Raw genomic sequence first — 103,181 nt, forward strand, 5'->3', positions numbered from 1 at the left:
GATGCCTTTGTCCCCTTCAGTCACCATGGCTCAGTCACCCGGCTTCTCTTCATTCCCCAGGTCTCTACTTGCTCATGACTTCCCCTGAGAGATCTTCCCTGACCGCACAATACAAAATACTCCCCTCCATGTGTCCCCTAGCACGGGCCTGGGCACAGAGGAGGTCCTGAGGGAAATTTGAATGAATGAGCATGTCAGAGAGATCGAATCCAGAAAGATGAGGAGTGTCCACAGAGAAAGGGACAGAGAGTCAAGGAGAGAAAGGGAAGTGGGGTCAGGCAAAGAGGGAGAGAGAGAGCGGAACGTGTGAAGAGAGATGTGGGGGGGAGAATATTCAGGTCATCCAACACTATGTAACAAGCGATCCCAAAACTTGCTGGTGTAAATCAACATCAATCATTTCCTTTGCTTATGGATCAGCACTCTGGGCAGGGCTTGGCAAGAGTGGCTCATCTCTGCTCCGTCTGGGGTGGCCTGACGGTCGGCCAGAGGATCCCCTTCCAAGATGGCTCACTCACGTGGCCAGCAAGTCGGTGCTGGCTGTCGGCTGCAGCTGTTGACCTGGCTGAGGGTCAGGAGCTTTGGTTTCTCTCCAGGTGGACCTCTCCCTGGGCTGTTTAGGCTTCTGCTAGCGTGGAGGCTGGGGTCAAGAGCAAGTGTCCCAAGAGATAGAAAGTGGAAGCTGCCCATTTCCTTATTTATTTATTTTTTTTGGTGAGGAAGATTGGCCTTGAGCTAACATCTGTCACCAATCTTCCTCTTTTTGCTTGAGGAAGATTGTCACTGATGTAACATCTATGCCAATCTTCCTCTATTTTATATGTGAGATGCCTCCATAGCATGGCTTGATGAGCAGTGTGTATGTCTGCGCCTGGGATCCAAACCTGTGAACCCTGGGCTGCTGAAGCAGAGTGTGTGAACTGAACTGCTATGCCACCAGGCCGGCCTCTCGTTTTCTTTTTTTAACTGCTTTACTGTGCTATTCACATACTATGCACTTCACCCATTTAGACTGTACAATCCAGTGGGTTTTGGTATATTACATTATTAATTTTTTAAAATTTCAGTAAAAAATGTATAAGAAAATCCACCATTTTAGCCATTTGTAAATGTACAGTCCAGTGGCATTAAGAACATTCACAAGAGGCCAGCCCGAGGCACAGCAGTTAAGTGTGCACATTCTGCTTCGGTGGCCCAGGGTTTGCTGGTTCAAATTCTGGGTGTAGACATGGCACTGATTGGTGCCATGCTGTGGCAGGCATCCCACGTATAAAGTAGAGGCAGATGGGCACGGATGTTAGCTCAGGGGCAGTCTTCCTCAGCAAAAAGAGGAGGATTGGCAGCAGATGCTAGCTGAGGGCTAATCTTCGTCAAAAAAAAAAGAAAAAAAAAGAACATTCACAATGTGATGCAGCCATCACCACTACTTATTTCTCTTTTCATCACCTTTTGTGTCTGGGTTCTTTCACTTAGCATAAAATTTTCAGGGTTCATTCATGTAGTGTGTATCAGCATTTCATTCTTTTTCATGGCTGAATAATATTCCACTGAATGGATATGCCACATTTTGTTTATCCATTCATCAGTTGATGGACACTTGGATCGTTCCACCTTTGGCAATTGTGAATAGTGCTACAATGAAGACTGGCATACAGCTATCTGTTTGAGTTCCTGCTTTCAAATCCTCTGGGTATACGCCTAAGAGTGGAATTGCTGGGGGGCTGGCCTGGTGGTGCAGTGGTTAAGTGCACATGTTCTGCTTCTCGGTGGCCTGGGGTTTGCTGTTTTGGATCCCGGGTGTGGACATGGCACCACTTGTCAAGCCATGCTGTGGCAGGCGTCCCACATATAAAGTAGAGGAAGATGGGCATGGATGTTAGCTCAGGGCCAGTCTTCCTCAGCAAAAAGAGGAGAATTGGCAGTAGTTAGCTCAGAGCTAATCTTCCTCAAAAAAAAAAAAAAAAGAGTGGAATTGCTGGCTGATATGGTATTTCTGTGTTTAGCTTTTTTGAAGGGAGGCTCCCCATTTATCAAGGGTTGGACCTGGAAATTGGCTCAGCACTCACTTCTATCGTATTTGATTGATCGAGCAGCCACAGAGCACAGATTCAAGATCAGGGGACAGAAATCCCCTCCCCCCAAATCAGTGAAGAATATCAAAGGATTTATGGACCTATTTTAAACCTCCCACAGAGTGCCTGGGGTGAGGGGAGGGCGGGCCAAGGAGAGACCCTCCGGGAGGCAGAATCAGACAGAGAGAACGAGCTTCAACTCTGGGTCTTGGCAGGGGCAGCCATCCTCTCTGCCGGGGGGTTCTTCCCCTGCTTGTTAGTTTTAACCTCTATTTTCTCTGCGAAGCCGAACATTTACATTCTCGGAATATCCTTTCCTGACTCAGACGCTGTCTTAGCTCTCTCTTCTTTTCCTTCACAGCACTTCCCAAAGTTCCTATCTATTTGTATTTATGCCGCTATTTTCTCTCTCCCAGTGGACTGTAACTGCGTCTAAAGCAGGAGCTTGTCCATTTTCATCACTATTGTATTCCCAGGGCCTGGCACAAAGCCAGACACCTAGTAGGGATGTGGTAGGGATCTGCCGAGTAGTTGAACTTGTGAATAATTCTTTGACTGATGAAGTACTGTCTGTCTCCCCTACTAGACTGTCAGCCCCACGCAGGGCAGGCCCATGTTTCTTTTTCTTTTTTTTTGAGAAGATTAGCCCTGAGCTAGCTGCTGCCAATCCTCCTCTTTTTGCTGAGGAAGACTGGCCCTGAGCTAACATCCGTGCCCATCTTCCTCTACTTTATACGTGGGACGCCTGCCACAGCATGGCGTGCCAGGCGGTGGCATGTCCGCACCCGGGATCCGAACCGGTGAAGCTCGGGCTGCCAAAGCAGAACGTGTGCACTTAACTGCTGCGTCACCAGGCTGGCCCCTCCATCTTTCTTTATTCACCTTATTTTCACAGGGCATAGTGCTTAGTGGATGTGGTAACCAGCCTCTAAGATGGTCCCCAAGTTATCCTCGGCCCCTAGGACTCACGCCCTTGCATCGTCCCTCCCACAATGAATAGAGCTGACCAGTGGTGACCCATGGGATACTGCAGACGTGACAGTGAGTGACTTCCCAGGCTGAGTCCTAAAAGGCATTGCTGCTTTCAACTTGCTCTTGTGGACCACTCCGTCTGGAGGATGCCAGTTGCGGGGTCATGAGGGCACTCCAGCAGCCAGGTGGATAGGCCCATGTGGAGAGAAACTGAGGGCCTCAGCCATCAGCCAATCAGCCTGCCAGCCATGTAGATGAGCCACCTTGCCACACAATCTTCCACCCCAGGCCTCTGATGACTGCAGCCCCAGCTGACATCTGACTGCCCCCTCCTGAGAAACCATGAGCCAGAACTGCCCAGCCAAACTGCTCCTGAATTCCTGACCCACAGAACCTATAAGACATAAAAAATGTTTATTGTCATTTTAAGTCCCTAATTTTTTTTTCCTGAGGAATATTTGCCCTGAACTAACATCCACTGCCCCTCTTCCTCTATTTTGTATGTGGGTCACCACCACAACATGGCCACTGACAAGTGGTGTAGGTCTGTGCCCGGCAACCAAACCCAGGTCGCTGAAGCAGAGTGTGCCAAACTTAACCACTAGGCCACAGGGCCAGCCCCTTAAGTCCCTACGTTTTTACATAATTTATTGCATATCAATAAGCAACAGAGTAGGCATTGGCCAATTTTTTTGAATGACATTGTGATCTTGGATGAATTGCTGCTCCTTTCTGAGTCCCAGAGTTGTAATCTGTAAAAGGGGATGAAATATCCACCACTGAGGTTCACAGAGTGTGTACCTCATGCAGCAAGATCAGAGCACATAGTAGGAGCTTCATATGTCACCAGCAGTATAACCTCAGAGGAAGCAGGTGGCCACACAGCCTGGGTTTGAATCCTAACTTCACTATTTCTAAGATAGAAGACTTTGTTCAGGCTACTAATATTTAACTTTGCTGGACCTCAGATTCCTTGGCTGTGAAATGGGAATATTAAAGAATTTATCTGATCTTATAAGGATTAGAGAAATAATCCATGTAGGGGCCGGCCCCAGGTCCAAGTGGCTAAGTTCGCGCTCCGCTTCAGCAGCCCAGGGTTTTGCTGGTTTGATCCGGGGCATGGACATGGTGCCACTCATCAGGCCATGCTGAGGCGGCGTCCCACATAGCGCAACCAGAGGTACTCACGACTAGAATCTACAACTATGTACTGGGGGGATTTGGGGAGAAGAACAACAACAAAAAAAGGAAGAATCCATGTAAAGCCCATTTAAACTCCACGAGAGGGCAGCTATTTTCTTTCTTTTTCACTGCTCTATTCCTAGCACAGATGTCAATGGTTGATGCATAGCAAGTGTCAATAAGTATGTTGAATGAATAATAAAAAGGCACCTTGCCTAAAGAACATACATATTAGCTACCACGAGGCCCTACATGATCCCCCACCTGTTTCATTTATTTTATTTTATTTTATTTTTAAGAATTTTTAAAAAATTTTTCCTCCCAAAGCCCCCCCCCGGGTACATAATTGTGTATTTTTAGTTGCAGGTCCTTCTAGTTGTGGCATGTGGGACGCCACCTCAGCATGGCTTGTTGAGCAGTGCCATGTCGGTGCCCAGGATTCGAACTGGCAAAACCCTGGGCTGCCGAAGCAGAGCGTGCGAACTTAACCACTCGGCCATGGGGCCAGCCCCACCTGCTTCCTTTATGATTTAATCTCTTACCACTTGCCCCCCTCTCACTTTGCTCCAGAAACCATGCCCTCTCCACAGTTCCTTACCAGTGCCAGCACACTCCAGCTTCAGGGCCTTTGCACCTGCTGTTCCCCCCTACCCAGTGTGGAAACTAATAAAAGAAACCCTAACTAAATTGGAGTCAGGAAGGTCTGTAGGGGGAGCTCTCACGCCCTATCACACATGGTCAGTTACACCAAACAGGAAGACACAGGCTCGCATCTTGAAGAGGAACTAAAACTACTTTACTACTGAAGGAAGATTTCTCTCCTGACCTTGGCAACAGCCCAGCCAATGTGTAATGCCACAGCTCAGCCAATGAGAAATGCCTCAGCTCAGCCAATGAGAAATGCCGCAGCTCAGCCAATGAGAAATGCCACAGTCCAGCCAATGAGAAATGCCACAGCTCAGCCAATAAGAATCAGTTGCCCCCCCAACTGTTACTTTCCCCCAATGGACTTTCCTTTAGAACAGCCCTGCCCCCTCCCTACTCCCTCTTTTCTCTATAAAAGCAGCTCTCCTTCTTTGTTGGATTTGCCTATGGTTTGCCATAGGATGCACTCTAGAATTGTGATTCTTTTGGCTATTCCTAAATAAACTCCTTTGGAGGCTTTTCAAGTTAACACCAGAAATGCCCCATCTCCCGGTTATCCACGTAGCCTGTTTCCTCAGTGTCTTCAGATCTCTGAGGTGCACAATGTCACCTTCTCTGAGAGATGTTCCCTGGCCACTTTTGTCACCCTGTAGTCGCATATCCTGCTTTGTTTTTCTCCAAAGCATTTATCATGGCCTGATTTAATATTGTCCTCTTTTTTCTTTTTTTTGGTGAGGAAGATTGGCCCTGAGCTAACGTCTGTGCCAATCTTCCCCAGCACGGCCTGATGAGCTGTGTGTAGCTCTGCGCCTGGGATCCGCGCCTGTGGGCCTGGGGAGCCCAGGCCGCTGAAGCAGAGCAGCTCAAACTTAAGCACTATGCCACCAGGTCACCCCTATATTTACTTTTCTTTGGCCCTCTTCAACAGAAATGTAAACTCCATGAGGGCAGGACTTTGTCTACTTCATGCGCCACCCTATTTTACACCACCCCGAATGCCAGGATTTCAGCAGGCGCTCTATAAATATTTGCTAAATTAATAGCTTCATAAATAACCACCTGGGGATCCTTGTCGAGCCACAGACCAGCCGTTTCTTAGCCAGGATTGGCTGGAGCCTCCGTCACGTGACTGGCAGGCCCGGGCCCGCCTTTGAGGCCGAGGAGGCCCACGTGGTCGCAGACTCCGGGGGCGGGGCCGGGCGGCGGCGGCCGTACTGCGCAGGCGCGGCCCCGGGCGCAGGCGCAGACGCAGCGCGGGCGCGCGGCCGGCGGCGGTTGGCGGCGCGTGGGGCCGGCGGGCGGTTGCTGTGAGGAGGACTCCGGGGCGGGCGGCGAGCGCCGGCGCCATGGTGGAGAAGGAGGAGGCCGGCGGCGGCATCAGCGAGGAGGAGGCGGCGCAGTATGACCGGCAGATCCGACTGTGGGGGTTGGAGGCCCAGAAACGGTCAGGGCCGGGCCGGCTGGTGGGGCGGAGGGGCTGCAGGGGGCGTCCGGCCTGAGGCGTTCGCGGCCCTCCGGGCGCGGGAGGGTCGGATGGGAAGAGGGGAGGCGGGGGTGTGTCCCCGGGGATGCTGGCCCGCCTGCGAGGGCCGGAGGGCTTGATTTGGGATGCTGTGGACGGTGTGGGAAGCGGGGGCGTCCCGGGGTGGGGAGGGGGCCGCTCCGCGTGATTGGGGGTCTCCGGAAGGGGCGTGGGGGAGTCCTGAGGGATCAGGAGGATGCAGACTCCGGGACTCGGACCCCCGAAGGGGCGGATGACGGGCTTTGGGTCGGGGATGGGGCCTTAGAGAATGGGAGGGGCCGGGGATGCAGGGAAAGGATGAAGGCGGGGGGCGTAGTTCATTCATTGGTAGATCGTGGGCTCCCGTGCCCTGCTGGGCGCTGGGCAGCCCGGCGGACCGGACAGACGCGAGGTCCCCTTCTTCTGGCTCCCGAGGGCTGGGTCGATCTGGAGGAAGGAGGGTTTCGGAGGAGTTTTGGAGGAAGTTCTTTCAAGTGGGAGTCTGGAGGTACCTGAAGAGGTTGCGTGTGTCTGGATTCGGGGGCGCGTCCCGGGGCACTAAGGTTGGGCATTGCCTCGGGCATTGAGGAGTAGTTATCGGAGGGGACGTCTTTGAAAGAGGTGATGGTTTCGATCAGATGTTTATGGAGCAGCTGCCGCGAGCACTGTTCTAGGCACGGAGCTTGTGTCAGTGAGCTATGCAGACTGCTTACCCACATGGAGCTTACATTCTGGTGTTGGAGACAAACGGAAATCATGTCATATTAGGTAACGCGAGTGCTAGGGAGAAAAATAAAGCAGGGTCAGAGGACCAATGAAGGATGGCGAAGTAGGAGCGCAGTTTTGACAGGGTGGCCTTTCAGAGCGGTGACGTGGAGCCTCAGACCTGGGTGAGAGAGAGAGCCAGGTGCCGCCTGGAAGAACCTTCCTAGCATAGAGAACGGCCAGTGTGACATCCTGGAGGCCAGCGCACGCGCGGCAAGTTAGAGAAACAGGGTGGCAGAGCCGGGGAGTGCTTTGCTTTTCTGAGTGTGCTGGGAAACCCGTGGGAGAGTTTTGGGCGGAGAAGTAACATGATCTGATTTGTGTTGTAAGAGGCTCACTGTTTGGAGAATGGATTGAAGTAGGCAGAGTGGAAGTGAGGATTTACCATTCCGGAGACTGCTGCAGGAATCCACTTGAGGCCTAAAGAGGGGGCCTTGGAAATCTGGAGAAGCGGTCAGATCTGTATTCTGGATGTTATTTTGAAGGCGGAGGGGCAGGATTTGCTGAGGGATTCGGGGTGTGGTGTAGGAGAGGCAGGACTCAAGGATGACTCCAAGGGTTTTGGCCTGAGCGACTTGGAAGGATGGAGTTGCCATTTACCGAGCTGGGAAAAGCTGTAGGGAAGAAGCAGGAGTTCTCTTGGACTTTTGTTTCAGATGTTTATTATACGTCTAAGTAGAAACAGGTGAGTGAGGTCAGCGCTGAAATCTGGGTGATGGGGAGGGTGTTTGATGGGAAGGAGGACAGAGTATAGAATTAATAGGTCTAAGGGTTGGGGAGGCAGGCAGGTTACGAGAATTTAGTTTGAGGGGTGGAAGCTTCTAAAATCTTTTGGTGAGAGAGAGAGAGTGTGGGTGTGGTGAGGTGGGGGTTACTACAGACTCATTTCAGATGTGTGGGGGCTTCTGTGATGGAGGGGGTGTTGTCATGAGGCATTAGCAAGCGTTCATCCGAGGGCAGCACCTGAAATAGAAGGTGAGGAATTAGGGCCGGCACGGTGGCACAGCGGTTAAGTGCACACGTTTCACTTCGGTGGCCCAGGGTTCACAGGTTCAGATCCTGGGTGCGGACGTGGCACCGCTTGGCAAGCCATGCTGTGATAGGCGTCCCACATAGAAAGTAGAGGAAGATGGGCACGGATGTTAGCTCAGGGCCAGTCTTCCTCAGCAAAAAGAGGAGGATTGGCGGCAGATGTTAGCTCAGGGCTAATCTTCCAAAAAGAAAAAAAAAGAAGAAGAAGGTGAAGAATTAAATGATAAGAATAGCCCTGAAGCCTGAAGACATAGGTGGGGTTGATTGATTTCAGGGACTGCTGTTTGAAGGGCTGGAGTGTGAGGAGGCCCTAAAGGATGGCGGAGGGGACCCTAAGTATACTAGAAGGGTTCATCCTGGGGGTGGGGCAGCAGGCAGTTTGGTTTGAAGCGGGGTAAAGATGGTGAGGGTTAAACTGGCATGCAGTGAGGGAGGATTGATTTCTCTCAGGAGCACTGAGTAATGCATGAGGGCTCCTGAGGAGGGCAGGACCTCAGGGGCAGATCCAAGTCAGGATGTGGGATTCTTGGGAGGTGGGAGTTATTCTGAGGGAGCGGAGAACCTGAAGCTGATTGGCTGAGGGTCCTGGGCGGGAAGGAAGGGGTTATCTATAATTTGGGGTCTCTGTTTGTAGACAGTCTTAGAGTTCATTAAAGTGCTGTCTTGTCCATTTTTCAACTGAGTCTCGCAGCGGCTCTGTGGAGTCAGAAGGGCAGTGATTCCCTTCCCTGGACAGACAGGAAGGAGCTCTCCAAAGCAAATTCACTTGCCTTTAGGAAGCTCCAGGTGGGACAGGAGAGCTCCGGGGCCTGGGCTTCCTTGGTGGAATGGAAGGCGGCCCGGGAGTCGGCAGACTGCGTCCCGGCTGCAGTTCCGCCTCTGACTGTGTGATGTTGGGCCAAGGTTGTCAGAGAACTGGAAGGGAGGGTAACACTAATGAAAGGGGCCTTCCCGGGGACTCGTACAGTGGAGTGGTTAACAGTGGGGTCTCTTTCTCACACAGTGGTTGAGAGTTTTTGAAATTAGTTGCCAGCATTAAAAATCTAGAGAATTGGGTAAATTTGGGAGAATTCGAGCATCAGAAAGAATAAAATTGAGTTCATTTAAGAATATTTAATAACTTAAAATCCATTAAGGCCAAGATAATATTAAACATGAGAGAAATTAAAAACTCCTTTGTCTAGGTTGGAGGTGATTATTAATAACGTGCCTTCCGATGGGGTGAAGTAAACCTCAGTGTGTTATTATTGAAGTTTTCCTGCCAGATATGTTTGGCCCTAATCATGCTTTTAGAGAACAGAGGAACGAATTGAAGGACACCATTGAGGTAACGGTAAGATTCCAGAAAGTGAGGTATTTTACCAGACAACTGCCCTGCTTCTATTCCAGATGTCACTGTCATGGAAACAACAAGTGAAGGCACTGTTGTAGATTAGAAGAGAGTAAAGAGGCGGAGCTAGGTGCAAGGTGTGAACCTTGACTGGATCCTGGTTCAAAAAGAAAACTTCTACTAAAAAATCTTTTAGAGGGGCCGGCCCCGTGGCCGAGTGGTTAAGTTTGTGCTCTCTGCTGCGGCAGCCCAGGGTTTTGTGGGTTCGGATCCTGGGCGCGGACGTGGCACCGCTCATCATGCTGAGGCGGCGTCCCACATGCCGCAACTAGAAAGACCCTCAACTACAATATACAGCTATGTACCGGGGAGCCTTGGGGACAAAAAGGAAAAAATATAAAATCTTAAAAAAAAAAATCTTTTAGACAGTGGGGGAAATTTGAATATTCAGCCTGTTAGATGATATTTGGGGATTATTTTCTAGATAGGATAATATTGTGGTTATAAAGGAGAGTGTGGTACTTTTGGAAATGCATGCTGAGGTGTGTAATGCCGTGATGTAGGTATATGGGTAAAGCCAATAGGGCAAGATGTGAACTATTCTTTCTACTTTTCTGTATGTTTGAAATTTTTTATAATGAGAAGTTGGGGGGGGGGGATGTGTTGTTCCACTCCTAATCTGGAGATTTCCCATAGAATTTCTGGTTTTTGTCTTTTGAAAAGTGGGAAAGTGAGACATGTCCACACTGATTGGAGCTAAGTGGAGGCTGCCTTTTCCTTTTGCGTCTTCCTTTGCCGCGTCTCCGTCGGTTCAGCTTCACTCTTGGACGTGATTGCCTGGTCCCGCAAGCGTGTGCGTTTGCATCTCTTGCTCTGGTGCACAGCCCGTGTTATGGATGAGGTTCGGGGAGGGGCGCCGACTCCCAAGGCCCCACACCAAGTAGATAGACGGAGGACTTGACTCTGAGTGAGCGACTGCAGGGGCGCTGCTGTTCGCGTGACGGCCCGTCTCCCTCACTAGGGGCTCGTTCTCTCAGATCCACAGAGAGGCGAGTGCTGGAGCCGGCAGCTTGCGTGTCCTCAGAATGTGTGCTTCGGTGGCTTCTGCGCTGCCCCTCACAGCAAAGGCGTGTGGAGTTTTGCCTCTTGCACGCCACAGTAGCTTGTCCCGGATCTAGGAGTGAGGAAGGCAGGGTGACTGGAAAGAGGAAGTAGGTTATAAGCTCTGTGAGGGCAAGCACTTTATGACTGCTCCCTGATTAAGACAAGGGTTTGACTGGCCTCTTACATTTCCAGTGCTTGCGGGTTGGTAGACTTTAGATATTTGTTGAGCGAATGAAACGATTGTACGTTGCCAAGACCTAGAAAGTCGGGACACCTGGGGTTAGTTCCCAGCTCTGCTAGCACGCCGTCTGACCTTGGAGGAGAGAGTTTCTTGGCCTTAGGTTCCCCGTCTGCAAAAAGGAGGGCTGGGTGTGACTAAATCTCGCAGGACTCTTTCAACTCGGAAATTCTGACTTTGCAAAGAAAGGATGACAAAAACTGCCCTGTTTTCAAACACGTTACCCAACACTGCTGCTGTTCAAAGGGACTTCTGGAGGCGCACGTGAGCCGTAGGAGTGACTGAGCACGTCCTGTGTGCTGGAGGCCCGTCCCAGTTGTTTCATGGAAGGACCAGCGTATGGCACTGGTTGATAGTGGTTAACGGTTGAGTTTGGATCTCCACTCCGGAACTTCTTGGTTCTGTTCTCCTGGATGCACAGCCTGTCTCGGTGCTTCAGTTTCTCATTCATCAAGTGGAGGGAATAGAGTCTTGCTTTGTAAGCTTGCTGAGAACTGAATGAGATAGTGCGTGAACAGTGTCTACACGCAGAAAGCACTCAGTGAGTTATAGCTGCAATTATTTGACAAGTATGAATCACCAGCAACAAAAGAGGGGGAACTACATAGGAAATAGGGTGAGATAATAAGGCACGTGTAAGACGCGAGGCGGTGGGGTGAGTGGAGACTCCAGAAGGACCAGGAAGGCTGTGGCAGGAGCAGGTTTGCCTCGGCATGTCCCAGTGGGGAGCAGTCTGCAGTTCGGTTTTGGATTTTGACGAGACTCTTAAGTGAATGTAATGAATGGGTAGTCCCAGGGAGCAGGATTATAGATTTAAGTGAAAAGTAGTCTACTGTTAAGTGAAGAAGAGTATTTCTGGAAGGAGAAGATGGTCAAATCTGTCAAATGCTGATGGCCCCGCCATTTGTCTGGTTGTGCAGACCGGAAACCCAGGGGTCCTTTATTCATCCCTGTTCCTTCTGCTCACGTCCAGTCTGTTGGGGAGCCCTGCGGGCTCTGCTTCAAACTGTGTCTGTTCATCTTCATTTCTTAGTCCCAGCCACACCCCTCATCTCTTCACCTCAGCAATTTCCTCGCTGCTCTCCCCTGTTCCACTCTTGACTCTATAATCCATCCTCCACATAGCAGCCAAACGGATTTAAATTAAAAAATCAGATCACAAAAGCCCTGCTTCCAGTGGTTTGCTGTTATACTCAGAATAAAATCCAAGGCTTTTCAGATCCATTGCCTTTCACGCCCTGCCTTGTCTGATCTTGCCTCCCTCTCCCTGGCTCCTCCCTTCAAGCCACTTGAATCCTTGTGTTCTTCGAATGTGCTCAAGCTCTCTCTGGCCTCGGGACTTTGTGCTCACCCTACTTGAAATAGTCTCATGCTGGATTTTTGCATGACTCACTCTCACACATTAGACTCTAAATACATGTGATTTGAATATGAATTTGGGAGTCTTAAGAATTCTTAACTGGGAGTGGAATTCATTGGCTTGACCTCACTTGCAGTGTGTACTGTGAATTCAAAGATTGTGGTGTAATGGCTCTGGTTCCTTCCTCCTCAGAAATTTAGAAGGTATTCCTGTGGCAGCAGAAGTCAAAAGAGAGGAGAGTAAATCAGCAAATATTTACTTAGGGCCTACTGTATACAAGGCAGTGTGGGGGAGATGTTAAGAGAGGAAAAAGCAGAGATCATGGTCAGAACTCAATTTGGATCCCAGCTCTGGGCACCCATTAGCCGGGAGAGTTTGCACACGTTTTCTGAGTCCTGGTTTTTTCCTTTCTCAAAGCAGACGTGGATCCTTTCCTCTGGAAATGTGATGGTCTGCCTTGGGGTCTGGAGCCCCCTGGACTTCTAGGGGAGTTTTTTTTTTTTGGGGGGGGTGAGGAAGATTGGCCCCGAACAAACATCTGTGCCAGTCTTACTATGTATTATATGTGAGTTGCTGCCACAGCATGACTGACGAGTGGTGTGGGTCTGCACTCGGGATCCAAACCTGCGAACCGGGCCACCAAAGCAGAGCACAGTGAGCTTTACTACTACGCCATGGGGCTGGCCCCTGGGGAGAGAAAATTTATGCGACGTTGAGGGCGCGTATGATTTTTTTCTGAGAGAGAAAAAGTGGTGAGGAGCCATGATGAAGGTTTCAGTGCAGGACTGTGTAATGTACCTGGCTCAGTGCCTGGTGCTTAGTGCGCCCTCTGTGGAGGGTAATGACCAGCATCGTTGTTGCCGGTGGGCTGTGGGCACGGTGTGTCACAGTGTCAGTTTGCATTTATTTGTGGTTTTGAGAGGCAGTGTGACTTGAAGAGCCCAGGCTCTGGAGCAGTATTGCCTGAGTTGATACTGTTTGGCTGTTTGGTAGCTGTGTGATCTGCGGCAAGTTTCTTAACGACTCTGTGCCTCCCTGTATGAGTTTCCTGTTGCTGCTGTAACAATTACCACAGTTTCAGTGACTTGAAACAACACGCCGTTCTTCTCTTACAATTCTGGAGATGAGAAGCCTGCCGTCAGTCTCACTGGGCTGAAATCAAGCTGTTGCCAGGGCCCTGCTCCCTGTGGAGGCTCTGGGGGAGAATGTGCTGACTTCTCCAGCATCTAGAAGCCACCTGCATTTCTTGTCTCGTGACCCCTTCCTTGCTCTCCAAAGCCAGCAGTGGAGCATCTTCAAATCTCTCTCTGACCATGGACCCTGCTTTTGTCATTCATCTCCTCTGAGCTGACCCTTTTGCCTGCGCTTTTAAGGACCCTTGTGATTTCCTGGACCCACCCAGATAGTCTGGGATTATCTCCCCATCTCAAAACCCTTAATTTAATCACATCCACAACATTCCTTTCATGATGTAGAAGTCCTGTAAAGTAGTTTATTGCAGGTCCCAGGGACTAGGGTGTGGACCTTGTGGGAGGGGGCAGTATCTGTCTACCCACTCAGCTTTCTTATCTGTAAGCTGCGAATAATGATGGTGACTACCTTGCAGGTATAGGATAAATTGCTTAGAACAGTGCTTGGCATACAGGAACTCTTACTAAGTGTTACCTTTGCTTTTGTCTTTTTAGTGGCTGCCTACCCAGGGCAGGGTGGGCCTCAGAGTCCACCATAAATCGCTCTACCTTATTGTCACCCTTATCTATTAGCTGATTATAGTAGCCATTTTCTAGCCCTGTAACTTTGGTTAAGCTAGTTAACCTCTTTGTGCCTGTTTCCTCACTTGCAAAATAGGGGTAACAAGGTACCAGCTTATAAGGTGGTCATGAGGTTTAAATGACATAATACATGTAAAGACTTTGGAACAGTGCTTGATACATAATTAGTGTTCAATACATCATGTTAGCTATTATTATTTTATTAATTTATTTTTTTGAGGAAGATTAGCCCTGAGCTAACATCTGCTGCCAATCCTCCCCTTGGTGACTGGCCCTGAGCTAACATCCGTGCCCATCTTCCTCCACTTTATATGTGGGACGCCTGCCACAGCATGGCGTGCCAAGGAGTGTGTAGGTCCACACCCGGCATCCAAACCGGCGAACCCCAGGCCACCGAAGTGGAACCAGTGAAGTTAACCACTGTGCCACCGGGCCGGCACCAGCTATTATTGTTTTATCACGTGCCAGACTTATGTCATTCTGCTGATGGACACTTGGGTTTCTCTTGGTGTGCCTATCAATTCAACAGCTGTGTGAGGAGCAGTGTCATAGGTGCCAAGCACAGTCAGATGCTAGGGATACAATGGTTTCTGGAACGTACATTCTAGGAGGAGCGGACAGTGAGTGTATGAACAAGTAGCCTAATGCCAGATAGAAGAGGGTGTGGACTCATTTTGGAGTAAGGTGGCCAGTGTGGATTTCTCTAAGGAGGTGGCACTTGAGCTGAGACCTAAAGATGGGTCATGTGAAAAGTTGGGGGAAGAAGCAGAAAGAACAACTCATGCCGAAGTGTTATGGCGGGAGCAAATGTGTTTTCTAGGATCCAGGAAGGCCTGCGTGGCTGCTGGCAGGTTACCAAGGGAGGGAGCAGGGTGAGTCGAGCGGCGCGCAGGCTTGTGCTCAGGAGGCTGCACAGGGAACCTGTGACAGATTGGAGCAGGAGAGCGGCATAATCTGGTTTCAAATGTCTCTGCCTGAGGTAGGGCCAGTGGATTGGGGGGCAAGAGCGGAAGCGGGGAGGCCGGCTGGAAGGCTGCTGCAGTATTGTAGGTGGGAAGCGATGGAGCCCAGAGCAGGGGTGGCCGTGCAGGTGGCGGGAAGTGGATGGACGCTGCCACTGTGAATGTATTCGCATGTGGTTTTGTGCCAGCTTGAATACTTCTGTGGGGTTGGTTCCTAGGAGGGGGATTGCTGCGTTGGAGAATGAGTGATACCAGCCGACATTCTCCAAGTGCTGACCGTGTGCTGGGGCCTATTTTAAGTGCTTTTCCTGTAATGGAGCCATGAATGAGCAGTAGTCTCGGGGCCCCCAGCCTGGTTGAGGGTTGAACACACGTAAGCACACTCAGTGTTGATGGCAGATCCGTGAGAAGCTCCCGGGCAGTCAGCGTGCAGAGCTCTGTGGGGTGCGGGGTCGTGGAGAGGCCACGCGGCTGCCTGTGACTTATGTCAGAGGCCTGGAGATGCCGCGCTGCTCTGCGAGTTCTGAGGACGGAGTGCTCGCCTGAGTCTGCCGCCATAGGGTGGGACTTTCTGAGGCCCTGGACTTTGAGTTGGGGTGTGAAGTCTGGGGAAAGGCTTGACCAGACACGGAGAGGAAGGGAGCGCGTTTCAGGTGAGCGGGCTGCTGTGCTGGAAAGTCCGCGGGTGGGAAGCTGGAAGTGTGTTGGCGAGCGAGTAGTCCGCTTGTAGTAGGAGATGAGGCTGGGAGGGCGAGAGGGAGCCAATCCTGAGTGGCTTTAGATGCCAGCTTTAGATTTTTTTTCCTCTGTCAGATTTTTTAAAAATCAGAATTAAGCCCATCCCTGAGCCCTTTTATGATTAAGGCAGTGGGGATTGAGAAATTCAGTAAGTTCAAGTAACATGTATCGGGCATCTGTTATATGCCAGGGATTATGCTGGGTGTCTTTACACACACATTTTGTCAGCTTGTTGAGGGGATTAAATGATAGGAAGTCAGAATTGGTATCCCCATTTTACAGACAAACCAGCGGCAGTTCAGAGAGACTGTGCAGCCTGTCCAGGTCACCCAGTTAGGAAGCGGCAGAGCCTGAATTCAAACCGAGTTTTCAGACCTGGAGGGCATTAGTGGTGGGCAGTGCCCATTGCTGGAGAACATAAAGGAGAGCAGAGCCTGCGAAGAAGTTAGTGGGTTTGGAGATTTGAGGAGGCCATTGGTAATGTTTGAAGATCCAGATTCCTGAAGGAGAGCCAGGCTGTTCTAGTTGGATCCTCGAGGTCCTGGAGCAGCCGCGCAAGGAAGTCCCCAGTCCCTCAGACTGAGAGGGAACTTAGATGCTGGCGTTCCAGCTGCGGCAGGGTCAGGGCCAGGGGAAGGGAGGACTCGTAGACTAACGGTGCCCGCAGAGACCCGGAACGCACAGCAACATGCACGGTGCTCAGCCTTCCCGATGTCACAGGTTTGCTATGTGCACCGTATTCTCTTTGGAAACATTGCTTATCCTTCCACCCCCTGGTGGTAAATCTGTGCTGAGACCTGCTCAGCACTAGCACCTCTGTTCTTCACCTTGCTCGTGCATTCTCTGCTCTCTTCCCGATTGCTTCCAATTCTAGTGAAGTGGAATTGTCGCTTGAAAGGCTAGTGTCTGCTAGCCTGTGGTTGGCAGTGCAAGGTCCCCACAGGAAAAAGGCAGTCATGGAGAAGCTGAGACCCAGACCTGTCTTCGAGGGAAATATTGTCAGTATTCTCCCCTCCCTCCATTTTGCCCCGTGGTCACATCAGCGAAGGAAATCCAGAGTCTGCTGACATCAAGGGCCAGTGCAGGACCCTATCTCATCAGCACCGTTCTCGTTAAAGACTTCTAGTCTCATGCCTGCAAGTGTCCACGATTATGAGGACCGTTTTTGGAAGAGAGTGTCGGCAGTTCTCCCTCACACTGGTACTTGTTGAGAATCAACTGACTTTGTAAGTTAAGAGCAAACTCCCTGGCCGGCAGCGGAACTTGCATTTATGTGAGACTGTTGGTAGTTCTTACTAGTCCTTGTCAGTATGAATAAGTGTACATTTGCTGCAGAATTATTAATGAGTTTAATCACAGGGTGCTCCCAAAGATACTCATGGGGTTGTTTCAGAATATATGATGAAACTCTTTATTTCCTTTTTCAAATCTGAAAAATTCTGATTCTGAAACACTTCCGGTTCAGGGGATTTCAAATAAGATGATATGGGCGTCTGCTGCCTCCCACTGACCTCAGAGTTAAATCTGGACTTCCTGGGATAGCCCAGGAGCAGCTTTTTTTAGCCTCGTCTTCTGTCACTTTAGAATTAGAATGGTCCAGGGGCTGGCCCCGTGGCCGAGTGGTTAAGTTCGCGCGCTCCACTGCAGGCGGTCCAGTGTTTCGTTAGTTCGAATCCTGGGCGCGGACATGGCACTGCTCATCAGACCACGCTGAGGCAGCGTCCCACATGCCACAATTAGAAGAACCCACAACGAAGAATACACAACTATGTACCGGGGGGCTTTGGGGAGAAAAAGGAAAAAATAAAAAATCTTTAAAAAAAAAAAAAAAAAAAGAAGAATGGTCCAAACACTTCCCAGATACACTGTCTTTGGTGGGGCCACGTTTTAGCTTCTGTATCACAGCCTACAGAGTGCCCCTTCTCACCACCTCTCCTGCTGTCCTGCTGGTCCAAGCCGCCATCCTCTCACCTTAACGGCGACAGTCTTCCCCCTGATGGCTTGCCATCAGGCTTGGCTTAAATGCAGAGTCCTTCCAGTGCCTGGAGGAGCCTTCGTGATGTGGCCCTGGTCTGTCTGCAGCCCCTGTCACACCGCTCTCCCCTGCGCTCACTGCTCTGCAGCCGCTCTGTCCTTCCTGCCCCGGGACCCGCAGGCGCTCCTGCAGCTTCTGCGCTTGATGCTTTCTCCCCCTGGTGTGCTCTTCTCCAGATATCTGTATGTCTGTCCTGCGTTCCATTTTGATTTTTGCTCGGCTCCTCCTCAGAAAGGCCTTCATGCTCAGCCTGTCTAAGATGGTACCCTCTATCATTCTTGATCCATATCAGGTTGGATTTTTCTTCACTTTTTGACGTTTTACATGCTCTCATTTGCCTCCTTCACGAAGTGTAAGCTCCAGGAGGGCAGGGATTATGTCTGCCTTATTCACTGCTGGATTTCCACCCCTTAGAGAGGTGCCTGGCGTCGGAGGGGCTCCGTAAATACTTGTGGAATGAATTCTCTGCAGGATGGAGTGGAGCCTGTCTCTTTCCTAGGTTTGAGGCCATGATGCTTCAGTGCATTTAGTAAAAAACCAGAATTATTTCCCTGTTACTTTGTCTTTTGTCTTCGGTGATTCGTCGAGCGTCTTCTGTTCTCTGTTACCCGGTTAACAATGTCTCCCTTCTAGGCTGCGGGCCTCCCGGGTGCTTCTTGTCGGCATGAAGGGACTCGGGGCTGAAATTGCCAAGAACCTCATCCTGGCAGGAGTGAAGGGACTGACCATGCTGGACCACGAACAGGTGAGATGTGCAGCCCCTCCTCGCTCTCCTTGCTGACCGCCCCTCTTCAGTGTCACGCTACGACGTTTGGTGAGTTCCTCCTTGCCCTTCAGGGCTGGGAGGGGAGGGCTGGCGCGGATGGAACCGCAGCCACAGCCGTTGGACACTGACGGCGCTGGCACCAGCTTGGAATTCAGCCCCACCACATCGAGCTGGGTGACCAGCGGGGCTCTCCGTCTCCTCGTTGAGCTCGCTTGTCTGGAAAATGGAGTTAACAAACATCCCACTGAGAGGGTGACCGTGGGAAGTAGAGGAGTGGCTTCCCCGCTCTGCCTGTAAGTCACTTGAATAAGTCAAAAAGCAAAATTGCCGAGGGGCTGTGTTAGGGTGTGGCCTTCACCCCCACCCCCACCGATGCTGCTTTAGAAGTTCTAAGATGAGGCTCAGGAATACATGCATTTAAAAGACAAATTTAATTAAAAAAAAAAAGACACCCCAGGAGATCTTGATGTCGATGGCTGACAGACATTACTTTGGAAAACTGGATCAGAGAGAATGTGTGTGGACCTCATTGGCTTAGTGTAATAAGCATCCAGTAATTAGTAAGTTATATGATATAATGTTTCATTGGTAATATAATAATAGTGCTCGACTCATGTAGCTTTCTCTGACCTCTTTTCTCCACGGTGAAAATAACTGCCTTTTTCACTACATTCTCATGCCTCAATGACATTTTGCTCTTTTTTAATAGAAAAATGCAAATATATAGAAAAATGGAGAGAACAGTATTTGATTCCCCATCTTCCTGGCTTCTACAGATACCTATATTTTGTCGATCTTTTTTTTTTTTTTAATTTATCTTCTCCTCTATTTTTTTTAACAGTATTTTAAAGCAAATTCCAGAAATTGTGTCTTTTTAGGTAAAATGCTTCAAAGGTGGTGTCGTCATGTGATGTTGTTTGTCTTTCTTTCCTGTGAGGCAGTGAACAGGGGTCCTGTCTCATGCTAAGTGACTAGCACACTGTGTGGTATAGGCTTTGTGGGCAAAAGTAAATGTTTATGAAATTTTTAAAAGCTCACCTGTTTGGGGTTTCAGAAGAAAAGAAACAGCTGGAATTATTTTTTGGAAATTCTGCAACATGAAGAGAAAGGTGGTTTGGCTCACTTAATATCACAGTCACAAATTGATTTTTGACTTGAATTCAAAACCTCCTAAGGAAAGAAAATTCCTGTAGGCCCGCTGCCAGGCTGTTGAGGTCAGAGAGCTGGCTGCTTTGACGTCGCAGTGGCCACAGTGCCCCTAGAGGCAGGAGTGCCCCTTCTGGAGGAAGGCTGTGTTTGCAGGGAGAGGGTAAGAGCGGAGACCCGCGCATGGATGGTTCCTCAGCTTGCAGACCCCTGGCGTGGAAAAATGAAGCCACACGGGATGGTGGCTTCCTCACGTGGTTGGGGGAATTGAGAATGGGGAATGGTCATATGGCACCGAGGAGTGTGTGCTACGCTTCTGTGACCGTCCCAGTGCGGGGATGAAGGCCACCCGGTGTTGGAGTGAATGGGCTCATGGGCATTCCTTGTTCCTCACCTTGAGGACTGACGGGGCCTTCCACCCGCCTGCCACTGCAAGGCCCATCTCCTTGGACTGGTTTTCAAGGCTTAGCGTGGTGGTTCTTGGTCTCGACTGCACTGGAGAATGCTTGGGGAGTTACTTAACAATGATAGTTCCTCAGGGAGGCTAGCAGTCAGGGAGGGTTGAAAACCACTGACTTCACATAACCAGGTCCCAGCCCCCTTCCGGCCTGACTCCCACCTCATACATTTACTAGTTCGTGAACACTAGGGTGGTTCTCCCTTGCCGTGGGCTCGTGCTTTTTCCCTGACTGGGAACATCCCGGGGAGACAGTGCTGTATGGTGCACAGGCTTTGGAATCCTGCACCTTGGGCTCAGTCCCATCTGCTCAGTCTGGGCAGGGCCCCTAACCTCTCCTGTATCTCTAAAATGCTTATCTATAAATGAAGGTGTTCCTGCCTCCCCCTTAGAGGTTTTCACATAGTTTACGTCAACAGGCATCTGAGAGCACCTTCTCCACCCTGAAGTCTGCAGGGTAGTGGGGATGCACAGAATTTGGTTCCCATTCTCAAGTCTTTCTCAAACCAGAGCAGGCTACCTGACTCAGGTTCTGATAGGGGACACGAAAGGTTTTCTGGAATTCTGATCTGAGCCGAGTCTTAAAGAATCAGTAGACATTTGTCAAGTTGAGGGGCTGTGTTTTAGGCAGGGGACATTAGCAGTGGCGCAGAACAGTGTGGTAGCAATAGAATATAACAGGCAATTTCGTGTTTTTAGAGTATAAAGCAAAAGTGGTGGAGGGCGGGGCCAGGTTGCAGGTAAGGTCCCAGTCATGAAGAACCTGCTAGTAAGCCCTGCTGTCAGCTTTTACTTAGTGTTAGGTGGTGAGGATTCGTGGAAGAGTTTCAAATGGGGGAGGGGTGACCTGGTCGGCTCTGGGCTTTCTGTAGCTCACTAACTGCTGTGTAAAGTGGTGGCACAAGATACAGGGTAGAAGGCCCCTCAGAAGACTGCTCTAGTCGGTTCCGTGAGGTGAAGAGGGCCTGGGTGATGGCACTGGTGATAAAGAGGGCAAGAAGCACGCCGGGGAGAACTGAGGGCGTAGAAGTGACAGGGCTGTATGTGGGCGTGGAATTTGCAGCTGATGCTTCTGAAGGGGCTGGACACTGTTCGAAGAGCGGTAGTCGTGTTCTCTCATCTGGTCCTCACAGCGACGTTGAGAGGTAGGGATTATCATCCCTATTTTACAGATAAGAAAACTGAGGAAAAAGAAGTGAAGTACAGGTCCACCCAAGATCCCAGCAGTTAGTGGTACAACCAGGACTCAGGCCGGCTGGCTCCTGGCAGAGCCCTTGTGCTTAACCACTCACCAGGTGGCTGCCGTCAAGGAAATAGCCAGAATGTGAAGACCAGATTGCTGGTTCGGGTGACCGCATGGGTGGTTGGTGGACTCATCATCAGAGAGGTCAAATATGAAAGGCCTATGGGATATCTAGGAGGAAATGTTGGGTGGGCAGTTAGTTTAATATAAGACTCAGATCAGTGGGGGCCGGCCCCGTGGCTGAGTTAAGTTCACGCACTCCACTTCAGTGGCCCAGGGTTTCGCTGGTTCGAATCCTGGGCGCAGACATGGCACTGCTCATCAGACTGCGCTGGGGCAGCATCCCGTGTGCCACAACTGGAAGGACCCACAACTAAAAAAATACACAACTATGTCCCCGGGGGATTTGGGGAGAAAAAGGAAAAATAAAATCTTTGAAAAAAAAAAAAGATCAGGAAGAGCAATTTGAGAAATATCAGTAGATTTTGGTAGAAACTAAAAGAGGCATTGAGTTGGTTTATGGAGCCAGAGTGAAAAGATGAGTGATTCTAGAATGGAATCTTGGGGACAGACACACCTAAGAGAGCCCATAAAGAGACTGGAATGTCTAGCAAGCGAGGAAAAGAGCTAGGATCTGAGAGGCCAAGGGAGCAGAGAACAGATAATAACCAATATTGACAGAGGGATTAGTAAGTGCATTGTTTGTATTAACATCCTCAGTTTTCACGTGATTCCCTCGTACTCAAGGTCCCTCAGTGAGTGGTTGAGCCAGGATTTGAATCCTGCCTCAGTTATCCCAGAGCCTTGCTCTTCCCCACTCTGGTGTACAGCATCTCGGTGTGTACCGGACTCCCTGAAGAAGCAGGACAGGATGCCTCAAGGATACCCTGAGAGCATTGGCCTTGGGTGGGAGGAGGACCGGCTCAGTTTCCGGGGGGAAAGACAGTGAGGGAGAGTGTGTGCTGGAGAGTTGGCGGGAGGAGAGGAGGGGCGAGGACTTCTCTTGCTCCCAGTCTTGGTGCAAGTGGCGAGGTCTTTCGTAGAGGTTAACAGTGGAGTTAGATGTTTGGTTGTGAAGAAATGCTTTGAGAACCTTATGGAATCTGTAATCCTACTGGGGGCTGTCGAGTGGTTATATTATCAGTCTTTGAGGCTCTCCTCTGCTGACATCCAGCCTTACCGGTGACATCATCTCTGTGCCAGCCCCCACTCATCTCTCCTCCTTTCTGAGTTTTAATTAAATTTAAGAATTCATTTCAAGCATTCTTAATTATGTCTGACTTTTAACCACTTGGAGGCGGGGACTTCATCCTTTAAGCTACTATGTTTCTCTCTGAATGCTTGGAGTCGGACGCATGGTAGGTGTTTGGAAAATTCTCACCTCTGGTAATTAGGTCGTTTTGTTAGCAGTTACAAATTGAAGTGCTGTAGAAGAAGAGAGCTTGGACTTTTCTGGTCAGAGTGAATTTCCTCTATCAACACAAGGGGGTGCTCTTTACCCATCAATGCCCAGTAAAAAAAAAAGTTAATTTCTCTATTTGAAAGCCTCAGGGGAATGTAGGGAGTCTGCATTAGTCAGATACGTGCAAGCACAGTAATACAATTAGATGGTAGGTATTTTAATTATCCTTTAAATTGAAAGATGCATTGCCTTTGAGATTTGTTTTCTCCCCAAATTCAAGTATTAAAAACAAAACATTATTCCCAGGTTTCTCCAGAAGACCCCGGAGCGCAGTTCCTGATCCGTACTGGGTCTGTGGGCCGAAACAGGGCCGAAGCCTCTTTGGAGCGAGCCCAGAATCTCAACCCCATGGTGGATGTGAAGGTGGACACTGAGAATATAGAAAACAAACCCGAGGCGTTTTTCACTCAATTTGATGCTGTAAGTTTCATAGAGCGTGTAAAAATCTGCCGTGGGAATTAAGCAAATTAAAACACTGGCTGTATATGAGGTACACTGGAGCGTTAGAATCTCAAATTCTGAGCTTTTTCCCAGTCTGTTTAGACGCCGTTGTGTTCCTTAGGTTTAGTGTGTAGCCTCGCAGGCTGAAGCCTTCCGTAGCCGTGGCGTCCGTGCCGTGTGCGCACGCTGCCGTGCTGGGGGAGAGAGAGTGGTGGTGGGTAGAAGACGTCGTTGGATCGGCTGTGGCCGTCTGGGAGTTGTGTCTGTTGGTTTCTTCTTTGCGCATATGTTTCCTTAGACCAGGTTTCATCATTGATGTTTTGTCTTCCTTCCAGAATCTTTGCACATAGGGTGATACATTTTATTGCAAAAGTTTTCTCCTGAAAACTTAACAAGTTGCTGATTAATTTCTGTAGCAGAATCATTTTTCTGTTAGAAATAGCAAACTACAGCTTGTGTTTTGTCTTAAAAAAAGAGCACACCTGATCTTGGTCTGTCTGTGTCTGTCTCTTTCACACAGCCACTTTGACCGTGTTGCCATGGATAACGAGACAAAATCACTATAGTCATAAGCCAAATGAGGCAGAGCCAGCCTCATTTGGTTTCACTGCCACATCTATGCAAAGGTGAAAGGATAAGTTAAATTCTGTTTCGGTGTCTGTGACCTTTCAGACACGGTTCCCTGTACCCTGGAGAAGCTTGCCAAATGTTGGATAACCATGAAATAGTCACACATGATCTGCTTGTTTTTTAAAGGAGAGGCCCATTCCGTGAGAGGTTAGAATTTGGGGCGGGTAGTTTGTTTTTGACACTGTTACGTTTCACATGTGCATCTGTTCAGATATGGACTTGGGATGATGGCTCATCTGTGCATTTCGTCTCTTTTTTGAAAAGAACTCATTCTATTTTGTAACTCCAGGTATTAGAATATTTTCTGTTTGGACGTAAGTCTTCACTTCATTTCTTTATCCATAGTACCCACGTTTGGTTTATTTTAGGTGTCTCTTGAACTTGTAGCAATTAGAGGCTTTGTTAGAACTGGAGCGTGGGGCCAGTTGCTTACACGACGCTGGTGCACAGGGCAAGCATAACTGCCTTGTGGGCTGTGCTGGCCTGGTCCGCGCAGGTTTTACTGTCACTTTTGACCCCACAGGGATCTGTTAGGTCAGTTGATTGCATGTTCTGCTGTGGTGGCTGTCCTACCTTTGAGATTTGATTTTTCCTAGGTGACTGCATCCTTTGAATGACCCCAGAGACGCACATTCCTCTGAGTGTTATTTCAGTATTCTGGCTGCCAGACAACAGTAGAGAGATTCTATCAAATGAAAACATCCTTTAATATCTTCTCCAACTTTCTATGTCCAGAAGAAAATGCGTGCAATTTAGAATTTGTCTCCTTGGCCCTGATCACAAAGCCTCTCCCAAAAAGATGGTGTCTTATGCAGTAAAACAGCCATTTCCAATACCTCAGCTTATTGGAACACGACCCAGAGGCCTGGGAGCAGCGTTGATAGTTCCCCGGCGTGCATCACTGGGGCATTGTCTGGGTCTGAATGGAAGGTCACTGGTCCGTAACCTTGTCTTTTGTCCTTAAATTCAGATAAAGTTTCACATCGAAAACTGTGGAAAAATAATCTCGACAGGACTTGTTTATCTTCTTTATCTTTACATATCAGTCAAAAGAAGGGGGAAAAATGCCCTCGTATTTAAACGTGACCTTTGGGTCAATTTAAAAAACTGGTTTTGCTTTTTGCTGTAGCTTATTCAGATTGTAATAGATTTAATAATTTAGAAATAACGCTAAGTTATTATTGTGTTTTCCTTTTCATGAAAACTGTGAAATGTGGTTTATATATGTTTATGGATCAGGGGAAACAAATTCCCCTAATTTGAATGGCTTTTACTTTCTAACTAAATACGTTTCTTTTTGGTTGCAGAAAGTGACAGTGTCATAATTTACGTTTTCTACACACTGAAACCTGCAACTTTTCTTCTGTCTTCTAACCAGAGATCCAAAGAACCCGTTGTGCCGGTTTGAAAGCGGCTTTAGGCAGGCCCAGGGAGACTGTCCGTTAAGACTTACTGACACAGCAGGGCCACGAGTCACAGTTCACAGAACTCACACCCAGCCGACTTCTTTCTTTCTGCAGGTGTGTCTGACTTGCTGCTCCAGGGATGTCATAGTGAAAGTTGACCAGATCTGTCACAAAAATAGCATCAAGTTCTTTACAGGAGATGTTTTCGGCTACCACGGATACACGTTTGCCAATCTCGGAGAGCATGAATTCGTAGAGTGAGTTGGGGAGAGAAGGGGAGAGCATGACATTTACAAAATGTAGGCATGGGCACTGGGAGGAAGTGAAGCACTTACGGAAAGTGTTTATTGTAATGCTTGGAACGCTTGGAAACCAATTCCTTAACAGCTTACTGAGTATGGAGTGTGTTTAGAATTGCAGGAGATGTGGCCCTGGCCTTCCAAAGTGATAGTCTAGTCAAAAGCATAAAGAAAGCAGAGTTCTCATATGAAGAATCAACAAACACACACATGGATGAGGAGAACAGATCATTGGTTACCAGAGGGGAAGCGGGTCTGGGGTGCAAGACGGGTAAAGGGGCATCTGTGTGTGGTGACGGGTGAAACTGGACTGCTGGTGGTGAGCACAATGCAGTCTACACAGCAACTGCAATATACGAAGCTACATCTGAAATGTACACAATAATATAAGCCAATATGACCCCGATAAAATAATATTTAAAAAAAGAAAGCAGAGTTCTTAAGGCCATCGAAGTCCAGCACGTGGGTATCTGATCAGGGGCGAAGCCACACTCTCGAGTTAGGGAGGGCTTGGTTGGACTGTGAACTTGCTCCTGAGCTTGGGCTTGCGTGTCTCTAGGCTGAGAGAGAGTAAAATGAGTACAAGTCGTTAGCCGGGCAACTCCGGAGGCACGCTCAGCCCAGGTCTACCTCGGAGAAGCTCCAAGGTCCAGAGACCGCTCTGCTAGAACAGACAGACCTTACCCTCGCCTCTTGAACGCTGAGGTTGCAGACCGTGGCAGTTCTCACACGATGGGACCTGCGGTGTTTTAAACTGAGAGCTTCTAGATGAGAGATGGCAGATGATACCAATATTGTAAATTATCTGAGTTGGCGTTTGGCTGTGATTTCTGAACACCCCCGTTGTTAATGAGAGGTAGAGACCCTGTGTAGTAGGGCAAGCTTCCTACCAAGAGACAAGAACTGCTTTCTTCTCTTCAGCTTCTCAGGCAAGTCACTGAAATTTCTCCAGTCTGCAAGTTTCTTGACTGTAAAATCAAGATGGGGGAAGGACAAACATGGTTAAGATCGCTCATAATTTCAGTGCTTTCTGGCTTTAAGAGAATCTAGTTCTTTGGGCACATTAGAAATGGATAAAGAAGTCATGGTAGAGAAAAGCAGGCCGGGTTGTTGCACGGTGAGCTCTCTGTGGCAGGGGGAGGAAGTAAGTTGGCTCTGTTTCGTGGTTCGAGTGAAATGTACGGGGTTTGGTGAGAGCTCCCTGTGTTCTGGGCAGTGTGCTCAGCAATTTGTTCCTTCTCTCCTTATGAAAATCCCGTCAGAGACTCTTACTCCCGCACAGTGGATAGCTGATTTACCAGATAGTCCATGGCCGAGCTGGGATTTCAACCCAGATCACTCTGACTCCAAAGCTTTTGCTCGTAACCACCATCCTATTCTGTGGCTGGGGATGCACTTTTTGTTCTAATGGCCTGATTCAGAGGGTAGAACTCGATTCCATCCCCTTGTCACCCTCTAGGGAGAAAACGAAGGTTGCCAAGGTTAGCCAAGGAGTAGAAGATGGACCTGATACCAAGAGAGCAAAACTGGACTCGTCGGAGACAACTATGGTCAAAAAGGTATGTGTCCTGTGTGTGGGGGCATCGAGCGTCAGGAACCCCGGGACCTTGTAGGGGACAGGCAGTTACGGGTGCAAGCAAGGGAAGCAAGCATGTAGTCTTAAAGGGAGGGCTCTGGACAGACGGGGCCAGTGCTTGTCCCATTTAAAGGGGGGCGGCTGCTGCTTAGTGCCAGCCAGCTGTTGTCACAAGGGAGTGTGGACCCAGTGATGCCAGATGTGTCAAGAGAGTCAGAAATGTAGATATTTTTAACATGCTGTATCCCAAACTTTTTCTTTCTTACCCCTTTTTTTTTTTTTTGAGGAAGATTAGCCCTGAGCTAACATTTGCTGCCAATCCTCCTCTTTTTTGTTGAGGAAGACTGGCCCTGAGCTAACATCCGTGCCCATCTTCCTCTACTTTCTACATGGGACACCTGCCACAGCATGGCTTGACAAGTGCTGTGTAGGTCTGCACCCAGGATCCGAACTGGCAAACCCCGGGCTGCCGAAGCAGAATGTGCGAACTTAACTGCTGCGCCATTGGGCAGGCCCCTTATTTTTTTTTAATTCATTTGTTTTAAGTGAGGAAGACGTCCATGTCCAGGATCTGAACCCGCAAACCCCAGGCCACTGAAGCGAAGTGTGTGAACTTTACCACTATGCCACCGGGCTGGGTCCCCCAAACTTTTTCATTTTGGCAACCTACTCAGCTTGCTCTGAGCGCTTGTTCCCGTCAGCCCTCTGGAGGCTGAAGAGGACGTGCCTGCAGGGCTTCTTGGCTCTGCGGGCCTCTGATGTGGACCTCCGGTGGGAGACGGCTTTTGGGCCAAGGCCTTGACTCTGTACAAAACAACTCTTTTTCAGATTGATAGACAGTTTAATTGAGTACGGTCCTAAGTGGGACGAGAGACAGTTTAAACTTGACTTGCTTTTGTTTTGCTCCTTTAAAGTAAAGTTTTTGGGGTTCTTTTTCCACCAAATAACCTTTTAAGAAAGAAAGGCCTCAGTGTTGACGAGTGTTACCAGGTGTATATATATATATATATTTTTTTTTCACCATAGTTTATGTTAGGGGCTTAGACTCTCCTGGACTCGGTGCAGTCATTTCAGTTCATTTTGTAGGAAGAGGAGTGGGGTGGGAATGAGCAACCGTGCTTCCGTGGCTGGTTGGAATCTGAGAAGGGAATCAGGCGATGGCGAAAACAAGATGAAGTGGCCAGAGTTGGTTTTGTTGAACTGAGAGGAAAGACATGACCAAGCCCGTATTTACTCTTCGCTTTGTAGATTTAAATGTCGAGAAAGAAAAACAGCTGGTCAGAGCGCCGAGTTAGATTGCTCTGAGGGGGGATTCTGAGAGTGCAGAAACCACAAAAGAGGCTGCAGAAAACCGCCGAAGTGGAACTCTCCCAGTTTCCAGCGAGGCTGCCTTGGGGATTTTCTTTTTCTTGCTCTTTATGTTTGTATTGGAATAGTTTGATGCTGTGAGTGTGATACAGAGGAATTATTAAGCCCTAATTTTAGTGTCTATTCACAGGACTATAATTATCCAGAGTGAGCATTGGTGTTTTGGCCAAAACTTGGGCCCTTTCTTTCTTTCTTCAGTTCTTTCTTTCTTTCTGAGGCCCAGTCAGGCTTTATCTGAATAGTCCCATGAGTTTGGAGGGGGAGATAAATTGTTAACTAACGGAGGAGTACAAAAGCAGCTTTGTGGGTGCTGTCAATTTATAAATCACACCCTCTTACAAGTGTGACACTTGGCCTTGGTGTGAAGGGTTTATGGCTTAAGGGCTTCTGGATGGAGGCGGGTCTTTCACATTCAAATGGGGAGAGCCCTAGCTTTGTGGGCCCTTCCCAGCTGGAAGGCCCCCGGGAGTCAATTCCGTGGTACCCGCTGGGGCGGATCTGGAAGCCTCTTCGGGAGCCACTTTAGCTAGCTATGAGGAGAATGTGGGCAGCCCGGGCAGGCTCTCGGCGGCCTCGCGTACCATTCCTGGGGCTCTGCACTCACAGAGCGCGCTGTGCGGCCTCTTCCTACGTGGGGCCCAGTTCGAAGGTATCAAAATATTCCCCAGCTGACGTTGTTAGTCAGCTGTTTCGCTGGGACAATTCAGGCTCGGATTCCAACCCCGAGCCCTTGAGGTTGCGAGGCATTTAGTGCATTCCTGATGACAGTCCCTGGGATTCCAAACCTTGTCTTTGTGTGGCCTCGCCAAGAGCGCTGGGCAAGGGCTGGGCTGACCTGGGATCGGGCCATGGCTTTGCCACCTTGCAGTAGCAGGTGGCCTCCATTTTGGCAGACTCCTCCCTGATTGCGGGGTTTTCTTCCAGCTCAGTTTCTTGGTTCAGATTCTGCCCTTTCGCCTAAATTGTCCAGAATAACTGGTTGGGTTATGCTCAGAGCGCAGGATGGGGGTGGGGAAGCAGCCACTTCCTGTTTCCTGTGAAAGGTTTCTGGTCAGGGTTCCCTTCCCCTCCCCCCTTTCCTTAGGTTCAACCAAATGTTGTAAAGCCGCTTTTGCTTCAAGGTACACATTGTGCTCCTAAATTAGAAACTTTACAAACAAAGAGGAAAACAGAGCTTGTGGTTTTCACACCGTCTAGGAAGACGCTGAGCCTTTCTAGCACGTGTGCGGTAAATAAGGCAGTGGGAAAATGCCTAGGCCACGGATAGTGCTCACTCGTTTGTTTGCTTCATTTGGCGTCCAGTAGAAGTCATGAGACATTTGATCGGATCGGGTCTTGGGCACAAACTGAATGCCCAGTAGATAAAGGAGAGAGCTATGGTTTTGTGATGGGGCAGTGTCCAGAAGGTTCATAGTAGAAGGGTTAGAGTTGGCATGTGAAGAACAGTTTGCCAAGCCCCGCAGCCTGGACCAGCGCTCAGTCACGGGGAGTAGGACCCACCGACAGCATGATGTGGGACAGAGGGACTCTGGCATCCCTCACTCCAAAACAGCCACCTATTTCTGTAGGAATTTAAAGTGCCTACTGTGTGCAAGGCACTGTATTGGGTGCAGGGAAGCACACCCAGTCCTGTCGTCTCCGTTTGCACCTGACGCCGCAGCTAAGAGAAGTTAAATGACCTGCCCGACATCCCACGGCTATGTGAGCAGGAATGGATGGGGGAGCACAGAGAGGGGCTAAGGGCGCGGGCTCGCCCTGGACTTACCAGCTGAATCCCCTTGAAGTTTCTAGGCTAGTTTGAAGTTTTATGAGGATGGCAGGATAAAATATGTGAAAATTGGGATCATTCCAGAAAAACTTTTAGGATAAAAGGCCACTGTCACACTCCCATGTTGCCGCTCACATTTCTTTATTGTTAGGGGCTGCCAGACATGATGCCTGATGGTGGTTACTCTCTGGAATAGGTCTTAAAAATTAAACATCAAGTAGGATTTGTTCATGGCATGCGGAGAAATACAGGCTTAATTTTACCTCCGCTTCTGAAATAGTAGGTGACTAATTCGGGCACTCTTAATACGCTTTTCATGAATTAGTTGTGAAATTCCACAGTTGAGTAGTGATTCATTGTTTTGATTCCCCCTTTCTGAGCAGTTTGTTGACAACTGTCTCATCCTCCTCTCACACCATCCTTAATGAGACATTCCTGATGACTGCCGGCGCAGTCCCCCCCTCGTGTGTGGGTCGGCCTGGCTTGTAGTGCTCAGTGCACTTCAGACTGCTTGTCGAGCCTCTCCTGTGGGAGTTCAGTTCCCTAAGGGCAGGTCGCTTTTGTTCCCAGTCCCATCAGGAAACATCCGGGCAGTGTAGTTGTGGCTGTGCCTGCACCATAGTGTGACAACTCTGGAGGAGATTACTGTCGGTTTAAGAAAGAATTCTCAAGTTAACTTCCTTTGTGACCAACTAAACGGATTAACCTTGTAGTACATTAGTTCTCATAGTTTAGGTTATTTAGGCTGAGCTGAGAGAACAGAATTCCAAAGAGGACAAGGACTTGGCCTGGAATATTTAGAAGTCAGTCGTTGGCTTGCCTAGACCACGACTTTCAAGCCAGAGAGGTTCAAAACCCTGCTGGGGGGCTGGCCTGGTGGCGCAGTGGTTAAGTGTGCATGTTCCGCTTCTCGGCAGCCTAGGGTTCACCGGTTCGGATCCCGGGTGGGGACATGGCATCGCTTGGCACGCCATGCTGTGGTAGGCATCCCACATATAAAGTAGAGGAAGATGGGCACGGATGTTAGCTCAGGGCCAGTCTTCCTCAGCAAAAAGAGGAGGATTGGGAGCAGATGTTAGCTCAGGGCTAATCTTCCTCAAAAAAAAAAAACCAAAAAACCCTTCTGGTTGTCAGACTCCCTTGGTAAGGGGAGAGAGGGGGAGATGCAGGGTGCAGATTGTGGAGTTTGGGGGCCTGCTGGCAGCAGGTTTTCCAGGCAGACAGTTGTGGAGTGTGGGGTGGGTACCGGTGGTGCCTTGTCCCACAGGGGAAATGTTTCTAGGCTCTAGGGATGAGGGAACAGGGTCCCTCCCAGCATCGCAGCACAATCCACTCTGTTTCTTTCTATTGTGATATTTGATAGACAAAAATGGTGTGACATCAATGCAAGTTACAGAACATAACCGTAAAGCAAACACTATCCAACTTAAAACCCACCATTTCTAGTACTGTTGTACCGATCTGTGTGTTCCTTCTCTGTCTTCTCTCCAGGGCTGCTGGTACGTTTGTGTGGATTTAGTAAGGTACCCTGGGAGGGACGGGTAAAGCCCTGCTGGGCGTGGTGTCTTATCACTTGTTTGTAAATCTCAACAGTGGAATAAAACTTACTGTGTGATGTTACAGGTATCCATGAAGAAAATTACAGCTGCGGGGCTGGTCCCGTGGCAAGTGGTTGGGTTTGTGCCCTCTGCTTCGGCGGCCCAGGCTTTTGCTGGTTCAGATCCTGGGGGTGGACATGACACCATTCATCAAGCCGTGCTGAGGTGGTGTCCTACATAGCACAACCAGAAGGACCCACAACGAGAATATACAACTGTGTACTTGGGGGAACTTTGGGGAGGAGAAAGAAAAAGATTGGCAACAGAGGTTAGCTTAGGTGCTGATCTTCAAAAAAGGAAGAAAAAGAAAAATATAGCTAGCCACCATGTGCCCACCAACCAGTTTGGAGCATAAAACATGATGCCCGGTGTGGTCGAGGCCCCCTGGCTGTCCCTCCCCAGCTTCAGTAACCACACCCTCAGTGGTGGTTCTCGTTCCTGTCCATTTCTTCTTACTATGCGTGTGTGTATTTCCGAGCATTATAGAGCTGTTTGGTGTGCTTTTGCACTTCTTAAACATGGGTTTCATGTTGTGTGTGTGCGGCCGCGGCTGTCTAAGAGCAGCCTTGTGTTCATATCTGGTTCTAGGGCTTCGCTGTCCGTTATGGTCGCCACTAGCCACGTGTGGCTATTTAAAGTAAGATTAATTAAAACGAAATAAAACAGAAAATTCAGTTCTTCAGTCTCGTGACGTTTCAGATGTTACTAACCACATGTGGCTCTTGGCACTCGTGTTGCAGAGCATAGATGGAGAACGTTTCCATCCTCACAGCAGCTTCTCTTGGACAGCACTGCTGGGCAGTCTTTTTTTTTGGCTGTAGAATATTTGTCTGTTGCTCTGTTGATGGGCGTTTAGGTCTGTAAGTCTCTGCTGTTAGAGACTGTGCTGCAGGCGGTGGGGTGTGTGTGGATGGCCTCCTTGGGTACAGTGTGACCTCCCCAGGGTGTGTACTTAGGAGGAACACTGGGCTGTGAGCATCTGTCGACAACCTGACCGGGCCCTGCTAAAATCTCTCAAGTAGTTATATCAATTTGCATTCCCAAACCAGCGGTGTGTACTGGTGACATTTGGTGCCTTCAGGCTCTTGCCCCAGTGCTGGGTGTGAAAACTGTCCCGGGCTGTGGCTGTCATTTGTTAGAGTGCTTTGAAAACGCGAGCCTCCCCGAGTATGTGTGGAAGGTGGACTCAGGAATCAGTGGTTCTGGGGGTGGCTTCACTTGTGATGTGGGTGCCGCTTTACGCCCAGAGCTGTGTCACTCGTTAGAGGTGTTGAGCCTGGTTTGAAGAGTAAGATAGGTCCACGGTCCCAGCTCTGGAAAATACAGAACCAGCTGAGAAAACGTGAACCCTGCTAGGCAGGAATGACTCTAATGCTGCTGTCGGTATCTTTTCTAGGCACACACGTGATAAAATTGGAGTACTAATTAGTATACTTGAAAGCATGGAAGACATATATGGTGACCAGACGTATGTGATGTGTTTGTGTATTGTCTTTGGCTTTTTTTGCTCCGTGTGCTTCATAAGCACGGCCCAGATCTTGTGTCGACCTTGAGGGGCGTGACTGAGTGGCTCTCTAGGGCTCCCTCGTTTTGCCCTGCTGTCGTCCGTTGAACCAGGCCCCTGCTGGACTGACGGGATTGCAGTTTCCCACTATTTTAAAGGGCTCGGCATGGCCCTGTAATTCGGTGGCTGCTAGACTGTGCAGAGTTCATCTTTTATATTTATTGTTGGGCATTTTGGCAAATGAAAATCAGGTTGGATCCTGTCAGCTCGTGGGTATTATTTGTTGAAAATCTGGTCTTTTCAGCGCTGTGCCTTTCGCTGTAGTCCCTGCCACAGGAAGCTGATGCCCGTTTGAGGAGGCGGTCCACTGACAGTGTCAGGGGGCTTGTTAGTCGTCTTGACTAGCCTATCAGAGTGTGATTCTTCAGGCCCAGAATGGGCAGGGAAGGAAATGGCCAGTGGAGGGGAGTGGTTGGGCCTTCTAGGCGGAGGGGTCTGTGAGCCGAGGGCGTGGAGAAGTGGGAGGGTGCACGGGCCGTGAGAGCGCCCGGTTCTAGTGGGTCCGCTCAGTGCATGGTGGACGCCGCTCCTGGCAGGCCCTGCTGGCTGACCGACCCTTCATTCCCTGAGAGCACTGTCGGGTGTGCTTTCTCTTCGTCAGTCCAATGCCAGTGAGGTGGGTAGGGCAGGTCCACCTTCTGCATGTGTCCTACTACAGCTGAGCGACTCGGTGAAGTCTTATCTGTGGTGGTGATGAGCCACGATAGTAGACTTTGGGTGGTTTGAACAAAAAAGGGGCATTAATTGGAGGCAGGCTGGAGTGGCACAGGAAGCATTGTGTAACTGCTGCCATCTGAGGAGGATAAAGACCAGGGCAGCAGGAATTTGGCCTTTCTCTTTAGAGCCCTGCCATCAGTGTCTCTGTGTCCAAACTTTTAAAGCCTCAATTCCCAGGGGAAAGGGTCTGACTGGTCTGGCTTGGGCTGCCTGCCCACCTCTGGTTCTGTCCTCTGTGGCTGCAGGGCTAGTACATATGACAGACAAGGCCACTAGGGGCCTCCTCCCCAGACACCAGGAAACATCCCTAAAAGTTGTTTGCCCCAGACAGGCCCGAGAGAGGCAGATTCATTACCGAAAGTCACAAGTGGGAGAAGTGGGCATAGTTCTGCCCGTAGACTGGGGAGGAGAAGGGGCCTCTGTCCTTGGCCCCAGTGCTGCAGAAGCTCCCACCGCGGCCGCCTTCCAGCTGTTTCCCTCAGGGTGAGGATTCTGTGGGATCAAGATGTGTCCACCTGGAGTCTGTGGTTCCCGCTGTTCTAGACCATGTTCTGGATACTGGGGACCCTCAGAATCTCCTGCCCGGACCACCCTGGGCTTCCTTCCCAGGCGTTTGCGGGCTGCTTCCCTAATCTGCCTGCAGAGTACAGACCTCACCACCATGTCTGCGTGCCTAGGCCTGAGGGGCAGGTGGCCACCCTCCAGTGCAAAGCCCCCGGCATTGTGGCCCAGATCCGGAGGGGGAAGAGATGGGGGAAAGGCTGGGGGCAGCCTTCCCAGTGCAGCTCGTTCAGGCACAGAACTCCCAAGGAGGGTGAGAATCCCAGGTTTGAATCTGGTCTTCTAGCTGATTATGATAAGGTGTATTTCTCCAGGCAGAAGAATACAGTACATTTTATTTAATAGCTTGTTAGTGGGATTTATAACTAAGTATGTAGACATGCAGTATGGGTTTTCATTTGTACTCTCGCCCCAGGCCCTGAAAGTGTTAGAGGTGGGCCTGCCTGCAACTGAGACTCTAAAACACAACTTTTTTTTTCCTCATTTGCCGTATAGTGGCCTAACAAATCAGTAGATTCTTGGCGCTGCTCCTAGCCAGGCAAACTACAGAAGTTCTCAATTAGGATCTGGGTAGTTTTTGAAACCTGATGAGACTTTGTTTCCTCATTCTAGTGGCATTCTCAGACCATGGTGTAGATGGTTTGATCTGTGTTGTAAGACTTGTTCAGAAGAGTTTGGCAGTCTGTACCAGGCACTAAATGTCACCAGGCTGACTATGTGACTTAGCTTTTGAGGTCAAACAAACCCCTTGACCAAAAGATTTGAGGGCAGTATCAACATCTTGTATACTAGCTTTTACAAATGGCTGCAAACCTCAAAGGAGTGATTATGGGGAGGCAGAACGCTACCTTAAAAACCATGAGTGTTTTATCTTCACTAGCAATTGGAACTTTGACCTGTCAAACCATTGTGGTCCTTAGCAAGCTGTGTAAAGTGCCTGGGAGCTGGTAGGTCTTGGCTCACCTAGCCTCCTCCATTATACCATTGTTGTCTTCTTTCTCTTTTCTTCTTTAAGTATCCGGGGGGCGGGGGGGGGTGTCTGTGTGTGTGTATTTGGAGAGAAGAAAGGAAGAGAGACACACCTTTATAAGTTTGAAATCACTGATACACTCACACGCACCATCTTAAACTTAGTCAAAGTAGCTAGAACTGAGAAGCATTTGAGAATAAGGTGCCAACATGAAGCCCCATCCATCACTCCCAAATATGTCAGGCTGCATTTTCTCCAACAAGACATTCTCTCTAATCACAAACCAACTGTCAGTCAGGAAATTCACATGGATGCATCACTGCCGTCAAAGCCTCAGACCCCATTCAGGTTTGACCACTTGTTCCAGTCATGTCTGTAAATGGCAAAAGGATCCGGTTCAGCATCATGCCTGCGTCTAGATTTTCGCGACACTTTTGAAGATAACAAAGCAACTATTTTGTAAAACATCCCTTAATTTGGGTCCGTCTGATGTTCCCTTGTGATTAGATTCCAGCTACACATCTTCGGCAAAAATATTATGGCATGGGTGCTTCTCATCTCATCCTGTGATCTGATACATGGTTTCCATCTGCCCCTTTACTGGTAATGTTGACTTTGATCGTTTGGGTAAGATTATGTCTGCTAGACTTCGCCTTTAAGAGCAATTCCTCTTTTCCCTCTGTGACTAATATGTATTTTGTGGAGAGGTACTTTGAAAATATGTAAACATCCCATTCCTCATCAAATCTTATTAATTAGTTAATTTTAGGTCTATGGACTAATGGATTCTGGTTTATTTAAAGTACTGTAATCGATGATTATTTATTTTTACCCTTAAATTGTTCCAGATTTGACCAGGGGGAGGTCCTTTAAGTTGACTCCTGTGTCCTCGTGACGAGTCCCCATCATTCTTTGAGTACTTCCTTGTTTCAGGCACAGTAAGATGTTCCAGGCTGCTCGTGTACTCTCCCTGCCCCAGCTTTGAAATCAGTCATTTCTCCAAGGAGAAATGTTTCTCTGCGTAGGGAATGGTTATTAGAAACCGTGATCTGGATGTTTGGTGTGCTTGTGCCTTTTAAAATATTTTAGACCCTGTCAGTGGACATAGCTAGTTAATATTTTTGTGTGTACAAACACACACTTGATCTACGTTTCTTTCTTTGTCTGTATATATTGAAAATGAGTTCACACCAGTAACTCGCCACAGGTTTCATTCTAGTTTTCTCTCTTTCCATATTTCTTTTTTTTTCTTTATTGTGGTAACATTGGCTTATAACATAGACTTCATCGTGTTTACCACCCAGAGGCTCGTTACCATGCATCACTGTACAGATGTGCCCTGTCACCCCTTTCGCCCTCCTCCTCCCTACTTCCCCCTGGTAACCACCGGTCTAGTCTCCATATGTGTGTATTTGTTGTTGTTTTTATCTTCCACAGATAAGTGAAGTCATATGGTATTTGGCTATTTGGCTTTCTTCTTTCTCTGCCTTATTTCACTCAGCATAATCCCCTCAAGGTCCATCCATGTCGTCGCAAATTGCAAGGTTTCATCTTTTTTTATGGTTTAGTAGTATTCCATTGCGTGCGCGTGCACGTGTATGTGTACCACGTTTTTTTTACCCACTCATCCATTGGTTGGTCCCTTTCCGTATTTCTGATTCTCTTCTTCTCTGACAGTGAGAAACCTCACCACCCAGATTCTCAGTATATTTACTTGTTGCATCAAGCCCTTGGATGTAATCAGTCCCCACTTGCTGCCCCTTGGGGATGCCCTCCTTACCCCACTCTGCTCTGCCCCCTCCAGCCTGGCCACCCAGCACTCCACGCACACACACTTTTCCAAGTCCCAACAAATGCCTTTTTTTTTTTTTTTTTAAAGATTTTATTATTTCCTTTTTCTCCCCAAAGCCCCCCGGTACATAGTTGTATATTCTTCATTGTGGGTCCTTCTAGTTGTGGCATGTGGGACGCTGCCTCAGCGTGGTTTGATGAGCAGTGCCATGTCCGCACCCAGGATTCGAACCAAGGAAACACTGGGCCGCCTGCAGCGGAGTGCGCGAACTTAACCACTCAGCCACGGGGCCAGCCCCCCAACAAATGGCTTTTAGACTGAATTGTTCAGGAAAGGGAAAGGAGAACCATTTTCTCATTCATATTTAATTGTTTATGTTTCGTATATGAATGTGTCATGCATTTCTCAAGATAATTTGATTTAGCTTAGCAGGTTCCGGCTCTTCTTCCTCCTGCCGCAGGGCTTTTGCACGCGCCTTCTCCATTTCCACAGCCTGGAGCCTGCGGCCCATCCTGCTGCTTGTTTGTCGTGCTGTTGTTTATTAGTATTGTCATCCCGTGTCATCGTCAAACCGTTCCTCCACTGAGAAACATTTGATTTTTGTTTGTTTTTGGTCACTATCACAAAGAATGTTTTATTGACTGTCCTTAGACACACGTTCTTGCTCACTCGTGCTGGCGTTTCTGCACTGTGGACACAGCCGAGGTGAAAGAGAGCACCAGATGGAACTCGGTCAATAGGGGCTCTGCTCCTCTCCCTTCACTGCAGGGGGCGCCTGTCGTTCGTCATTGTGTCCCCAGTGCCCAGGGAGCCCACAGTGAGTGCTCAGGAAAGGTTGTTGGATTCGAGGGCCTCAGCTTCTTGCGCTGACCGGTAACCCTGAAATAATGGCACTTGTAGGTGGTGAGGAGCTGCTGCCTTGTGATTTGCAGCCAAGTTCTTTACGCTAAGCCGTCTTGCCTTTCCCCACAGAAGGCGGCCTTCTGCTCCGTTAAAGAAGCCCTGGAAGTGGACTGGAGCAGCGACAAGGCGAAGGCGGCTCTGAAGCGCACTGCCTCCGACTACTTCCTCCTCCAAGGTGAGGGCTGCGGCGGCCTCCCACGTGTCTGCAGGCCCGGGCGCCTTCCTCCCTCACTGGCTCTGGAGGCCGCTTGAGGCCCGCCAGCAAGCTCTGACATCTCGGGGGGTTTGCTTGTTTCATCATCTGTTGACGTGAACCGCCCCCTCAAGTTGAGCCTGAGACAACGGGGTCATCGATGAAGCAACTGCTCGCCACCGCTTCCCCTCCGCAGAGCTCTTCCCTGGCCTCCCAGCCGGCCTGGCTCTCCTGAGGCTCTGTCCCTCACCAGCCCTTCGCGTGCTCGGGGGGCTGTTGCGAAGTATTGGTTGGCTTCTCAGTGTTCCTCTGCCTGGCGCTTTTTAAATGTGTAGAATATTTAAAAAATAATAATGATGAACATTGAGTGCTTGGCAAGAGCCATTGGGGATAGATACTATTCCTGTTTTACAAACAAGGAAACTGAGGCACAGAGAGATTAAGGTTACTCGGTTCCCAAAGTTACACAGGAAGGAAGTGTGTAAATAATATCGGTTTGTGGATTAGTGTAAAAATAACCGTGTTTATTGTAGACAATAGCAAAAAAGCACCAAGAAAAAAAATCACCGTGACATTTTTGTGCTTTAGGGGACGTGCTTCCCAACTCTGTTTTACATGTCATAGTTTATGTAGCACAAGCTTTGCACAGGATACTGGAGTCCCTTAGCCACTGGTCCCATGAGCCACATGTCCGTTCCAAGGCCAGAGAGAGTCAGTGTGTGCACAGCCAAGACCCATTCTCAGGGAGATGGAGGTAGAGACGGAGTTCTTCTGTACACCGTCGGCAAAGCAGTGTTAGGTTGCGTTTGCACAGGCTTCAGCCTTTCTTTCCTCAGGGCTGCGTGGAGAGCTGCCTCCCCACCGCTCCTTCCCTTTGTCTGTGCAGACCCCAGGAGCACCCCCACCCCAAGTCAGGACAGGCGGTGGCTGTGTACCATAGTCAGACAGGTGCCTCCCTGCTCAAGCACTATGTGTACTCATTCAAAGGGAAACACGTAAAATCATATAAAACTTCCTCAGTCAACTAGTAAGATGATCAGACGAGGCTAACGTTTATCTTTACATTATGAATGAAGCTTTTCCCATACTAATTAATGGTGTTGACCAGATGGGAATGTGGGAGAGGTGGGGGATGAACTATTTTTTTTTTATTTATTTTTATTATTTTTTTTAATTGAGTTATTGATAGGTTACAATCTTGTGAAATTTCAATTGTACATTAATGTTTGTCAGTCATGTTGTAGGTGCACCACTTCACCCTTTGTGCCCACCCCCCACCCCACCTTTCCCCTGGTATCCACTAAACTGTTCTTGGTCCATAGTTTTAAATTCCTCATATGAGTGGAGTCATACACAGATTATCCTTCTCTCGCTGGCTTATTTCACTTAACATAATTCTCTCAAGGTCCGGGATGAACTATTTTAAAGCACTTTATAGCCATTTGTGGGGCCAGCCTGGTGGCACAGTGGTTAAGTTCGCACATTCCGCTTCTTGCTGGTTTGGATCCCGGGTGTGGACATGGCACCACTTGGCAAGCCATGCTGTGGTAGGCGTCCCACATATAAAGTAGAGGAAGATGGGCACGGATGTTAGCTCAGGGCCAGGCTTCCTCAGCAAAAAGAGGAGGATTGGCGGCAGATGTTAGCTCAGGGCTAATCTTCCTCAAAAAAAAAAAAAAAAAAGCCATTTGTATAGAAATAATTGAATGGGTTTGGTAGGAATGAGTCTTGTGCATGTGAGTGTGGTAGGACTCAGAAATTACCTGCTTTTAAGGACTGGGATGGTGTGGCTAGAGAGTGCCAGCTGGAGTCAGATCAGTGCCCTCCCCAGTCTGGATTCAGAGTGAGCATGGAAGCCTGGTCCTTTGGGAGAAGCTAATGGCTCAGTGCCCCGCACATAGCCCTCAGGATGCAGTAGCCATGCATTTGCAGAGGTTGGGGGTATAGCAGGAGCATTTCTAACTGCTGCTTGTAAAAGGAGTCGACTGGTGTTTGTTTACTGTAATCTGATAATTCTCAACCAAGGCTGACTTTGCCCATCAGGGGCCAATGGCAGTGTCTGGAGACACTTTGGGTTGTTACAACTGATGGTGGGATGGGGAGAGGAGTTAACTGGCGTCTAGTGGGGAGAGGGCAAGCTGTTGCTAAACCCCATGACACGTGGCACAGCACAGCTCCCACGACAAGGAGTTCCACAGCCTCTAGTGTCAACAGTGCCAAGGCTGGGAGACCCTGATCTCACCCTTCACAGTGTCTGCAGGGTTTCCTCCTCTAGCTCGTCGTCACAGCACCCTTATGAGGTAGACAGAGTAAGAATTGTTCCCGGTTTGGTTTCTTGAGATGAGGAGACAGACCCAGAGAGGCTCACTGTTCTGCCCAGGAGGACACAGATTGTAGATGGCAGAGGAGGTGGGATCTGAACAGCCCAGGTCTTTGAAGTCTGTTTGGTTAATACTGTGTAAGACACCAGGTAACGATAGCACGTCGGCCCTGTTCTCAGCGCCCATCGGATCCTCGTGACGTTCATATGCGGTAGCTGCTGTACCCCCATTTATAGGTTTTCTTTTGTTGTTTTTTTTTACAGATTGGCACCTGGGCTAACAACTGTTGCCAATCTTTTTTTTTTTTTTTTCCTGCTTTATCTCCCCAAACCCCCCGTGTACACAGTTGTATATCTTAGTTCCAGGTCCTTCTAGCTGTGGGATGTGGGATGTGGGATGCTGCCTCAACGTGGCCTGACGAGCGGTGCCATGCCCCCCCCCAGGATCCGAACCCTGGGCCGCCGCAGCGGAGCACCCAAACTTAACCACTCGGCCACGGAGCGGGCCCCTATAGGTGTTTTAAAAGGCCCAGACTGCTGACGGCCCAGGCCATGGCCATCCCTGCTCTCAGAGCCCATTGCTGAGATGGGGAGGTATAGCCAATACCTTGGAAACAGTGTGGGGACAGTGTATTTAATCCAGATGCTGCTGGCCGTCAGTGTCAGAAGTACCAGGGGCCGGGGGAGTAGGCAGGTCGTGAGGAAGGGGCAGTAGCCTTCATGTTATGACCCATAGGCTGGCAGCGGGGCCCGGTTCAGAACGAGCTTTGGGATCAGAGCAAACTTGGCTTTCAGTCCTGGCTCTCCCATTTTTTTAGGTGACTGATGTTGAGCCCCGGACTTCCCCGGGGCTCACTCAGATTCCCTCTGACCCTGGGGGCATCCTGATCGCTTGCCTCAGAGGGCATTTGCGGGGCTAGGTGATAGCCATGCATAAGGCTTAGCACAGAGCAAGACCTGGAGACCTGTGCTATTCGTGGAGTTCCGTGCGCTTGTGTTGGCATGGGGTTTTGCAGCTGTGTGGTAGAAGTTTTGGAACTGACTCAGTTTACCCTTAATTCCATACTTGAGTAGGTATTATCATAGCAGGAATTGTGTTGGGTTTTAAATTTTCTGCCTGTGACACTTGTTGGATAATACATCCCACATGTTTACTTCTTTCTTCTAAATTGTACTAGTTATCTTTTCAGTTTCAAGTTCAATTTTACCATCTTAGCCGTTTTCGCATGTAGAGTTCTATAATAGTCATAGAATTTTGAAAGCACGCGACCCCACATATCATCCAGGCCAAGGATGGCAGATACATGCTTCCTCCTCTTCCCTCAGCCCTCACCTGTGGCAAACGTGGCTGCTGGGGCCCTTGTCCTGTAGCCTCGGCATCCTTTCGGCAGCGCTGCCTGCGGTCACTCGTAGAGTACCTGGTGGAGAAACTGGCTTTGTTTTGTCATTGCCTGCTGGAGTACATAGTAGGTACTTGAGGAATATTTTTTGTGTGAGAGATTGGTTATTGCTTGTCTGGTCATCTGCTCCACTCTAGAGGGAGAGCGGCCTGCTCACTGGGGTCCCCACAGGGCCCTCTTGCCCGCCTGCTCCCCCGGGCACCCCTCGGGCTTTTGATTCCACCGTTGTGCCGGCCGGCCCCTCACACATAGACGGTTCTCACTGCATCATTCACAGTTCAGCCTCAGGACGCAGCTGCCTCGCCGGCCAGGTGTGTGTGTTTGCCTGGTTTGGGTGTTGAGTGTTTTTCCAGTTTACTTACTGAGATAGTGGCCAGACTAAAGGCTTCCTGCTGCATTTTTCCACTATCTTGAGAGTTGGCCACACCGTCTCTGAGCAGCAGGTCTCATCTTTTTATTATTCTCCCATGGCATGTTAGAAAACATTAAGCGTGAGCTGATTTCCTGTGACAAAAAGTTGACTTTGATTTGTTCTTTTTGAGGTTACCGTGAGTTTATCATAACAGGACTGCTAAAAATACCACGTCTCATATGGAAACAGCATTCACTTCGCATAAGAACAATAATACGCAGGTTTAGCCCAGGGCAGGAAGGAGTGGACTTCATCACAAGATGCGAGTTACTTAGCAGAGAGTGCTGGGCAATCTAACTTGTCTCAGTCCCTGTTCTGATGAGTCGTGGAAAAGTACAGAGGCCCTCCTTGGGCCGCAGAGTGAGAGCTGAAGCGAGTCTTCGAGCACCTGCTGCGTGCCGGGTCCCGGGCCTGGATGGTCATCGGGAGGCAGTCTCCCTGCCCGGCGCGAAGGTGGCACAAATCCTCCTCCTCCCCTGCAGGAGGGCTGCAGCCAGGGGCCACTGGGGAGGCCGGCATGCCGAGCTGGTCTGTGTGCTAATGTGTGTGAATTATTCCGTAGTAATCAAAACCAGACTGTCCAGGAACTCAGGGAACGGACGGGCTGGCCATCCTTGGGGAGTTGGGAAATCTTCACAGAGGAGAAGACGCCTGAGCTGGATTTTAGCGAACAGGTGTTTGCTCAGTGGTGAAGAGAGGTGAGGAGGCTGCAGGCAGAGAAGCAGGACCTGCAGGCGCCGGCAGCGCAGAGGCCAGGTCCCAGCGAGCCTGGAGCCCAGAGGCGAGAGCATCAGGGCTTCTGTGCAGGCCCCACCTGATAGGATGTTAGTGTCATGCAGGGCACATTTGAGAAATACAGATTCCCTGGGTCCAGCTCAGAGTTTTGAATCAAAATACCCAGGGGTGGCTGGCGTCTCTCCAGTTTTTAAAGCTCCCAGGTGTCTGAAGGATCAGGCAGTTAGAGGGAAACCACTGCCGGAGGAGAAGGGCACTCATGTCTTGCATCAAAGCCCTGATTCGCTCATTCGTGTTTGTATTTTAAAATGTATTGAATTCTGTATTTCAAATTGAGGACGTGACTTCACCGAGGCAGGGAAATAAAGGAACTAAGCTGTGTAGCTCTTCAGTACAGTATTTTGACTATATGCCCTGAGACGAAAGAAAAAAGAACTATAAACAAATATTGAACTCCAGTTAGTAGGTTTGTTTTTTACAGTAGTATGGGTTAGCAATTCTGAAACTACTTACTGTTTATTCTAGGATTGAGCAAATAGGTAAATATATTGTAGATAATGAGAATCAGTTGTTTTCTTTAATTACCACAAAAGGCAGTTGCCTGTAACTATGGAAGGTGGGAAAGGAGCCCTATGTGATTGGCTTGGAATTGGAGTCATCTGGATGAACTCATGGTTTTTTGTGTGTGGGTACAGAAATAGACGTGTGTGTGTGTGTCTTCACGTTTATACATCTGTATTTCCTAGTTCTGTTTGCTGAGAGGGCTTAGAATCAGAGGCACCCTGGTAGCGGTGCACATACCTCCTGCCCAGATCATGATTGTTAATGTCCAAGGAACCAGACCTCCCTGGAGAAGTGGTTGATTCCAAGGCTGGGGCAGGAAAATTACCGGAGAGCTTGAACTATCCTGCTAGGCCGGAAAGTAAGGAAGTGCTCAAAGAATGATGGGTCATGTCAAAAGGACACAGGAGCCAACTCGAAGGGGCTCCTACTGGTCAAATCTGGGACAATCTGAGGATCAAAATAAATAATAATTGTAATAGATTATAGCCTGTAGAATAAAATAAGAACCCATGAGTCTATACCGATAAGTAAATAAGTAAATAAATGGAAGAGGGGACAAGTTCTTTTTTACAGTAGAATAACAATCAATAAATAAAGCAGGAATGATGAAGATAGAAATTCTGTTTTGGTCATTATCATAGTAATCAAAATTGTTTCAGTCAGGAATCATTGATGGATGTTAAAACTAATGGGAAAGTTTGCTGTCCAACAGGATAGGTGTCTCCTCCCGAGATCCTTTTTAATTCATTACGAAGAAGGACCTTAGAGAACCCTGGCGGACTGTACTCAGGCAAGAGATCACAGTTGGCATTCCAGGAGTGGGACAAGTAGGTCTCGTGCCCCCTGGGAAAGGCACCGAGGACATAGCATCACTCTGGACTTGCTGTCCACAGTGGGTGATCTGAGTGGTTATGAGGAAACATTAGACTAACTTCACTTGAAGAGTGTTCCATCAAATAAACGGCCTGTGGCCTTGCGAAGAGTCAGGAAGGGCTGAGGGACCGCATTCCAGATTAAAGGGGAGTAAAGAGACGAGGCGACCAAAGGAGGGCAGAGCCCCAGAGAAGGCGAGGAGCTTTTTTCCTTTGACTCTCAAGGACATGGGTGGGACAGTTGATAAAGTTTGGAAAAGGTCTGTAGATAAGATAATACTCTTATCAATGTTATTTTCACAGTTTCGATAATTGTTTTGTGGTTATGTAAGAGAATGTGCTTGTTTTTAGGAAATACACCCTGATGTTTCTAGAGGCAGATTTCAAATCATCCAGAAAAGATTGTGTGTGTATAGATATGAATATAAAGAAATAATGACAAATGTGATAAAGTGTTAACATTTGGGGAGTCTAGGTGAATTATGCAGGAATTCTGTGTTTCTGTAAGTCTAAAATGATCTCAAAAAAAAAATTAAAATAATGAAAACTAAAACCAAAACAAACCTCCAAAGGACCCAGTCCTCAGCACCTTTAAAAATCCTGCTGTTTGAAGGCTGGGTGAGTGGTACCTGCAGAGGGATTTGTGGTCTTTGCTGGGTCCGTAGGAAGGGCCCATTTGACAGGGCGTGCCCAGCCCCTCGCACGTCGGGGGAGGTCTTCATCTGTTACTCTGTGTGCACGCCCTTTGGGAAGGAGTCATTTAGCTCCCCGGGATTTTCAGGAGCCCCTGGAGACCTCTGCTGTGGGAGAAGTAGCACATCTCCTGAGCGAGGCGGCAGAGCCTGGCTGAGTCAGGCAGGAGATGTAAGTGCCGCGCTGCTGCCGAGCGAGGCTGGGCCAACCCCGCTCTGGGCCCTGCTTTGCGCGAAGGCTTTCTTCCGGCCAGCAGCAGCGTCAGGCAGACTGGGGGTGCATTTGCATATAAGCAGTTAACTGACTGCAGACAGCCTTCAGCCTTGTCTGGAGCTGGGCAGGATGCTATGAGGAGTACGCAGGGTGGCTTGGAGGCAGGTACTTGAGGGGCAAAGGGCATGTTTGATGGCCTCTGGCGTGTCACTTGCCCCTGCCGAGCTTCACTGTTGCTGTGTGGCGGATTGAGGATGAGCTGTGAGGCGTCCTAACTAGCTGCCAGTATACACCCGGAGCCTGAAAGAGTCTACTGGAAACCAAGGCTCCAAGCGGAGCTGTTCGTTTCGTTCCACCCTATTGCCTTTTCTCTTCCACAGAGCCTTACAGTTCAAGAACTTGCTGGCAGCGCCTCTCCCCTACAGCCCCAGACAGGCCTCTGCGTGGGGCTCTGTGGGAGTGGAGCTCAGCCTAGACACCTCCTGTTCGCCTGCCTCCCTCCTGCTCATGACTGCCAGGTCTCCCACGGGAGTGCCTCCCACCGGCAGCCGTCATCTGTGGCTCAGGCCCTTTACCAGACTCCCAGCTGGTCTCTGCCTTCTAGGCCCTTTTCAGTCACCCGACGGGTCTATCTGAAAACTAAAGTCCTCCCATGATTCTCTTTTGCCTTCAGGATACAGTTTAGACTTCCTGGGTTGGCATCTCAGACCTGCGGCCTGCTGACCTCTTTTCTCCTTTCCACTCCCTTCTGCCCTTCTTGAAACCTACACTTGTATGAACTACTTGCTCTCCCCTACACTTCTGTCATCCCCTCGTTTCTATACGTGTTTCTATCTCTTCTGCCTGGAATATCCTGCTTCGGCCCTTCCCACTTATCCTCACTGCTCACCTCCGGCGTTACCTCCGGGAACCTAACGTTCCTTATCTGAGTTGGGTTTCCTTCCTCTGTGATCCCGGACTGGGCTCTGGACCACAGAGCTGACTGGAGGCCAGGGGCCACAGCTCCCTCATCCCCCGACTGTCCGGCACGGGCCTGCCGCAGAGCAGGGGCTTGGTACCAAGTTTGGAGAATCTTGTCATTTCTTAACCTGTGGCTTCGTTAAATTTATTTTAGGCCCGTGTACACCCATCTAGATGGTTCTTTTTTATTTTTTTATAAATTTCTTTTCTTTCTTTCTTTCTTTTTTTGAGAAAGATTATCCCTGAGCTAACATCTGCTGCCAATCCTCATCTTTTTGCTGAGAAAGACTGGCCCTGAGCTAACATCCATGCCCATCTTCCTCTACTTTATACGTGGGACGCCTGCCACAGCATGGCTTGCCAAGTGGTGCCATGTCCACACCCGGGATCCAGACCGGCGAACCCCGAGCTGCCCAAGTGGAACATGCACACTTAACCGCTGCGCCACCAGGCCAGCCCCGACATGCTTCTAATTTGCATAGGTGGCCTTTGGCCTTTCCCCGCTGTGCCACAAGAGGAGAAGTACCTCTAAGCCCCCGACTTGTCTGTAGGACTGTGCCTAAACCCATCAAATAGGGAACTTCCATTGTCCTTTAGCTCCGCACGGCCAGGAACCAAGGGCTCGTTAATAACCAACAGTTCACATCTCTGCTAAGAGCTGGCAAGGACAGACCTCGGGTCTTCCATGTCTTTTCTAAGGTGGCTGATCATTCCTGGGTCATAAATCTAGCCAAACAAGTTTGGAATTCCTATCTACTTTCTCCTGCCACTAAAACCTTCTGAGTCACCTAAGCCCTTGAGGTTTCCGATCTGGATTTGGAAGAAAGAAGTTTAGGTCCCAGCGCTGCCATGTGCTTCCTGGCCTTGAGCACGCCCTTCACTTAGTGGCCTCTGTTTTCACATATAGAAAAGGAGGAGATGTTGATAATCTTCACCTCCCAGTGATCATGTATAAGAGAGCCTTAGAAGTAGTTTTATTTTCTCCTTTTTTTAATTGTAAAAATAAGACATTTCTTAGTAAGTAAAATCCTCAGAAACCTCAGAGGAAACTGCTATTTCCTGTGTATTCTTCCAGAACTTTCTAGTATTTTATACTTCATTCTTCCTCATCACTGCATGGATTCTTTTGCAAAGTTTCTTAATGATGGACACTTGGTAATTTTTTTTTTACTGTTAGAGAAAGACTTTAAAAAACTTTCTTTGATTCCTCCCTCCTCAATTCTTCCTGCCCCCACCACGCTCCCAACCTCCCTGTTTTTATGATTTTTAATTGATTTTGCCTCTCAACCTCAGCTTGGTTTGGGGATCCGTTCTCTTCAGAAGGAACTTCTCAGTTTAGAACTTGTAGCCTTTGCAAACCAGGTGAGAGCAGCCATCGCTATTTGGGCCTGGGTTCCCAATGGGTGTTCTGGTGTCCAGCAATGACAAGAATTAGTGAGGAGGAGACAGCCACAAGGAAATGGGTTCCGATAATGGGGCCGCAGCTGAGTACTTGTTGATTTGCTGCTGTCATGACCACAAATGTTTAAAAATAATTTGTAGGGAGGGAGAAAGAAAAACATGGGGGTTTTGTTTTTTTTATTTGGGTTTTTTTGGTGTCACTGCCGTATCAGTGGTGGAGAATGCAGGCCACAGTCATTCAGAAAGGAAGGAGGCACTGCCATGCAGAGAGCAGAGAGGTGAGGGGAAGGGCAGAGGTGACCCATGCGTGCAGTTCAGGCTTTACAGCTGTCAGCAGATGGAGTCTCTGGTTAGGGACCTGCTCCCCTCCATTATAAAGAGTCTTCCTCATAGGGTCACAAGAATTCAATGAAGGCCCAGCCCACGTTGTGCATCAGTAATTTTTTTTTTAATTTCTTCAGCTACCCCCAAAGCCCCAGTACACAGTTGTATATCCTAGTTGTAAGTCCTTCTAATTCTTCTACGTGGGGTGCTGCCACAGCATGCCTCGAGGAGCGGTGCATAGGATCCAGACTGGCGAAGCCTGGGCCCCCGGAGCAGAGTGCAGGAGCTTAACCGCTACGCCACCAGGCTGGCCCCAGCACTTGGTGATTAAACACTTCACAGGCATTGCGATCACCTTAACTCTTCACCACACCCTCCTGAGGGCAGGTTTTACTGTGACCCTCCCGTCTTCATGTGAGGAAATCGAGTCTTGGAGAGGCTAGGTCATTTGTCTGGGTCGCCAAACCTAGGCAGTGTTTGAGCATCGCCCAGCACTGCGTCTGCTTGAAGTGCTCAGCCAGACTTCACTTATTAGTGTTACTACCACTAGCATTGTGTCCATTTTTAAAATCTGAACTTCACAAGAGCCCTGTGGCATTTTCTTATTTCGCTTCTGCAGATGGGAAGTCGGCCCACCGAGACCAGACTGCAACAGTGGACAACATTGTCAGCAACCTGCCTTGTCTTTTCTCTGCAGACCCACATCTCCCCACCCCCGGCGTTAGGCAGTGTTTGCAGGCTCTCGGGCCCGGGCCCAGGCCCAGCTGCAGTACTTGTTTAAAGCCTCACATCTTTCCTCCGCCTGGCAGACAGCAGTCACGGGGATGTCCTGTGCCGTCTTCCCTCGGTAGGAGCGCTTGGAGAGAGCAGCAGATGCCCAGAGTCAAGGTCATGTGCCACTCAAGTGCTGGCCGGGAGAAAAGACCCTCTCTCCCTGCCGCGTGTGACCAGGCAGGGCGGTGTGAGTGGAGAGGCTCTGGCAGAGCCGCCCTGTCGGTGGCGGGTGCGGGGGCAGAGCTGGATCCCAGGGGCCGTGTGTGGGCGTCCGGGGGTCTCCATCCGCCACCTCCACAGATTACCTCTGCATTCCAGAGCTTGCTTTGTCCCTTGCTTTTTGTAAATTTCAGTCTTTTAATGCTAGTCAGAATGTTCCACTTAAAAGGTGAGAGTCAAGCTCAGGAATCACTTGACATTTTTTAGAGGAGAAATGGAATATTTGGCCTGTCTAGAGTCTGAATGGGTGGTTTGCTTCATTCACGCTCCTGGGCTCCGGGGTGGGGAGCCAAATCCATTTTAAGTGATTTTTTTTTTCAAATGAGCATGTCGTCGTCTTATCTCTGCTCCTAGGAAGACAGTATAACAGAGAGGCTACGAGTGTGGTGAGTTTTGAGTCCATTGGGACCCTGAGCCTCTCTCTCCTCAGCCTCAGTTTCCCCCCTACAATGGGGATGATAACAAGTGTACCTACCTCACTTTGTTCTATTTTCCCGTAGTAGAGCTCATTCTGAATATAGGATATTGTATGCCTTTTTTTAACCTAAATCTTGAAAAAAAGTGACTAAAAACTGCTTAAATATAATTTTAATAGCTGAATAATGCTGCATTCTCTCAATACATATACCTTATGTAGCCATCCTATTACTGGATGTGAGATTATTTCCAGATTTTCTGTGGTATAAATAACACGGCAATGACTGTTTATACATAATTCAATCAGAGGTCAAGGAGGGTTGCCCTTTTGTAAAGATCCTCGATGCCACATCTTCACATGGCCCATCGAGCGTTTGCACTCCCACCAGCTCTGGATGACAGTGCCAGTCCCTCTGCCTTCTTGCTTAGGTTGAGTAATCTTGGTCTTTAATTTGGTAGGCAAAAAATGGCATCTCGTTTTCAGGTCATTTCTGAGAAACAGTACTGTCCTTTCCCCCTCAACTTTCATTTGCTTGCCACAGATTCTTTTCAGAAGAGAGTGAGATGTAAATAACAAGAGACAGCTTGGTTTCCCTGTTTTGAGCTGACATGTGATGAGGTCATAGACTAAGGTTTCATTGGAGAGGCGAAAGAGTGGCCAGGCCTCGGAGCTCAGAAGGGGCATTTCAGAGTGAGTCTTCAGGGGAGGCTGCTCTGGAGGCGAGGTCCTCTGGGGAAAGATCAAAGCACTGAGTGGCCGTGGGCCGTTGAGTGCCCTCTGTGGATTGTAAGCTCTGCGTTCGATGGCAGGGCCTGGGGCTGCCTGAGTCACTTCTGGGTCCCCAGCACAGCTCAGCACAGGGTCGGGGTGGAGAGCAGGTGGTCAGGAAGTGTTTGTGGATGAAAAAATGAATGGATGAATACATGCTCACACTTGCTTGTAAGTTTCTGGGTTAAAGAGACAAACCAAGAGTGAGGTAAATGAGGAGGGGAGTAACGTGGAGCTAAGCTGACAGATGAGCACATGCCACGAAAGGTAAGAGGCTGCAGGAGCCGGAATCGTGGCAGCTTCCCTGAAATGTCTCCCTTCCTCAGTCCAGCTCTGTCCCTCCTTTGAGCTTCACACCCGTGGGCGGTCGTTCTGCACCGCTAGCCCACAGATAGGGCCTTGAAAGCCAGACTTCTACCTTGTTTCCCTCTTGAGGGCACACGCGGGGCACTGGGTATCTTTTCTTGTTTCTTGCTGGACATTCCATGTCTAGCATATTGTAAATACTTGATAAGAAACACATCCATCCTAGGTATCTTGAAAACTATATTTAATTTGATTAGCGCAAGAGAAAGTCTGGTTAGGATCTGTGAGGACCTCGTCACTTTGTTGTGAGCCCTCTCCTCTCACAGGTGACTGTTGTCCTTCCTTCCCCAAACCCTGAGGCTTCCTGTGGAACAGATATTTTCTCAGTGCCTGCTATGGGGCAAGCCCTGTGCTAGGCATTAAGTAGACAGTAGTGACCAAGACAGATAGGCTGTCTGCTCCACGGAGCACAAAAATCTAGCCGAGTAGACAAGCCAGCCCTTGAACAAGTGAATTTTCACAGATGAGTGTAAAATCATACACTGAGCTCTCGAGCCCCGGAGGGGACAAGCAGCGTGCAGAGCGTCTCGGGGACCCGCCTCGGCGGAGGCCCCAGAGCTCACAGCCGATCCCCTGCTGGTAGTTACATGCAGGCTTTCAGCTTGAGCAGCTGTGGGACACGGAGCGAGTCTGTCGCCTTCTCTAGGGGCGAGTGAGCTGCGTTTCTGGGGATTGTGGAAGAGTAGCAGCAGTTCTGGAATACTCCTATTCCTGTCATTTACCAAGTTCTGACGCTGTTCCTGGCACTGTCTTGGGTGCTTTACATGTATGAGTCGTTTCAGTCCTGAAACCCTGGACGGTACGTGCTCTGAGGATTCCCATTGTACAGGGGAGGCTCAGGGATGTGGTCACTTGCCCAAGGTCACAGTAAGTGGGAAAAAGGGCTCCGCACTGCTGCACTCTGCTGCCTGCCGGTGCCAGAGCTCCCGGGCCTAGAGGGGCTTTGCACAGGGAGGACGCCACAGGCCCTGAAGAGCAGCCTGGCCACCGGGCGAGGGTGAGAGGGCAGCGAGGGTCAGAGGTCAGGCGTTCAGGGCTGGAGCCTGGTGAAGAGGCCGTGGCTCATCTGCTGGGGAGGAGCCTGGCTGCGTGAGGGGACCCCATTCCGCCCCCGTAGTGCTGTCTCGAGTGCCTTCTCTACTGCCCACCTTTTGTTCTCGTGTCATTTTTGTCTGTCGCCCTCACTGAACGCTCTCAGAGGGCAGAGCGTCCATGTGTCCCTTTTGCTCTCCCCTGCCTGGCTCAGGGCCTGGCACGTTTGTTGAATGAACACTTGACTGAACGGCACACCTAGCGATGGCCTGAGGAGATGGGCTCTGGGCTCAGAGGATCACTGTGCTTTTCGTCTGAGGTGTATGTGCCCCAGGATCGGAGCCGATTCCAGGCCAGTCCCGGAGATGAGGAGTCTTCGCTGAGTGGGCAGGCTGGGGAGACTGGGGGGCAGGGGTGTCTGGCACAGAAAAGTTGGAGGCGCCAGTCAGGCAGAAGAGGTTTTTATATACGTTTGGCTTTTTTCCTCCCTCAATTGAGCTATTTTTAGAGACTGCAATTGAGTCGGGGCTAATTTGCAACATCGACTTTATTATTTTTCTATAAAAATATCGGGTTTTTTTCAGTGGCCTTAGTGATTATGCCAAATAAAATCACACAATTTAAATGCAATAAGAAGTTTGTAGAAAGAAATACAGTGATTAATAATATTCCTTTCCAAATTACTGTTATAATGCTAATCGAATGTTCTGATTCAGATTACGCTTGAATTTGAATTTTTTTTTTTTTTTTTTTTTTTTTTTGCAAAGGTAGTAGTATATTCACATGTACACAGTTTTTCCTCTAATCCATGGAAAGGTGCTTGGTTTCTCCTTTTCGAAGTTTGCCTTTTCCATTAGATGGGCAGGTCCTGAACTTAAGCAGAGGTACTAGCCTGCCATCTCTAGCGATGAATGTCAGCCCCCTGGACTCAGCAACCTGAGTTAATTAAAAGGTTCAGTTGAAGTTAATCCGGTTTGGAACTCTAATTTCGTGCAGTGTGTGGCCGCGATTCGGTGAGTCATCTTTTGGCAGAGCAGCTCTCCGTCCCTGACAGTACTTGATCCTGACGGAGCAGTTTATAATCTGGAAGCTGGCGGGGAGGTGCTCCTCAGAAATGCAGAGTCAACAATGATGTGTGTGTGTGTCTGGCTATTTGGGAGGAGCAGAAGGCAGAACAAAGAGGGGAATTTAATAAGCAAGAGCTCGTCAGGGGCTGGGGTCAGTTCTGAGGCTGCTGCCTGTCTAGAACACGGGCTTCTTCCCGCCCCCTCCACCCCTGCTAACTGGAGTGCTGACATTAGAAGAAGAGTGAAAAATACCGCTTCTGTTTGCTTTGCTGCAAATAAGTGGCCGAACTGACTGGCCCCCTTCCCAGAGGCCCCGAGAGGACTTCAGATGTGGTCAGCGAGGTATCTGGACGGTGCCAGCCTGCCGGCCCTTGTCCAGGCGGGCTGCCCCAGGAGCAGGCAAGGGGCCCAGAGACACCGCGGGCCAGCTGCTGGCGGCTTCGCTCCTCCTCTTAGTGCCGTCCTCTCTTTCCGAGACAAAACTGGTCTTCCTCTCAAGATTGATGGACAAGGTTTCATATGGCCTCCGCCAACACTTCTCACCCACTGGACTAGTGACTTAAGATCAACAGACCACTTGGGAGGGCAGGGCCCATCTGGCAATGCGTCTCACAAAAATCTGGTCCAATGCGAGTCCCCCGAGGCACGGGGCCGAGAGCCAGACCACTGGGAGCCCTTGGGGCTGCATTCCTCGTGGTCCTGCCTTCCTCACGGTCCTGCCTTCTCCTGGGTTGAATAGGCTTAAGGAGCACAGACTCTGAGTGCGAGAGCTGGCATTTCTGCTCCACTGCTTTTTGGCAGTTAGATCAAATGAGCCACTTAATCTCTCTGGCTTCAGTTTCCTCACCCCTGAAGTGGGAAGACTAGTGGGACCCACCTCCCTCCCCTCACCAGGTGACTGTGGGTGGGTGTCAGTGCACATCAAATGTTTAGTCCCCGGCAAAAGGACGAGCGTTGGCGGCGGACGTTAGCTCAGGGCTAATCTTCCTCAAAAAACAACGAGTTTAGAATATAGGCTGGGCATGTAGGAGGCCCTGTTTGCTTTGCAATTATCATAAGGGTCTGAGCTTTGCTTCTAGAGCTATATTTTCTAACCAAAAGATGAAAAGCTTTGTGGTGAGGGCTGAAAAAAGTATCCTCTCTTCTCTGTCCCTGTGACAGTCAGAGCTTCTTTCCCAGTGACACAGAAATGAGAAGATCACAAAGGAGGCCGCCAGCGTGCGGCTCCTGCTGCTGTCCAGTGTGGCGGGAAACCAGGTGGCCTCGGCATCCACGTGGTTGCCACGGCCGCTCGGATTGTGCAGCGTGAACGGCCTGTGCTTGGCGTGGCCTCCGTCTGCTCAGGCAACACTGCTACTCGTTCTGGTCTCTCCTTGTGTCCTGTCAGGGGTGATTGGCAGGAATAGCGCTGGCATTCGATACAGTCTGCTTGGAGTAGCCGCTGTCTTGGCTGGACTAGCAGGTTCCAGATTCCTTTGTCTTCCCAGGACATTGTTGAGGAAGGCGTGGGCTAAACAGGGATTAACTGCCACTTCCGCAGGCTTTTCTCCACCCTGCCCCGGTTGCCTACTGGATTGCATTCATTTACTCCACACTGTGATTGCAGCACCGTGTCTCCGAAGTTGGAGGGTAAGCTTAGGTGATGGCAGATCAGTGCCAGGCAGCATCCGGATTGTCATCAGCTTTGAGTTGGCTGCCAGGTGGTCAGGTAGAATTGAGGGTTCCAGGAGCTGTGTTCTTGAAAAAGCGAGGAGAATAACGTTCCCAGACAGCAAACAGTATTCAGAACAGGTGTTCTGGAGTCTTTTAAATCTCTGATGTGCAGAGCCCTATACTGGGCGTGTGAATGTTGCCAGAGAAATACAGACCAGGGGCCCTTCTCTGACACTGGCGCTGAGAAAAGCATAGCCCAGAGCAGCTTCTGTCATCTTTTACTTGGGCCTCCGCAGTTTGGGATCTTCTTGAGATGCTTTATAAGCCGTTTATGAACTTCTCTCGGCCTTCAGTGGGACCATCTGTTGTGGCTCCTAAATTCTTCTCCTCCCTCTGTCACCTTCCTATGTGCAGAGACCAGGACCCACTCGCTCACCATTGCACCTTTAGCACCTAGGTCTGCTGGGCACACAGGAAGTGCTCAGGCATGCTGGCGAACGAATGAATTCGTGCTACTTCTTGGAGAGTGGGTCTCAGCCCGGGCTACTCGTCACCAAAACTGTGAGTCTTAAGAAGGCAAGAGGGGCTGGCCCTGTGGCCGAGTGGTTAAGTCCGCACGCTCTGCTTCGGCGGCCCAGGGTTTCGCCAGTTCGGATCCTGGGCGGGGACATGGCACCGCTCATCAGGCCACGCTGAGGCACCGTCCCACAGAGCACAACCAGAGGGGCCCAGAACTAGAACATACTGCTGTGTACTGGGGGGCTTTGGGGAGAAGAAGAAGGAAAAAAAGAAGACTGGCAACACATGTTAGCTCAGGGCCAGCCTAAAAAAAAGCAGAATTGTCTGGGGAAAAAAGGCAGCAAGAGCATCACACTGACTCCTTAGTCGAGGTGGGTTCCAAAGACTCGGGGGTGTGAGGAGCCTCACGGCAGTTGCCTGAGTTTCAGTCCACCTTAACTTTTGCAGAGAGCCACGTGTACTGATAGAGGGTATAATTTGCTGACCGAGTTCCCTTTCTCAGCCAGCAGATACTGAGGACACTTAAACGGAAGCACTCTGTAAAGTGTAAAGCACCCTCCGGGTGTGAGGCGCCAGCTACCCCCGAGTGCCCGGGGGTCCGTGTGTCTCTGCTTCTGCTCTGGGACAGCTTGTGTGATGTGGGGGGGCAGAGTCCTGCCCACAGACTAGGCCCGAAGCTGGCTGTGCGCTCGGCTGCCTCGGGGAGCAGGTGGGGCACAAGAATGCCACCCACCCAGTTCACAGTGAACGTTGTGGACAGGGTGTAGTGGCGGTAGAAGGTGCTGGTATTTTGGCTGATCTTATCCTGCTCCTGCCTGTGTCTTTTGTTTGGACTGAAAATTGAAGCCTCGTTAGGATCTCGTGACACAGCAGCTCTGATTCGCTGGCGTCATCGGAACCTTTCCTCTGGTCCACGACCAAAATTCAACGTCCGTTTCTGGAGGTTGACATAATTGCTGTAGTAAGGGCGGTTTTGTTTGTAATGACCTGCCTGTCTGATGAGTCTGGGCATTTGGCTGGCCTTTCTGGCTGGAGCGGCCCTTTGAACTGATGCCTAGAATGCGTGCTTCCCACTCCTGACCTCTCCGCTGGGTCACCATACGGCCTTTTCCCTCTGCTGGAAGCTGCTCCCCTGCGTGCCCCGCAAACTCGCACACACCGCGCTCAGCTGTTGCTTCCTCAGGGAAGCCTTACCTGCCACCAGCCTACTGCTGACGTCAGAGCCTCTGTTGTACTCTCGTGCCACTCATCCCAGTAGTTTTAGTCATTTTTGTAATTACTGCCTTTCTGACTGTATTTGTTGAATAGATGAAAAGTGTATTACCTTTCACTTGGCCCACGTTTTAATTAAGGTGCTACTTTCTATAGAATGGAAAACACTTGAATTATCCACAGCTGGAAGCATTTATTGTGGAAAGACCTGCTTTTTAACCTGCCTCCTCCTTCCTTTCCCAGTGCTCCTGAAGTTCCGCACAGATAAGGGCAGAGATCCTAGTTCTGACACCTTTGGGGAAGATTCTGAGCTGTTGCTGCAGATCCGAAACGATGTGCTCGACTCCCTGGGCGTCAACCCTGACCTGCTTCCTGAAGACTTTGTCAGGTTGGTCTCGGTTTTTGTCGCGCTTTAGCCTGGATGGATCCACGTCTGCTTCCAGTGTTTGCCTTAATTTGGGGAGATGCTGTGCTCAGCCCAGGAGCCCTGAGAGCCCGCCGCCCGCATCCTGCCGCTCCGCAGCCGCTGCCTGTCCGCCGGTGTGGCCGCCGTCTGAGCGGACCGGGCGCTGCAGGCCCCGTTCTTCATCACAGCGTTTGACATTCGCACCGTGGGCAGTTCCAGGCACTGTAAAATCGAAATACCTTTTGTACCTTTCTTTTTCACTTTACTTAACGTTGTTTTGGGGGATGTTTCCAGATCGGTACGTAGTAGTGTCCTCCCTCGTTTCTGCAGCTCTCTAGTGCTCCAGCACAGAAGCAGTGTAGGTTATTATTTTTTATTTTTTTATTTTTTAAAGATTGGCACCTGAGCTAACATCTGTTGCCAATCTTGCTTTTTTCTTCTTCTCCCAAAGCCCCCAGTGCATAGTTGTGTATTCTAGTTGTAGGCCCTCTGCTTGTGCCACGTGGGATGCCGCCTCAGCGTGGCCTGATGAGCGGTGCTAGGTCTGTGTCCAGGACCCGAACTGGCCAAGCTGGGCCACTGAGGCAGAGCGCACGGACTAACCACTAGGCCACGGGGCCGGCCCCTAGCGTAGTTTATTGAAGTGGTCCCCTGCTGCCTCGAGTTGTGGCCCAGCTTTTATGATCTCATCATGCTGTAGTGTGTGACCTTGTGTGTGTCACTTCATATGTGTAGAGATTATAACGGCAGGATAAATTCTGGAAAGGGAGAGGCTGGGTCAGAAGACTGGTTTCCCGTTCCTAGTTAGTGCCCCATGCCCCTCCGTTGATGGCTTATCACTCTGTCCCGTCGGCAGCAAAGGCATCCATGTTGCAGCGTCCTCGCCCTTGGGCACTGGATGCTTTCGCCTTAGCCCGCCAGGCTTCTGCTCTTTTCCGCAGTCAGGTATAGGGTTTGATTGGCGAGTCCAAATGCTCAGGAGGTCAGGAACCCCTTGCCAGCAGTTCTGGGATCCCTGCTCACGCTCGTTCTCTCAGTGTCTTCGGGGGACGCCCTGGCCTGCTGCTGCACCGCCAGCATGTGGCAGTACTAACGACAGCTGTGATTTATGGAGCAGCTATTAGTACCGGGCGCTGTGGCGGCTGCTTTATGTACACGGTCCTATAAAACCCATTTGATAGGTGAGTAGGAGTTAAGTTGGAGCGCAGAGAAGTTAAGTGCCTAGTCCAAGGTTACGTAGCTAATAACAGTAGCATGGTGTGTTAGAGAATTTCTCTGCTTTACCTACACAGCCCCATTTAATTGTCACAGTTCTCCTTGACGTGTGTGTGGTTGTTTTCCCATCAGTGAAATGAAGAAGCAGGCCCCGAAGGATACAGGCCCTTGTGTGAGGTTTTAGCAGGTAGCCACCCAGGGTCTCCCCCAGGTCTCGCCCCAGTGCCAGTCTCCGGGCGCAGCACACGGCCCTGGCTGCTTTTCAGCAGTAAAGTGGATCAGACTCTCTTCTCCAGTGCCATCTTTCTTCACTTGTGGCTGGGAAGCTCGTTCAGCTACTGGCAACCACCCACCCCCTGATTTAGGAGCAGCAGTGCGCTTTGAATCACCTGCTGAGCCCTCGGTCAAAACGAGGCAGCTGGCACCATGGGTCAGGACCTCATGACGCTGCAGGCTGGGATAGGGTCCCTGTCCCGGGCTAACAGCCAGGCACACGTCTCTCGGTAGAGGAAGGACAGCGTGCGAGAAGCCAGTGGTGCCTGATCTGTGCTTCACGGCAGGAGGGGCCCGGCTCACGCGGGGCTCCAGTTTCAGCAGACCCGGCCAGGCGGGCCGGGCCGCCAAGCGTAGCCAGTGCCGGACCGTGGCTATGCAGCCAAGTGACTAATTTGGGCATTTAGAGTGATGAACGGCCTGCCTCTGCGTCGCCAGCCGGTGGCGGAGGCCCCACTTCCCAGGAGGAGAAAGCCGCAGCCTGACTGCTAACAGCCTGACTCGTTGCCGCCCGGTTTCTCTGCGCAAAGCGCTCTCCCGTGCCGAGGGCCTCAGGGGCTCAGCTGCTCCCACGCTATCGCCTTTTAAGTGAGAGGGGTTTGGGGCCTCTTGAAGCCTGTCTGTGGATAGTGGAGATGAGGCCTGAGATGGGACGGGGCCGCCAGCAAGGAAATGAGCCGCCGCCTGGCAGCTGAGCTGCCCTCCCAAATTGCCCACCGCCAGCCCGGCGCAGGGTGTGCTCACTTGAGTGGGGACAGCTGTGCACAAGTCTCCCTTTCCCTCATCTGTCTGGGCTCTGCTCGCGCCCTCCTGTTCGCTATGTTCCTTCCTCTCTTTGCGGAGAGCGCTACTGCTGTTCTGGTGATGGAAGTAACCTGCCTGTCGCCACGGAGCATGGAGGCAGAAGACCGTCCGCACAGTCCCTCACTGAGAGGCGGTGCTGCTGGCCTTTCGGGTGCAGCCTCTCGGGCTTCTCTGTGTATCTACTCACTTCTCCTCTTTCCTCTTTTTAAATATCAAAATGAGATCATACTGCCCACGAGAACCTTCTTTTTTCTGCATATCATGGGCCTGTTTGTGTCAAAAATACAGATCCATATTCTCACGTGTACTTTGTAATGTTTCACTGTCTGATATATGGTTACTTAATTAACCATTTCCTTATCGGTGGGTATTTAAGTTGTTTATGGTTTTTCATTATTATAAACATGTATGGTGAACATTCATAATTTGTATATGTAATATAACTTTTACTGTTAAATTTTTTTATGGTAAAATATACACAACATAAAATATACTATTTTAACCATTCTTGGGGGGGGCTGTTTTGGGGTGTTTTTTTTTTAAAGATTTTATTCTTCCTTTTTCTCCCCAAAGCCCCCTAGTACATAGTTGTGTATTTTTAGTTGTGGGTCCTTCTAGTTGTGCTTTGTAGGACACCGCCTCAGCGTGGCTTGATGAGCGGTGCCATGTCTGCGCCCAGGATCCGAACCGGCGAAACCCTGGGCCGCCAAAGCGGAGCAGTGAACTTAACCACTTGGCCACAGCGTTGGCCCCTATTTTGACGATTCTTAAACATACAGTTCAGTGGCACTAAGTACCTTCACGTTGTTGTGCAGCCCTCACTACTCTGCATCTTCGTCTAAACTCAGAATCTGTACCCATTAGACACTGGCTTCCGTGCTGCCTTTCCCCAGCCCCTGGTGAGTTCCATTCTACTTTCTTTCTCTGAATTTGATTATTCTAGGTATCGCACATAAGTGGAATCATGCAGTATTTGTCCTTTTGTGAACTTAGCTGGCTTTTAAATTACAGAAAGGTACGTATGTTGTGGAAAAATCAGATAATGCAGAATAAATTCAAAGATGAAAATGAAAACCACTCATAAATCCATTACCCAGAGAAAACCACTGACCATTTGGTATTATATCTTCTTACACATTTTCTACAATAGCATATGTAAAATCTGCAAAATCCTTTGTAGGTTTTTAAAAAATACTCATAATATTCATTGCTAGCAAGGGTGATGGAAAAAGATGCAACCTTTATAAGAAAGACAAGTTGGAAAGGCATTAAAGAGTTAATCACATAGGACAGTGCAGTGTTATGCACAGATTACAAATGATGTTTATTATGAAAAATGTCAAACGTATAGAAAAATGGAAAGCGTAATAGAGTAGTGAACACCTGAATACTACTCAGCTAGGTGCAATTGTAAATCTTTTGCCTTTTGTCTTTGGGGAGGGGCATAACGATGACGTGATGCTTAAGGATGCCTCAGAGTTCATCTGTTGCATATGCTCCTGTGTCTCTTTTAATCTAGGAGTTGGAAAACTCTGGCTTGCCACCTGTTTTTGTAAATAAAGTTTTATTCCACACCTACTCATTCGTATATTATCTGTGACAGCTTTCGTAGAGTTTTTGCAGCTCTCCAACAGCAGACTTGAAGAGTTGAAACCGAGACCATATGGCCCATAAAGCCAAAAGAAATTTACTGTCTGGTTTGTTAGGAAGTTTCCCGACTCCTGCTCCAGAACAGTTTACCACCTTTTTCTCTTTTTTCCAGTTGTATTGTAGACTATCCCATGTTCTGGTTTTGTCTGTTTCTTGAGGTAGTGCTTGTTTTTTTATTTAATTTTTATTATTTAGACATATATAGCAAAATTCACTCCTGTTTCCTCATAGTGTATTTTTAAAAATTTACATACAATAAAATGTATTTTTTTTTTTTGTTACACAGCTCTGTGACTTATGTGTCTTTATATGACTTTTGTTTGCGAGTTCTCTGTAGTTTTACAAAGGTGTAGGGCTGTGTAACCACCACCACCATCCAGATACAGGGAAGTTTCATCGCCCCACAGACCCCCTCCTGATGCCTTGTTGTGGTCAGCCCTTCCCACCTGCCCCCACCCACCTGTGCCCTGTCCCGCGGTCCTGACTTTTCCATACTGTAGTGTGAGTGGAATCATGGAGCAGGCGTAGTCTTTTGGGCCTGGTGTCCTTCAGTTAGCTTACTGCACTGACGTTCATCCACGTGGTGTGAACGGATGGCTCTTCCTTGTTCTTGCTGAGTAGTGTTCCACTGTATGGATTACCACCTGTGTTCACCCGATGAGGACGCTGGGCTGTCCTCAGTTTTTGGCAGTTCTGACTGAAGCCGCTGTAAACATTCACGTGTTTTTGTGTGAATGTAAGTGTTCATTTCTCCGAATATGTATACCCAAGAGTGGAGTTGATGGCTCGAATGGTAACTCTGTGTTTAGCATTTTGGGGAACTGCGAAACTGTCTTCCACAGCGGACACGCTGCTTTACCATCCTGACCGCACTCTGTGTGGGTTCCACTTTCTCCACGTCCTTGCCAACAGGTGTTACCGTCTGTCTGTTTTAGGCCTTAGTGGGTAATGAGTTGTATCTCATTATGGTTTTTATTTGTATTTCCCAAATGACTAACGATGTAGAGCATCTTTTCATGTGCTCACTGGCCATTTGTGTATGTTCTGTAGAGAAATGTGTACTCGGATCATTTGCCCATTTTTTTAATTGGGTTGTTTTTTTATTGTTAAATCATAAGAGTTCTCCGTATATTCTGCATGTAAGTCCTTTATCAGATACATGATTTGCAAAACTTTTCTCCCATTCTGTGGGTTATCTTTTCACTTTCTTTTTTTTTTTTGTAAGATTTTATTTTTCCTTTTTCTCCCCAAAGCCCCCTGGTACATAGTTGTGTATTTTTAGTTGTGAGTCCTTCTAGTTGTGGCATGCAGGATGCCGCCGCAGCATGGTCTGATGAACAGTGCCATGTCCATGCCCAGGATTTGAACTGACAAAACCCTGGGCAGCTGAAGTGGAGCACGTGAACTTAACCACTTGGCCACAGGGGTGGCCCCACACTTTCTTTCTTTCTTTTTTCTTTGCTGAGGAAGATTTGCCCAGAGCTAATATCTGTGCCAACCTTCCTCTGTTTTTTAGTATGTGGGCTGCTAGCACAGCATGGCCACTAACAGAGCAGTGTAGGTCTGTGCCTGAGAACCGAACCTGGGCCACTGAAGTGGAGCATGCTGGATTTAAGCACTAGGCCACCAGGACTGGCCCCTCACTTTCTTGAGGGTATCCTTTGAAGTACAGGTTTTTAATATTTAGGAAATATAATGTGTCTGTTTTTCTTTTTTCACATAGGCTTTTGGTATCTAAGAAAACATTGCCCAATCTAAAGTCATGAAGATTTATTCCTCTGTGTTTTCTTCTAAGAGTTTTGTAGTTTCAGCTTGTGCATTTAGGTCTGTGATCCATTTCTGAGTTAACTCTTATACATGGTGTGAGGTAGGGGTCCAGGTTATTTCTTTTGCATGTAGAAACCCAGTTGTTCTAATACCATTTGTTAAAAAGACTATTTATTTTCCCATTGAGTAGTCTTGGCACCTTAGTCAAAAATCAGTCGAGGAGCCAGCCCTGAGGTGCAGTGGTTAAGTGCACACATTCTGCTTCAGTGGCCTGGAGTTCGCCAGTTCGGATCCCAGGTGCGGACATGGCACCGCTCATCAGCTATGCTGTGGCAGGCGTCCCACATATAAAATAGAGGAAGATGGGCATGGCTGTTAGCTCAGGGCCAGTCTTCCTCAACAAAAAGGGGAGAGTTGGCAGCAGATGTTAGCTCAGGGCTAATCTTCCTCAGGAAAAAAAAAAAAGTCGACTGTGTATGTGTTATTTCTGGACTCTCGGTTCTGTTTCATTGATCTGTATGTCTGTTTTTATGCCAGTACCACACTGTCTTGATTACTGTTGCTTTCTAGTAATAAGTTTTGAAATTGGGCCATATGAGTTCTCCAACTTTGTTCTTCGTTTTCAAGATGGTTTTGGCTAGAGACAGCCCTGAAGGCCTAGTGGTTAAAGTTTGATGTGCTCTGCCTCAGCAGCCTGGGTTTCATTGCCGGGTGTGGAACCACACCAGTTGTCTGTCAATAGCCATGCTGTGGTGGTGGCTCACATAGAATAAGTAGAAGGGCTTACAGCTAGAATATACAAGTGTGCACTGGGCCTTTGGGGAGGGAAAGAAAAAAAGAGAGGAAGGTTGGCAACAGATATTAGCTGAGGGTGAATCTTTCCCAGCAAAAAAAAAGAAATTGAAAAAAAGGATTGTTTTGGCTATTTTGGGTCTCTTACATTCCCATATGAATTTTAGGGTGGGTTTTTCCGTTTCTACAAAAATGGCATCTGGAATTTTGGTAGGGATTGTGTCAAATATATAGATTGATTTAGGGAGTATTGCTATCTTAATATTAAATCTTCTGATCTGTGAACATGAGCTAGCTTTCCATTTTTTTAGGTCTTTTATTTCTTTCAACAGTGTTTTGTAGTTTTCAGAGTGTAAGTTTTAGACATCTATTTCTAAATTTATTCCTAAATACTTTATTTATTTGGACGATATTGTAAGTGGAATTCTTAATTTCCTTTTTCAAAATATTCCTTGATAATGTATAGAAATACAGTTGACTTTTGTCTATCAATCTTGTATCCTAAGCTTTGCTGAATTAATTTAGTAGTTCATATAATTTTTCTGTAGATTCCTTAGTGTTTTCTATATACTTGATCACGTCATCTGTGAATATATATTACTTCTTTTCTAACGTGGATCTCTCTGATTTGTTTTCCTTCTTTGATGGCCCTGGCTAGAGCCCCAGTGCAGTGTTGGCTGGAGGCGGTGAGAGCACCCGTCTTTGTCCTGCTCCTGATCTTAGCGGGAAAGCTGGCGGTCTTCCACCATAAAGTACGATGTTAACTGTGGAGTTCTCACAGTTGCCCTTTAAGAAATTTCCTTCTATTCCCAGTTTGTTGAATGTTTTTATCAGGAAAAGGTGCTGGATTTTGTCACATGCTTTTGCTGTGTCTGTTGAGATGATCGTGTGTTTATTGTCCTTTATTCACTTAATATGGCATCCTACATTGATTGATTTTTTTCAGATGTTAAACCATCCTGTCATTCCTGGCATAAATCCTACTTAGTCATGGTGGATAATTTTTTCTATACGTTGGTTTGGTTTGCTAGCATTTTGTTGAGATAATATACTTATAAGAGGAAAAAAGCAGCATGTTAAATCGTATAGTATGATCACACAGAATGTAGGTGTATTTTTTTAAAAAAGGGAGAATCTTCCCTCATTTGATTATCTGTGAGTAGTGGAGTTGTGGGTGACCAGTTTTCTTTGGTGGAGTTCTCTGTGTGTTTTATAGTTCCGCAGTGGACCTTTCAGCAGGAGGAAGAGTTCCCTCTGGGCTTGAACAGGTGGCAGTGCTGGTCCCGGCCAGAGGCGAGGAGACGGTACCCTCACACAGTTGGTGGGAGCTGAAACGGATGTGGCCTTCCTGGAGGGCGGTGTGGCCCAGTGTCTCGGGACCCAGCGATTCCGTAGTTAGGGACTTGCCAGAGGAGTTACTTGGACGCCTATGTATGCCAAGATGTGTGATCGCAATGTCGAATGACTCAGGAATCCATCAGTGGGTTATAGAGTGGGATGAATAACAGTTGGTATTACTTGGGTTTTAAATTATTTATGTTTAGATTTGTGCACTTTTTTTTTTTTCCTAGATTTTATTTTTTTCCCTTTTCTCCCCAAAGCCCCCCGGTACATAGTTATATATTCTTCGTTGTGGGTCCTTCTAGTTGTGGCATGTGGGACGCTGCCTCAGCGTGGTTTGATGAGCAGTGTCATGTCCGCGCCCAGGATTCGAACCAAGGAAACACTGGGCCGCCTACAGCGGAGTGCGTGAACTTAACCACTCGGCCACGGGGCCAGCCCCTAGATTTGTGCACTTTTTAAAATGTCTAGAAGGATGTGCGCCACACTAGGAAGCTTGGAGGTGGTCTCCTGGTGGTAGGGCTCCTTGGGCAAGCTTTCCCCGTACTCGTCTTTGTTCCAGTTTGCTTATTAGTTAAAAAACGCCGTTGTGTTCAGGGCTGGGAACTGGCAGGGCACCCCTTCTCTGGGGAGTGGTGGAAGAAAGTGTTTCCTGCCCAAGATGGGTGATTTGGAGGGGGGCAGGTGACAGTATTAGCTAAAATTTGTCCTCTGGGTGCCCCATCCTGGCCCAGAAGGGCTGATATCTCTGTGGGTAGTGAGACTTTTTTCTGCCCCCGTGCTGTAATTTCAGGCCGCAGATTTCCCATGCCTCCTGCATGTCAACACAGGCCTTTGCCCGGACGTTGTCTGGGAATAGCATATAGAACCCACTGCCCACTGCGGGTCAGGAGGGAATTGCGAGAATGTGACCGGGGCACTGAAACATCTGATATTTGTAGTGCCTTATTTTTAGGAGGCACAGATATAGTCTTTCCTTTAACTTAAAAAAAAAATGTTGTGAAACCGTTCCTGCCTGGCGAGGTTCAAAGGTCTTTCCCAGCCACCTCCTAACCCCCTGGATCAGATTTAATTGTCACGTCTAGATGCCAACGTTGGCATTGCTGTCTGAATTGACTCCTCTGGTGGGAGGTGTTTTTATGCAGGCCAGCCCACTCCTGACCTGGCCAGGTGTCCTGTCAGCCCTGCTGTTGCTCACGACCCCATTTCGCTGTCTTCTCTCTCAGGTATTGCTTCTCCGAGATGGCCCCCGTGTGTGCAGTGGTCGGAGGGATCCTGGCCCAGGAAATTGTGAAGGTAAAAAGTCACTGCAAAGCAGACGATAGTTGACCCTCGGCACCATGACCTCGTGGGGGCGCCAACATGGATTGCTCAGAACCGGCTCAGAGAGCTGCCAGGTTTCTCTGGCCCCGATCCTCCTGGTTTCATGCGCTCCCCTTTCCCTCGCTATCCCATTCTCTCCAGCCCATGCAGGTGGGCATTCAGCAAATGAAATTGAGGACCTACTCTGTCCCAGAGCTGACACTGTGCCCTTCAGACGCCATCTGCCGTCCCCTCACTATACAGATTAGTATCTGGTGCTGATGATGTTTGCCAGCTATATTGTTCCTCATGGCTCCGTGAGACGGGTACTGTTATGATCCCCATTTAAGGGGAGGACACTGAGCTCCAGAGAGGGGACGCCAAAAACCTGGGCTCTTAACCTCGACTGTATGGCTTCTCTCCATCTGTGACCCTGGCGTCAGAGCTCCCTCTCGTTAAAGCCCACGCCACAGGTATTTACAGAGGAGTGGAGTGTGTGCCCTATGCCAGGAGCCCCACGAGGCTCCATACAGGGTGCCTGTGACCTCCCCTCAGAAGGGAGGTGTTTCACCTGGGCTCTTGTAACCAGTAACTAGCACAGCCTTTGAGTGTCTTCTGGAAGGTTTCTGTTGACAAAACTATAGTATATGGCCAAATATATTTTACTTTCTTTGGGGACTCTGGTATTTGCCCGGAGACGTTGTCTGCCTTTCGGCAGCTTTAGTGGACTTACAGTGATGGCGTGTCCTTTGCTCTCACGGAGCGGAGTCGTGCCCGGCGAAATGATCTCCCACGTCCACATATATGCCAAGTTCAAGCTTAGGAGGGTGCTTTGGGGATGCAGAGTTCCACTGCTTTGCCTTGGGGTCTGTAAATTTGCTCTGGAGACATTTGGCTCAGTTGGATAGTCCCACTGTGTTCTTAAGGCTCTTTTTTTCTCTCTTCTTTCCTGATCCTTCTCTCTGGACCAAACTTTTTTTTTAAAGATTGTCACCTGAGCTAACATCTTTTGCCAATCTTTTTTTTTCTTCTCCTCAAAGCTCCCCAGCACATACGCATATATTTTCAGTTGTGGGTCCTTCTAGTTGTGGCATGTGGGACACCACCTCAGCATGGCCTGATGAGCGGTGCCATGTCCGCGCCCAGGATCCAAACCCGCAAAACCCTGGGCCGCCGAAGCGGAGCGCACGAACTTAACCAAACCCTCATCCACGGGGCCGGCCCCAGGACCAAATTCTTTGTCTGAATCTAACCTTTGTGTCATAGGCAGTGGGGTGGGCACTGAGGAGACATGGGGAGAGAAGGAGAAGTATGTGGTGGCCGTGCCTGTGCCCTGCTCACGCCTTCTGCTTAGCCCGGACTGACAGGAACTGTTGAGCTTCTGTGCCAGTCTGAGGAGCTGGGGTGGTTGCCCAGAGGACCATGTTGAGAAGGATCCTGAGGCTGCCTGGAGACAGACTCAGCAGGAAGGAGTGCAGTGAGGGACAAGGAAAAATGACAAGGGAGGAATGGGAACGTACATATTTTTTTCGCCCATAATGACGACAACAATGGATAACATTTACTCAGACCACCGCGTGCCACACCAAGGCCGTGTTCTTCACATGATTGACGCGGCAGGAGCTGTTGTGATCCCTGCTGTCTACAGGGGGGCTGAGTGCAGAGAAGTGGCAGAGCCAGGTTTCGAGCCCAGGCGGTCTGGTTTCTGGGCCTGTGCTCTTCACCGTGTGGCCATCGTGCCTGAGGCGCTGTGCCTGAGCAGCATCCATGTCGTTGCGCCCTCGGCCTCGCTTCTGCAGCCCATTGAGAAGCTGCTCCCTGGCTCTTTCCTGCAGGAGGGAGACGGGGTCAGGGCAGGTGGCCTTGAGGCCGTCGTGCGCCGTGATCTCTGCGTCCCAGTGCTAGCCTCGAAGGCAGCCCCTCCTTCCCGCCTGCTGGGGACAGCTGCTGCCCAGCATCCCGTTTCTGTTTATCCCAGACGGCCAGAGCACTCGGCATTCTTGGTTGCTGGGTGTGTTTGGAATCTCCTCCTGCCCCCCTCTTGCTTGGGAAGCACTTTACCTTTTGCCCCGTGTTCACCCCGTGCCCTGCTGTCTTTTCCCCTCCACTCCCCGTTACTTAACACGGTTCCGCCCTTCAGCCAGCTGGCAGTATGGCCCCGAGTCCGAGGGCCGCAGGCCTCCCGCTCCTCTCCTGAGGGGCCGTCTGTCCGCCCACGACAAGTCAATGCCAGGAGATGGAGGTCACATGTCAGAGTCTGCCCCCTGGGAATCGCCTTTCTCTGCTTCCTTCCTTGTGCCATTCCAGACACCACGTGTGCCATGGGCATCCCCTGTCGGGTCGTGCTTCCTTAGGTTTCACTTGCCCTTCCTTTCTGTTCACGCTGTCCACGGTAGGTAGAGCTGACTGTGACAGCAGCACCCATACCAGGCTCATCTCCTGTGACAAGGGTTCTGGTCTGGGAGTTCCAGCTGTGGAACCCCTGTGCTTGGGACCCCCAGACACTGGTGAAGGACCCCTGGCCCCCATTAGCGAGAGCAGCTCGTACTTTCTGAGAATTCACCATGTGCCAGGCACGTTACAAGCTTGATCGCGTTTCATTCTCACCAGCAACTCTAGCAGGGATGTGCTATTTGCCATTTCATGTGGGGGCCCAGAGAGGCCAGCCTCTGTCTTCTCCAAGCCTGGGAAGCGGGACCATCTAGCACAGACCTGGCCCAGCACAGGCTCGGGATGCTCTCCTTGGACGAGCAGCTGAATAACCACTTGGAGCGGGCGTGCGCGGTCCCTTACAGATGAGGGCCTGGGCTGGGGCTGCTGCTGCGTTCGGGAGTCGGGGCTTTGGAGCCCGCTCCCGGCCTTGCGCGGGGGCTCCTGCCTGTGAGTGGCAAGCCCGGCCCTCCCGGGAAGCTGTGCGCCCACCCGGCAGCTTGCTTAGCTGATGCATCCTCTTGACAGGATAACCCATTTGGGGTTAAGAACCCCTTAGAAAACTCATTGACACCTTTGAACCCTCTCCCCAGGACACACGTGTGCACACACGATTCAGCATGTAATTTCAGGAAGTGCGACCCCATCTTTAAAAGTGCTGGTTCCTTCTGTTAACCCCACAAGATAGTACCGTTTCCATGGCTGAGCAGCAGCTCCTGGGCCCTCTGGACCCCAGCCCTGGCTGTCTTGGGGAAGGCAGGCAGCATTGGTGCTGCCTGGACGAGCCACTTCCGTGCCCGGGTGTGTCCCCTTGGGGGGCGGGTGCTGCCGCCTGAGATGTGCTGGGACGAGGCACCGCCGTTCTCAGTGGGAGAGTCGTAGCTGATTATCACCTTGTTTGCCGAGCCCTGCCTCTCAGGGTTAGCCGTCGCTTTCAATAGTTGAGGTGCATCATCTCTTTTAATGCCTAGGGTATAATACGTGTGTTATTTTTATTTCTCATGCGGAAAGTAAGGTTCAGAGAGGCGTGATGGTCTGTCAGAGACACACAGCTCGTGAGGGACAGAGGAAACAGATGTGACGGTCATAATCAGTAATGTCTCCAGACGTAGCCAGGTCAGCTCTGGGGAGCAACATTGACCTCTCCTGAGAACCGCTGCCCAGCCTGCTTTGAGATCTGGTTTTTGAAGTTTTTTTTCTTTTTTCTCCATTTTATCCCTTTTAGAGCACTTGAGCTGAACCCTCTCTTGTTTTTCTCCCCAGGCCCTGTCTCAGAGGGATCCTCCTCACAACAACTTCTTCTTTTTTGATGGCATGAAGGGGAACGGGATTGTGGAGTGCCTTGGCCCCAAGTGAACCCGAGACTTGGCAGCCCGGAGACGCCGACCTGCAGCATGCCCACTTGTGCCCCGGCCCCTTCCCCTCGAAGGCATCTCCAGGCAAGGGAGAGAGGAAGTCATGGGACCAGTACAGACCGTGTCCTGCAAGCAGGGCGGCCGTGCGATGTGCCTCTTGCCAGTACCAGTAGCTGCTGACCAAGGGGCGCAGGGCCTGGCTGTCTCCATCCCAGCTCTGTCAGGACTGCCGGCCCCTGAGTGGTGAGCCCCTGAACGCCCCACGGATGCCTCTCTGTCCTGGTGCCACCGTGGGGTCGCCACCCTCTGGGGTACTGTTGGGGAAGCCTGCCAGGAACCAGCGCACCTTGTTGCTTAGGAGCCCCTGCCGCCTTCTCGGACTTAGTCCCCGCATGATGTCATACAGCGAGGAGCATGACTTCAGGTGGGGACTAAGGCCCAGGGCCAAGGGAGCGCTGGTGGCACCCCAGTTCCCAGCACAGACGGGGCCCTAGAGGAAAAAGCGCGGCAGGCGGAATGCATCTCCTCCAGAGTCTGAGATCCTGGAAAACAACAGCTGGCATCTGCTGTGCTGGTCTGGGGGTGTTGGTTTAGGCTTAGTTGAGTTCCAGCCTGGATTTTGGAACAGAGGAAATGTTACCAAGTCCTCTTGGGTATTAAGGCAAGACCTTGCAAATTGAGTATTAGTGGGAAAACTTTGTTTGAAAAAGGGTTCTGGTTTGTTGGGGCTGAGCTAGGCCGGGGAGCCTGCGTTTGATTGACCCCCGGCACTGATGCGGCGCCCACCGCTCTGCAGGGCGAGGCCTTAGGGCTGCGTCGCTCCTTCGTTTACCCCCTGCATCACAGCTGTTGGTGTTTTTTATATTGTCTATATTTTCTTGGCTCTTTGAAAAGGAATGATAGAAATAAAGTTATTTGCTTTAGAATTTGTTTGTTTTTCTTCCACATGAGAAACTTCTACCCCGTTAGGGAGTGATCCTTCCAGGTGCCTTTTTAAACCTGAAGAAATAGTGCTGACTGCTGTAACGTGGCTCAGGGCGCGCCTGCCCGCCGCCGTTCCTGCCGCCGGCTCCCTGGGAATGCAGCGGGACTTAGATGGCTCGAATTCTCGATTGCGTGGAAGCTGCTGGTTCCAATTGTCTGTTGAATAGTGCAGTTAAATAGTGGCTGGTCTCTGACAAGAATTATATAATAATAATGGAAAAGGAGTAAAACAGATGATACTGCTGCTGCCACGCCCTGTGTCCTAGGCACTGTGGAGAGTCAAAGTGGGCGATGACCTCCTTTAAGGCGAAGTGATGCTTAAGTCATGTGCCCCGAGTCCCACGGCTGGTACGGGCCAGCTTTCGCTGGAACACCGGGTGGGTCTGGACTTGGCAGCCCGGCAGCCGTGTTTCCTCCCCCTCGCTTGGCTTTCTCCTTGATGTAAAATTATGTGAGGTTTGGGTCTGGTCAGTCTGAATGAAGAAATCCACTCCTTTCCTCTTTCAGTGCTGCTGCTGTCAGTGAACAACGCTGGTCTCCACTGGGAGGAGGAACTCAATTCCCCAGCCCTCACAGCCGCCTCCACTCCCCTGGGGTGTGGCGAGGGCGCTGTGTGTGGAGGTGCCCCTCTCTGGGCTCCGTCAGTGTCAGTCAGGGGCACCAAGGTCAGTGGTTTTCTCGATGCAGGAATCTCACACGTCTTTGAAGTTTTGAGCTAATTACACCCTTTCCTTTGCAATGTGGGGCTGTGGTCACAAGGGGGAGCAGGTGGGTCTCAATGGATCAAAGCAAAATTGTCATTACAGTCTTCTCGGCAGCGTCTCAAACTTTTCTGCCCCTGTGCCTCGAATGGCAGAGAGTGAGTCAGCCAGAGAGACCCTCTCGGGATCTGGGGGCGGCACTGGAAGCTGCCAGCCCCGGGCAAGAAATGTCTTTATTCTCGTTTCCTTGCATTTCACAGTCTCCTGTATGCATGTTGGTATTATCATAAAAATGGATTTCCCTGCGTCTCCAGGAGGTGCACAGTGATGATCCTGCTGTGTCTGGTACCTCCGGGAGACAGGTAGCCCACTGGAGAAGGAGGCTCTGATCTGTGACGGGAACAAATACTGTTGGGATGCGGGAGTTACCGCGTGAAAGGAAATGGGCTGTCTTCTTTGGGGCTGCCGGCTTTCTCCACCCCGTTCTCCACCGCTGTTGTCTCTGGTTTGTGTAGTAGCCAAACTCTGTGAAGTGCTCAATGTGTTGAAACCTCAGGTAGAACATTCTAGTGAAACAGGTGCTACTCAGAAAATAAAAAAGTAACACATGCAAAGGGAAGAAATTACAACACAGTCAAAAGCCCTTGGTCCCGTCACGGCCCCACATGCCGTGATTCCCTTTGCAGTGCAGGCCGGTTGTGTCAGTTTCTTGCCTTTATTTGGTGGATGTAGATACGTGTATATCTACTGAGGTTTGCCTCACGTGCCCCTTTTCAGGTGCGGAAACGGAGCCTTCGGTTGTAGTTGACGAGTCAGGAGAGTTTAAAAATGCTAAGAGCAAGCGTATGCTCCCGCTCGCTGCCCGGTGCTGGTCAGAATAAAGGGGTGGGGTCCTCACAGCAGCAGCCCCAGGGGCTCGACACTGTTGTCGTGCCCACGTCAGGGGAAAGAGCCTCACCCAGCAAGTGAGGGGTGGAACGGGGGGACAGGGAGGCTGCTGTGGGGACACTCATTTGGTGTCATCGCTTCTTGTGTGGACAAGGGGCCTCACAAGGTCCTGAGACCCAGGGGTCACCACTGAGAGCCATCAGTCCGGCCCGGGTTCTGAGGGAGGCCCTTCAGCTGGGCCCAGAAGGGCAATAAGAGTGAAAAGACTCCTCCCACCGCGTCGTGCGGCCTGTCGGCCCCGTGTTGGCCACATTGCAGCAGCCGCTGACTTCACAGCTACACTCAGGCTTTTGGAGAGAAATGCGAGATGTTTTTTGTATATTTAGATGTATCCACTTTCATATCCGCCTCCCAGGGGTCCCCTGTGGCAGCCGTTGAGAGTGAGGCGTTTCAGACTAGCAGCTTCAAGCCCAGGCTCCACCACTGAGCTACGTGACCTTTGGTCCCCAGTTGCCCCATCGGTACAATGGGGTAGTAGGAGTGCGGTCCTCTGACGTGGGAATTCAGTGAATGAATACATTCCTTCGGTAGACATTGTTCAATGTAGCTGCTATTATGCAGTCATAAATAACTGTTTTTCTGCAACTTGCTTTTTCTCACTGGCTTGTTGATCCCTGCCAGTGCATAGAATTCCAGAACCACAGATGAACCATGAGCCATTTAGTCAGTCTGCTGTTGAGTGACTTGGAGCTGGTTTCCCTGGTGCGCACTTAGGAAAGACTCCCCAAAGCCGGACGCCAGTTACAGAGTGCGTCAGTGCATCTGAGATGTCGATCCCTTCCAGAAGGCTGTGTGGTGGTCACATTTTACCTTTCTTTTGTTGATTGGCTAGATCATACCTGCATGTGGTACAGAACTGAAAGGTTTATAAAGATGCACGGTCATATTTCGTAAGGAAGGAAAAAGCTATATAAACAATGAGAAGTAAATCTTCCTTTTCCAGAAGCAGCCGTTGCACGGTGGGCTTCTTTGCAGGTGGCGGAGGGGGGCCGGTTCAGGGCTGGGATTGGCTCGCTAGAGGCTGCGCAGTTTGCAAGGGGCAGCGGTTGAGCTGAGGGCCTTGGAGCCTCCGCTCCGCCACCTGCAGGACTGCTTGGCGCCTTGGTTCCAGGAGAGAGGGCCACAGAGATGACTTAGGTGTCTGCCTTCCCTACGGAATGATGGATGCCTCTTTCGTTTTCCTAGGAGCCCTTTGGACTTTGCTACCTTCCCTGGCCTGACTGACCCCGGTCTGTGCCTCTTCCCATCTAACTTGAATGGTGGAGTGGGGTTCCCCACTGTCAGTCCTAAAAGATGACAGGTTTGGTTCTGTTACAAAAAAAAAGAAGATACAGAAGTTCCATAAGTTTCTAACAGACAAACCACTCCCTGCAAATAACTATAACTTCTGGACAAAATACAAAAAAAGGAAAACCAGCAACAAAAATAAATAAATAAAACTATTGGCAGGCGCTGAAGCAGGTGGACTTTGGAGGGGAGTTGAAAGTTGCAAGAAGAGCCCACCACAGGGTGAGTGTTCTCATGTGTGTGTGTGTCCCACAGCTTTAGCCTGAGGGCAGACTGCGCCCCTAGCACTGCACCGGGCAGCTAAAACTCGGGGAAAACAGCTCTTACTGGACGGAGGAACCAGAGGACGGAGCTGAGAGTAACCACGGCTACGGAAAGGAGAGCTGGGGCGACGGGAACGCTGCGTACGCGCATCAATTCAGCCGAGCCCCTTGCTGACCACCGGACGGTGAGTGGATGGAGCAGGCTCAAAGCAGGGCTGAGGAGAACTGACTCTGAGCTCCGCCCGCGGCAGCGGTGTGATTGTCACAGCTGCACACATCCCCTCAAACAAAACAGTCACATCCTCTGGAGGAATGTAACAGAATCCAGAATGTCCAGCATGTAATCCCAAACTGGTATACACAGAATCAGGGACATGTGACCCATTCTCCAGGGGAGACAAGATGGCCGAGAGAATCCAGGTGTTGAGATTAGCAGACAAGGACTTCAAGGCAGTTACTACAACTCTGCCACTGAGGTAAAGGGAAATACAGGTGAGGTCTCGGCAGAGAACTAGCAAGGGTTAAAGAACCAAATGCATGTTCTAGGACGGAAGAATACGGTATCTGCAATCTTAGAAATTCACTGGTAGACCTAATAGAATGGAGATGAGAGAGAAAAGATTCTATGAACTGGAGACAGATTAATAGAAATTATCCAGTCTAAAAAAAGAGGAAAAACTTCTTTTTTTTTTAAGATTTTATTTTTCCTTTTTCTCCCCCAAGCTTCCCAGTACATAGTTGCACATTTTTAGTTGTGGGTCCTTCTAGCTGTGGCATGTGGGATGCCGCCTCAGCGTGGCCTGATGAGCGGTGCCATGTCCGCGCCCAGGATCCGAACCGGCGAAACCCCAGGCCACCAAAGTGGAGCCTGCGAACCCAAGCACTCGGCCACGGGGCTGACCTCGGAAACACTGAAATAACAAGATCTTCAGGGACTTGTGGGACACTATCGAAAGGTCTAATGTACATGTCATTGGAGTCCTAGAAGGAGAGGAGAGAGAGAATGGGGAAGAAAAAATATTTGAGTAAATAATGGCGCAAACTTCTGCAATTGGGTGAAAGAAATTTACAGACTTGAAAAGCTCAGTGATGGGGCCAGCCCTGTGGCCGAGTGGTTAAGTTCGCACGCTCTGCTTTGGCGGCCCAGGGTTTCGCCAGTTTGGATCCTGGGCACAGACATGGTACCGCTCATCAGGCCACGCTGAGGCGGTATCCCACATGCCACAACCAGAAGGACCCACAACTAAAAATACACAACTATGTACCGGGGGGGTTTGGGGAGAAGAAGAGAAAAAAAAGAAAAGCTCTGTGTATCCCAAACAGGAGAAATACGAAAAGATCTGTGTGTAGACATATCGTGGTCAATATGAAGACCAAAAACGAGGAAATCTTGAAAGCAGCCTGGCGAAACCAGCGCATTACAAACAGGGAACTATGATTCAGATGGTCCCGGATGCATCATCAGAAGTGATGGAGGCCAGAAGGCAGCGAAACAACATTTCTAAAACGCCGAGAGAAGACTGGCAGCCCCGGAATTCTGTAACCAGTGCATATAGGTATTTTCAGATAAAAGAAAACTAAGAGAATTGGTCACCAGCAGAAATGCACTATAAGAAATGCTAATGGATATTGTCCGGGCTTAAAGAAGTTACCCCGGACTTCGGACTTCAGGACGCATCGAAGAGCACTGGATGGGGAGGAATTTTTTTTTTCCTGCTTTTTCTCCCCAAATCCCCCCCCAGTACATAGTTGTATTTTTAGTTGTGGGTCCTTGTAGTTGTGGCATGTGGGACGCCGCCTCAGCGTGGCCTAATGAGCGGTGCCGTGTCTGCACCCAGGATCCAAACCCTGGGCTGCCGAAGCGGAGCGCACGAAGTTAACCACTTGGCCACGGAGCCAGCCCCTAGGAGGAAATTCTTTTTCAAAGGCTATTTTTTCCTCTTAATTCCTTTGAAATAGATATGATTATTTAAAGTAAAAGTTATGATACTGTCTTGTGGAACTTAAAATGTGTGTAGATATAATCCAAATGACAACTGTAGCGTAAAACAAGGAGGAGGGAGGGTCATTGGACCTGCACGGTGGCCGAGTTTCTACGTCGTAAGCAAAGTGGTTCAATTCTAAGATGGCGAAGAGGTGAGGACGTGTTTGCGATCCCTAGGGCAGTGCTAAAAAAATGCTGACACACCAAAAGATAAAGGTGAAAGGATTCTGAAAAGGATTCAAATAATCCACGAGAAGCCAGGAGAAGAAACAGGAACCAAAACAGGACAAATGGAAAACAAATAATGAATCGATAGACCTAATCCAGCCAAGTGACTGATTCCGCGAACTGGTCCTGGCATGGGGAGGCGCCAGGTGGCGTGACCCAGGAGAGCTCTGCTGCCAGCCAGCCGCTGTGAACGCCCCCATGGGCCTAGGGCCTGTGCAGAGTGTTTAAGCAGGAAGAAAAATGCAGAGAATCGTATAATAAACCCCCAGGTACCCCCCATCATTTTGCCGCCTGCTTTGTTCGCTCACCGTTGTTTATTCATATTGCTACTGTTCTAGCTCATTCCAGTTAACTGCTGTCTGTTACTCTGTGCTGTGACGAGAGCTGATTTGATTTACCCTGTCGACTGCCGTTGGACACCTAGATGGCTGGGTTTGTGCGTTGCCAACACACGGACACTCGCACACATCCACTTTTCCACGAGACGCCCAGGAAGGCATTGCTGGCATAGGTATGCGTGTCCTCAGCTTGACAAGGTTTTGCCAAACTGCTCTCGAAAGTGATGGTTCCTGTTTCCCTCGCCCTGGCCTTTGAGGAGGAGAAGGGCCGTTTGCCTTGGGCTTCCCCTTTACCCGTGAGGACAGCCAGGAAGGGGAGAGCCGGGGCCTGAGCCTGCGTCTGTGCCAGTGAGTGGGGGAGAGGGCACGAGGAGAGCAGTTGGCCGGCGGCCTGTGTTAAGGGAGAGAACAGTAGGTGCTCCCTTCCTAGAGCGATTCCACACAGGCTTTTCTGGCTGGGCCTTAGCACCCGGCAGCCGCCCCGGAGAAGCTTCACTTGGGGCTCAACTCAGGGTGCCCTCCCCGATGTCACCCTCTGCCTTCATTGCTGACACGGTCCCCAGGACTCCTCATGGTGATGCTTCTGACTAAGTTTTAGATCATTTGTTCATTCAGTAAATGTCAGACCCCCATGGCATACTTGATCCAGTGGGGATAAAGCGCCAATAAGCCTGTCCCCACCAGGCTTTGCTTTCAGCGGGAGACCAATAGGGACGCATGAAGGCTGGGTGCAGGTGTCGCGCCCACGCTCCTCAGCCTTCCTCCAGATACAGCTACAGACGCCCGCGTGCCCTGTGGACCGCCTACCCCTCCCCTCCAGACAGGGGTCTCAGGCTCCGACAGACCACACGGAGGGGAAGGAGTGCACACAGCATCCACTGTTCCAATCTGATTTTATTGAAAAGGAAACATACAAAAATCATGTACAAAAAAAATTAACCAAACATGTACAGAAAATTCATTCCGGTATCTACAGCAGCGCATATACAGTATTTTACAGGCTGGGCCATCCCTCCCCGCTCCCAGACTCCTCCCTCTTCTGAGATTCCCCCCTCCCTGACTCCCCGTCTTCCCCCCAGCGCTTCGCCCTGGGGACTAAGGCTGGGGCGGTTTCCTCCGAAATCTCCCACCCCCCAAATGAATGCCAGTGGTCACACGTGCTCTCTCTAAACCTATGCAATGGGATTGATGGGGGCGGGGGGTGGTCACGGCAGAGCACAGGATTCACAGTCTGGGCCCCTCCTGGCCACCCCCAGATGAAGGTGGGGCAGGCATGCCCACCACCCGCCAGCTGGCTCAGGGAAGATGGCTGGGCGCCGGGCTGGGGCAGCCGACACACGCACCCCATCCTCTGGCTCCAGGAGGCTAGTGGTCACGTTTGGCTCATTTGCTCTTCACGGGCCCCCTCCCCAGGAGGAGGGGGGGAAGCACCAGGGGCCCGAGGCCAGGCCCAGAGTGAAGGAGCACTGGGAGGGAGAGTCCCCCAGTGTCACCCCTGCAGCTGGAACGGGCAGCCAGCACCAGCAGCCTTTCCTGAGATGGTGGTGGGCGGCACAGGCGGGCGGCTCGGTCCCCACCACCTCGGTCACCGCCGCCTTCAGACGCTGAGTCCGTCAGCCCTCTCTGCCCTGGCTCCTCAGCCAGGGGCCCAGGAGTCCACATCTCCGTCAGTGCACCCAGGCTAGGCCGGGGCTGGGTCTGCAGTGGCTGCCCTGGCCCGCCCCTGGGACAGGCAGGGCTGGTAGTCCAGTATGCTACATGGTGCAGAAAGAGCCCCCCGCGCTGGCCAGGGCGTCAGGAGGTGGGAGGGTCCTGCCCCCCAAGTCCCCGACGTCCCCCGGGCGGGTGCAGGCACCTAGTTGGGCTCCATCTCCGGGGCCGCTCGGCCCCTGGGTAGGGGCAGGAGTCCCATGATGAGATTGTACAGGACCCTCCAGGGCGAGGGGCGGTGTCGCTGCTGCTCCTCTTGTCTCTAGGGAAAGAGACAAGGAAGTCAGAGTGGGCTTGGGACGTGTGCCGGGCAGTGAGGAGCAAGGAAGGGTCCCAAGAGAGCTGCACCCTCATTGTTAATCCCAGTTCCTCCGCCCACCTGAGCCAATGTGGTCACCTTGAGGGTGGCACCTCACAGCAGTGTGGCGTTGGCAAGCTTTTTAAGTAATGCCAAACTAACCCAAACTAGCAATCATCTAGTAAGGCTGAGGGCGGGCAGACCACCAGGGATGTCCACTGGAGACACACAAGTGCACCTGGTGATGGACATTGTTTGGAAGAGGGGTGAAAAAAGCCAATAGATAAAATTTGAAACTTTTAAAAAATCTGAAATAGCCATCAATGAGAAAATGAGCAAGGATACTACGCGCTGATCCAACAGGATGCTACATAGCAGGAAAAAAGAAAGAAGGAAAGCTCCTTTGCCCGAGTGAATGGATCTCAAGCATAATACTGAGGGGCAACTTTGGAGAGGAACACACCATATCGTGTATGTTAAGCCCTAAACGCCCCCAATCCTAAGCATTGGGTGCGTCCTGATAAATCCATAGTAAAAGGATCAGCACCTGCAGAGGCCGGGACAAGCCACCTCGAGGGGCTGCCCTTGGAGGAGGGGAGGGGACGGGAGGGAACTGGGGGCTTCACAACATCCGGTGTTTGTTTTCCTCTGAACAAGCAAGCGATGCGGGTGTCGCGTTCAGCTCGGACAGGGCCGGGGTCGGGCGCCCTGAGGCTTGTTAGCCTCTGTTCTCCGCTGCAGGCTCAGATTCTGTTCTAATAAGAGGCCGGGATGCGGGCGCGGGGCGGGGCCTCCGCGGGGAGGGGCGGGGCTCCAGGGAAGGGGGCGGGGCCGCCGCGGGCTGCGGGCAGGGCCTCCATGGGGGGAAGGGGGGCCGGGGGCGGGGCCTTCGCGGGGAGGGGCGGGGCTCCCGGGAAGGGGGCGGGGCGCCGCGGGCCACAGGCGGGGGCGGGGCCTCCGCGGGGAGGGGCGGAGCTCTCGGGAGGCAGGGCGGTGCGCCGCGGGCGGGGGGCGGGGCGGGGCGGCCTCGCCGCCGCTGCTGACTCACCGGCTATAAATAGCCCGCGATATAGGAGCCGCTCCGGCGCGCGCCGCCCTCAGTCCCCGCGGCCGCGGGCACGGGTGCGCCGCAGCGCTCCAGGCCGACCCGGCCCCCAGCCCTCGCCCGAGCCGTGCCAGCGCCGGGCGGGCCCCGCGGCGGCTCCGCGGGCGCGCCGCCCCTCCCGTCGGCCTGTCCCCGGCGCGACCCCGCCGCGCAGGGCAGCAGCTGCCGCACATCTGGCGGGCCGCCCGCAGCCCCCTCCCCGGCGGGAAGTCCCACCTGCCGTCTACCCCTCCCCCCGCACTCACCCGCCGCTCGTACAGCGCGTTCAGGTCGTCCGCCATCCGCCGCAGCTGGGCCCCGATCTCCCGGGCCCACTGCTCCTCCTCCCCCCGGACTCCCGGGGCTGCCTGGGTGGGGCCGCCCTCCAGGGCCCCCGGGGCGCTGGGCACCGGCGACTCCAGGTGCTGCTCGGCCGGCAAGAGTGAGGGCTGTGGACCTGGGAAAAGCCGAGGGGCGTGGTCAGCGCCCACCACCCCTCTAGGCCCGAAAGTGTCCCGAGGGACCAGTTCGCCAGGGCCGGCTTCTCCCTTTTCCTCCAGCCCGATTTCTCTTCCGCTCCCCGCCTTATTTCTAGCGATTCGGTTTTCCCCTCTTAAATCCAGATTTCTCAGCTCCTACTCCTCAGGCACCAGAAAGCAAGACGAGGTCTTGGCGGGGGCCTTCTCTGGGGTCACCTGTCTAGCCAGCTACCACCCCACTAACTGTGTTAGTCTCGAAGTCCTTCCTCTTATCCGACCTAAGTACCGCTGTGCCAAAACGGGGTCAAATTTTGCCTGCTTCATTTAACAGATGGGGAAACTGAGGCCCACCGTAAGAAATGGCCCAAGGTCACACAGGGATACAGTGACTGACTACACCCAGAGTCACAAGCCTCAGGTCTCCTGCCCTCTCGTGTCCAACCACAGTGAAGCCACACCCCCGGATGTGGCAGGGGCCTGGAGACCAGAAGGCCAGACGGTGGCAGCCTCTGAGCACGGGCCTGGGGGGCTGGGATGCAGGAGATGCCTTCCTGCCCCACCCCCTTCTGAGCGCCTCTGACGTCTCTTCCTCCCTCCTGTCACACCACGTCCTGGCAGGAGGGATCCCTAAGGCCCCAAGTCAGGGCCTCAGTTTCCACACCTGTGACTCTCGTCATTGCAATCGGGTCCCCTCTGGCCCCCCGAGCCAGGGAACTGAGCCAGGGAAGTTTTCTCTCTCTTTACCTCCCTGGGCTCCAGGGAGGAAGGGCGGGCGGGAGGGTGGGGGTGGGGGGAGTGGAGAGGGAAACCAGGACCATCCTTCCCCTGACCCCAGAGTGCCGGCTGGGATGGGGCCAGCCGGGCACCACAGGGTTAACAGCCCATCAGGCAGGGGACCTTTAACCCTTCCCTCCCCAAGACTCACCCCTCCCCACTTTCTCAGCATAATGGCCCCTCCCCCTCTCCTTCCTCCTCCCGGACTGCGGAGAGGACGGTCCTGGCCAAAGAGATGCAGATAAAGGCATAAGGCCACCCTCGGGCCCTGCCCGAAGTCCTAAGGTGACAGTCCCCCCCGCGCTGCCCACACTCCCTCCAACTACAATCCTCAGGGGGCGTTAAGGGGACCCAGACTAGGGGAGGGGGCTGGGAAACAGCTGTTGCCCCAGGCCCGGAAAAGGCCGTGGGCTGCAACTCGGGGACTGACTGCAGTCAGATTCCAGGAGGGACTTCCCACGCGGCCTCCCCCCACCCCCAGCCTCCCACTCCGTCTTCCTGCTTCTTGCAACACAAAGACCACACTGGCCACACCCTCCCCGGGGCCCGGCCGGCTCGCCGCCTCCCCCCTCGCTCCCGCTGCTGCAGAGCCTCGGGGGCTCTGTCCTGGCTCCCATCACCCCTGCGGCGGCCGGGCACTCACCGTCGGGGCGCGGGGCTCGGGGACGGCTGCGGGGGCCCCCAGGCCAGCGGGGGCCCCCCAGGGCGGCGGTGACGGCGGGCGGGGCGGCGGGGGCGCAGAGGTAGGCAGCGGGCAGCAGGGCGGGCGCGGCGGGCGCGGCGGGCAGGCCGGGCTCGCAGAGGCCGCAGGACACGGCCGAGGGCACCAGGCGGCTGAGCGGGAAGGGGCGCGGGCCGTCGCGGGCCAGGCCCTCTACCGGCTCCGGGGAGCTGCCCTCCTGGCGTGCTCGGGCCATGGCGCTCCCTGGGGCCTGCGGGACAGGGAGAGGGGGCGGTCAGCCGGGAAGTGCCAGGGCACAGGGGCCCCACGGTGCACACACCTTCCCCGGGTGCCAGGGCACCCCTGCTCCTGCCCACAGTGATGAGCACACATGGGCGGCAGGGAAGCCCGGGGTGGCACCCACAACACACACACATGGCCCAGATGGCAGGGACTGTAGGTGTGCGTGATGGCACCACAAGACACCCCCCCCACCCCCACCCCAGGGGCTGACCCAGGGCATGGCTGGGGGGGACAGCCTCCCATGCACATGGTGATGGTGACACATGAGGGACAAGGAGGCACAGGATGGCTGTCACAGCAAGTACAAGGGCTCACAGGGGACCCAGATGGAGGGATCTGTCAGGTGTGTGTGTGTGTGTGTGAGGGTTGTCAGTCCCACAACACAAACTCACCCACCCTGGGATTCACACAGGGCATGAGCGGTGGGGTTAACTTCCAGGACACAGTGATGGGCACACACAGAGGGCAGCCAGGCACTGGGATGCTCCCACAACACACACAGGGACTCACACAGGACCCACATGGAGAAGACTGTTGGGGTGTGTATGAGGGTACACAACACAAACACACAAGGACTCACGCGGGACTGGCCAGCCTGACCTCCCACCTCATCTCCCCTTTGCACAGAAACATCGAGATGGTCTCCATCTCGGATATTGCTACTCAGCACACAGGACACACACACACACACACACACTGACCAAAACTGGGCACACACAAACACACACAGACCATCAGAAGAGCTATACCCACAATGCATACTGGCTGGCACAACCCATCACCATCCGTGTACACACACATATACAATCTGTCAGAATCTCACACACTGACCTACTGTTGATATGCCCAGGGACACAAACACACACACACACACACACACACAATGCAGCCATCACCAGCACAGACAGAAACTAACTAGGCACTGCCACACTTCTCAAACACACATGCCCCTCCCCACACACATACACACCCAAGAGATAAGACCTACGCACCTCAGGACTCACACAGAGATCAACACAAACCAGACATCCACGGACATCCACACACCAACACAACGGAAACACACCCTCTTGTCACCAACTCTCAGCCCCCAGGACACATGTGAATCAGGCAGATACAGACACATGTCATCAGACCCAGATCCATCACCACACATCCCGGCAACAACTCAGGGACCCAACAGCAGACATCCACCTGCCCTCCTCCCCCAACCTCAAAACATCACCAACTGTCCGCCCCGGACACACACACACACACACACACACAGCTCAGCGAACTCATCCACACAGCCCTGGCAGCGCGCACACCTAAGGCACCCACCGAAAACACTGGTCTCACGTGACTGACATAAACACTACACACACGCAGCCCACATGACACACGAGCCAGCCGATCACAGGGACAAGACCCTCAGACCTAGGGCACACACACACACACACCGGGGCTCATACACAGCCCCGTGCAAGAGGCTGCCAGCAAGCCCCACCGACCTCACTGCACAGACCCCACCAGCCGCGGTCCTTGATCCTCAGACGCGATGCCAGACACACAAGCCCAACACAGACCGAGACAACCCTCCAGCACACACACACCCCACACACAGAACTCACACAGGCACCTGGAGAGAAAACAGGCATCGGCATTCAGCAGGCACACCGTCACCAACGCGGCCGAGACACATGCCCCGGAGATAACACACAGACAGTTCACAGAGACAAGCCGCCCGAGCACACAGACAGCACATCGGGCAAGACACACACACACACACACATAAACAGCTCACTCAAGCAACCCACCAACACACCACAACCACACGCTACAGCCCCCGCAGGCAACACAGACCCACAGAATCACCCCCGGGGCAGCGCACACAGACAACTCTCACCGGGAACACACACACACACACACAGGTACACGCATGTAAACAGACCACCCACCCCTCGGGCACGGCAGACACGGCCAGAATCCCACACAAACACACATGGGGGACTCACGCGCACACCCCGCCGGGCCACAGCCCCCACATGCCCCTGCCCGGACACAGCCACTCCCCGCAGACCCCAGCGCAAACTCGGAGCCAGACGCACGCACACACCCAGGCGAGACACCTGCAGATCCACAGCCCCGCACACGCGCGCTCCCACGGCGGGCCCAGACGCCCCCCGCGCTGTCACAGCCCCCCCACCCCGCCGCCGCCACGTGCGCCCGCCCCGCCCGCCAGGCGAGCGCGGGGCCAATAACCGGCTGTTGCTGGGGCGCAGCCCCCGCCCGCCGGAGCCGCAGACTCCACGGCCCGCGAGCCGCCCCCTGTCACCGCCCCCAGCGGGCGCGCGCCCGGGGTGTGGCCGCCCCGCCACGCCGTCCCCCCCCCCGCGCGCGCCCCTCCCGGACTGCGGGGGCCGGGGCCGTCGGGGTCGCCTCACTTCCCCGGGGCCGCACGGGCCGCCAGGGGGCGCTGCCGAGCCCGCACCCCATTGTTTGTAAACAAACCCGCCGGACCGCGGAGGCACCTGCGCTCCCGGACCCTGGGTGCCTCCCGCCCGGCGACCCCAGCCCAGGGGGCCCTCGGAGGGGTGGAGGGCGGGGAGCGGGGGAGGCACGGTGCGGGGATGCAGCGCGCGCCCGGCGCGCTCCGAGTGCACTCCCGCCACCTCCTCCAGGGAGCCCACCGGGCCTGGCCGCCCGCGGCCGGCGGGGCCTCGGGGTGCGCGCACTCACCCCGGGGGCATGAACACGCCGGAGGGGGCGGTGATGCGGGGCGGGCGGCTTCCTTCGGGAGGGCGCGCCCGCCGAGCGCCGCTCGCTGCGGCGGCGGCTGCTGCTGCTGCTGCTTGCTGCTGCTGCTGCTGCCGCTCTAACTGCAGTGGCTACTGCTGTCGCTGTCGCCGCCGCCGCTCGGGCCGCAGGCGCGTCCGCGTCGTGGCCGCCGCCGCTGCCGATCTCGCTGCCGCCGCCGCCAGGCGCCCGCTCGCATGTGGCTCGCGCCGCGTCTCAGGCCGCCCGGCGGATCCCGGGCCCGCTCGGCGGCCGCCCCGCCCCGGCCCGCCGCCCCGCCCCCGCCCCCGCCCCCGCCCCCGCCCGGCGGTCCCACGCCCCGCCCCCGTGACGCCGCCGCCCCGCCCGCCGCCCGCCCGCCGCGGACAAGTCGGGACTTGCAGACGCGCGCCGCGCCCCCTACCTCCGCGCGGGGGCTTTCCCTGCAGCCGGGGCGGGGCGGGCCCGGCGGGCCGCGGGGGGCGGGGGGCGCCCGGACGGCGGGACAGGCGGACACGCGCGCTGACACACTGACACACTGACTGGGCCCCGCAGGCACACACCCCCGGCGACGCGAGCGCACACTGCCCGACTGGCGCTCCAGGGTACACAAAGTCACGTGCTGCCGAGGCCACGGGGACGCACGGCCGCGGCCGCACACACGCGCGCCCTGGACAGGGGCGTGGACACACAAACTCACACGCGCGGACACAAATGCAGAGACGGGCTCGCTGGCAGGGTCGCTGACACTCGGACAGGGACACACGGGGGTGCTCAAACCCCCACCGGGATGATCACACTTGGACCCCCAAAGTGGTCGCCAACATTGCCACTGAGCAGGCACCCACAACACACACGGTGATGGACTCACACCTACACAGGCGGACGGCATCTCTGGAAATACGAACTTCCTGAGAGGTGCAGACACACAAACACAGACGCCTGTCACAGGGACACCTGGACACACAGCCTGATATAGATGACACCCCACGGGGACACACAAACACACCCACGCCAGCTCACAGCTGACACACGACAACTGTCAGAAATTGACCCTCACAGACATAGATCAAGTCAGACACAGAAGAAACTGACCCTTGACACAGTCACAAAGTCAGACCTGTGACAGGTTCCTGCTAACTGGCCCACTGACGGGACACACTCCGGAGCGTGCACACCTGGCCACACTTGCCACGAGTCTGCTGGGGGACCCAGGGCGAGAAGGAAGCCCCAGGCGCCTGGCACAGACATGCCCGGGCAGCCCCTGCGCTGACTCTCACCCCCTCGCTGGCTCTCAGTTCCCTTTCCTTTCTCGGTTTCCCATTGTCACTCCCCCTCTCTCATGTGGTGGCCTGGTGTCCTTTCCTCCCCCAGGGCCCTGGGGCTCTGTCTACCCAGCACCTTCCATTTCCTCTGTTGTCAAACCTCAAACCAAACCATGTCACCAGAGTGTGAGTGGCCTCTGAGTGCCCAGCGCTGGGCTGGCAGAGAAGGGCGGCCAGACCCCAGCAGAGGTGGGCTTGTCCGGGTTCTCACACTCGGCTCCCTCAGGGGCCAGATCCTTCAGTTTCCCGAGAGAATCAGGAAACGCAGATCTCACGTGAGATCTAGATTTTAAATATCGGGAACTAATTCAGACTCCCTCCCTCCTTCCCTTCCTTCCTTCCTTCATTCCCCCTTCCTTCCTTCCTTCCTTTCTTCCTTCCAGTGTTTTTCAAACTGCCGGTCAGGAGCAAACCACGCATTGTGAAAGAGCCCTTGTGGATCTTATTGTTTTTATTCTAGTTTATTGAGATATATTTGTATGCAATAGAATGCTCTCTTTTTAGGTGGATAGTTTGGTGAGCTGTGACAAAGGTACCTTATGGCACACCAGCACAGTCAAGATCCAGAACATTCCTACTGCCCCAAATACCTCCCCTGTGTCTCTTTATAGTCAGTCCCTTCTACCTGCAACTTTAGGGGCTCCTGACCAGACTTTTAAAAAAATACAAAATAGGATATCCTTTAAAAAAATGGTGAAGTCAAAGGAAAATACGGTTTTGTGAAAATTTTGTTTATATATGGTGAGGACGTATCAGGCCACAAAGTGTATTTCTGGCTGTATGGAATGTAAAGGTGTTTGAGAAATGCCACTTTGGACATTTATTAAATGAGAGCATGCATGGAAGTCACTGAGAGCTGTGTGTGACAGGGTGTAAGTGCCAAGTAGATGTTAGTTATTGTCACTAGTATAACTAATTATTGTCACTGGGTGCTCAGTGTCCGAAAGAGATGAAGTGGGAGAGAGGCAGGCCCCGGCCCTGGGCTAGCTCATGGTCCAACCTGTACCCCTTACTCACCAGTCCGTGCCCCCAAGCTGCCCAATCTACGACTGGACCCCAGGAGGCCAGATGTGCTGGAATGTTCTTCTGAGAAGAATATGAGTGTGATGAGGGACAGTAGGAATCTGGGTTGGTGGGTAGGGTTGGGAGAGACGGGGAGAGGGCCAAGAGTCTACCAGGCCATGAGTGTTGTCACCAGTCACGATCCTCCCCACAAGCTAGTTCAGATCCTGTTCCAGATTCTCGCATCCTATTGCGCCAGACCAGGGGTCTCCAAACTCAAGAGCCGTCAGTAAATAAATGAGAGAAAGGAGTCCAGTGTAAGACAACAGGGAGTGGTGGGGACTGTGGCTAACTGGAGAAAGCATGTTCCTTCTAGAGGCATACAAGTAAAAGTTAAAAACTGTGGGCAAAGAAAAAGAAAGTTTGTGGCTGACTCAATGGCTGCCTTTTTTTTTTTTCCCCCTCCACAAAGCCCCAGTACATCATTGCATATCTTAGTTGTAAGTCCTTCTAGTTCTTCTATGTGGGACGCCGCCTCAGCAAGGCTTGACCAATGGCATGTAGGTCCACGCCCTGGATCCGAACTGGCGAACCTTGGGCCACTGAAGAGGAGTGCACGAACTTAACCACTTGGCCACAGGGCCAGTCCCTCGAGGGCTGCCTTTTTGAGGCCCCCACCCAGGGGCACATGGAGGGAGAAGGCCCAACCTCCATCTTCCAGACTCCGTCTCCCCCCTCCACAGACAGCGGGTCTCCTGAGGGACCGAGGGACTCCCTCCTCAGTTCCTGGAGGAGCATCTGGGCCTCCCTCAGACCCTGCCTCTGGTCCCTGCTCCCCTGGAGAGGGCACAAGGGGCCCTGAAGCTTTGCGGGTCACAGACTTCTCTGAGAGAGGGTGAGAGATGGAGGTAAACTGAGACAGAGACAGAGAGAGACGAGATGACTCAGACAGAGGAGTGGATCGAGTCAGAAAGAGACCAGGGACAGACCAGACGGGGAGAGTCCAGGGTTTCCTAACCTCCTCTCTGTTGGCATTTGGGGCCGGGCGACTCCTTGTTGTGGGGGCTATCTTGTGTTTTGTAGGGTGCCAGGAGCACCCCCTCCCTTGGTCACAATCAAAAATGTCTCCAGACATTGCCGATATGCCCTGGGGGAGGCAAAGTCACCTCCAGTTGAGGACACCAGCTGTGAGAAATCAGTCCGGGTCCCCACAGCTGCGGCCCGTGTCCCCAAAGCCTGCGTGCTGAGCTCACTGAAGAGCGTGGGCTCTGGGTCTAGATGGCCTGAGTTAGAATCCCCAGCTCTGCCGCTTACTGGCTGTGTGACCTTGGGCAAGTCATGATGTCTCTGAGCCTCGGTTTCTTCCTCTGCGAGTTGGGACAGCGCAAGTCCCTTCCTCATAGAATTGTGCAGAGTAAGAAAGTCAGTAAAAACAAAGCTCTGGGGCCTCGTGGGCGTTACCCATCCTTACGACCCCCAGTGTGGGCATCCGTGGACTCTCCCAGAATCCAGACAAGGACTTCAAGCTAAGACCCTCAGGTGGAAGCAGGGGGTCTCAAACTGGCGGCCCGCGGGCCAGCCACCGATGTGCTTTCCTTCTCTTTTTGAATATTAATTCTTCCCAAAGGGACGCTCAGCAGAGTGAAGCTCTCAGACTCGGGAGCCAGGCCACCTGGGTTCAAATGATGACCTTGAGCGAGCGGCTTCCCCTCTCCGTGCCTCAGTTTCCTCCTCTGTTCGAAGGACATCACCCTAGGACCCAAACTCTTGTGAAGATGAAACGAGTTCCTATTGGTAACGCACTTCGAACAGGGCCCGGCAGGCGGGAGGGGGGGCCTGCCTGGGAAGCGCTGCTTAGAGAACAGAAACGTCCCAGCTCGTTTCCCGCAGATGCACAGCCTTCGCCAACGTGTGTGTGCCGTTCTGGGGAAGTCGGGTTCTCAGCACGAGGAGAGGGAGTTATTAACTTTTCACCGCAGGCCCCGAGTCCGGGAAGGGGAGGGGGGCCTCCCGGGTCCCCTCGGTGCGGCCGGCCCGCAGGCCCCGGGGGGGGGGGGGGGGGGCTGGACCGGAGCTGGGTGGGGGCTGGGCGGGGGCGCGGGCGTCCGCGGGGTCCGAGCGGCCGGCGCGTGTGAAGGTTACCGCTCCCCGGCGGGGCGGGGGCCGCGCGCTGTTGCTGGGGTCTGCGGGGCCTGCCTGCGCCCGCGCCCCCCCTCCTTCCCGGCCAGCCAGTGAGCGGTACCCGCCGCCGTTGCCAGGGGAAACTCGCCGCCCCGTTACCCAGCAACAAGCCTGGCCCAACCAGGCGCGAGGACCCCCAGGCCCCGCCCGCCACTGCCCACCGCGTGCCCAATGCCAGGCGGGCAGAGCCGGCCCGGCTCCCGGAGACGGCGAGCGCGCTCATTGGCCGCCGCCGCGCCCGCCCGCCCGGATCTGGGGGAGCCCTCGGCGCGGGGGGCGGGGAGCCGGGCCCCGGGGAGCTGCCGGGCGCACGGCCTGCAAGCCTGCGGCCGGCTGGGGTGAGGTCCGGAGCTGGCCACCGTCCCCCCCCCCGCCACCCCCCGTGCGCCCCGCCCCGCGCTCTCGGAAGAGGATGGGCACTTGAGATGGGCTGGAAACCAGGGCTGCGCGGGCCGGCCCTCCCCCCAGGAAGGCACGCTGGAGTTGGCCGTGTGAAAAAGGGGACCAAGCGTTCCCCTCCCAGAAGGAGACCTGGGCGTCCTGACCCCATGAAGACAGGGGCTGGTTGTTCTCCCCAAATGGGATTCGGGCATCGTGGCTCTTGAAAATAGGGGCTGAGAGTCCACCCCCCCCGAAAAAGACCCAGGCGTCCTGACCCCATAAAAATAGGGGTGCCCCTGCCCCTCCCCGAAGGACCCGGGCATGCCCCGTCCTGTGACAAGGAGGATATGTGCCCCCTGCCCCCAAGGGACGCTAGTTTCCCAGCTCCAGGAAACAAGGGCTGAGGGTGCCCCCACAAGGGGACCCAGCCACGTGGGATCCTGTGAAAGTTAGTATTGAGCATTACCACCCCCCCCCAGGAAATGGGGACTCAGGCCTTTGGACCCCCAGACCCTGAGATGCCTCCCCCGCAACAGTCACCAGACCCTCAGGTGTCTAATCCATCCAGATGACCACCTGCCCAGGCCCAGGGTGCAGACCTGCTGGCTCCCCTCCCCTCTGAGCTTTTCTCCCCAGGGTCCCGCTTGTGGATCTCCCAGGACTCAGGCACTTGACCTGGGTCGCTCCCTCTACTCTTTGGCACCCCCCCCCCCCCACACACACACCAGGGTCCCAGGCCTCACAGTGCCAAGGATCCCGGAGTCTAAGCCCCAAGTCTCTCAGACCCCGCCCTCCAGACCCCTGGCGAAGTGACCCAGCCCCTGTCAGGGGCGCACGGGGCCCCTTCCCTGTCCCGGGGCCCCGGGAATGCCCAGGACCCCAGTTCTGGAACATCTAGCCTCTCAGTGCCTTTGGTCGGCCACCAAAGATCCAGGACCGGGAGCCTCCAGTCTCCAGGGACCGTGATGTGAGCCCCAGGCCACTCCAGAGACGCTCAGATTCCTCAGTCCCCACCCCAGGGGGACCCAGGCAGCGCAGCCCCCAGCTCCAGACCCTGGTGAGCCCAGGTGCCGCTGCCCTAACCCCGGTACCTGGGCGGGGGTGGGGGGGGCGGAGTCGAGGATTACTCAGCCTCCAGAATGAGAGGATGACATCATCCTGGGGGGGGCTGACTAATGGCCGCGCTGGGGGGGGGCGGGGAAGTTTACCCGGTAACAGCGCGGCTGCACAGCCCCGCCCCCCGGGAAGGGCCAGGAGGGGGAGGCATAAGCATACACACACACACACACACACAACACACACAGATACACAAACGCACTCAGCAGCCCCCTCCCCCAGCATCGCACATGCCTACATGTTATTGGGGCCAGGGCAGGGATGGGGGTGTGTGGGGTGCTCTGTCCGTCTGCCCCGGCAGTGTGCCGTGTGTCAGGGGGTGGCATATGAGGGTGGTGGTGTGCTGTGTGTGTGTGTGTGTGTCAGTGTGCTATTGTATGATGTTCGGGTGTGCCGCTGTGAGTGTGATGGTGTATCTATGTGTTGTTTGTGTCGGTTGTGCAATGTGGTATGTGTGGGTGGGATGGTGTGTTCATGTGAGTGTGTTTCTGTGACACGGGGACTGTATAGGTGTTGGGATGATGCGTGTTAGCAGAAACTTGTGAACGTGCTGTGTCATTGTGCTGTTGTGTTCATGTGGTTGTATGTATCAGTGTAATGCTGTGTGTCAAGCTGGTTGTGTCACTACGATGGTGTCGGTGCAATCTGTGTGTCAGTGGGATTATGTGTGTATGCCGTGATGGTTGTGAGTGTGTGCACACTGCTGCATGTCCATGGGGTTGTATGTGCTGTTGTATATGTCAGTGGAATTGTGTTGTGTTGTGTGTAACGGGTGTGTTGTGTGTCACTGTGAGAGTGTGTGCGCATGTGCTTTGCTGGGTGTCAGGGGGAAGATGTGCATGCATGTCACTGTTATTGTGCGTGTCTGGACAAGGCAGTGTATAGTGGAATTGTGTGTGTAACACTGTCATTGTGTCTGAAATGTTGTGTGTCTGTGGGACTGTGTGTTATTGAGTGTAGGTGCCTCTGTGCCATGCTGTGTGTCATTGTAAGTGTGTATCACTGTGGTGCATTGGTCAGCGTGATGTTGTGTGTCCATGACATTGTATATATGTTCATGAGGTTGTGTCTCTGTGCAATATGTGTCACTGTGATTGTGTGTGTCCCTGTGACAGTGTGGATGTCAGGACCAACTGGCTGTGGGATTATGAGGGTGTCACTGTGATCGTGTGTGTCACTGATATTGTGGGTTCTAGGGACTAAGTCGTGGAGACTGCATGCGCCTGGGCGATGCTGGGTGTCAGTGTGGTTGTGTGTTAGGGTCACGCTGTGTGTCATTGTGATTGCGGGTCTGGGCCGTGCCGTGTGTCCTGGGACTGTGTCTGTGTCCCTGAGATGGTGTGTGTGTGTGTGTGGGATGCTGTGTGCGGAGGTCACTGTGCTGGGGGGTGGGGTGTGTGTGGGGTTGGAGGGGGGGCGACGCCGCGCGTCCCTGGGACGGTGGGTGTGCGTGAGCCGCGGTGACTGGGTGTCGCCGGCCTCGCCGGGGGCCGGGGGAGGAGGCGCGCGTCGGCAGCCCTCCTGCCCGAGAACAGCGGCGCCGCGCTCTGATTGGCTGCGGCCTCGCCAGTGAGCAGCGCCCGAATCCTGCGGTAACTCGGTAACTCGGGGGCCCGGCCGCCGCCCGCCCCGCCCTCGGCCCGCAGCCCCGCCCCGCCCGCGACCCCGGCGGCCCCTCCCCGCCTCCCCACCGCTCGGCCCCCTCCGCTGTGCTTCCCCATCTCTGCCTCTACTTCCCTATCCCCGCCGCTCCCAGGTCTCTCTCCCCCTGTGTCTCTATTTTTGTCTCTGTGCCCTACATGCCACCTGCGTCTCTCCCCGTCTCTGTCTCCTCCATCTCTCTCTCCTGTCTCCATCTCTCTCCCTCCCTCTGACTTTCCTCTTCTCTCTGTCCCTGCCTCAGTTTCCCCATCTTTGTCTCCCCTCCCTCTTATCTCTGTCTCTCTCTCCCTCCCCTTACTCCCACGACCCTGCTCAGAATTCACTTTCCACTCTGCGCGGACAGCCAGGGGACCCTTGGCGACTTCCTCTTCGCCCCCCTCCCCGCAGGCCCGGGATTCTGGCCGCGGGCCCCACGCAGGGCAGACTTCAGGAAGGACTTCCCACCCGGGTCCAGCGCCCCCGCTTTATCGCCGGGGGCCAGGCGGAGGCCGGGCGGCCCCGCGGCTTCCGGAGGCGCCCGGGCGGGATGAGCTCAGCGCGCGTTGGCTCGGGTTTCATCAGCCGCCCGCGCCGGGCTCGCCCCGGCCGCATCCCGCGCGCGGAGGGCCGATCGCCGGGCGCCTGCTGCCCCCGAGCGGCGAAGGCCGGAAGCGCGGGCGCCCCGAGAAAGGCCTCTTCGCCGCTCGCGACGTCACCGGGTCCCCAAGGCCGCAAAGACGAGCCCACTTAATCCTCGAGGTGGAGGCTGTTGTAAATCCCGTGCACGACGGGGAAACTGAGGGCAGAGAATTGAGTCGGCCGCCTGAGGTCACGCAGCCCTTCGGGATGCTCGGCCGCAGACTGTGATGTCTGGGGTCACTGATTCTTGATTCATTCATTCATTCATTCATTCATTCATTCATTCAGCAAAGATGTCCCGAGGACCTCCTCCGGGCCAGGCGCTGCTGGAGGCACTGGGGATGCAGGAGTGACCCCAACGCCCCCGAAGCCCTGCCCTCGTGGGGCCGATACCCTGGTCTGGGGGAGACGGACAAGGAAGGACATGCGTCACAACAGGAAGTGGGTGTGGAAGTAGGAAAAGGAAGCAGGGAAGGGGGCTCGAGAGTGTGCACGGTGGTCTTATTCGCTAGGGTGACCAGGGAAGGTCTTCCTGAGGACACGGATAGTTGAGAAAAGGCCCAAAGGAGGCGAGGGAGCAAAGAGAGCCCCAGACAGAGGGAGAAGCAGGTGCAAAGGTCCTGAGGCCCGAGCGGGCGTGTCCCGGAGCGTGAGGAGCTACTGTGCGTTTGGAAGGGCTGGAAGGGGGTGAGCCAGCGGACAGGGCTGGGAGGTGAGGTCCCGGAGCGGGTTAGACGGCGGTGAGGACTTGAGAGCTTTGACTGAGTGAGGAGGGGGCCCCGGGCGGGTGTGAGCGGAGAGGCACGTGAGCGGACTTCGTTCTAACGGGCGCCCTCTGGTGGCCAAGTGGGACCAGGGAGCCCAGCGAGGAGGCGACGGGGATAAGGGGACAGGACCAGGGGACCAGAGAGGAGGCTGCGGGGTCAGATGGAAGGTGGAGCCGACGGGATTGGCGAGGATGTGATGGAAAGAGGGAGGTTTTGGCCTGAACAGCTGGAGGGATGAAGAAGCCGAGAGAATAATAATAATAAATAAATAAATAGTTCTCACATTCTGTGCACCTACTCTGCGCCCGGCCTCGTTAAATCCTCATGGCCATCCTGAGGGTGGGGGGCGGAGGTGGGAGATGTAGAGGGTTCTAGATTTATTTAGAAAGCCGTGTCCGCATGACGGGCTCCGCGGCTGGCTGTGGGTTCCCCGGCTGACAGCCTCGATAGCAAACACACATAGTGTGTGGCTGCCACTGTTCCCGGCACCTCGATCATGTTATCTTTTTTAATCCTCACGACATGCTATCAGTGGCCCCATTTTACACGGGGGGAAACTGAGGCACAGAAAGCTTGCGCACCTGGCCTCCGCACGATACCACTGAAAATCATATATCAGTTTATTATAGACGTGCTATCGTGGGCTCTGGCAGTCAGGAAGAGCCCTCTGGGTTCAAATCCTGGCGAGACATGTGACCTCGGGCAGCTCACAACATCTCTGGGCTTCGCTGTTGGGCTCCATAAAATGGAGAGGATGAGAGTACCGGCGGCTCGGGGCTTCTGGGCCGAGTGGATGAGGTGACGCCCTGCCGTAACTAAGGGCGCCCGAGATGCAGAAAATGCTCTCTCGGTGTGAGTGCAGACTCTCTAAGGGCTGGGGACCCAGCGCTAGACAAGCCAAGGAGGACCTTAAAGCAATCAGGAGAAAACAAACATCCCTTCAAGGGGCCTGCATGCTTTGCATCGTGCACAGCCTCCTCCAGGCAGGCCCCCCGATTGCCTCCCTGCCTCTTCCCAGGCTCCGCAGGAGCTTAGCTTGTCTGTCCCTAGGCCTGTGCTGCTTGTGCCAGAGAATGTGACACCCTTTGCCTCCCATCAGGCCGGGCTGGGCCAGACTCAGTCTCCCTTTCCACCTTACAGCTGGTGAATGAAGCCACCGTATTCCCTTCGTCCACCCAGGACGCCCCCATATTCACTTAGCTTGGCCCGCGTTGCACTCTGGTCTCTGCTCAAATGTCACCTCCTCAGAGAAGCCTTCCCAGACCATCTCTGGCCCCTCACCCTGCCTTCTTTTGCTCCAGAGCGCTCCTATTCCTTATTCATTCGTTTAGCTATTTATTGTCTGTCTCCTTTTGGAGAAAGTGAGCTCCATGGCGGCGGAGGACATGCCTCCAGCACCGCTGTACATTCGAATCCCTATTTTACAGATCGAAAAACGAGAACGAGGCCCCGCACAAAAGAGGTTTTCACGGTTCCAGGACTGTTTGTTGAATGAATGCTTGTCGGGCTTCTAAAGCGGCAGGAAGCGCGCCACACCGCCCCCTGGTGGCGAGTGGGAGACTCGCACGGCAAAAGTCAGCCCGACTGGCCATCGCGTTTCCCCGCAGATCGTCACGCAGCCTGATCGTGCTGTACTAACGCTAGAACTGAGCTCCCTTCCACCTATAAGCGCAAAGTATTTTTGATGATTGTTTTTTGAACTTGCACATTTTATTTCCAAAATTCTTTAAAACATTTTATTATTATTATTATTTTGGGTGAGGAAGATTGGCCCTGAGCTAACATCTGTACCCATCTTCCTCTATTTTGTATGTGGGACCCGGCGACAGCACGGCCTGATGAGCGGTGAGTGAGTCCGTGTCCAGGATCTGAACCTGCGAACCCTGGGCTGCCCAAGCAGAGTGCAGGAACTTAACCACTGTGCTACCCAGCCAGCCTCATGAAATCCTTCAAACTGAGCCATAACTGAGATGTTTTTGTAAACCCCACAAATCCCAAGTGTAAAGTTCCATGTAATCAGCCCCCGGGGGGAAGAAACAGAAGATTGCAAGCCCTTCCCTCACGCCCCCTTCCAGTCATAGCCCCCTGGATGATCCCCATCCTGAGTTCGAACAGTAGATGTGGGTTTCGCCTGTCCTAGAACTCCGTATAGATGGAACCACGCAGTCTGCGCTCCTTGGCGTCCGTCTGGCTTTTGTCATTCTGCGTCGTGTGTGAGACGCATCCGCGTTGCAGCGCACGGGGCAGACTGTCCATTTGCGGTTTTGTATAGTGTCCCTTCCATGGGATTTCTATAGCGCTCCACCCCCACGAGCTTAAACAACAGAAATCCATTTCCTCACACTTCTGGAGGCTGCAAGTCCGGGATCAAGGTGTCGGTGGGGCTGGCTTCTTCTGAGGCCCCTCTCCTGGCTTGTAGGTGGCTGCCTTCTCCGTTTGTCCTCGCATGGTCTTCCCGCTGTGCATGTCCGTGTGCTAATCTCCTCTTCTCATAAGGACAGCAGTCACATCGGGTTAGGGCCCTGACCCTAATGACCTCACTTAACCTTAATTGCCTCTGTAAAGGGCCTATGTCTAAACAAGGTCACGTTCTGAGGTCCTGGGCGTTAGGACTTCAATACACGAATTTTACCGTTGGGTAAAGCCGTCCGTGTGGACTTGCTGGCTCGTGGGGCAGGTACGTAGGACTCGCCGCACGGCAGTCGGAGCATCTGACATCCCCCCAGCAGTGCATGACAGTCCCGGCTGCTCCACGTCCTTGTCAGCACTTGATATTGTCGGGCCCTTGAATTTGAGCCACTCTGTGGTTGGGAAACACAGAGGATTAGTTGCATGGTTTCAGTACAGCCTGAATCTGAAATTGTACTGTGCTCTGTTCAGAAATTGACCAGGGCCAGGCACCGTTTCTGATAATCACGTCACCACCGCAACGCCGCTTCTGGAATCAAAGTCACATCAAAGTGTCTCCCCACAACGTCCTGTGTAGTCGGCTGTCCCAGCTGCTGCGTTCAAGCTGAATCTGTCTATCTATCTGTCCATCCAACATCTATCTCTTCATCTATCTGTCCAGCTGTCTACCTATCTATCCATCCACTCATCCTTCTATCCATCCATCCGTCCATCTATCCATCCATCCGTCTATCCATCCATCAGCTATCCATCCATCCTTCTATCCATCTGTCATCTATCTATCCATCTACCCATCCATAATCTATCCATCCATCATCTGTCTCTTCATCTATCTATCCATCTGTCCACCAATCTATCTATCCATCTGTCACCTATCTATCCATCTACCCATCCATAATCTCTCTCTCTATCCATCCATCCATCATCTCTCTTCATCTATCTATCCATCTGTCCACCAAGCTAACTATCCATCATTTATCTCTTCATTTATCTTTTATCATCATTTATCCATCCATCATCCATAATCTATCTATCCACCCACTCATCTATCCATCTATCATCTATCCATCCATCCATCATCTCTCTTCATCTCTCTATCCATCTTCCACCCATCTGTCTATCCATCCAGCTATCCTATATCTATATCTATATCCAACCATCCTTTATCTATCTATCTATCTATCTATCTATCTACCCACCTACCTATGCACACAAGTACACACACACACTCTTAGCCCTTTCTCAAAATCTCAAAATCTAACCAAAGGCTGTTGACAACATTCCACTGGCGAGCGTTCAGATTCTCTCCTGCTCAGACACATTTGATGTAAGTAGGGGAAAGTGTCCGACTTGTTCTTTATGTTTCCCACTGAAAATGTACTAATGCATTTTTACATTTGTTGCTTTCATACAAATTCCTTTCCTTTCTCCTTTCTGTTACAGTTAGGTTATTATACTGATTTTTACAAACGATGGATGTAGGCAGGATGTGTGATCTCTGTGTTTCCTCCCAGGACGGGACAAGGGGTGTTACGAAAATAGTTCTGTCATAAAGGGCGTTTGGGATGCGATGCGTTGGGACCTGCTGGTCCAGTGGGTTGGGGAGACTGAAGGCTCCATGAGAACTGGGTTGCTTTAGTCGTTCAATACGTGTTGAGACCTACTGTGTGCATGGCCCTGTGGTGGACAGTGCTGGGGACACAGCAGTGACAGACAACCCTGGCCCTGCCCCCACAGGGCTCAGCGTCCAGTGGGGGACACAGACCCACCCGTGGACAGGGAGGACCCTGAATGGGCAGGGCTGGGATGTGGGAATCCAGGGGGACCGGACAGCCTCGGGGGCACCTGGTCTTGCCTGGGGTCAAGGAGGACTTCCTGGAGGAGGTGACACCCGAGCTGAGCCCTGGAGGATGAGGAGAACTTAACGAGAAGAAGATGCCAGGAAGGGTGTTCCAAGCAGGAGGAACAGCCTCTGCCACAGCCCAGACATGCTGTTTTCAAGGAACTGAGAACGCTGTTCAGTGCGGCTGGAGTAGGCTCCCGGCCTCGGCCCCATCGACATCGGGCTGGATAAATCTCTGCCGCGAGGGCCGTTCTGTGCACAGTAGGAGCTTTAGCAGCTCCCCGGCCTCGCCCCACGAGATGCCAGTAGGACCCTCTCCTCAGCTGTGACAATCAAAAACGTCTCCAGACATGGCCAATGTCCCCCGGGGGGCGAAACTGCCACTGTGGAGAACCGCTGGGTGAGAATACAGAGCGCGAGGACCCGAGAAAAGGAAGGACGTGGCCGGGAGGGTCCGCGGAGGGCTGGCCGGACCGAGTCAGCCCCGCCCAGGGCGCCTGGGGCGACCTCCGCCTGTCCGAAGGGCTCCACAGGGCACCGGCCACAGGAAGCTGGAGTCCCGGGCACGCGGCTCCCATTCTGGCCCTGCCACCGTAGTGGGGAATTATGGCCCCCAAGGTGTGTCCCCCCGGCACCTCAGAACATGACCTGATTTGGAATTGGGGTCTCTGTGGATGTAGTCAAAGTAAGGGGTCTGGAGAGGAGGTCGTCGTGGGTTAGGGCGGGCCCTCAACCCCACGGCAGGTGTCCTTGCAAGAGACAGAAAAGGAGCAGACACAGAGACACAGAGACGAAGGCCCCGGGACGACCGAGGTGGAGCCTGCAGTGAGGCATCTCCAAGCCAAGGAATACAGAGAACCGCCAAAAGCGAAGAGAGCGGCCTGCAACAGCTCCCTTGTCAGAGCCTCTGGAAGGAATCGACCATGCACACACCTTGATTTCAGACTTTTGGGCTCTGGGTCTGCGAGAGAATAAACTTGGGCTGTTTTTTCTTTTTTTTTTTTTTTTTCTGGTGAGGAAGATTGGCCCTGAGCTAACATCTGTGTCCATCTTCCTCTATTTTATATGGGATGTCACCTCAGCATGGCTTGATGAGCTGTGCTAGGTCCGTGCCCAGGATCCGAACTGACAAACCCCGGGCCGCCGAAGCAGAGTGAGCGAACTCAACCACTCGGCCGTGGGGCTGGCCCCGTACTAACCTTTTCCAGCTGCTTTTCCAGCTGTGGTCTTTGCATTCCTCGGCTGGTGGGCCCTTCCTCCATCCTCAGGGCCAGCAGTGTAGCATCTTGCTCCTGTGTCACACAGCCTTCTTCTGCGTCAAGGCTCCCTCTGCTTCCCTCTTATCAAGACGATTGCACGGGGCCCCCTGGACAGTCCAGGAGCACCTCCCCATCGCAAGATTCTTACCCACATCGGCAAAGTCCCTTTTGCTGTATAAATTGACATTCGCAGTTTCCAGGGACCAGGGCAAGGACATCTTTGGGAGCCATTATTCAGCCTCCCCGCCTCCCCCAACAGCCCACTGGAGTGGGCACTATCCTTACCAACATTTTACAGACAAGGACACTAAGGTTCAGAGAAGTTAAGGAACTTCCCCAGGGTCCCACAGCTCTGGCGGCAGAGCTGGGATTTGAACCCAGGCAGCCTGGCCTCCCAGTCCACAATCTCACCTGCTCTTCCCACTGTCTCTGCAGGGTCAGGAGGCCCTGGGTTCAAATTCCACATCGGCCGCTGAGTCATTGGGCGACAGGGAGGGGCAAGATCAGGACTCCGGGGCTTGTGCTGGTGGCCTCGCTCCAGGCAGACGGACAGTGCGTGCGAGCTCGGCTGACCTTCGGATTCTTCCCGCTGGGCGTCCGTGTCCTCGTCTGCGAAGCGGGGATCGCCACGATGCTGCCTTGTTGCTCAGCAAGTCGTGGTGGACACGCTGCCCCAAGGCGGGGCCTCAGGGTCCAGCTCACTCTCGAACTTCTCTCCTGGTCCCCAACAGACACGCAGAGAAGCGCTCAGTCTCACTTTTACATCAGGGAGAGGCAACTCCAACCAGATTGAGACACCGCCCTTTGGGTGTCAGATGCGCGAAAATGAGACAGTGGTGAAGCGTGGCGGGGCGAGGCGGTGGCCGAGCCGCTCCTGTCCCGCGCGGGCAGCGGACGCGGGCACAGCGTCCGGACTGAGCTGCCACCCTCCGAGCTGGCTCTCCCGTGAGGCGGTTGCCGTGTAGCCCCGGGTCCCTCGCCTCCACCGGCCTGTCCAGCATGGTGGGAGCCGTCCGGGCAGCCTCGGGCTCCCGTATTCTCTCTCTTTCTTCCAGAGCGCTTCCAACTTTGTACCATCTTCTCTGTTCATTTTCCCTGGAAAGTAAAAACATGAATTAACCTCTGACCCCTCAGTTTGTCTCCTGAGAAGCCATAATAATGGTCTCCACGTATCGAGAACGCAAAATATTTCTGGCCTTGTCAAGCATGTTATGTGTATTAATTCATGAGCCCGTTGAATTCTGCACAACGTACCTACTAGGGAGGTGTTACGAGACGTATTTTACGGATGAAGAGCTGAAACCCGAAGTTTCTTATGTTGCCCAAGGTCACACGGTTGGTAAGTGACAGTGCCAGGATTCCAACCCAGGCCTTCTGGCTTCAGAGTCCACGGTCTTAACTGTGACATTATGAGTCCTTTTTTTTTTTTTGGTGAAGAAGATTGGCCCTGAGCTAACCTCTGTTGTCAATCTTCCCCTCTTTTTTTTCTCTCCCCAAAGCCCCGTACATAGTTGCATATCCTAGGTGTACCTCCTTCTAGTTCCTGTATGTGGGACGCTGCCACAGCATGGCTTGACAAGCAGTACTACGTCTGCACCCAGGATCCGAACTGGCGAATCCCGTGGTGCCAAAGCAGAGTGCGCGATCTTAACCGCTGAGCCACCGGCCGGCCCCTATGAGTCTTTTTAAAGCAAGGTCACAGATCACGAACTCACAATATGTGGGCCTAGAGCGCTCAATGCATCACTGTTGGCAGTCTCCCCAAATCGGAAACAACGCAAACAGCCGTGAGACCGGGGGCAGGTTACGGCCCATCTCTAGGACGGAAGATCACACAGCAGCTTAAAAGGTCGTCAACCATCTGTTGCTAAGTTAAAGGTATAGAATTTCAGCGCAGTAGATACACTATTTGTCTTATAAAAAGGAAAGAAAATAGTAGTACTAAAGATTCACTCCTTCATTAAACAAATATCTTTTGAGAGCCTGCTGGGTACGAGACACTGTTGGAGGCACTGGGACATAGCTGGGTAGAAAACAGACAACATAGGGGCCGACCCGGTGGCCAGTGGTTAAGTTCGTGCACTCTGCTTTGGTGGCCCAGAGTTCGCAGGTTCAGATCCTGGGTGCAGACCTACACACTGCTCATCAGGCCATGCTGTGATGGTGTCCCACATACAAAATGGAGGAAGACTGACAACAGATGTTAGCTCAGGGCCAATCTTTCCCAGCAAAAAACAAAAAAAGAAAATAGAAAACAGACAATGTAGTGGAGGGGACAGACAGTGGACAAGATAAGTAGGTAAAACATACATTAGTTTAGAGGGTGAACAAGAAAATGGAAAAATAAAGTTGGAAGAGGAAAAGGGATGGGAGGTTTTGCAATTTTCAAATGAGTGGTTACAAGAAGTCCCCTAAAAGGAGATGACATTTGAATAAAGAGCTGCAGCAAATGATGCCAAGAGCTTGGCAGGTGCCTGGGGAATTACATACGAGAGCACTAAGCTGTATGTGCAGAGAAGGCCTCTGAAAGACCAAGGGAATCTGCTCCGCCCACTTATAACTGTCATCGCCGCTGGTAAGAGTATCCCATAGCATTTATCATCGGTTGTAATAATAGGTTCACTACATCTCACTTCTGGTTGATGCATATAGCCTCCTGGACTCTGTAGTCAAATCCTGCTGAACTCTTCTCTGAGCTTCTTCCAGCTCCCCGAATGCACCAAGCTCACTCACCACAGGGCCTTTGCACATGCTGTGAGTCCTCTGCCTGGACAGCCAACCCCTCACCCGCAGGCCTCCTCCTCCCTCTCTGGCAAGGCATCTCCCACATTTCTGTTTGCTGTTATTTCTCCTTTCCTTGTCCCTTCCCTCATGAGGGGTCTGCCTGGTCCATCCCCTTGGCCTCCCTCCTACCCCATCTCCCCTGGCACAGAGCCTGGCACGCCATACTGACTGCGAGACTGAAGAAGCGCGTCTCTGGGCTGAAAACGTTAAGCTTCTACACAGACTCGATCACTGCACTGGCAGGAGGGTGGGCGACCCCCGTCCCGGCACCAGCCCCACCGGTAGGCTTCCGGGAGGCAGCGCCCCGTGCCTGGCACCTATGTATTGGACCCAGGATAAGAGAGGAAGCAGGCAGAGGCCACAGAGGACGCTGTCGCCTTCCCGGAAGGAGGTAACCCAGGCCGAAGGAAGCGGGACGGGCCTCCGGGGCCCCTCCACCCGCGGGGACGCGGCGCCTTTAAGGCTCCCGGAAGCGGGCCGGCAGGAGCGGAAGTGACCCTCTTTATTTCCCCTCTTCACGTGGTGCGGGCGGGAAGTGACGCGCGCGGCCCGGGAGCTGCGGACGCCGAGGCCGACGGAGCCGGAGTCGCGGACGCCGCGGGGTCTCCGGGACAGGTGACCGGGGGAGGGGGCCGGGAGCGCGCCCGCAGGGGCGGGGCCTGGCGCCCCACGTGGGGGCGGGCGCCGGCGGAGGAGCGAGCCTCCGCGGGGGCGGAGTCGGAGCGCCCCGCGGGGGGCGGGGACGGGACGCCCACAGAGGGAGCTCGGGGGCGCTGGCGGGGCGGGGGGCGGGGGCCGGGCGTGCCAGCCCCAGCGTGGGTGGGCAGCTGGGGGCGGGGCCGAAAGTTGTGCCCGTGCTGGGGGCGGGGTCAGAGTGTTGCCCTGATCTAGGGGGCGGGGCCGGGGCTGGCGAACAACGCTGGGGGCGGAGCCAAAAGTTCTGCCCGGGCTGGGGGCGGGGCCAGAGTGTCGGCCGGAGAGCCAGGGGGCGGGGCCGGGTCTGGCTGACAACGCTGGGGGCGGGGCCAAAAGTTGTGCCCGTGCTGGGGGCGGGGCCAGGGTGTGGGCCGGAGAGCCAGGGGGCGGGGCCGGGGCTGGCGGACAACGCTGGGGGCGGGGCCAAAAGTTGTGGTCGTGCTGGGGGCGGGACCAGAGTGTTGCCCGGAAAGCCAGGGGGCGGGGCTTGGGTGGTGGCCGACCACCCTGGGGGCGG

The 103,181-nt window shown here is 52.3% G+C and overlaps 3 protein-coding genes and 1 long non-coding RNA gene across 8 annotated transcripts in view; 2 read left to right on the forward strand and 2 right to left on the reverse strand.

Annotated features, from left to right (window-relative positions):
• The first annotated feature begins 6,087 nt into the window (after positions 1 to 6,087).
• On the forward strand, positions 6,088 to 70,751 carry SAE1 (SUMO1 activating enzyme subunit 1). 2 transcript variants are annotated; one of them, XM_070633073.1, is made up of 10 exons: positions 6,088 to 6,315; positions 18,342 to 18,453; positions 23,029 to 23,202; positions 25,374 to 25,516; positions 27,018 to 27,117; positions 38,445 to 38,550; positions 55,174 to 55,320; positions 56,734 to 56,878; positions 65,965 to 66,034; positions 69,734 to 70,751. In XM_070633073.1, the coding sequence occupies exons 1-10, from the start codon at positions 6,218 to 6,220 to the stop codon at positions 69,824 to 69,826; spliced, it is 1,188 nt and encodes a 395-aa protein (XP_070489174.1). In that variant the 5' UTR covers positions 6,088 to 6,217; the 3' UTR covers positions 69,827 to 70,751. The 2 variants fall into 2 exon arrangements, with proteins under 2 accessions (XP_070489174.1, XP_070489175.1); XM_070633074.1 differs by lacking the exon at positions 55,174 to 55,320.
• Positions 70,752 to 77,434: 6,683 nt separating this feature from the next.
• Positions 77,435 to 85,871, reverse strand: BBC3 (BCL2 binding component 3). 3 transcript variants are annotated; one of them, XM_070633077.1, is made up of 4 exons: positions 85,742 to 85,871; positions 81,547 to 81,835; positions 79,917 to 80,107; positions 77,435 to 78,530 (listed from the first exon to the last, which is right to left on the reverse strand). In XM_070633077.1, the coding sequence occupies exons 2-4, from the start codon at positions 81,818 to 81,820 to the stop codon at positions 78,414 to 78,416; spliced, it is 582 nt and encodes a 193-aa protein (XP_070489178.1). In that variant the 5' UTR covers positions 81,821 to 81,835; positions 85,742 to 85,871; the 3' UTR covers positions 77,435 to 78,413. The 3 variants fall into 3 exon arrangements, with proteins under 3 accessions (XP_070489178.1, XP_070489177.1, XP_070489179.1); XM_070633076.1 differs by lacking the exon at positions 85,742 to 85,871 and adding an exon at positions 84,586 to 84,877; XM_070633078.1 differs by lacking the exon at positions 85,742 to 85,871 and adding an exon at positions 83,963 to 84,058.
• Positions 85,872 to 95,381: 9,510 nt separating this feature from the next.
• On the reverse strand, positions 95,382 to 102,442 carry LOC103560713 (uncharacterized). Its single transcript, XR_547267.2, has 3 exons — positions 100,439 to 102,442; positions 99,125 to 100,279; positions 95,382 to 96,474 (listed from the first exon to the last, which is right to left on the reverse strand). It is a non-coding gene; the product is annotated as an uncharacterized lncRNA (long non-coding RNA).
• Positions 102,443 to 102,455: 13 nt separating this feature from the next.
• CCDC9 (coiled-coil domain containing 9) overlaps positions 102,456 to 103,181 on the forward strand; it is a 13,348-nt gene continuing 12,622 nt past the window's right edge. For both annotated transcript variants that reach the window (XM_070633079.1, XM_070633082.1), the window contains exon 1: positions 102,456 to 102,583. The gene's annotated coding sequence lies outside the window, so the exon portion shown is untranslated. The remainder of the gene's footprint in view (positions 102,584 to 103,181) is intronic.

Source organism: Equus przewalskii, chromosome 9 (genome assembly GCF_037783145.1).
Source record: "Equus przewalskii isolate Varuska chromosome 9, EquPr2, whole genome shotgun sequence".
In the NCBI taxonomy this organism is placed as follows: domain Eukaryota; kingdom Metazoa; phylum Chordata; class Mammalia; order Perissodactyla; family Equidae; genus Equus; species Equus przewalskii.

Coding starts and splice junctions, on each gene's coding strand:
- SAE1 (XM_070633073.1), top strand. CDS start 6,218: ATGGTGGAGAAGGAGGAGGCCGGCGGCGGCATCAGCGAGGAGGAGGCG. Junction 6,316..18,341: donor GGGTTGGAGGCCCAGAAACG/GTCAGGGCCGGG, acceptor TCTCCCTTCTAG/GCTGCGGGCCTCCCGGGTGC. Junction 27,118..38,444: donor AGACAACTATGGTCAAAAAG/GTATGTGTCCTG, acceptor CTTTCCCCACAG/AAGGCGGCCTTCTGCTCCGT.
- BBC3 (XM_070633077.1), bottom strand. CDS start 81,820: ATGGCCCGAGCACGCCAGGAGGGCAGCTCCCCGGAGCCGGTAGAGGGC. Junction 80,108..81,546: donor CCGAGCCCCGCGCCCCGACG/GTGAGTGCCCGG, acceptor GGCTTTTCCCAG/GTCCACAGCCCTCACTCTTG. Junction 78,531..79,916: donor ACGCGCTGTACGAGCGGCGG/GTGAGTGCGGGG, acceptor CTCTTTCCCTAG/AGACAAGAGGAGCAGCAGCG.